The following is a 131,456-nucleotide window of genomic DNA, read 5'->3' as shown; positions in this document are numbered from 1 at the left end:
AGCCATGACTCCAGGTAAAGCATGGACAGCGCCTTGGCGAGCACATCTGCCAGCTCCCTCAGCACCCTTGGGTGTAACCCACCCGCTCCCACAGCCTTGTGTGCATCCAAGCGGTGCAGCAGGTCTCTGACCACCTCCTCTTCCCCTGCGCTGCCCTCAGCCTGCTTCCCCTGCCCATCTCCCGGCTCCTGGGGCTGGGGGTCCAGGGAACAGCCACTTCCACTGCTACACGCTGAGGCCAAGTAGGCCTTGAGCACCTCAGCCTTTCCCTCAGCCTTAGTTACCAGATCTCCCTCTGCATCCAGCAAAGGAGGGAGATTTTCCCTCATCCTCCTTTTGCTGTGAACGAATTTATAGAAACATTTTTGTTATCCTTAACAGCTGTGGCCAAGTTGAGCTCTAGCTGTGCTTTGCCTCTCCTCATGTTCTCCCTGCACAGCTTCACGACATCTTTATAGTCTTCCTGAGAGAAGAGTTGCCTCCTCTGGGTCATGGGCACAGCTGTTAAACTCTCCAGGTCCCAGAAGCGTGCCCTGTGCTGCCCCACAACGCCCCGGTATCTCCCACTGACCTCCAGGTAGGGGTGACCCCTTCCCCACAGCTCTCTGAGCCTGATCCTCCAACGGGTGTTTTACCCATCTCGTTGCCGACCCAGCCCGGCTGTAACGGCCTGACTTGGGTACGAGAATATTGAGGGAGACCGTGTCCAATGTCTTGCTGAGTTGGAGGTACATGACACCCACTGTCTCCCCTCACGTCCCAACGCAGCCACTTCCCCATGAAGGCAATCCGGCTGGGGAGCCATGATGTCCCCTTGGGAGGTCCATGCCGACGGCGTTTGGACACAATCTGCTCTTTTGGGTGCCCGGGAATGTCACCCCAGAGGACTCATTGCAAGGGTCACTCCTCACCACAGTGACCTTGTGCAGCCAGTGGGTGCTGGGGGGCACTTCTGGCCTCCTTCAAAGGTGGCGGCAACATTGGCTTGTCCTCACCCACAAGAGATGTCTCCCAGTACTGGGACCTTTACAGAGGGATATTCCACAAAAATATTGATCTTCTCCTGTAACTTCATTGCACCTCTCTGCTCTTATATGGCGTATCAAATCTCTTTAATCTTTCGTGTATTTTCACCTGTCCCAATAGAATGACCATTTCTGAAGCCAACTTTCAGATGCAAACTCTCTAGAAAAAGGGCCTTTTCATTATTCTTTAATTTTTTCCTCCCCTGACTTCGGTTCATTCAGATTCCTCTCAGCTCGCGAGCTGCTGCTTTGAACTTCAGGTGGTTAAAATCTTGCCTCTCTTTCAGCAGACTAATTGTCTCCTTGGCCAACTCCTCCAGTATGTTTATCTCTACCTTTTTCTATCTGCACACCGAAAATATTTCTCATAAAATTACCCCTTGTAGAAAGGCAACCTCATTGGAGATTATACTTAACTTATAGGAGAGAAATGTATTTTATTTTGTATGAACCTTGAAGATGTTTGACTTTTCCTTGCTTGCAAACAGCAGAAATCCTTCTGCGCCCGTGTGCAGGCGGTTCTCCAAGGACAACAGGGGGGAGATTGTGCAAAGGAGCTGTAACCTCCCGCTGCAGAGATCAGAGGAGAAATCTGATGTAAGGAGAGATGATGCGAGTCCCAGGCGGCTGAGGAGAGAAATGCTGGGACTGGGGGTGAGGACAAAGGTTGTCCGGACTGTGTTGGACCCCAAGGGACTGTCCAGGAGATCTCCCGAGGAGATGCTCTGCATCGATGTCAGTCAGAGAGTGCTGCTATCGCCTCTTCTCTAAAGTGTAAATTAAATAATGTGCTCTTTAAAATACAGATGGATTTGTATTAGGGGCACTTTGAAACCTTCCTCCTTAACTACACCAGGAAATTACTCCAATTAGCTGCACAAGTCCTGAAGACTTGAAGAAATCTAAAGGAAGAGAACGAGCTCGTTAGGGCTTTGTGTATTTTAATGAGCCCCGTGGTGTATTTGGCCCCATGTCCATGATGCTCAGGCCCTGAGAGGAGACTGAGCAAAGGACTCAACAAGTCCAAGTCAGCAGCAAAGCTCCCCGTGCCCTGAAGCCCTGATTGGCCCCACGGAGGGCCAGGACTGACAAAGCCTCTGCAGGGACTCGTTAGAGCAGAGAATTGGAGGCTGTGATTGCAGGCAGGCAAAGGCCCCGTGCAGGGCTGTCCTGCTGTGAAACCCTTGGGTTGGTGATGGAGCACAAAGGCCAAGCCCTGACCCTCAGGCCCTGGGAAGGAGATGCTGCCCCTCGTGTGTGGCTCAGGGCTCTTCCTGGGGGCAGGGGCTGTGAGGGGGAGCAATGCCGAGTGTAGGAAACTGCACAACCCCTCCTGGCCTCTCCAGGAAGGGGCGAGGAGGAAAACACAGTCCAGAGCCTCAACATCAGGTTTATCCCGGTAGCCCCCCATGGCAGGGCAACTGCCATGACCAAGGGGGCCAAGAGCTCTGTCTCGTGTGGCCTTTCAGCCCTGGCAGAGCCCTCAGCCATCTCTGCTGCAGGTTTGCTTCTGCTGGGCCCTTCGGGCGCCTTTTTCCCTCCAGGCTGGTGACATCCATCTCCCTTTCCTCCCTCGCTCTCCTCCCGGCATTCCCACCCCTTCACTGAGGTCTCTCCACACTCACTGCCTGTTCCTTGAAACACAGAGCCACAGGCTGACCCACACTCCCTCTGGGCGACCTCTTACACCACAATACCACCTCCTGATTGAGATTTCTTTTTCCTCAACTCCCATCTAAACCTCCCAGTCTGCACTTTGTTGAGGTTTCCTTCTCTTCCCACTACCAAGAAAAGCTCCGTTATCTCAGAAACTCTCCTCCCAGCAGGTGCAGGCGACTGCTGTAGTGCCCTGAGCCTCCACCTCACCAGGCTCAAGCAGCCCCGGTCCTTCAGCCTCTCCACAAAGGCCCCAAAGCCCACCCTGGCACATCTCCTTTGGAGCTTCTCCCTTTCCTCTCCATTCCTCCAGGACAGGGAGCCTCTCCCCCAGTCACACCCGTCTAGAGGTGGCCTCCCTATTTACCCAAAACACCATCATAAACTGGCCTGGAAAGAGCCAGAGAACAACTGAGGCTGCGCAGAGAGACAGGGTGAAAAGTTCATCAGCAAGGAAGAACAGGTACTTCATCTTTGCGACCCCTCCCCAGGAGGTTGCGACCCCAGCCCGGAGCTTGAAGAGCTCATCGCGCAGGCGCAAGGGGAGGAGACCTGATTACCATGAGAAGCGAGGGGAGGCGGGGGTAGACTCTGTATATGTACAGGCGTTCTATGAAGATGCACTATGCTTTAACATATCAGCCGGACGGGAGCTGCAAACGATGCGCATGCTTGTGGAGGAGCGATCCCCCATGCGCCCGGCGCTGAATAAACATACCCACTTTATAACTCCACAGTTATAGAGTGATTTCTCCGCAAAACAGTATGGGGAGGCTGCTGTTATGTCTCCCCAAAGCCTTGTCCCCTCCTGGCTTCACACCTTTGAAGCAAAGGTGGCCAACGGCATCTTGGGCTGCATTAGGAGGAGTGTGGCCAACCAGGCAAGGGAGTTCTCATCCCCCTTGGCTTGGCACTGGCAGCAGGCTGGTGGAGGTGAATCCTTCCTCTCTGCTCAGCACCGCTACAATTTGTCTTGCTCACATCCCTCAGGGTTTTCTACCCCAGCACCACACTCGCACTGCTGCCAAACCTGCCCTCAGCATCTTCCACCGTTCAGCCTTGTCTTGTGAAAAACCGACCCAGGAGTGCATTCCCCCATGTTGGGTCAGGGATTACCTTCCACCTTCCTTCACCCGAGTCCTTCTAGCAGAGGTCCATGGTCTTCCACGTCCCCAGGGATTACCAGGGCCCAAAGTTGCGGTGCTTCCTCTCGCTGTCTAAAGCAGATCTCATCCTTTTCCTAAATCACACGGGTCAGTGATCCTGACCAGAAGACCATTGTACATCGAGGAGTTAGAGATCCACACAAGAGGAAACCTGAGTAGCCCCAGGGCTGTGCTCTGCTCCGTGTACAGCTTGGCCTTCAGGCTGTCTTGTGCTGAGCAGGTCCCTGGGTTGCAGAATAAACTGGATTCCAAGGGAGAAGTCTACTGGAAGCTCCCACGGGTGCCAGAGCCAACTACAGTTCCCTCCCTTTATCTGAAAATGCAACAAGATATTCCTGTGTGAAGAGCTTCTGCTGGGGGCAGTAGAAATGATGATTTGGGGTTTGTTTCCTTTGTAAGAAAATCCTGAAAGTGATCACAGGAGCAAAGTGGGAGAAAGTCACCTTTCAGGGTTAAGTGTTAAGCAGAGACTTATGGGGAGGGTTTGGTGCTCTGCCGAGGGCGTCTGTTTAGTGTTTAGACATGGGCTGGCTTTGTGGGCTCGGGCTTTGTTGAGGGCTGGGCTAAGGGATTGGGTTAAGGCTGGAATTTTGATGCTAGGGGTATGGACTAGGGATTAGGGTAAGAGTAACGAGGTGTGAGTTTGCCGTTTAGTTTAGAGGTAAAGATTCAGGGTAGGGCCTGGAGCAGTGGATTCTTGTCAGGGTGAAGGGTGTCAGTGAGGGGTACTGGTAGGACTTATGGATAGTGGTTAGGAAAAGGGTAAGGTCCTAACACGGAAGTTTTCACAGTAAGGGTTGCAGTGGCATCAAAATTACCTGATCACGTCTTTCCTCTTCAAAATCTTTCATCTCTGTTGGAGAAAGCCCTCTTTGGAGGTTAGCACAGGGCTAGCTCCCTTCCGTCCCTGCTGGCCACGCCAGTGCTGACACAAGCCAGGATGCCATTGGCCTTCTTGGCCCCCTGGGCACTCTGCTGGCTCATTATCAATCCCCCCCAGTCCCTCTCTGACCGGCAGCTCTCCAGCCACTCCTCCCCAGGCCTGTAGCCCTGCTGGGGGTTGTTGTGGCCCAAGGGCAGCCCCCGGCATTTGCCCTCAGTGAAACTCCCCGAGTTGGGCTCAGCCCATGGCTCCAGCCTGGCCAGGTCTCTCTGCAGAGCCTCCCCACCCTTGAGCGATGAACACTCCCTCTGTGGGGGCACAAAGAACGTCTCCAAGTGGGGGTGAGAAGCTAGTGGGGGTTGTGAGGGGTAGTTTGTGATGATTTTCCTGAAGCAGCTTCCGTGGGGTTCCAGCCAACACGGGCAGAGCCCACCCCTGCTCTGCTGTCCTTCAGGTCTCTCCCAGGGGGCCTGGCTGTGCAAGGACACTGATGCATGCCCCCACCCTGCAGATCACACTGTTTCATCTGCGGGCCACTTCCTTGGGCGTGTTCTTGAGATCAGGTTTGGGAGAAGAGCTCAGCCTTCTGGCACTGCCCTGAGCAGATCCTCTTTCATGAGGGAACCGCTCTTCGGGAGGCCGGCTCTGTCACACAAGTGCCCAGTGCCTGTCCCTGCCTGCGGTCACAGGGCTGTCACACAGCAGGGGTGTGACCAAGCTGCCCGAGCACTCAGGCCTTACACAAACGCAAGGGCTGAGAAGACAAGAGTGGAAATGGAGAGCGAGCAGCTCAGGAGAGACCAAGCGCTGGCTCTCCCTTGCAGGGCTGCTGTGACAGGCACATTTCCTCTCCACCCCTGCACAGAGGCACTGCCCTGGTAGCTCCAGAGAAGGTCTCAAAGGAAGGATCTCAGGCAAGTCATTGCAATGTTCTTTGTTTTGTTTAAACACGCAACGGGCACAGCTCCTTATTTACACAGATTCTGGGTAATATAAAATTTGGATAGACACATAATTAAAAATGGGACAAATAATGACATTTCATTATGGAAAACATTCTGCAAAGTGAAACAAAGCAAATAAACACCAAAAACACAACCAAACCCAACAAAACCAACATAAAATATGAGCATGGGCTGTAAGGAGTTACATTCTCAGTGATTCCCAGAATGTACCAAGACGATTATTGCTTTTGAAAATCATCCAGACCTCAGTTTCCTCAGGGCATCCTTGATCTCCTGGTTCCTCAAGCTGTAGATGAGGGGGTTCACAACAGGAGGCACAACTGAATAGAGAAATGATACCACCAGGTCCAGGAATGGGAATGACACAGACGTAGGGTTCAGGTAGGCAAATATGGCCGTGCTGATAAAGATGGAGACCACGGCCAGGTGAGGGAGGCACGTGGAAAAGGCTTTGTGCCGTCCCTGCTCAGAGGGGATCCTCAGCACGGCCCTGAAGATCTGCACATAGGACACCACAATGAAAATAAAACAAATAAAAGAAAAAAAGATAGCAACAAGAAGAAGACCAGCTTCCCTGAGGTAGTCTAAATATGAGCAGGAGAGCTTGAGGATGTGGGGGATTTCACAGAAGAACTGGTCCAGGGTGTTGCCCTGGCACAGTGGCAGTGAAAATGTGTTGGCCGTGTGCAGGAGAGAATTGAGGAACCCAGTGCCCCAGGCAGCTGCTGCCATGTGGACACAAGCTCTGCTGCCCAGGAGGGTCCCGTAGTGCAGGGGTTTGCAGATGGCAACGTAGCGGTCGTAGGACATGATGGTGAGGAGAGAAAACTCTGCTGTAGCAAAGAAAAAGAAAAAAAATGTCTGTGCAGCACACCCCAAGTAGGAGATGTGCCTGTTGTCCCAGAGGGAGTTGGCCATGGCTTTGGGGAGAGTGGTGGAGAGGGAGCCCAGGTCGAGGAGGGAGAGGTTGAGGAGGAAGAAGTACATGGGGGTGTGCAGGCGGTGGTCACAGGCGATGGCGGTGATGATGAGGCCGTTGCCCAGGAGGGCAGCCAGGGAGATGCCCAGGAAGAGCCAGAAGTGCAGGAGCTGCAGCTCCCGTCTGTCTGCGAATGCCAGGAGGAGGAACTCGGCGATGGAGCTGCCGTTGGACATTTGCTCCCTCACGGCACGAGGGCCTGTTCACAGAGGAAAAAGCATCAATCAGTCGGGACAGATTTCTCATTTCTCTCCATCCAGTTCCTCACGGGGCTGCTGGAGAACACAGAGCTGCCCGGGGAGAGCTGTGCCCTTCTGGAGGACAGGCTGCAGCCCAGCAGGACCCCACTGGGAAAGAGTCCAGTGCCGTAAAGATGGGGTGTCCTGAGGGGGGAACTGGCTCCTTTGTGTCCCCCGGAGCCTGCAGATGGCGAGGGCACTCGGACATTTCACTCCCAGGGAAACATCTGCATGGCAGTGCCCACAGGTCTTGCTCCCAGCTGAACCCCCGCCCATCCCCGAACGTCCGGTGATCCCAACGCGGGGAGCAGAGGCCCACGGGGAAATGTGGGGAAATGCCCCAGTGCTGCTGGGAGGAGGCAGCACAGGGACAGCGGGTGGGGCTCTGCTGGCTGGGAGAGGAGACCAGGGGGCTCCTCTGGAGTGGGTGTCTGCACTGCAGGGGATGGCAGGGGGTGCCTGAATTCCTGCCCCCAAGGTGTTTCCAGCAGCAGCTCCCTCTGACTCCCTGCCCATGTCTCTGGTGCCTGGAGCTGTCCCAGCCAGGAGCTGCTTCTCTGTCCCCACGTCTCCTCCCTGTCAGTGCTCACAGCCCCCATCCCACCCGCTGGGTGCTCAGCTCTGCCCTGCAGACCCCTCCTGGCAGCAGGGCCCTGCCCAGGGGCAGCTCTGCCTCTGCAGGGGCTCAGGAGACAATTAAAGATGTGCTAATGAAACAGCTGCCTTAGCACTTTCTCTAGAAAGGAGGAATAAAATGCCACCTCCCCCTGCCCCCCCAGCAAAACAAGAGTTCACTTACCATGTTACCTGCTGGGAAGATTTCTCCTGCAGTGAGCTCTCAGCACCCTGCCAGTGCCGTCTGCCTCTGCCCTCTCTGTGCCCGGCTCCTCTGCCCTCGGTGCCTGCAGGCAGTGCCCTCAGCCCTGCTGCGCTTTGCAGAGGAGCTGCTCCTGGGCAGAGCTGGCTCTCTGCAGCGCTGACCACTTGCCCTCAGCTCCCTCCAGCCCAGCAGCCCGGCCCAGCAGCACAGCAGAATGCAAGCCCAAGGCATTTTAATGACTCCTTGAGGAGGGTTGGTCTGAGTCCATGGACCTCAGACAGTGATTGGATGATGAAGGTGCCAGTCAGGAAGTCAAAGCCAGAGGCCAACTGCAAAGTTTCTTGGAGTGTTAATGGCTCCCAGTGAGGACCGTTCCTGACAAACCTCCTGCGGGGCTGGTTACAGCAGAAAACTCCCGGCAGAGATGACAGGGAAACAAAGGCCCTGTCAGTGTGGAACAGATTCTGAGCAAACCTGGGTGTGTTACATGGAGCAAAGGGCCACGCCCTGACCCCCAGCCCCTGGGAAGTCAGATGCTGTTCCTCAGGGCTCTTCCTGGGGCAGGGTGATGTGGGGATGGGCAATGCCAAGGGCAGGACTATGGTCCAACCCCTGCCAGGCTCTCGGCTGGGCAAGGGGAGGCCATGAGACCCAGTGCTGGAAGGGGAAGGGGCTTCCTCATGGCCACCAGTGGCAGAGACACCAGCCAGAGCCAAGGGCAGAGAGAGCTCAGCTCTGCTGGGGGATGCTCAGACTTTGCTCACCCCTCTGTCGTCTCCACCACAGGCTGTCCCACCGTGTCCCACACCTGCACCTCTTTCTCTGCCGGCTGGAGACGTCCACCCAGCTACCACACCCTGCTCTCCCCTGAGCATCTCCCTTCCTTTCCTGAGATCTCTGCGTCCTCCCTGCCTGCTCCTTGACACACAAAGCCTGGGGCTGCTCCAGTCTCCCTCGGGGTGACCTGTTCCACCACAGCACTGCCCTTCCAGGGACATTGCTCTGTGCCCAGTCTGAGCCTCCCCTGCTGTACTTTTCGGCAGTAGTGTTTCTCATGCTCTTTCTTACTTCAAAGAAAATCTCCATCATCTCTTTAATCCCCCCTCAGTCACTCTCAGGCTACTCCTATTGTGCCTGGAGCCTCCACACCACTGGGCCAAAGAACTCCAGGTCCCTCAGGCACCTCCCCACACAGTCCATGGGCACTGGTTCCCAAACCCCACCTTGGCAGAGCTTCACTCAACACTCTCCAGGTCCCCCCCACTTCTCCAGGATGGGGACCCACTCCCTGGGACTCACCCATATGTGTGGGGCCACACCAGTGCTGAGTGGAGGGGGATGGTAACCCAGGGTGTCTGGGTGTCCCACGCTCCTCCCAATGCAGCCCCGTAGGCAGCTGCCCTTGTTCATCGTGTCCATCCTCTCCTGGCTCGTAGGGAATCCCTCACAGTGCCCAGGCCCTTCTCCTCAGAGCCGCTGCTCAGCCCGGCAGGTCCCAGCCTGCCCTCACCTATGGGGCATTCGCCCCCCATCCAACACTGAGGTACGTCTGGTTACTTCTCCGTGTAGAACTTCAAGTGGCTTCCGTTTTCTCAATCCCAGAGATTCTCAAGGTCCACAGAAACTGAAGCTCCATTTGGTCAGCTTTTCATGTTTGCGTGCAGCTGGCTTGACTGGGGTGTCTCTCCCAACAGAGAAACATGAGTTTTATGACACTGTCAGTCCCTTCTCCTGCAGAAACCGTGAGTCCTCAGGGTCTGGTACTGATGAGGCTGTGGGGATGGACCCAGGAGGGAAATTGTCCTTCCTGGGCGAGAGCAGCAGGAATGTGTGGAGCTCTGCCTGGGCATGGAGGATGAGTCAGCTGAGAGCTGAAGGCTCCTGGGCAACACTGTGGTGGGTGGATGTCTGGTACAGACCCCCCGGTGAGGAAGAGGCAGTAGATGAAGCCTTCATTCTACTGGAAGAAGCCCTGGTCCTCATGTCAGTCCTGACCTATCCCAATATTTGCTGAAGGGACAACACAGCAAAGTGAAAGTGATCCAGGAGGTTTTTGGAATTACTTGACAACATCATCCCAACAAGGGTGACGGAGGAGCCAGTGAGGGGAGGTGTCCTGCAGGAAATCAGACTTAGAAACAAGGAAGAGCTGGTCGGGGGTGGAACAGTCAAGGGGGACAAAGGAGAGTTGAGGCTCCTGAGAGAAGGGAAGAAGGCAAAGAGCAGGACGTCAGGAGAGCAGGCTCTGGCCTGTTGAAATATCTCGTGGGTTGTGACCCTGCAGAGAAGAGGGGAGAGCTGTTTGATGGTCAAGAGTCCCGTCTTCAGGCGGCACAAAAGTCCATCCCTACAGGCAGGAAGTGAAGCAACATGGCAGGAGGCTGGTGTGGATGAGGAAGAAAGTCCTGACAAAAATGAAGCAGGAAGAGGCAGCAGAGAGAAGGTGGGAGCTGGCTGCCTGCCAGCCTCAGTGGTTCCGTGACTGTGCTGGAGAGAGACCTTTGTGGTGGTGGAGGGCAGGTCCTGGAGGGATGAGGGATCCCCGGGCAGCTCCTGGACAGGTGGAGAGTCTGAGATCAGCTCCTGCAGAGATCACTCCTGGACACGTGTCTGGAGAGGCCAAGGGTTCCCACTCCCACAGCCCCGCACACAAACAGCCCAAACCTCGTTTCTCCTGTCTCCACTGACAGGGCTTGTGCTTGGCCTACAGACCTCCCGAGGTCCCCTCCAGGATGGGTGACGGTGCCTTTCCTTCCACCACAGCTCTTCCCTTGATGATGACCGGGAGAGCACCCACACTCCCCGTGACCATGGAAGGAGCAGACATAAATTTGGAGTGATCAGATGTGGCTTTTTGTGCCCTTGCAGTCACTGACACAGGGCTGCTCAGCAGGGAACCTCTGTTGCAGGCTGCAGCCTGTCTAACACTGGCTTTTCTTGTTCCTCCTTCCTCGCAAAATGGAGCTTCACTCCAGGAGGCCTTTGACGTAATCCAGGACTCAATTAACAGAAACTTCTCAAGATATTCAGGAAGTGACCAGTCCTGTATTGGGGGGAAGAACAACCTCTATGGATCCCTGGGTGTAAGAAATCAGGCAAGGAAGGCAAGAGAGCGGCATGGCTGAGTGGAGACCTGCTGGTCAGAGTGAAGGGCAGGAAGGAAATGCACAGGCAGAGGCAGCAGGGACAGGGACCCTGGGGTGAGCAGAGGGACCCTGCTGGGTTGTGTAGGGATGGGGTCAGGAAGGTCAGACACAGCCGGAGCTGAGCTTGGCAAAGGATGCAAAGAACCCGAAGAGGGGCTTCTGCAGGGACATCAGCCTGAAGAGGAAGATCACAGAAACTGCATCCCCCTTGGGAGCAAAACGGGCAAAGTAGTAACTAGTCTTCACTGCAACCTCTCTTCCCACAGCTCTCGAGTGGATGGACCACAAGGCGGGCACTGGGGGAGCAAAGTCCCTCCCCCTGGAAGAGAAGATGAGGTTCAGGCCCCCCTGGGGAACTGAACGTCCATCAGGCCGTGGGACAGGACGGGCTCCATCCCAGAGTCCTGAGGGAATTGCCTGATGCAGTGGCCAAGCTGCTCTCCGTGATATTTGACAAGTCCTGGCACTCAGGGGAAATCCCCGGTGCCCGGAAAAAGGGAACCATCGCCCCCATTTTGAAGAAGGGCGGAAAGGAGGATCCTGGGAGGCAGCAGCCTGTCAGCCTCCCCTCTGTGCCTGGAAACCTCATGGAACAGACCCAGCAGCAGCGGAGCAGCGGCTCTGCCAATCCGATTCCAGTTTTGCCCTGGGCTGTGCAGAGTTGGCTCTCCTTGCTGTCACGCCCTCTGACCGCTCTGTTGCTCTCTGCCAGCCTTTGTGTTACGCCGCCATCATGGAGCCTCGGCTCTGCATCCACCCGGCTGCTGCTGCTGCTCACGGGCATCACACTGCCGAGTGCCCGTCTGCTCCTCCTCTACCAGCTGACTTGCTGTGGCTCCAACAAGATCCACCATTGCTTTTGGGACAACTGCCCCTTGTTCCAGCTGTCCTGCTCTGACAGCAGCCCCCGTTGCAAAATAGACTCGGGTTCAAGACCAGTTGGCCTACTGGCTTCCTTACAGGCTCCTGAGGAATGAACGTCTTGTCCCAGCTCCTTCCAGGGCTGCCCTGGGAGAGCCACCAGCCCCCTTGGCCAGGGGGAGCCCGTCCAGATGAGGCACTGAGAGCAGCTCTGGGGCCGCATCTGCGCTGAGGGGGTGTTGCCTCGGGGTGTAGGACACGTGATGGGGGCAGGGGAAGAGCATGTTTGCATTGCGACGGGCTTATTATGGGATGTTTAGGGGAGGACCCCGCCAAGGGCAGTCTGTCCTGTCTGCTCATTAAACTGAATTTCTAACTCTTTCCTGTGCGAGGGAATCTCTCTTCTGTGTGAAGGTGTGAGCGTGGGGGTGTGAGTGCAGCAGCTGGAGCAGGCGCAGGGGGTCAGACAGCCCGTATGTCATTAGTGCCAGCCCCTGAGAGACGGGAGTGAGTGATCCTGAGAGTCTGTGTGTGACTGGGGGGGTCTGTACCAGCATCTGGAACGGGGCTGCGGCCTCGGGGGCTTGTATGTGCAGGTGCCTGCCAGTGGGGAGGGTGGTCTGGAGGGGCAGCTACTGAGGAGAGTGAGTGTCCGAGCCCAGCTGCTGGAGGGATCCACCCTGCCCAGGAACAGAGAATAGAATAGAATAGAATGGAATGGAATAGAATAGAATAGAATGGAATAGAATAGAATAGAATAGAATAGAATAGAATAGAATAGAATAGAATAGAATAGAATAGAATAGAATAGCTCCGTGGGAAGGGACCTGCACTGACCACCTGCTCCAAACACCCGACCACTTCAGGTCTGACGGAAAGAGAAATCCTGTTGTTAAGGGCAGTGTCCAAATGCCCCTGAAACACTGACAGGCTTGGGGGGTCGAGCACCTCTCGAGGAAGCCTGTTCCAGTGTGCCGCTGCCCTCTCGGGAAAGAAATGTTTCCTAGTGCCAAGCCTGTACCTGCCCTGGTGCAGCTTGGAACCATTCCCACACGGACTGTCCCTGGGTGCCATGACCAGAGCTCAGCACCTCCATCTCCACAGCCCCTCCTCAGGAAGCTGCAGAGAGCCCTGAGCTCACCCCGCAACATCCTTTTCTCCAAACGAGACCAACACCCAGTCCTCAGCTGCTCCCCATGGGACATTCCTTCCAGCCCTGGCAGCGGTTTTGTTGCCCCCTCTGGATCCCTTCAAGGACCTGAAGACCCTGCGGAAACTGTGGGGCCCACAACTGCACTTTTCTCCTCCCGTCACTCCTGGTTCATTCAGACACCTCTCACCTGTGCTGCTACTTTGAGCTGCAGGGACTCAAACCTTGCCTGTCTTCCTATCGTCTAATTGTCTCTGTAGCCAAAACCTCCATCATGTTTGTATCGACCTTTTTTGTCTGTGGAGCTAAAACATTTCTCCTGAGATTATCCCTTGTCGACAGGCGACCTCATTAGAGATATCGTGTGCTTAGTAGCTGGTTGAGGAGTGTGCTGTATTGATTATGAATCTTGACCATGCGTCACTGTGTTTTGCTCCCAAATAGGAAAACATCTTCTGTGCCCGTGTGCAGGCAGTTCTCTCAGGAGAGCAGGTGGGAGATGGGGAATGGAGCTGTAACCTCCCGCTGCAGCCTGCAGTGGAGAAGTCGGATGTAAGGAAAAGGGCTGTAGATCCCAGGTGGGCAATGACAGCAATGGTGAGGCTGGGAGGTGAGGAGCAAGGTTGTCCATACAGTGCCAGAGCTCAAGGGGCTGCTTCTGCTCCCTGTGCAGAGCTCCTGAGGAGACCCCGGGATCAATATCAACTGCAGAAGGCTTCCATCACCCTTCTCTAATCTGAACAGTAAATAAAAATTGCCTGTATAAGAAAAAATCATTTATATTAGATACTCTTTGAAATATTCCTCCTTAACTACACCAGGAAATGACTCCAATTAGCTGCACAAGTCCTGAAGACTTGAAGAAATCTAAAAGAAGATAATGAGCTCGTTAGGGCTTTGTGTATTTTAATGAGCCCCGTGGTGTATTTGGCCCCATGTCCATGATGCTCAGGCCCTGAGAGGAGACTGAGCAAAGGACTCAACAAGTCCAAGTCAGCAGCAAAGCTCCCCGTGCCCTGAAGCCCTGATTGGCCCCACGGAGGGCCAGGACTGACAAAGCCTCTGCAGGGACTCGTTAGAGCAGAGAATTGGAGGCTGTGATTGCAGGCAGGCAAAGGCCCCGTGCAGGGCTGTCCTGCTGTGAAACCCTTGGGTTGGTGATGGAGCACAAAGGCCAAGCCCTGACCCTCAGGCCCTGGGAAGGAGATGCTGCCCCTCGTGTGTGGCTCAGGGCTCTTCCTGGGGGCAGGGGCTGTGAGGGGGAGCAATGCCGAGTGTAGGAAACTGCACAACCCCTCCCGCCTTCCCCAAGCAATGGCGAAGAAGAAATGAAGTGCAGAGCCTCCCAATCAAGTTTCTCCTGTGAGGCCTCAGTGGCAGAGGCAACTGCCATAGCCCAGGGGAGAAAGACCTTGGTCCTGTTGGGCCTTTTCGCCGTGCCAGAGCCCTTGGCCATCTCGCCTGCCGGCTGTCCTACACTGGCCCCTGCCGGCACCTCTTTCCCTCCAGGCTGCAGACACCCATCTTGCTTTCCCACCCAGCTCCTGCCTCAGCATTTCCACACCTTCACTGATGTCTCTCCACCCTCACCGGCTGTTCCTTGAGAGACAAACCATGGGCTGATCCTGACTCCCTTGGAAGATCTCATGCACCACACTACGACCATCTGAGTGAGATTGCTTCTCCTTCAAATGCATTCTGAACCTTCCAAGATGCACCTTGTTGAGGTTTCCTTCTCTTCCGACTACTGAGAAATGCTCCATCACTCGGAAACCCCCTTCAAGCAGCTGCAGGCTGTTTGTACAGTGCCCTGAGGCTGCACCTCACCAGGCTCAAGCAGCCCAGGTTTCTCAGCCTCTCCACCAAGTCCCCACACCCCGTCCTGGCAGCTCTGCTCTGGAGCCTCTCCAGTTCCTCCCCATTCCTTCAGCACAGGGAGCCCCACCCCAGACACCCCAGTCATGATGTGGCCACCACAGTGCTGATGGGAACTGCCTTGTCTGAGCTGGCCACATGCCCCTAACGCAGCCCCATGGGCAGCTGGCCTTCCTCACGGGGACACGCCCCTCTGCCTTGGATGGCATCCCGAGGGATGCCCAGGCCCTTCTCCTCGGGGTCACTCCTCCGCCGGTCAGGTCCCAGCGTGCCCCCAGCTCTGGGGTTGTTCTGTCCCCAAATGCAGGACTGGCCACTTGCCCTTGTAAAGCTTCAGGAGGTTTCTACTGACTGAAGCCCAGAGAGTTTCAGGGTCCCCCAGCAATGCAGCTGGCTCCAGGGCCAGCTGGGAATGTGCAGGTAGAGGAGAGCATTCCCCCAGGTGCAGTCAGGGATCACTGTCCACCTTCCCTTCAACCCAGGCTGGCTAGCAGAGGTCCATGGACTTCCAAGTCCCCGCGGAGTACCAGGGCCTAAACCTGTGTCCTTCCTCCAGCTGCCCAGAGGAGACTTCATCCTCCTGCTGTCCTTCATCAGGAGATTGGCTGATCCTGAGCAGAAGACCCCTGTGCCCTGAAGAGTCCGTGATGCTCAGCACAGCAAACCTGAGCAGAGCCAGGCCTGGGCTGTGCCGGGCTGTGCTCCATGTACAGCTGGGCCTTCAGGCCCTGTTGGGCTGAGTGTATCCCTTGGGCGTCAGTTCAACTTGATTGTAAGAGAGAAGAGTGCAGGAAGGTCCCACCTGCCCCTGGCCATCCCGCCATCGGCATGTCCTGACCTTTATACAAAAGCAGCAGCACACGCCCGTGGGAACATCCTCTGTTGGGGGCAGCAGGAGCAAGAAAACCCTTGTGAGAGCAGCACTGTAACTGGTAACACGGAAAGAGCTCACAGGGGCACAATGAGACAACAGTTCCAGGGGTGGGATCTGCACAGCTCCCTGCACCGGGATCAAAACCATGTCCTTGTGCAAACCAGCACCCAAGCCTGCTGCTGGCCTGCCAGGGATTGCGGCAGGTGTGACCTCACAGCTGCCTTCACAGCCATGCACCTGCTGCTGGCCCACGAGATCCTGAGGCACAGCTGAGCTCATCCCAGCGCTCCACACCAGCTCCTCCTCGTGGCCCACGAGGGGATCAGATACAGGTCACCTCACGTTCCGCTTCCAAGGCCTTACGGCTGCTCTAGAACCCTGCAGTGCCTGTGCTGCCCCCAAGGGCCAGACAGACCAAGTCAGGGTTAGGATAGGGACTCAGGGGGACGGGGTCAGAGTGTGGGAACAAGGGCTTCCGAGGGTTAGGTGGTAAAACCCAGGCTGTTACTGGGGCACACTGGGATGCCCTGGAGTGTCATGGCCATGGGAGGGGAGGGTCTGAGGGCAGCAGAACTCATGGTGCCTGCCTTTTTCAGTTCCCCCTGTAGAGACACCACAAGACCTGTCCCCAGTACCAGCAAAGGATGGGAGAACCAAAGTGCCCTCCAGTTCCCCAGACTGGAGGCCCTCCAAGTCCCCCCCACTAATTACCACCACGCCATAACCTGCTCTCGCTTTGAGGAATGCCTCGGGAAGAAGAGCAAAGGGGTGCTCTGGACTGGATCTTGGTGGGCTGGGGGTGGGCACAGCTTTCCCCAGTCCCCACAGGCCCATGGCTTCCCCCTGGTCTGAGCAGGAAAATCCCTTCTGCCCTGCCCAGCCCCATTCCTCCAAGTGTCCCCGGGGATACCTGTCCATGCAAGGGCCAGGGGTGGGGATGGAGACACGGAGAGAGTGAGGAATTCATGTCCTCCAAAGGGGAGGGGTGGAGGTGGGGGAGACCCAAAGACAGGGCACTGGGGGGAATTAGTGGACACCAGGGTACGGGGCTGGAGGGGTTGCCGGGACAGGACTGTGTCGAGTGCAAGTGAGGATGAAAGGAATTCAAGTGGAGGGACACGGAGACTGCAAGCAGAGTGGATGATGGGGACAGAAGGAAGAGGAGTGCAGAGGACAAACCCAATGGGATTGGAGAGTGTTTGGGAGTGGGGGATCAAGGCAGGGGATCCGGGGACACTCCTGCAGGGGACAGGATGGACAGTGAAGGAGTGAGGGGAGAGAGGGAAGGAAAGGCCTCGGGAGGGATTCAAGGGAGGGGATTTGGGGACCCCAGAGAGGACATGAAAGAGATGCCAGGGATGAGATGTCTGAAGGGAGCAAACCAATGGGATGGGGAGGGATAAAAGGGGTGGAGGTGGGGGCATCAGGACAAGAATTTTTCCTTGTAGTAAGATACAGCGTGAGAAAGGACTAATGCCACCAAGTGCAGCTGAGGAGGCCCAGGCTGGGCAGAGAGCAATGTCCCTGGAAGGGCAGTGCTGTGGTGGAACAGGTCACCCCGAGGGAGACTGGAGCAGCCCCAGGCTTTGTGTGTCAAGGAGCAGGCAGGGAGGACGCAGAGATCTCAGGAAAGGAAGGGAGATGCTCAGGGGAGAGCAGGGTGTGGTAGCTGGGTGGACGTCTCCAGCCGGCAGAGAAAGAGGTGCAGGTGTGGGACACGGTGGGACAGCCTGTGGTGGAGACGACAGAGGGGTGAGCAAAGTCTGAGCATCCCCCAGCAGAGCTGAGCTCTCTCTGCCCTTGGCTCTGGCTGGTGTCTCTGCCACTGGTGGCCATGAGGAAGCCCCTTCCCCTTCCAGCACTGGGTCTCATGGCCTCCCCTTCCCCAGCCGAGAGCCTGGCAGGGGTTGGACCATAGTCCTGCCCTTGGCATTGCCCATCCCCACATCACCCTGCCCCAGGAAGAGCCCTGAGGAACAGCATCTGACTTCCCAGGGGCTGGGGGTCAGGGCGTGGCCCTTTGCTCCATGTAACACACCCAGGTTTGCTCAGAATCTGTTCCACACTGACAGGGCCTTTGTTTCCCTGTCATCTCTGCCGGGAGTTTTCTGCTGTAACCAGCCCCGCAGGAGGTTTGTCAGGAACGGTCCTCACTGGGAGCCATTAACACTCCAAGAAACTTTGCAGTTGGCCTCTGGCTTTGACTTCCTGACTGGCACCTTCATCATCCAATCACTGTCTGAGGTCCATGGACTCAGACCAACCCTCCTCAAGGAGTCATTAAAATGCCTTGGGCTTGCATTCTGCTGTGATGCTGGGCCGGGCTGCTGGGCTGGAGGGAGCTGAGGGCAAGTGGTCAGCGCTGCAGAGAGCCAGCTCTGCCCAGGAGCAGCTCCTCTGCAAAGCGCAGCAGGGCTGAGGGCACTGCCTGCAGGCACCGAGGGCAGAGGAGCCGGGCACAGAGAGGGCAGAGGCAGACGGCACTGGCAGGGTGCTGAGAGCTCACTGCAGGAGAAATCTTCCCAGCAGGTAACATGGTAAGTGAACTCTTGTTTTGCTGGGTGGGCAGGGGGAGGTGGCATTTTATTCCTCCTTTCTAGAGAAAGTGCTAAGGCAGCTGTTTCATTAGCACATCTTTAATTGTCTCCTGAGCCCCTGCAGAGGCAGAGCTGCCCCTGGGCAGGGCCCTGCTGCCAGGAGGGGTCTGCAGGGCAGAGCTGAGCACCCAGCGGGTGGGATGGGGGCTGTGAGCACTGACAGGGAGGAGACGTGGGGACAGAGAAGCAGCTCCTGGCTGGGACAGCTCCAGGCACCAGAGACATGGGCAGGGAGTCAGAGGGAGCTGCTGCTGGAAACACCTTGGGGGCAGGAATTCAGGCACCCCCTGCCATCCCCTGCAGTGCAGACACCTACTCCAGAGGAGCCCCCTGGTCTCCTCTCCCAGCCAGCAGAGCCCCACCCTCTGTCCCTGTGCTGCCTCCTCCCAGCAGCACTGGGGCATTTCCCCACATTTCCCCGTGGGCCTCTGCTCCCCGCGTTGGGATCACCGGACGTTCGGGGATGGGCGGGGGTTCAGCTGGGAGCAAGACCTGTGGGCACTGCCATGCAGATGTGTCCCTGGGAGTGAAATGTCCGAGTGCCCTCGCCATCTGCAGGCTCCGGGGGATACAAAGGAGCCAGTTCCCCCCTCAGGACACCCCATCTTTAGGGCACTGGACTCTTTCCCAGAGGGGTCCTGCTGGGCTGCAGCCTGTCCTCCAGAAGGGCACAGCTCTCCCCGGGCAGCTCTGTGTTCTCCAGCAGCCCCGTGAGGAACTGGATGGAGAGAAATGAGAAATCTGTCCCGACTGATTGATGCTTTTTCCTCTGTGAACAGGCCCTCGTGCCGTGAGGGAGCAAATGTCCAACGGCAGCTCCACCACCGAGTTCCTCCTCCTGGCATTCGCAGACAGACGGGAGCTGCAGCTCCTGCACTTCTGGCTCTTCCTGGGCATCTCCCTGGCTGCCCTCCTGGGCAACGGCCTCATCATCACCGCCATCGCCTGTGACCACCGCCTGCACACCCCCATGTACTTCTTCCTCCTCAACCTCTCCCTCCTCGACCTGGGCTCCCTCTCCACCACTCTCCCCAAAGCCATGGCCAACTCCCTCTGGCACAACAGGCACATCTCCTACTCGGGGTGTGCTGCACAGACCTTTATGTTTGCCTTCTTTATCACAGCAGAGTTTTCTCTCCTCACCATCATGTCCTACGACCGCTACGTTGCCATCTGCAAACCCCTGCACTACGGGACCCTCCTGGGCAGCAGAGCTTGTGTCCACATGGCAGCAGCTGCCTGGGGCACTGGGTTCCTCAATTCTCTCCTGCACACGGCCAACACATTTTCACTACCTCTCTGCCAGGGCAAAACCCTGGACCAGTTCTTCTGTGAAATCCCCCAGATCCTCAAGCTCTCCTGCTCACACTCCTACCTCAGGGAAGTTGGGCTTATCATGGTCAGTGCCTGTTTAGTTTTTGGGTGTTTTGTGTTCATTGTGGTGTCCTATGTGCAGATCTTCAGGGCCGTGCTGAGGATCCCCTCTGAGCAGGGACGGCACGAAGCCTTTTCCACGTGCCTCCCTCACCTAGCCGTGGTCTCTCTCTTTATCAGCACGGCCATGGTTGCCCACCTGAAGCCGCCCTCCATCTCCTCCCCATCCCTGGACCTGGTGGTGTCATTTCTGTACTCGGTGGTGCCCCCAGCAGTGAACCCCCTCATCTACAGCATGAGGAACCAGGAGATCAAGGATGTCCTGAGGAAACTGATAACCAGATGTTATTCTGAAGCAATAAACTACTCATCTTAAGTGTAGCAATTAGAATATAACTCTGTACAGGCCCAGTCTGTGTGCTGTTTGTGGTTTTGGTGGTATTTTACTTGTAATTATCTTGTCATACCCTTTCTAATTCACTGTGTCCGTTTGTTTTCTGACCATTTGGTTGAGTAAATCATGAGCTATGATATCTGTGTGCTTGAGGAAAACAAAGTGATTTTTATTTTGTCTTCTGAGATTCATCGTCTGACAACTTTTTTGGAGTTGCGGGGACAATTCCTGTGTGCAGCGGTGGAGGGGAAGGGAGTCCCAGCATGGCAGCCCTGCCAGGGAGCACTTGGTCCTCCAGAGATGTTCTCTCTTCCCTTCCACACTCTCTTTCTGATCCCTTCGGTTTGGTGTCAGGCCTGAGTGCCCTGGCAGCTTGGTCACACTCCTGCTGTGTGACAGCCCTGTGACCGCAGGCAGGGACAGGCACCGGGCACTTGTGTGACAGAGCCGGCCTCCCGAAGAGCGGTTCCCTCATGAAAGAGGATCTGCTCAGGGCAGTGCCTGAAGGCTGAGCTCTTCTCCCAAACCTGATCTCAAGAACACGCCCAAGGAAGTGGCCCGCAGAGGAAAACCCCAGCGAAGAGGTGAACAGTGTGATTTGCAGGGTGGGGGCTGGCAGCAGTGTCCTCGCACAGCCAGGCCTCCTGGGAGAGACCTGAAGGAGCAGGCTCTGCTCTGTGTCTGCGCTCACTGGACACACTGGGGCAGCTGCCTGTGCTGCTCTGGCTGGGAGAGAGTTCCTTTTCTTGCTGGGAGCTGCTATGGGGCTGGGGTTTGGTTTGTGCCATGAACAGTGCTGGTAACACAGGGCTGATTTCGTTATTGCTGAGCAGGGCTTACTCCGTTATATAAAGCTGGGGGAAGAAGGATTAACATGGGGACATTCAAAGCTACAACATTTCTCTTCCCAAGTCACAGTTACATGTGATGAAGCCCTGATGTTCTGGAGATGGCTGAAGCCCTGCCCGCAAATGGGAAGTAGGGAATGAATTCCATGTTTTCATTTTGCCAGTGTGTGTGACTTTTACTTTACCTATTAAAGTGTCTTTATCTCAAGCCACTAGTTTTCTCAGTATTACACTTCTGATTCACTCTCCCATGGAACATAGAGGAGTGAGTGAGTGGCTGTGTGGGGCTCAGATGCTGGCTGGGGTTAAACCATGACCCTGACCCAGGGAAATCATCACGCTCCAGCCCCTCCCAAACACCATTTCCATCACTGGCCTCTCACCCTAGATCACAGAGGGTCTTTGTCCCTCCACAGAGGGACACCAAGTGAGTAGGTCAGAAGTTCATGTTTGCATTTTATGGAGGAGATGTAAACATGCACATCATGTGTGTGAGGTGAGAGAGCACAACTGCCATCAGCTATTCCTGGGGGTGCTGTGAAGGTGTGTGGCACAAACAGGGTCATGAGGTCACTTCACGTCGACAGTAACGTCCCCTGGGCAACCCCCTGGCTGCAGCCCTGGGAGGTGTTTCCTTGAACCGAGGTCCCCGAGTCCATTCCTCATGCCGTGGGGCATCTCCCACGAGTGCAGAGCAGGGTGATCAGCACAGGGCTGAGGGGCCTCCCAGCCTCTGGCCGTGGCAGCAGGAGCCCAGAGAGACACGACGACTCCGGCAATGCACTGCCTCTGCGTGTGCAAGGGAAGGACTCGTGTCTCTGAACCCCCTGTGTGTAAGGTGAGGGCATGGGGCCAGCTGAGATGTGGGCACCCGACAGAGCCCGGACACTTGTGTGTGTGACCCAGGAACAACCCCCACTCTCCCAGTGAGACTCATCTCCGCTGCCTTGGACAGGCTCATGGCAAGTGCTCCTGTTGGCTCCGTCACCCTCACCGGTGATTCTGGGCTGAGCCCTCAGAAGGGCCAGAGCAATCAGAGAGGTTCTGGGGTCCATGGAGAAGGCCGAGGGCAAACCCATCTTCAAGAAGGGCAGGAATGAGAACTGGGAGAATTACAGGGGAGAGTAATAGGCTTGTCAGCTTCCCTCCACCCCTGGGAAGGTCGTAGGCTACGTCCTCCTTCAGCCGTGTCCAGGTAGCTGAAGGCCAAGGAAGGGATTGCTGACCCACAACAGACCGGGGAAAGCAGGGCGTGTTGTGCACATGGGATTGTGCAAGGCCTGTGACATGGTCTCCCATCGTGTTCTCATAGCCAGGTTGGTGCTGCCTGGGCTGAAGAAGTGCACGTTAGGGTGGGTGGGATGTTGGCTGGGTGATCAACCTTAAATGCCATCAGGGGTACAAAGTCCTGCGTGCAGCCGGTCACTAGTGGCATCCCTCAGTGACCAGCTCCTGGGCCAACACAGTGAACATCTTTCCTGTCCCCCTGTACGATGGGACAGAGCGCACATCAGCTCCTTTGTGGGTGATGCGAAGCTGGAGAGAGGCCTTGAACAACCTCACCTGGTTCAACTTGCCTTCAGCTTGAGAGTTGGACAAGAGGTTTTTCAGGGCTCTCTTCACCCCTGAGTTACTCTTTGATTCTATGGATCTTTCCCTTGACAAGGTTTCTGATGACAGAATAGCCTGAGGGAGAAGAGAAAATATCCAGAAAAAAAGAGGAGCTATGAAATGTGTCAAAATAACTACAGCGGTTCCTGTGAAGAATGCTTCTCCACTCAGACCAGTAATAAGAAATATATGTGATAGACGTTAATAAAGAAGCAGAGTTTGCTCTGGTCAGGTCCTGGGCCATGAGGAGGGGGTGGATGCGCACGGTATTATGAGTCAGTTGTGTCTCAGACAGTCTCAGTCCAGCAGGAAGCGTGTGGCTGTGAAGGGACCGTGAGGTCAGTTCTGTCTCTGGGGTGAGAGGCCAGCAGCAGGTACCCGGCTGGGAAAGTGCCTCTGCCAAAGCCCCCGCAGGCCTCACCCAGGAGAAGGGCTGGGCCGTGGGCTGTCGTGTCCATTCCACCTGAGCACACGTGGGACAGCAGCAGGCCCAGGGCTTGGGCACGTCCCTCCCAGAAGCTGGAAGGCCACAGCGGCCCCGTGGTTGAGAAGGTCCTGGTGGGTTTCCTGCTCTCTGGTCAGGGGAAAGGCCACAGGAAGCCTTTGGGTTGGGTTCCCTGCTGGGAGGGTGGTTTCGGAGGCCGTAGAGCTTTCCCTGGAGTGGGCAACATCAGTGAAGGTCGGGAAATGGTGGGGTGGGAGCAAGGCGGGGCAGGGAGATGGGTGCTGCAGCCTGCGGGGAGAGAGGGGCAGGGGTGGGACAGGGCAGAACAGCCTGCGGTGGGATGGCAAAGGGCGCTGGCAAGGCTGGGAGGGGCCCACAGAGCCCAGGTCTTTGTCCCCTCGTGTCACGGGTGAGTGGTGTAGATCACTGAGAGTATCACGGGGAAAGGTGTCTGAAAAAGTGATTTTAATGGGAGTTTGTGAGAGTGTGACTTGATGAAATTTGATGGCAGCTTTCACTTGAGTACTGTCACGTCCCGCTCAGACGAGGGGACAAGTGACTCAGATTCACAAAGCCCAAAAGAGAGGACAATGCGTCTTAAATTCCAAACATCATTTAACTCCCCACAATGTGCTAATTGAACACACGATAATGGGCTAAGGATATCGCAAGTTGAGGCGAGCAATACAATCTGCCTGGCATTGCTTAATGGAAAAGGGAAAGAGGGAGACAGAGGGACTGGGGGAATACAGATCACCGGTCTGGGTCCCTGCGCTGATCCCGCCGGCGAGGGTTCCAGGAGGCGGCATCAGTCTCCTTCGCTTCACTGCTCTCTCCAGGGCCCCCCACTTTCTTCCCCCTTCCTTGATTTATACCCACGTTCCTTGGGTCCGTCCCCTAGGTCGAGCCACACACCTACGTACCCCATGTCTGGGGAGGGGTCATGTGTTCCACGGGATGATGTAATTAGCATGGTCATGTCAGCCCTCATTAGCATCTTGAGGGTGTTAACTTTAATATGCATTTCGTGGATAATGAAGCAAAGGTCACTCCCCGGACACATGGCCCTTGCAATGTGCCCAGGTGCCCCAGAGCAGGGCCGTCCTGTCTCCACAGGGCTCCCTCCCCCAGCTGCACCTGGTGTGATTGGGGCAGCCTCATCACCCTCGACCTCCACAACATCCACCCGGGGACTCGCTTTTGTCTTAGGAGTGTTTGAGGCATTTCTTCCATCAGCCCCAACTTTTGCTTTCTCGGGCTGTTTGTTAGTTTCTCGCAGGCCTGGTTTCTCACCCCTCACAGAACCCAATCCCAAACGCCCCTGCACTGCTCAGGATGGGGGAGAGGGGCCTGGAGTGAGGGAGTGAAGCTGACCCTGGGGAGGGAGGAGGAAAGGTGATGTTTTAATGTTTGTTTGTGGGTTTTTATTATTATTATTGGGAGCTGAGTTCATAATTATATATCTGTTTCAATTGACAATAAATTCAGTTGTTTTCTTCCGAGTCATGACTTGCCCACATTGGGAACGGGAAAGAGATCTCCCTGTCCTTGTCCCCACCCAGCAGCTTTCTCACCCCCATTCTTCCTATTTTCTCCCCCATCCCGCTGGGGTGGGAGAGGCCGTGAGCGAGCAGCTGGGTGGCAGTTGGGTGATCAGCCACGGGTAACCCACCACAGCAAGAAGATGCCTCGGCTGGTGGGTGAGGGGAGAGCAGGGAAGGGGTTTCACCTCCGCAGTAACAATTCTTGTCACGCTGCATCCCGTCACAGCCCGATAGGCGTGAGGGAGGGGGGCTGGAAACAGGGTGAATGGCCGGATCCAGAAGGCCGTGGCCAAGAGCACAAAGTGCCCGTGGGAGCAGGGCACCAGTGGTGACCCCCAGGGGCCAGTCCTGAGTCCAGTCCTGTTTAACTGGTGGGTTTGCCGATGGCAATGGGAAGGGATGGGATGCAGATGGGAAGCTCGAGGGAGCTCGTGACTTCAGGCTGTGACTCTGGGAGTGACTATGGACAGAGTCTGGGGCAGGGGGGGCTGTGGGGGTTCTTGGGGTCTCTGCTCGACAAAAAATGTGTTTTCCTTTGGTCTAAGCCCATCTCCACTGAGGAAAGTGGAAATCAGAGGAGGTAAATTAGCTTAATATAAAGTAGCTGAGTGTATTTTATTTTTTATTGAACCATGCCTTCTGCTGATTTTTCTTTCTGGCAATTAAACATCCTTCTGTGTCTGCGTGCAGCTGTGTGCAAGTACCAAGTACAGCAGGTGGGAGTTGGTGGGAAAGGTCTGAAAGATGCAGCTTCAGACTGTCATGGAGAAAGCTCAGCTTTGAACAGAGGTGCTGGAAGTGCCAGGGGGCTGATGAGAGAAATGTGGGGTTGGAGGCAGGGACAAAGATTGCCCCCAGAGTGTCTGACATGGAGGGTCTTGGCTTCCCTCCATGTTCAGCCTCTATCAGCAGATGCTCAGGACCAATATCCAGTGGAGTTTGCTGATGTCACTTCATGGGTGAGCAGATAAATAAGGAGTAGTGCAAAGAGAAGAAATTATTTCTTATTGCCATGTAGGACTGAAAAATCTTCACCTTGCCTGCACGGCTGAAACCTCTCACATTCCCCCGTCAGAAGGGAGGAATGAAGTTCTGCCAGAGACTTGGCTTGTCAGGGGGATTTGCGTGTTCATGAGCCCTCTGGTGCCAAGTTCCTGAACTGCAGGTGCAGCAGAGGGGTTGGAGTGGCCTCTAGAGAAGGGCAAGTCAGCAGCAAAGCTCCAAGGCTGTGAGGGTGTCAGTGATGCCCAGCGAGGGCCATCACTGGAGAGGCCGGGCAGGGAATGAGGAGACAAGGTTCCTGTCCCTGGGGCTGGGGAAGCAGGAAGGCAGAGGCTCTGCTCACAGGCTGCCAATCCAATGTTGAGGGGCCCTGAAAGGCCTTGATGGGTTTCATCCCCAGGAGGGTCCAGCCCTGAGCCCATCCCCTGGGAACGGGGATCCTTTCCCTCCTGGGATGCTCAGGGCTCTTCCTGGGGCAGGGAGAGGCAGGGGGTGATGCCGAGGCAGGACAGCGGTCGGATCCCCCCAGGCTCTGTGGAGGGTGGGCAGGAGGCAGCAAAGTGCTGTGCCTGTAGGAACTGGTGTCCTCTCAGGGTCCTCAGGGGAAGCGACAGCAGCCATAGTCGAGAGGACAAGGATTTCAGTTCTGTTGGGGGGTGCCAGCCTCAGCCAAGGGCCCATCCCCACCACAGGCTGTCCCACACTTTCCTCTGCCTCTGCCTGTTTCTCTGCAGATTTTCACACCACCCCTGCTGCCCCACCTCACTCTGACCCCAGGCTGTCCCAGCACTTACTGATGACTCTCTGTCCTCACTGTCTTCAAACACAAAACTGTCATTGTCTGTGCTCTGACAAGGGCTGTGAGATCCCCAGAACCTGTGCAGCTCCTTCCATAGGCCTGATAATGCTCCTCAGGAGCCTAAAGATGTCCCAGCCCCCAGCCTCCCTTGGACCCTCTATTTATCCCCATGTCCCAGCACTGAACTGCACAGCCTCCTGCTTCTGCTGCCTCCAGGTCAAAACTCAACCTATTTCACTGCAGCAGTAAACACTCCGACCCCCCATGTCCTTCCTGCCTGTTACACACACGCTGTCACATCCCCACCTCTCTCTCCCTGCACTCTCACGTGTCCCACAAACCCTTCTGCTTCCCCTGCAGCCATGGGACCTCTGAGCTGGATTTTTCTGCATCCTCCAGGCTCATGGTTGTTTCCTGAGTTCTGTTCAGGTGTGGGAGTGAAGGAAGAAATGAGAGGTGTCTCAGCCTCCCCATCAGCCCCAGGGCTGAGGCCAGCCATGGCATGAGGAGATGGAGGCCAGTGTCTCCCTGAGTCCCTGCTCCTGTCTCCAAGGCATCCTTATTGTCCACTCCCAGCAAGCCCCTCTGTGCCAGCCCCTCCCAGAAAATGGCTCCTCAGGCTTCTCCAGCTTCCCCTGCCGTAGAGAAACTTCCCCGAGCTGCTGCATCAGAAATAATTTTATGGTGGTGATTTATTTCCCCTGGCAGCACAGTGCTGATCCTCTGCTTTTCTTGGGGAATGTTCCAGCCCATAGAAATCTTTTCAGCAGTGTTTCCATGCTGACCTGACCTGTCACTCCTACACCCTGTCCCCATGCTCTCACAGGGCTGGTGGTGCTGCTCTGGATAGAGAATGGGCTTTGGGGCCTGAAAGCCATGGGGTGACAGTCCCAGGCACATCCCTGGGATCATTCTCCATCTCCGGGGGAACTCAGCACCCACGGGGAAAGGCTCATTCCCTAACACATCGCCCTATGCTCTCCTTCCATGGACAACCCAAGCCCCTTGTGGGGGTAATTTCTTCAGCCTGACCTCAGCTTTGGAAGAAGAGCCCAACCTGCAGACATTGAGGAAATCCCCTTTTATTACAGAGGTGCCACATGGGAGCCCAGCTGTACCATCGTGTCGGACACACGGGAACAGAGCTCTGGGTCAGACAGGCTGGGTCATGCCTCTGGGGAAGTGGAGTGGGTGCAGACATGGACAAACATGGTTATCAGAGATAAAAGGCCCGAATGCAGGAGGTTCCCTGAATGAATGTGAAATCACTTCTGAAGAGACACGGGCAGGTTAATGGTGCTGAGAAACAGCTGATTGAATCAGCTTCTTCAGGGTCTGTTTAAGCTCCTGGTTCCTCATGCTGTAGATGAGGGGGTTCACAACTGGAGGCACCACCGAGTACAGAAATGACACCACCAGGTCCAGGGATGGGGAGGAGACAGAGGGCGGCTTCAGGTGGGCAAAGATATCAGTGATGACAAAGAGGGAGACCACGGCCAGGTGAGGGAGGCACGTGGAAAAGGCTTTGTGCCGTCCCTGCTCAGAGGGGATCCTCAGCACGGCCCTGAAGATCTGCACATAGGACACCACAATGAACACAAAACACCCAAAAGCCAAACAGGCACTGACCATGATAAGCCCAACTTCCCTGAGGTAGGAGTGTGAGCAGGAGAGCTTGAGGATCTGGGGGATTTCACAGAAGAACTGGTCCAGGGTGTTGCCTTTACAGAGTGGCAGTGAAAATGTGTTGGCCGTGTGCAGGAGAGAATTGAGGAACCCAGTGCCCCAGGCAGCTGCTGCCATGTGGACACAAGCTCTGCTGCCCAGGAGGGTCCCGTAGTGCAGGGGTTTGCAGATGGCAACGTAGCGGTCGTAGGACATGATGGTGAGAAGGAAATACTCTGCTGAAGCACAGAAATAAAAGAAGAAGAGCTGTGCAGCACATTCTGTGAAGGATACGTGCCTTTTGTCCCAGAGGGAGTTGGCCATGGCTTTGGGGAGAGTGGTGGAGAGGGAGCCCAGGTCGAGGAGGGAGAGGTTGAGGAGGAAGAAGTACATGGGGGTGTGCAGGCGGTGGTCACAGGCGATGGCGGTGATGATGAGGCCGTTGCCCAGGAGGGCAGCCAGGGAGATGCCCAGGAAGAGCCAGAAGTGCAGGAGCTGCAGCTCCCGTCTGTCTGCGAATGCCAGGAGGAGGAACTCGGTGATGGAGCTGCCGTTGGACATTTGCTCCCTCACGGCACGAGGGCCTGTTCACAGAGGAAAAAGCATCAATCAGTCGGGACAGATTTCTCATTTCTCTCCATCCAGTTCCTCACGGGGCTGCTGGAGAACACAGAGCTGCCCGGGGAGAGCTGTGCCCTTCTGGAGGACAGGCTGCAGCCCAGCAGGACCCCACTGGGAAAGAGTCCAGTGCCCTAAAGATGGGGTGTCCTGAGGGGGGAACTGGCTCCTTTGTGTCCCCCGGAGCCTGCAGATGGCGAGGGCACTCGGACGTTTCACTCCCAGGGAAACATCTGCATGGCAGTGCCCACAGGTCTTGCTCCCAGCTGAACCCCCGCCCATCCCCGAACGTCCGGTGATCCCAACGCGGGGAGCAGAGGCCCACGGGGAAAGGTGGGGAAATGCCCCAGTGCTGCTGGGAGGAGGCAGCACAGGGACAGCGGGTGGGGCTCTGCTGGCTGGGAGAGGAGACCAGGGGGCTCCTCTGGAGTGGGTGTCTGCACTGCAGGGGATGGCAGGGGGTGCCTGAATTCCTGCCCCCAAGGTGTTTCCAGCAGCAGCTCCCTCTGACTCCCTGCCCATGTCTCTGGTGCCTGGAGCTGTCCCAGCCAGGAGCTGCTTCTCTGTCCCCACGTCTCCTCCCTGTCAGTGCTCACAGCCCCCATCCCACCCGCTGGGTGCTCAGCTCTGCCCTGCAGACCCCTCCTGGCAGCAGGGCCCTGCCCAGGGGCAGCTCTGCCTCTGCAGGGGCTCAGGAGACAATTAAAGATGTGCTAATGAAACAGCTGCCTTAGCACTTTCTCTAGAAAGGAGGAATAAAATGCCACCTCCCCCTGCCCACCCAGCAAAACAAGAGTTCACTTACCATGTTACCTGCTGGGAAGATTTCTCCTGCAGTGAGCTCTCAGCACCCTGCCAGTGCCGTCTGCCTCTGCCCTCTCTGTGCCCGGCTCCTCTGCCCTCGGTGCCTGCAGGCAGTGCCCTCAGCCCTGCTGCGCTTTGCAGAGGAGCTGCTCCTGGGCAGAGCTGGCTCTCTGCAGTGCTGACCACTTGCCCTCAGCTCCCTCCAGCCCAGCAGCCCGGCCCAGCATCACAGCATAGGATCACCCCTGGGCAATTTAATGACCCCTCGCGTGGCTTTTGTACCAAGTCCATGAACTCAGACAGGGATTGGACGATGAAGTTGCCTGTCAAGAAGTCCAAGTCAGATGCAAACTCCGAAATTTCTTACATTGTTAATGGGTCCCAGTGAGGACCGTTACTGACAAAGCCTCCCCATTGTCTAATTAGACAAGAAAACTTGAGGCAGAGAATATCGTTAAACAAAGGCCATGTCAGGTTGTAACAAATATCGATCAAACCTGGGTGTGTTACGTAAAGTCGAAGGGCCACACCCTGACCCCCAGCCCCTGGGAAGTCAGATGCTGTTCCTCAGGGCTCTTCCTGGGGCAGGGTGATGTGGGGATGGGCAATGCCAAGGGCAGGACTATGGTCCAACCCCTGCCAGGCTCTCGGCTGGGCAAGGGGAGGCCATGAGACCCAGTGCTGGAAGGGGAAGGGGCTTCCTCATGGCCACCAGTGGCAGAGACACCAGCCAGAGCCAAGGGCAGAGAGAGCTCAGCTCTGCTGGGGGATGCTCAGACTTTGCTCACCCCTCTGTCGTCTCCACCACAGGCTGTCCCACCGTGTCCCACACCTGCACCTCTTTCTCTGCCGGCTGGAGACGTCCACCCAGCTACCACACCCTGCTCTCCCCTGAGCATCTCCCTTCCTTTCCTGAGATCTCTGCGTCCTCCCTGCCTGCTCCTTGACACACAAAGCCTGGGGCTGCTCCAGTCTCCCTCGGGGTGACCTGTTCCACCACAGCACTGCCCTTCCAGGGACATTGCTCTGTGCCCAGCCTGGGCCTCCTCAGCTGCACTTGGTGACATTAGTCCTTTCTCACGCTGTATCTTACTACAAGGAAAAATTATTGTCCTGATGCCCCCACCTCCACCCCTCTTATCCCTCCCTATCCCATTGGTTTGCTCCCTTCAGACATCTCATCCCTGGCATCTCTTTCATGTCCTCTCTGGGGTCCCCAAATCCCCTCCCTTGAATCCCTCCCGAGGCCTTTCCTTCCCTCTCTCCCCTCACTCCTTCACTGTCCATCCTGTCCACTGCAGGAGTGTCCCCGGATCCCCTGCCTTGATCCCCCACTCCCAAACACTCTCCAATCCCATTGGGTTTGTCCTCTGCACTCCTCTTCCTTCTGTCCCCAACAGCCACTCTGCTTGCAGTCTCCGTGTCCCTCCACTTGAATTCCTTTCATCCTCACTTGCACTCGACACAGTCCTGTCCCGGCAACCCCTCCAGCCCCGTACCCTGGTGTCCACTAATTCCCCCCAGTGCCCTGTCTTTGGGTCTCCCCCACCTCCACCCCTCCCCTTTGGAGGACATGAATTCCTCACTCTCTCCGTGTCTCCGTCCCCACCCCTGGCCCTTGCATGGACAGGTATCCCCGGGGACACTTGGAGGAATGGGGCTGGGCAGGGCAGAAGGGATTTTCCTGCTCAGACCAGGGGGAAGCCATGGGCCTGTGGGGACTGGGGAAAGCTGTGCCCACCCCCAGCCCACCAAGATCCAGTCCAGAGCACCCCTTTGCTCTTCTTCCCCAGGCATTCCTCAAAGCGAGAGCAGGTTATGGCGTGGTGGTAATTAGTGGGGTGGACTTGGAGGGCCTCCAGTCTGGGCAACTGGAGGGCACTTTGGCTCTCCCATCCCTTGCTGGTACTGGGGACATCCCAGCAACCATTGAGGTCTTGTGGTGTCTCTACAGGGGGAACTGAAAAAGGCAGGCACCATGAGTTCTGCTGCCCTCAGACCCTCCCCTCCCATGGCCATGACACTCCAGGGCATCCCAGTGTGCCCCAGTAACAGCCTGGGTTTTACCACCTAACCCTCGGAAGCCCTTGTTCCCACACTCTGACCCCGTCCCCCTGAGTCCCTGTCCTAACCCTGACTTGGTCTGTCTGGCCCTTGGGGGCAGCACAGGCCCTGCAGGGTTCTAGAGCAGCCGTAAGGCCTTGGAAGCGGAACGTGAGGTGACCTGTATCTGATCCCCTCGTGGGCCACGAGGAGGAGCTGGTGTGGAGCGCTGGGATGAGCTCAGCTGTGCCTCAGGATCTCGTGGGCCAGCAGCAGGTGCATGGCTGTGAAGGCAGCTGTGAGGTCACACCTGCCGCAATCCCTGGCAGGCCAGCAGCAGGCTTGGGTGCTGGTTTGCACAAGGACATGGTTTTGATGCTGGTGCAGGGAGCTGTGCAGATCCCACCCCTGGAACTGTTCTCTCATTGTGCCCCTGTGAGCTCTTTCCGTGTTACCAGTTACAGTGCTGCTCTCACAAGGGTTTTCTTGCTCCTGCTGCCCCCAACAGAGGATGTTCCCACGGGCGTGTGCTGCTGCTTTTGTATAAAGGTCAGGACATGCCGATGGTGGGATGGCCAGGGACAGGTGGTGTGAGAGACGAGAAACCAGGCCTGTGAGAAACTAAGACAAACAACCTGGGAAAGCAAAAGTTGAGGCTGATTGAAGAAATGCCTCAAACACTGGCAAGACAAAACTCTGAGTCCCAGGGTGCATTCTGTGGAGGCCCAAGCTGATAACGCTGCCCGATGTAGCTGGGGGACAGAGCCCTGTGGAGACAGGACGGCTCTGCCCTGGGGCACCTGGGCACATCGCAAGGGCCATGTGTCCGGTAAATGAATTTGCTTCATTATCCACAAAATGCATATTAAAGTTGACACCCCTCAATATGCTAACGAGGGCTGTCATGATCATGCTAATGACATCATCCCATGAAACACCTTACCCCTCCCTGTACATGGGATACGTAGCTATGTGGGTCGACCTAGGGGACGGACCCAAGGAAAATGGGTATAAATCAATGGGGGGAAGAAAGGACTCGCTCTCTCTCCCTGCCTACCCCCCCCCACCCCCCCCACCCCCCGACCGTCTGGAGAAATCAGTGAAGCGAAGAAGACGAATACCAGTGAAGAAGACGGCCGCCTCCTGGAACCCTCGCCGGCGGGATCAGCGCAGGAACCCAGACCGGTGATCTGTATTCCCCCATTCCCTCTGTCTCCCTCTTTTCCTTTTTCTATTAAGAAATGCAAAGCATATTACATTGCTCGCCACAACTTCTCTGTACTTAGCCAATTATCATGTGTTCAATTAGTGCATTGTAGGTAGTTAATAAATGCTTGAACTTGGAGACTTGTTGTCCGCTCCAATTGGGGATATGCGAATCTGAGAGTCACTTGTCCCCCTCGTCGGAGCGGGACATGACATGACCAGATGAAATTCATCATCTCGAGGAGATGAAGTCCCTGCTCAGGGGAAGACGGAACCCCCCAAACTCATCTCCATCTTCTTTTAGTCAACCTGCGAGTCCGAGCTCCCTCAGACCTTCCCAGAGCGGCTCTTGGCCGTTGGAGTAGACCCAAAAGCTGCGCTGAAGCCATTTAAATGCCCCTCCGTCAGGAAAGGACAGAAATCGGCCGCTCTAAGCCCTTTCCCTTCCGCTGTTTTTTGCCTTAATTTGCCTTCTTTGGGGGCCAATTTGAGCCATGAAGTTTGGAAAACTTCGGTGGGAGACCTAACAGATTTACCCTTGAGTGTGATGTCCAAGGTTTCACTTGGGGGGGACAGCACCCACATCCCCCCACCTCCTCTTCCACCCTGCAGCTGAATTTCCCACCAAAATTCCTGGGACTTTTGGGGAAAGAAAGCTGGGAAAAATTCTCGTTGTTCCTAATTTTGACACCCCTTAGGCCTGGTGGGATCTGAACCCACCTCCTGTAGAAGCAAAACTTCAACTCGAAGTCGTCTCTGGAGGCCGCGCAGGTAGAGGCGGAGCGGGTCGTCCTCGCTCACCACCTCGCTGGGAGGGTCTACGCTCAACTGGGGAGGGGACGCATGCTCTGGGAAGAAAAGTCGGGGGGGAGGGAAACTGGCTTAAAAACGGTAATTTTGGTCAAAACGGTCATCGGGGCATGGCTTGAGTTGGCCAAAAGTTGGCTTCTGCTCAACCAACTTGGCCATGAAAAGCAAACCAAGGTGTTTTGGGGTTTAGGGTGGTTTCACCAAACCGGTGGCTCTTTGCCGTGGCCAAAACCGGTGGGATTTAGCCAAAAAAATGCAGCGCTACCTTTGACAAGGACGTCGATGGGTTGGCTGAGGTAGGACGGGATCAACCAGCCTCCGGTTTCCTCCTCGTAGCCGCAGCTGAAGTTGCCGGTGTGGTTGTGGACACTGGCCGCCACCCGCAGTTGGGCCCCAGTCTTCCATAAGGTCAACTCAACCCCGTCGATGACTTTGACCTCGTCCTTGTAGAAATTAAACCTCCGCTCCCCGTCCCCTGCCGGGGCTGCGCAGAGGAAGACGAGGGCTTGGCCTTCAATGGCGACGCTGCTGGAAGGCGTCAAGGTCAAGGTGGGTTGAAGCGGATGGTCTGAAAGGTGAAAGAGAAACATCAGATGAAGGTTTTTGGGTAGGATTCAAGTATTCCTTCGCCAACTTGGTGAACTTTGGCGGGGAGCTGAGGGGAATTTGGCTTTGCCATGGGGGGATTTAAGGAGAAAAAGTTCCTTTCTGAGGCCAAAAGCGGGGAAATCGGTGGGAGGAAGCCAACGGGGTGAGATCTCACCTACCTTTGACATTGATGATGATGGATTTGCTCTCGCGGGACCGAATGAGTTGGCGGTGGCGGTTGATGGGGGTGTAGGTGCAGGCGTGCGAGCCGCCGTCCTTCGGCGTCGTCAGGTTGAAGGTGTAGACGTAACTCCTCTTTGTTGTCCGGACATCCACGGCCCAACCGCTCGTTCCCGAAATTTGGAAACCTCGGATATTTTCTTCGGACCAAGGAGCGACGCAACGGAGGGAGACGGTGTCGCCGAGGAGGTACTCGGTCTTCTCCGGTGTCACCGTGATGTTGGGAGGAGCAGGAGGGACGTCTGGGGAGGAAGGGTCGAGGTGGGCAAAAGGGAAGAAAGATAGGGGTGGAACAAAGGGGAAAAAAGGGGCATTGTTGGCTATCTCGGAGTCTTCTGGGTGAGGTGGGAGCGGTGGAGTTGGGGTGGGGGGAGTTGGTTTGGAAGAGGAGGGGGAGATGTGGAGGTTAAAAGAGGGTTTTTAACCCAAAATGGGCACCCTTGGAGAGCAAGAGGTGGGGCCAAGAGGCAATGTTGGAACAGATCGAGGAGGAAGCACCAAATTTTCTTAGAAATGGGTGATTTTTTTGGGAGAAGACCTGAGGGGTGAATGAATTTAGGAGAAACCACCAAACTCTTTTTAAAATGGATATTTATGTGTACAGAGGAGATGAGAGGGAATTGGATGGAGGATCAACCACTGAATTCTCTTAAAAATGGGTATTTTGTTACTGCAGGAGTTGTGACATGGCCTGATTGAGGAGTAACCGACCAAATCTCCTCAAAATTGGTATTTTGATTGGTGGTAGAGATGAGACGGGACGAAACCGAGGAGAAACCACCTAATTTCTTTGAAAATTGTTATTTTTGTAGCTGGAGGATTGGAGGGGGCCCAAGTGGAGGAGAAACTGCCAGATTCTCTTAAAATACAGATGTATGTTTAGCATCGAGTTCCTCAGGGTTTTGTGGCAAAAGATGGTGGTTATTGTGGGTCGGGGGATTCCAGGTGGTGACGTGGCCCAAAGGCGAGGTGGAAACTCGTTGTTTTCCCCCCAGATTTGTTACCTGTACGTGCTGCCAGCGGGAGGAGTATCTGGAGAGAGGCTTGTACAGGTTTAACCCCTGCTGGGATGGGAGAGCACGTTGCCGTTGCCCCTCCCCCACCCGCGGCCAGTCGGGCTGGAAGTTAGGCACAGACCCGGGCTATAGTAACAAGGAATTTAATACAACAGAGTGATAGAACAATCTGAACAACAACAGTAACAGTGATAACAACAAGAAACAGCAATAACAGTGAACAAGACAAAAGATACACAGAGAAATACCGCAAAATCGTCAAGGGGCAAGCCCGCCGCGTGTATGGCAACCCCCAAAACCAGAAGCGAAAGTAAAAAGGCTCCGCCCCTGGACCTGACGTCAGCATGGTATGAATAACCCGGCTGGAGATCCCTTCCCCCTCTCTCTCTGATGGGGAAAATCTTGACCCTATCCCAGCTGAACCAGGACATAATCCACCCCTTTATTCTATACCATCTGCGTCATGTCCAGCTGCCAGTTAGCAGTTAACAATAACAAAACAATTTACAAAGGCCCAGCATAATTCACAGCATGTTCTCGCCCAGAATCAAGTCCCCCTGGGGTATGCATCGGACCTCTCCATCGTCCTGCATCACCCACCAGGTGCACCCAGGTCCTTGGGCAAAAGCAATCCCGTGGATGGGTTTGCCTTTACCTTTGCCTGGCGCAGGACTAAACCAGACCGTTTTTCCCAATATATTCCTCATGCGCACCACAGGGACTTTATCCCCATCTACAGCACGGGGAGGTTTCGACTGAGCCGGGCCAGCTCGACTGGCAGACCCTCTTGTGTTGACTAGCCAGGTGGCCTTTGCTAGATGCATGTCCCAGTCTCTGAAGGTCCCACCTCCCAGTGCTTTCAATGGGGTTTTTAACAGTCCATTGCAGCGCTCGATCTTCCCAGAGGCTGGTGCGTGGTAGGGGATATGGCAGACCCACTCGATGCCGTGTTCTTCTGCCCAGGCACTTATGAGGTTGTTACGGAAGTGGGTCCTGTTGTCTGACTCAATTCTCTCTGGGGTGCCCTGTCACCAGAGGACTTGGGTCTCAAGGCCCAGGATGGTGTTTCGGGCGGTGGTGTGGGGCGCTGGGTAAGCTTCCAGCCATCCAGTGGTTACTTCCACCATTGTGAGCACGTGGCGCTTCCTGTGGCGGGTCTGTGGCAGTGTGATGTAGTCCATCTGCCAGGCCTCTCCATATCTATATTTCAGCCATCGCTCTCCATTTCTCTGGGGCTTCACCCGCTTGGCATGTTTGATTGCAGCACATGTCTCACACCCGTGGATGATCTCTGCAATGGTGTCAATGGTGAGGTCCACCCCTCGATCTCGAGCCCACCTGTATGTTGCATCCCTACCTTGGTGGCCCGAGGTCTCGTGGGCCCACCGGGCTATGAACAGTTCACCTTTGCGCTGCCAGTCCAAGTCCACCTGAGCCACTCTGATCTTAGCAGCTTGGTCTGCCTGCTGGTTGTGTCGATGTTCATCAGTGGCCCGACTCTTGGGTACGTGGGCATCCACATGGCGCACCTTCACCACGAGGTTTTCCACACGGGCTGCAATGTCCTGCCATACTTCAGCAGCCCAGACGGTTTTACCCTTACGTTGCCAGTTGTTCTGCTTCCATTGCTGCAGCCATTTCCACAGGGGATTCGCCACTGCCCACGAGTCGGTGTAGAAGTAGAGCCTTGGCCACTTTTCCCGCTCAGCAATATCCAAAGCAAGCTGGACGGCTTTCACCTCTGCGAACTGGCTCTATTCCCCCTGTCCCTCAGCAGCTTCAGTGACCCGTCGTGTGGGACTCCACACAGCAGCCTTCCACCGTCGATGTTTTCCCACAATGTGACAAGACCCATCAGTGAACGGGGCAGATCGCTTCTCCTCATCCGGCAGCTCGTTATATGGTGGGGCCTCCTTAGCACGTGTCACCTCCTGTTCTGGTGACATCCTGGAATCTTTGCTCTCTGGCCAGTTCGTGATCACCTCTAGTACCCCTGGGCAGCTGAGGTTCCCTATTCGAGCCCGTTGTGTTACCAACGCAACCCATCTACTCCACGTGGCATTGGTTGCATGATGCGTGGAGGAGGCCTTTCCTTTGAACATCCACCCCAGCACCGGCAGTCGGGGTGCCAGGAGGAGCTGTGTTTCAGTGCCGACCACTTCTGAGGCAGCCCGAACTCCTTCGTACGCTGCCAGTATCTCCTTCTCAGTGGGTGTGTAATTAGCTTCAGAGCCTTTGTGTCCCCGGCTCCAAAAGCCCAGAGGTTGGCCTCGCGTCTCCCCAGGTGCTCTCTGCCAGAGGCTCCAGGTAGGGCCATTCTCCCCGGCTGCGGTGTAGAGCATGTTCTGAACCTCCTGCCCTCCCCGGACTGGCCCAAGGGCTACTGCTTGGGTAATCTCCCGTTTAATCTGTTCAAAGGATTGTTGTTGCTCAGGGCCCCATTCAAAATCGTTCTTCTTGCGGGTTACGTGGTAGAGAGGGCTCACAATCAGGCTGTAGTTCGGGATGTGCATCCTCCAGAACCCCACAGCGCTCAGGAAAGACTGAGTCTCCTTCTTAGAGGTTGGTGGGGCCATGGCTGTTATCTTGTTTATCACCTCCATTGGGATGTGGCGACGCCCATCTTGCCATTTTATCCCTAGGAATTGAATTTCCCTTGCAGGCCCCTTGACTTTCTTTTGCTTAATGGCAAAGCCGGCCTTCAGGAGGATTTCAATTATCTTCTTCCCTTTCACAAAGACCTCCTCGGCTGTGTCCCCCCATACCATGATGTCATCAATATACTGCAGGTGTTCTGGGGCCCCACCTTTCTCCAGTGCAGTATAGACCAGTCCATTCCAAATGGTGGAGCTGTGGTTCCACCCCTGGGGCAATCGATTCCAGGCGTACTGGATGCCTCTCCAAGTGAACGCAGACTGTGGCCTGCACTCTGGCGCTATGGGAATGGAGAAGAACGCGTTAGCAATGTCAGTCATGGCGTACCACTTGGCTGCCTTCGACTCCAGTTCATACTGGAGCTCCAGCATGTCCGGCACTGCAGCACTCATCGCTGGCGTAACTTCATTCAGGCCACGGTAGTCCACAGTCAGCCTCCATTCGCCATTGGCCTTTCTCACCGGCCATATAGGGCTGTGGAAGGGTGAGTGAGTTTTGCTGATCACCTTCTGGCTTTCTAGTTGGCGGATCAGGTGATGGATGGGGACCAGGGAATCTCGGTTGGTGCGGTACTGCCGCCGGTGCACCGTCCTGGTAGCAATCGGCACTCGCTGCTCCTCACCCTTAAGCCGCCCCACCACTGAGGGATCCTCTGAGAGGCCGGGTAAGGTGGACAACTGTCCAACCTCCTCCAGGGCAGCCACACCAAAAGCCCACCGGTACCCTTTTGGGTCTCTGAAGTGCCCTCTCCTGCGGTAGTCTGTGCCCAGGATGCACGGGGCGTCTGGGCCAGTCACAGTGGGGTGCTTATGCCAGTCCCTCCCAGTCAGGCTCACTGCAGCTTCCAGTAGGGTCAGCTGCTGGGATCCCCCTGTCACTCCGGAGATGCAGATGGACTCAACCCCACTGTAGCTCGATGGCATCAGGGTGCACTGAGCGCCAGTGTCCACCAAAGCCTTATACTCTTGTGGGTCTGACGTGCCAGGCCATCGGATCCACACTGTCCAGTAAATCCCATTATCCCTTTCCTCCACCTGGCTGGAGGCAGGGCCCCTCCAATCCTGCTCAGCATCACTCACTTCTTGCAAGAATGATTTACTGGTCCCCTCAAGAGGGTCAGACATAACGTTCACCATTCTGTTCTGCCTGGGGGATTTCTGACTGGACACTGGAGCTGCGCTCCTCTTGGAGGACTCCCCTTTGGTGATGGTCTTCCCTTTCAGCTGCTCTACTCGTGCAGCCAGGGCAGCAGTGGGCTGTCCATCCCACCTCCTCATGTTTTCTCCATGGTCGCGGAGGAAAAACCACAGGGTGCCTCGTGGTGTGTACCTTCTGCTGCTTTTCTCTTGGGTGAGGAAACATTTACTTCTAATGGCTGAGACATCAGCCCGTGCAGGTGGAACGTAGGACATGTCCTCTTCCACTTTCTGGACCCTCTGAGACAGTTCCTCCACAGCTGAGACCAGGGAATGCTGAGATGAAGGGAGATTTCCCTCATATTGCCGGAGCTTGCCAACCACTCCATCCACTGTCAGAGTCTGGGTGTCTGTGCACCAGGACACTATTGCCAATGCTTTCGAGTGCGCTTCTGGTGCGCTCTTCAGGAACTGTCGCCACATCAGGTGTGTGCAAGGGGCCTGTTCTGGGTCCATGGGTGCCTGCTCATCATTCAGATCACCATAGATCATCTCAAACACAGCCAGCTCCCTGAGGTTCTGGATGCCTTTCTCAGTGCTGGTCCGTTTGCCTAGCTGACATAGGAGATCACCCTTGTAGGGGTGCCTCTCCCTTACACTGAGCAGGCGTCGCCTCCAAAGGCTGAGGGTTTGAGCCTGTTTCCCTATTTCCCTGTCAATGCCAGCATCCTTGGCCAAAGATCCCAGCTGCCTGGCCTCTCTCCCCTCCATCTCCAAAGCACTGGCTCCATTGTCCCAGCATCGGAGCAGCCAGGTGCAAATCTGCTCGCCTCCCAGGCTGCCAAAATCTCTCTGCATATCTCGCAGCTCAGTCGGGGACAGAGATCGGACAGTCACCTCTGGCCCTTCCTCCTGTTCCCCTGATGGGCCTGGCTCATCCTCATCCCTCACTCTGCGAACAGACTTTCTGGTATATTTTGGTTTCTGTATCGGGGCGACTGATCCCGGCACTGCCTGGCTCTCTGGCCCAGTCTGTGTGCTGGTGGAGGCGACTGAGACTGGCTCTGCCTGTGCCCCCGGTTCAGATATTGTTTGTGTGGCCTTTTCTTCCCTTGAGGGCAGCGGGTGGTATTAAAGAGGACACGGTAGGCATGGGCAAGTCCCCAACACATTGCAGCGAGTTGTGTCTCCTGGGTTTTGCCCGTTTGGTAACACACCATTTCTAAGCACTCCATCAGCTTCTCAGGGCTCTGCATTTGCTCAGGAGTGAAGTTCCAAAGCATTGGGGGTGCCACCGACTCAGGCCTTTGCCCATCTTCTCCCACACCCCTTGCCACTCACTGCTGTCTGACCTCGGGCAGGTTTCCGGGCACGGCTATTGTTAGAGAAGTGCCGCATGGCCAAAACCGAAATCAGGCAGGCATTCAGAAGGCATTGTGCCACAATCACTCTGGCCTGCAGGCTCCGAGGATAACTGAAACTCCCCAGAGCCGAGAGGATCTCTTCCCCTGGCTCACCCATAGAGGGGGTGAGACCCCTAACAAAAGCCCAGGCAGCAAACAGGTACCGGCCCGCCCCACACACAGCGATGCAAAGGCAGCAGAAGGGTTCGATAGCCCGTATAACAACATGAAACCCTTGATACATTTCCCACCGATAACAAACGCCACCACTGGGATCATACACTGGATAGAAGGATTAATCCAGCCCCGCCACGCAAGCAAGTGGGCCAGCATTGCAAACATTTTCTTATCAAATAAACACGCATACAAACAGAAAGATGACACCCAACAGATTGCTCTATCACACTCTGGTCAGGGTCTGTCCCTTTTTGACTCTTATTTCAACCCAATTCGTGCCCCACGTTGGGCGCCAAAAAGACTGTGCTGGTTTAAGCCCTGCAGGGCCCGGAGATCACGTTGCCATTGCCCCTCCCCCACCCTCGGGCTGAGTAGGGCTGGAAGTGAGGCACAAACCCCGGGTTGAAATAAGGATTGACTACAAGTGTCAGAAATAACAATCTGAACAACAACAACCGCAATAACAACAACAAACAGCAATAACAGTAAACAAGACAAAAGATATACAGAGAAATACCGCAAAATGGTCAAGGAGCAAGCCCGCCGTGTGTATGGCACCCCCCAAAACCAGAAGCGAAAGTAAAAAGTCTCCGCCCCTGGACCTGACGCCAGCATGGTATGAATAACCCGGCTGGAGATCCCTTCCCCCTCACTCTCTGCTGGGGAAAAACTTGACTCTATCCCAGCTGAACCAGGACAAGAATGCTGTGGGAAACGGTGTCAGAGGCCTTGCTAAAGTCAAGGTAAACAGCACCCACAGCCTGTCCCTCATCCAATCAGCAGGTCGCCCTGTCGTAGAAGGAGATCAGGTCTGTCAGGCAGGACCTGCCTTTCATAAGCCCGCTGACTGGGCCTGATCCCCTGCCTGTCCATTAGATGACTTGTAATGGCACCCGAGGTGACCTGCTCCATCACCTTCCCTGGCACCCAGGTCACACGGACAGGTCTGTAGTTCCCTGGATCCTCCTTCCTGCCTCTCCTGTAGATGGGTGTCCCATGTGCCACCCTCCAGTCCAATGGGCCCTCCCCAGTCAGCCATGACTCCAGGTAAAGCATGGACAGCGCCTTGGCGAGCACATCTGCCAGCTCCCTCAGCACCCTTGGGTGTAACCCACCCGCTCCCACAGCCTTGTGTGCATCCAAGCGGTGCAGCAGGTCTCTGACCACCTCCTCTTCCCCTGCGCTGCCCTCAGCCTGCTTCCCCTGCCCATCTCCCGGCTCCTGGGGCTGGGGGTCCAGGGAACAGCCACTTCCACTGCTACACGCTGAGGCCAAGTAGGCCTTGAGCACCTCAGCCTTTCCCTCAGCCTTAGTTACCAGGTTTCCCTCTGCATCCAGCAAAGGAGGGAGATTTTCCCTCATCCTCCTTTTGCTGTTAACGAATTTATAGAAACATTTTTGTTATCCTAAACAGCTGCTGCCAAGTTGAGCTCTAGCTGTGCTTTGCCTCTCCTCATGTTCTCCCTGCACAGCTTCAGGACATCTTTATCGTGTTCCTGAGAGAAGAGTTGCCTCCTCTGGGTCTTGGGCACAGTTGTTAAACTGTCCAGGTCCCAGAAGTGTCCCCTGTGCTGCCCCACAACGCCCCGGTATCTCCCACTGACCTCCAGGTAGGGGTGACCCCTTCCCCACAGCTCTCTGAGCCTGATCCTCCAACGGGTGTTTTACCCATCTCGTTGCCGACCCAGCCCGGCTGTAACGGCCTGACTTGGGTACGAGAATATTGAGGGAGACCGTGTCCAATGTCTTGCTGAGTTGGAGGTACATGACACCCACTGTCTCCCCTCACGTCCCAACGCAGCCACTTCCCCATGAAGGCAATCAGGCTGAGGAGCCATGATGTCCCCTTGGGAGGTCCATGCCGACGGCGTTTGGACAGAATCTGCTCTTTTGGGTGCCCGGGAATGTCACCCCAGAGGACTCATTGCAAGGGTCACTCCTCACCACAGTGACCTTGTGCAGCCAGTGGGTGCTGGGGGGCACTTCTGGCCTCCTTCAAAGGTGGGGGCAACATTGGCTTGTCCTCACCCACAAGAGATGTCTCCCAGTACTGGGACCTTTTCAGAGGGATATTCCACAGAAATACTGATCTTCTCCTGTAAGTTCATTGCACCTCTGCTGTTACATGGTGTATCAAATCTCTTTAATCTTTCGTGTATTTTCACCTGTCCCAATAGAATGACCATTTCTGAAGCCAACTTTCAGATGCAAACTCTCTAGAAAAAGGGCCTTTTCATTATTCTTTAGTTTTCTCCTCCCCTGACTTCAGTTCATTCAGATTCCTCTAAGCTCGCGAGCCGCTGCTTTCAACTTCAGGTGCTTAAAATCTTGCCTCTCTTTCAGCAGACTAATTGTCTCCTTGGCCAACTCCTCCAGAATGTTTATCTCTACCTTTTTCTATCTGCCAACCTAAAATATTTCTCATAGGATTACCCTTGTAGAAAGTCAACCTCATTGGAGACAGCTTGTCCTTGACTTATGGGAGAGAATGAACCTTGATGATGTTTGACTTTTCCTTGCCTGCGAACAGCAGAAATCCTTCTGCACCCGTGTGCAGGCGGTTCTCCAAGGACAACAGGGGGGAGATTGTGCAAAGGAGCTGTAACCTCCCGCTGCAGAGATCAGAGGAGAAATCTGATGTAAGGAGAGATGATGCGAGTCCCAGGCGGCTGAGGAGAGAAATGCTGGGACTGGGGGTGAGGACAAAGGTTGTCCGGACTGTGTTGGACCCCAAGGGACTGTCCAGGAGATCTCCCGAGGAGATGCTCTGCATCGATGTCAGTCAGAGAGTGCTGCTATCACCTCTTCTCTAAAGTGTAAATTAAATAATGTGCTCTTTAAAATACAGATTGATTTGTATTAGGGGCACTTTGAAATCTTCCTCCTTAACTACACCAGGAAATGACTCCAATTAGCTGCACAAGTCCTGAAGACTTGAAGAAATCTAAAGGAAGAGAACGAGCTCGTTAGGGCTTTGTGTATTTTAATGAGCCCCGTGGTGTATTTGGCCCCATGTCCATGATGCTCAGGCCCTGAGAGGAGACTGAGCAAAGGCCTCAACAAGTCCAAGTCAGCAGCAAAGCTCCCCGTGCCCTGAAGCCCTGATTGGCCCCACGGAGGGCCAGGACTGACAAAGCCTCTGCAGGGACTCGTTAGAGCAGAGAATTGGAGGCTGTGATTGCAGGCAGGCAAAGGCCCCGTGCAGGGCTGTCCTGCTGTGAAACCCTTGGGTTGGTGATGGAGCACAAAGGCCAAGCCCTGACCCTCAGGCCCTGGGAAGGAGATGCTGCCCCTCGTGTGTGGCTCAGGGCTCTTCCTGGGGGCAGGGGCTGTGAGGGGGAGCAATGCCGAGTGTAGGAAACTGCACAACCCCTCCCGCCTTCCCCAAGCAATGGCGAAGAAGAAATGAAGTGCAGAGCCTCCCAGTCAAGTTTCTCCTGTGAGGCCTCAGTGGCAGAGGCAACTGCCATAGCCCAGGGGAGAAAGACCTTGGTCCTGTTGGGCCTTTTCGCCGTGCCAGAGCCCTTGGCCATCTCGCCTGCCGGCTGTCCTACACTGGCCCCTGCCGGCACCTCTTTCCCTCCAGGCTGCAGACACCCATCTTGCTTTCCCACCTAGCTCCTGCCTCAGCATTTCCACACCTTCACTGATGTCTCTCCACCCTCACCGGCTGTTCCTTGAGAGACAAACCATGGCCTGATCCTGACTCCCTTGGGAGATCTCATGCACCGCACTGCTACCATCTGAGTGACATCTCGTATCCTTCAAATGCAGTCTGAGCCTTCCAAGATGCACTTTGTTGAGGTTCCCTTCTCTTCCGACTACCAAGAAATGCTCCATCACTCGGAAACCCCCCTTCAAGCAGCTGCAGGCTGTTTGTACAGTGCCCTGAGGCTGCACCTCACCAGGCTCAAGCAGCCCAGGTTTCTCAGCCTCTCCACCAAGTCCCCACACCCCGTCCTGGCAGCTCTGCTCTGGAGCCTCTCCAGTTCCTCCCCATTCCTTCAGCACAGGGAGCCCCACCCCAGACACCCCAGTCATGATGTGGCCACCACAGTGCTGATGGGAACTGCCTTGTCTGAGCTGGCCACATGCCCCTAACGCAGCCCCATGGGCAGCTGGCCTTCCTCACGGGGACACGCCCCTCTGCCTTGGATGGCATCCCGAGGGATGCCCAGGCCCTTCTCCTCGGGGTCATTCCTCCTCCGCCGGTCAGGTCCCAGCGTGCCCCCAGCTCTGGGGTTGTTCTGTCCCCAAATGCAGGACTGGCCACTTGCCCTCGTAAAGCTTCAGGAGGTTTCTACTGACTGAAGCCCAGAGAGTTTCAGGGTCCCCCAGCAATGCAGCTGGCTCCAGGGCCAGCTGGGAATGTGCAGGTAGAGGAGAGCATTCCCCCAGGTGCAGTCAGGGATCACTGTCCACCTTCCCTTCAACCCAGGCTGGCTAGCAGAGGTCCATGGACTTCCAAGTCCCCGCGGAGTACCAGGGCCTAAACCTGTGTCCTTCCTCCAGCTGTCCAGAGGAGACTTCATCCTCCTGCTGTCCTTCATCAGGAGGTTGGCTGATCCTGAGCAGAAGACCCCTGTGCCCTGAAGAGTCCGTGATGCTCAGCACAGCAAACCTGAGCAGAGCCAGGCCTGGGCTGTGCCGGGCTGTGCTCCATGTACAGCTGGGCCTTCAGGCCCTGTTGGGCTGAGTGTATCCCTTGGGCGTCAGTTCAACTTGATTGTAAGAGAGAAGAGTGCAGGAAGGTCCCACCTGCCCCTGGCCATCCCGCCATCGGCATGTCCTGACCTTTATACAAAAGCAGCAGCACACGCCCGTGGGAACACCCTCTGTTGGGGGCAGCAGGAGCAAGAAAAACCTTGTGAGAGCAGCACTGTAACTGGTAACACGGAAAGAGCTCACAGGGGCACAATGAGAGAACAGTTCCAGGGGTGGGATCTGCACAGCTCCCTGCACCGGGATCAAAACCATGTCCTTGTTCAAACCAGCACCCAAGCCTGCTGCTGGCCTGCCAGGGATTGCGGCAGGTGTGACCTCACAGCTGCCTTCACAGCCATGCACCTGCTGCTGGCCCACGAGATCCTGAGGCACAGCTGAGCTCATCCCAGCGCTCCACACCAGCTCCTCCTCGTGGCCCACGAGGGGATCAGATACAGGTCACCTCACGTTCCGCTTCCAAGGCCTTACGGCTGCTCTAGAACCCTGCAGGGCCTGTGCTGCCCCCAAGGGCCAGACAGACCAAGTCAGGGTTAGGATAGGGACTCAGGGGGACGGGGTCAGAGTGTGGGAACAAGGGCTTCCGAGGCTTAGGTGGTAAAACCCAGGCTGTTACTGGGGCACACTGGGATGCCCTGGAGTGTCATGGCCATGGGAGGGGAGGGTCTGAGGGCAGCAGAACTCATGGTGCCTGCCTTTTTCAGTTCCCCCTGTAGAGACACCACAAGACCTCAATGGTTGCTGGGATGTCCCCAGTACCAGCAAGGGATGGGAGAACCAAGTGTACCCCAGTTCCCCAGACTGCAGGCCCTCCATGTCCACCCCACTAATTACCACCACGCCATAACCTGCTCTCGCTTTGAGGAATGCCTCGGGAAGAAGAGCAAAGGGGTGCTCTGGACTGGATCTTGGTGGGCTGGGGGTGGGCACAGCTTTCCCCAGTCCCCACAGGCCCATGGCTTCCCCTGGTCTGAGCAGGAAAATCCCTTCTGCCCTGCCCAGCCCCATTCCTCCAAGTGTCCCCGGGGATACCTGTCCATGCAAGGGCCAGGGGTGGGGACGGAGACAAGGAGAGAGTGAGGAGTTCATGTCCTCCAAAGGGGAGGGGTGGAGGTGGGGGAGACCCAAAGACAGGGCACTGGGGGGAATTAGTGGACACCAGGGTACGGGGCTGGAGGGGTTGCCGGGACAGGACTGTGTCGAGTGCAAGTGAGGATGAAAGGAATTCAAGTGGAGGGACACGGAGACTGCAAGCAGAGTGGATGATGGGGACAGAAGGAAGAGGAGTGCAGAGGACAAACCCAATGGGATTGGAGAGTGTTTGGGAGTGGGGGATCAAGGCAGGGGATCCGGGGACACTCCTGCAGGGGACAGGATGGACAGTGAAGGAGTGAGGGGAGAGAGGGAAGGAAAGGCCTCGGGAGGGATTCAAGGGAGGGGATTTGGGGACCCCAGAGAGGACATGAAAGAGATGCCAGGGATGAGATGTCTGAAGGGAGCAAACCAATGGGATAGGGAGGGATAAGAGGGGTGGAGGTGGGGGCATCAGGACAAGAATTTTCCTTTGTAGTAAGATACAGCATGAGAAAGGACTAATGCCACCAAGTGCAGCTGAGGAGGCCCAGGCTGGGCAGAGAGCAATGTCCCTGGAAGGGCAGTGCTGTGGTGGAACAGGTCACCCCGAGGGAGACTGGAGCAGCCCCAGGCTTTGTGTGTCAAGGAGCAGGCAGGGAGGACGCAGAGATCTCAGGAAAGGAAGGGAGATGCTCAGGGGAGAGCAGGGTGTGGGAGCTGGGTGGACGTCTCCAGCCGGCAGAGAAAGAGGTGCAGGTGTGGGACACGGTGGGACAGCCTGTGGTGGAGACGACAGAGGGGTGAGCAAAGTCTGAGCATCCCCCAGCAGAGCTGAGCTCTCTCTGCCCTTGGCTCTGGCTGGTGTCTCTGCCACTGGTGGCCATGAGGAAGCCCCTTCCCCTTCCAGCACTGGGTCTCATGGCCTCCCCTTCCCCAGCCGAGAGCCTGGCAGGGGTTGGACCATAGTCCTGCCCTTGGCATTGCCCATCCCCACATCACCCTGCCCCAGGAAGAGCCCTGAGCAATGGGTGAGGGACAGGAACTGACTTCCCCGGTTCTGGGGGTGAGGCCACGGCCCTTCAACTTTACGTAACACACCCAGGTTTGTTCAGTATTTGTTCCACACTGACAGGGCCTTTATTTCCCTGTCATCTCTGCCGGGAGTTTTCTGCTGTCACCAGCCCCGCAGGAGGTTTGTCAGTAACGGTCCTCACTGGGAGCCATTAACACTCCAAGAAACTTTGCAGTTGGCCTCTGGCTTTGACTTCCTGACTGGCACCTTCATCATCCAATCACTGTCTGAGGTCCATGGACTCAGACCAACCCTCCTCAAGGAGTCATTAAAATGCCTTGGGCTTGCATTCTGCTGTGATGCTGGGCCGGGCTGCTGGGCTGGAGGGAGCTGAGGGCAAGTGGTCAGCGCTGCAGAGAGCCAGCTCTGCCCAGGAGCAGCTCCTCTGCAAAGCGCAGCAGGGCTGAGGGCACTGCCTGCAGGCACCGAGGGCAGAGGAGCCGGGCACAGAGAGGGCAGAGGCAGACGGCACTGGCAGGGTGCTGAGAGCTCACTGCAGGAGAAATCTTCCCAGCCCGTGACACCGTCAGTCTGTGGGTGCGGGGCAGGGCAGCTGCAGGTGCGGAGGGATGTGGGGAGGCCGGCACAGCCCCAGGAATCTCCCTGGTGTCTGGAGGAGGAGGCCGTGCTCCCGAGCAGGGCTTCCCTGCTGCGCTGCCAGAGGGACAGGCCATGGCTCTGCCTTCTCCCGGGGACGGCTGCAGGGGGTGCAGGCGCGGGTGCGGCCGGGGGTGCCCAGGGCTGTCCTTCCGAGCAGGGTCCCTGCACCCCCGGGGCTGTGTGCTGGGGCAGGGACTCTGCCGCCGGCCAGGGTCAGCACTCAGCCTGCCCGGGGAGCTGCCCACGGCGCCGGGGGGAGCAGCTGTGGGGGGCAGGAGAGACCCCGGCAGGGCAGGGTCCTGCTGCTGTGGAGAGGGTGCTGCCTTGGGCAGGGCTGCTCACAGCCCCACATCACCCCCAGGACAGTTCCAAGGGTACATCATAATGGGAGTGTGAAAGGAGGGATTAGTCAAAACTTAAGGAGTATCTTTTGTTCAGAGAAATCTACCCTAAATTCTCACTTGTTTTTCCAACACATAGAGGTCCCCATGTCCAGTAGAAACAAATGACTAACGGCAGCTCCATCACCGAGTTCCTCCTCCTGGCATTCGCAGACAGACGGGAGCTGCAGCTCCTGCACTTCTGGCTCTTCCTGGGCATCTCCCTGGCTGCCCTCCTGGGCAACGGCCTCATCATCACCGCCATCGCCTGTGACCACCGCCTGCACACCCCCATGTACTTCTTCCTCCTCAACCTCTCCCTCCTCGACCTGGGCTCCCTCTCCACCACTCTCCCCAAAGCCATGGCCAACTCCCTCTGGCACAACAGGCACATCTCCTACTTGGGGTGTGCTGCACAGACATTTTTTTTCTTTTTCTTTGCTACAGCAGAGTTTTCTCTCCTCACCGTCATGTCCTACGACCGCTACGTTGCCATCTGCAAACCCCTGCACTACGGGACCCTCCTGGGCAGCAGAGCTTGTGTCCACATGGCAGCAGCTGCCTGGGGCACTGGGTTCCTCAATTCTCTCCTGCACACGGCCAACACATTTTCACTGCCACTGTGCCAGGGCAATGCTGTGGACGAGTTCTTCTGTGAAATCCCCCACATCCTCAAGCTCTCCTGCTCACACTCCTACCTCAGGGAAGTTGGGCTTATCATGGTCAGTGCCTGTTTGGCTTTTGGGTGTTTTGTGTTCATTGTGGTGTCCTATGTGCAGATCTTCAGGGCCGTGCTGAGGATCCCCTCTGAGCAGGGACGGCACAAAGCCTTTTCCACGTGCCTCCCTCACCTGGCCGTGGTCTCCGTGTTAATCAGCACGGCTCTATTTGCCTACCTGAAGCCGCCCTCCATCTCCTCCCCATCCCTGGACCTGGTGGTGTCATTTCTGTACTCGGTGGTGCCTCCAGCAGTGAACCCCCTCATCTACAGCATGAGGAACCAGGAGATCAAGGATTCCCTGAGGAATCTGATAACTAGATGTTATGCTGAAGCAATGAACTGCTTATCTTCTTCATATTAATTACAATATAATTCTGTACAGTTCCAATCTCTGAATTTTCTGGGTTATTTTGTTGGATTTTTCTTTTAATGTTTTTTTCTTCCCCTTTAGAATTCAGTCTGCTTTTCTCACCAACTGGCTGCATGAATGAGGATCCATGATCTCTGTGTGTTGCAACAAAATAAAGGGCCTCCAGCTACTTTTCTTGTTCTGAGATACTTTCTTTAAGTTTTTAAGGACATGCACGTAAATTTCCTGTGTGCAGCGGTGGAGGGGAAGAGAGTCCCAGCATGGCAGCCCTGCCAGGGAGCACTTGGTCCTCCAGAGATGTTCTCTCTTCCCTTCCACACTCTCTTTCTGATCCCTTCAGTTTGGTGTGAGGCCTGAGTGCCCTGGCAGCTTGGTCACACCCCTGCTGTGTGACAGCCCTGTGACCGCAGGCAGGGACAGGCACTGGGCACTTGTGTGACAGAGCCGGCCTCCCGAAGAGCGGTTCCCTCATGAAAGAGGATCTGCTCAGGGCAGTGCCTGAAGGCTGAGCTCTTCTCCCAAACCTGATCTCAAGAACACGCCCAAGGAAGTGGCCCGCAGAGGAAAACCCCAGCGAAGAGGTGAACAGTGTGATTTGCAGGGTGGGGGCTGGCAGCAGTGTCCTCGCACAGCCAGGCCTCCTGGGAGAGACCTGAAGGAGCAGGCTCTGCTCTGTGTCTGCGCTCACTGGACACACTGGGGCAGCTGCCTGTGCTGCTCTGGCTGGGAGAGAGTTCCTTTTCTTGCTGGGAGCTGCTATGGGGCTGGGGTTTGGTTTGTGCCATGAACAGTGCTGGTAACGCAGGGCTGATTTCGTTATTGCTGAGCAGGGCTTACACAGGGTCAGGGACATTCCTGCTCCTCACCCCACCCCACCAGCGAGCAGCTGGAGGTGCACAAGGAGCTGGGAGGGGACACGGCTGGGACAGCTGACCCCGACTGACCAACGGGGTATTTTGTACCTTATGACATCATGCTCAGTTATATAAAGCTGGGGGAGAAGGACGAACATGGGGACATTCAGAGTCATGGAGTTCGTCTTCCCACGTCACTGTTATGTGTGATGGAGCCCTGATATTCTGGCAGAAGACCTGACTGGCAAAATGGGAAGTGATTGAATTCCATGTTTTCCTCTGCTTACACGTGTGGCTTTTGCTTTACCTACAAAATAGTCTGTATCTCAAGTTGTGAGTTTTCTTACTTTTACCCTTGTGCTTCACTCCCTCATCGCACCCAGGGCAGTGAGTGAGTGGCTGTGTGGGGCTCAGATGCTGGCTGGGGTTAGACCATGACCCTGACCCATGGAAATCATCACGCTCTAGCCCCTCCCAAACACCATTTCCAGCACTGGCCTCTCACTTCAGCTCGGAGAGGGTCTTTGTCCCTCCACAGAGGGACACCAAATGAGTAGGTCAGAAGTTCATGTTTGCATTTTATGGAGGAGATGTAAACATGCACATCATGTGTGTGAGGTGAGAGAGCACAACTGCCATCAGCTATTCCTGGGGGTGCTGTGAAGGTGTGTGGCACAAACAGGGTCATGAGGTCACTTCACATTGACAGTAACGTCCCCTGGACAACCCCCTGGCTGCAGCCCTGGGAGGTGTTTCCTTGAACCGAGGTCCCCGAGTCCATTCCTCATGCCGTGGGGCATCTCCCACGAGTGCAGAGCAGGGTGATCAGCACAGGGCTGAGGGGCCTCCCAGCCTCTGGCCGTGACAGCAGGAGCCCAGAGAGACACGACGACTCCGGCAATGCACTGCCTCTGCGTGTGCAAGGGAAGGACTCGTGTCTCTGAACCCCCTGTGTGTAAGGTGAGGGCATGGGGCCAGCTGAGATGTGGGCACCTGACAGAGCCCGGACACTTGTGTGTGTGACCCAGGAACAACCCCCACTCTCCCAGTGAGACTCATCTCCGCTGCCTTGGACAGGCTCATGGCAAGTGCTCCTGTTGGCTCCGTCACCCTCGCCGGTGATTCTGGGCTGAGCCCTCAGAAGGGCCAGAGCAATCAGAGAGGTTCTGGGGTCCATGGAGAAGGCCGAGGGCAAACCCATCTTCAAGAAGGGCAGGAATGAGAACTGGGAGAATTATAGGGGAGAGTTATAGGCTTGTCAGCTTCCCTCCATCCCTGGGAAGGTCGTAGGCTACGTCCTCCTTCAGCCGTGTCCAGGTAGCTGAAGGCCAAGGAAGGGATTGCTGACCCACAACAGACCGGGCAAAGCAGGGCGTGTTGTGCACATGGGATTGTGCAAGGCCTGTGACATGGTCTCCCATCGTGTTCTCATAGCCAGGTGGGTGCTGCCTGGGCTGAAGAAGAATTGGCACTGGGCCCCAAACCCCACCTTGGCAGAGCTTTACTCAACACTCTCCAGGTCCCCCCCACTTCTCCAGAATGGGGACCCACTCCCTGGGACTCACCCATGTGTGTGGGGCCACACCAGTGCTGAGTGGAGGGGGATGGTAACCCAGGGTGTCTGGGTGGCCCACGCTCCTCCCAATGCAGCCCCGTAGGCAGCTGCCCTTGTTCATCGTGTCCATCCTCTCCTGGCTCGTAGGGAATCCCTCACGGTGCCCAGGCCCTTCTCCTCAGAGCCGCTGCTCAGCCCGGCAGGTCCCAGCCTGCCCTCAGCTATGGGACTATCCACCCCCTGCTCCCTGCTGATCCAGGATTGGCCACTTTTCCTTGTAAAGCTTCAATTTACTTCCATTTTCCCAATCCCAGAGTTTTCAAGGTCCCCACGGACTGAAGCTCCAATTGGTCGCCTTTTAATAGTTGTGGGCCTTTCGCTCATCTCGATTGGGGTGTCTTTCACAAGGGAAGAGCATGAGGAGTTGCAGGGCACTACAAATGCTCCCTCCTAGAGAAACTGTGGGGTCCTGGGGCTTTGCTACTGATAAGGCCATGGGGCTGGACCCGGAGGGGAAGTTACCCTTTATGGGAGAGAGCAGCAGGAAGGCATGGAGCTCTGCCGGGGGATGGAGGAGGAGTCAGCTGAGAGCTGAAGAACAGGCTTCATGAGAGCGGGCTCTGGCCTGCTGAGGAACCTGTTTGGAAGAATCCCGTGGGATGCTGCACTGAAGAGAAGAGTGGAGAGCTGTTGATGGTCACGGGTCTTGATGCAGAGAAATGATTGCTTGTTTTCAGGTTTATTTACTTACTTACTTATAGAAAAGTGTTTAGCAACTTATTTACTTACTTATAGAAAGTTGTAATATTTTTTTAGTATTGCTAATAATCCTGCTGCCCAGACTGCCTGTGGAATTTTACCAAGGACTGCTGTGTTCATCAACACAAAGCAGTTCACTGAGAGAATCTCCCAAGGATTACAATGTTCAGCAAAATATTAAACTTTTCTCCTTGAGTAACAGGTGGTTCTGTCTAGTTGGAATTTTGCTAATGAGTGAAGATAGCCATATACAAATGGTAGAAATTCTATTGGTTCTCTTACTTAAGATAGAAAGTAAACTGTCTGAAAAACACTCTTGTTATTCAAGGAATTGGCCAAGAGAATCTGTGCATGCTCCAGGGAAAAACAGGGTGAGAAAGACTCCGAGCCTTCCTCCCAAAGCCCCCCGGAGACGCCCCCAGGAGGCAATGGGCAGGTGCAAAGATGACATCAAGTGCTGACAGCAGCCTCTAGAGCTAACCCAGCCTCACTCCTGCACATGATGTTTGTGTGATGGAACCCAATGAATATGGAAATTCACACTCGATCAGGTTTTGGTAAAATGTGCGGGGGGTGTGCAAGCTTTGTGGAGAGATCCCCTTGCACCCTGGCACCGCAGTAAACATCCCTGCTGTGTGACTCTATTCGAGTTGTGGAGTCTTTTTTCTGCGAATCAGTCTCCTCTCGGAGCTCCAGTCCACCCAGAAATGCAGGAAGTCAAGCAGCCTGGGAGGAGACTGGTACAGGTGAGGGAGAAGGTCCTGGTAACAATGAAGCAGGAAGAGGCAGCAGAGAGAAGGTGGGAGCTGGCTGCCTGCCAGCCTCAGTGGTTCCGTGACTGTGCTGGAGAGAGACTTTTGTGGTGGTGGAGGGCAGGTCCTGGAGGGATGAGGGATCCCCGGGCAGCTCCTGGACAGGTGGAGAGTCTGAGATCAGCTCCTGCAGAGATCACTCCTGGACACGTGTCTGGAGAGGCCAAGGGTTCCCACTCCCACAGCCCCGCACACAAACAGCCCAAACCTCGTTTCTCCTGTCTCCACTGACAGGGCTTGTGCTTGGCCTACAGACCTCCCGAGGTCCCCTCCAGGATGGGTGACGGTGCCTTTCCTTCCACCACAGCTCTTCCCTTGATGATGACCGGGAGAGCACCCACACTCCCCGTGACCATGGAGGGAGCAGATGTAACTGTAGAGATATCCTCTGTAGCTTTTGTGTCCCACTGAAGTCATTGAGTCGGGGTTACTTGGCAGGTCCTACGTGGGGCCTTTCGAACCTCCTGAAATGCAACAAGGCCAAGTGCAAGGTCCTGCATCTGGGTCAAGGCAAATCCCAGTATCAGCACAGGCTGGAGGATGAAGGTGCTGGGAGCAGTCCTGCAGAAAAGGACTTGGGGGTGCTGGTGCATGAAAAGTTGACCCCGAGATGACAATGTGCACTCCGAGCCCAGGAAGCCAACCGTGTCCTGGACTGCATCAAATGAAGTGTGGCGGCAGCTCGAGGGAGGGGATGGTGCCGCTCTGCTGTGCTGAGAGCCCCCGGAGTGCTGCGTCCAGCTCGGGTTCTCAGCACGGCAGGGACATGGAACTCTTGGAGTGGCTCCAAAGGAGGGCCACAAAAATATTCAGAGGGATTCTTCAGCCTGGAGAAGAGAAGGCTCCAAGGAGACCTTGCTGCTGCCTTTCAGCGCTGAGAGGGGGCTTCAAAGTGAGATGGGGGGAGACTTTTGTGAAAGGACAGAGTGTAATGGTTCTCGACTAAAAGAGGGCAGATTCAGGGAGATAAAAGGAAGAACACTTTTACAGTGGCACTGGAGAAACCCTGGAACAGGCTGCCCAGAGCGGTGGTAGAGGCCCCGTCCCTGGGAACATTCAAGGTCGCTTTGGACGGGGCTTTGAGCCACGTGATCTACTTGAAGGTGTCCCTGCTCATTGCAGGGGCTTGGATTAGATGGCATTTAAAGGTCTTTTCCAGCCCAAACTCTTCTGTCACTCTACTCTAGGACCCCTTCACAGCCACCTCCACGTTCCTTTTCTGCCTGGTTCCATCACCTCTGATTTCCTTCTCCCCCCGCCCCCAGGGGTGGTCACCTCTTCTGGTGGTTCCCTCCAGAGTCTCTTCAGCGATGGCCTCGGTGGGGCACGGTAATACCCTCAGACACACGGGGGTTTGCTGCTGACTTTTAGTGCTCCAGAGCCTTGTTGGTTCTTCTTTCAGGATCTGCAGTTCAGGAATTTGGCACTAGAGGGCTCAGGAACAGACAAAATGCCCTGACAAGCCAAGGCAGTGGGCAGCACTTCCCTTAACTCCTCTCTTCTTAGGTGCTTCATCTCAGAGGTTTCAGGAGCACAGTCAAGGTGAACAAGTTTCAGTTCTCAGGAACAGTAAGAAATCATTTATTCTTTTTCCATTTCCCTTCTGTTCTGGTTACAGATCATGTGATATCAATAAACTCCCGTTATTTCCCCAGTCTCCAAAACCTTTCAGAGATGATGGGGAGTGGCCTCTCTGTGACATCATCCTGCTCTCTCAGCACCCTGGGATGCAGCCCCTCTGCGCTTGTGGACTGGAAGGGTTGAGGTTCATCAAGTAGCCTCTGATCTAGTTTTCACCGCCCCCTGACTGTTCTGCTCCAGAGTCCTGCCTCGAGGCACAAAGGCCGGGCAGACCTTGCTGGGGAAGGCTGAGGAGAAGAGGACAGAGTGTCTCAGACCTTTCTCCACAGACCCTTACTACATGGAGCAGAGCTCCCACATTCTCTCTGCTACTTTGTTAACTCTTCCTGAAGCAGACAACACCTTTGTTCTCATGCCCTTGACCTCACTTTCCAGTTTCCACTGAGTTTTGCTACAGACCATTGCCAAGCTGGGAAGATGCTCTTGCAGACCAGTTGCAGTGAGCTGGGCTTCCCTTCAGCGCTGCTGACCATGAGATCCCCACGGAAACTGCCCAGAACAGGCCAAAGGCTGCTCCTCTGAATTCTGGCGTCTGGTGTCTTCCAATCTGCTTCCTCCCTCCCCTCCTGAACTGGGGCCCTGCTATTTCAGGGTCATGGCAGCCAGTCTTCACAGCCCTGGCCAGCTCGGCCTTTCAGTGACCCCTCCCCTCTCCGGAGTGGGAAGGAAAAAACACAACAAAGAGCTCAGACATCAAGATCGGGACAGGGAGGGATGATTCACCCCTTATGGCCATGAGCAAAAGACAGACAGGTTAGGGGAACAAAAAACCCATCCATTTAATTCCAACACTAACAACAAAAGTTAAACCCCAGACTGGGACACTGAGAGGTTTTACCACATGTAAAAGCCCCTTCCCCCTCCCCTGCTTTCTTCCCAGGCTCAGCTTTGCTCCTGATTTCTCTCCCTCCTCCCTCGCAGCGGCGCAGGGGGGCAGGGGATGGGGTGTGTGATCAGTTCATCACCTGCTGCACAGGTTTTGGGGGTCTCACAGCCCTTGTCAGAGCACAGACAATGACAGTTTTGTGTTTGAAGACAGTGAGGACAGAGAGTCATCAGTAAGTGCTGGGACAGCCTGGGGTCAGAGTGAGGTGGGGCAGCAGGGGTGGGGTGAAAATCTGCAGAGAAACAGGCAGAGGCAGAGGAAAGTGTGGGACAGCCTGTGGTGGGGATGGGCCCTTGGCTGAGGCTGGCACCCCCCAACAGAACTGAAATCCTCGTCCTCTCGACTATGGCTGCTGTCGCTTCCCCTGAGGACCCTGAGAGGACACCAGTTCCTACAGGCACAGCACTTTGCTGCCTCCTGCCCACCCTCCACAGAGCCTGGGGGGATCCGACCGCTGTCCTGCCTCGGCATCACCCCCTGCCTCTCCCTGCCCCAGGAAGAGCCCTGAGCATCCCAGGAGGGAAAGGATCCCCGTTCCCAGGGGATGGGCTCAGGGCTGGACCCTCCTGGGGATGAAACCCATCAAGGCCTTTCAGGGCCCCTCAACATTGGATTGGCAGCCTGTGAGCAGAGCCTCTGCCTTCCTGCTTCCCCAGCCCCAGGGACAGGAACCTTGTCTCCTCATTCCCTGCCCGGCCTCTCCAGTGATGGCCCTCGCTGGGCATCACTGACACCCTCACAGCCTTGGAGCTTTGCTGCTGACTTGCCCTTCTCTAGAGGCCACTCCAACCCCTCTGCTGCACCTGCAGTTCAGGAACTTGGCACCAGAGGGCTCATGAACACGCAAATCCCCCTGACAAGCCAAGTCTCTGGCAGAACTTCATTCCTCCCTTCTGACGGGGTGAGTGTGAGAGGTTTCAGCCGTGCAGGCAAAGGGAAAAGCTTTCAGTCCTATACGGCAATAAGAAACAATTTCTTCTCTTTCCACTGCTCCTTGTATTTGTGCTCACCCATGAAGTGACATCAGCAAACTCCACTGGATATTGGTCCTGAGCATCTGCTGATAGAGGCTGAACATGGAGGGAAGCCAAGACCCTCCATGTCAGACACTCTGGGGGCAATCTTTGTCCCTGCCTCCAACCCCACATTTCTCTCATCAGCCCCCTGGGACTGCCAGCACCTCTGTTCAAAGCTGAGCTTTCTCCATGACAGTCTGAAGCTGCATCTTTCAGACCTTTCCCACCAACTCCCACCTGCTGTACTTGGTACTTGCACACAGCTGCACACAGACACAGAAGGATGTTTAATTGCCAGAAAGCTAAATCAGCAGAATAAATATATAATACAATATTCAATAAAAGATAAACTACACTCCTCTGCTGCATTTTAAGTCCATTTTACCAGTTCTCAAGGCCACTTTCCATAAAGGAGATGGGCTTATGTTGTGGTTTAAGCCCTTCCAGGTCCAAAGACCATTTTGCCGTTGCCCCTCCCCCACCCTCAGACGGTCAGGTGTACCACTTGGCTGCCTTCGACTCCAGTTCATACTGGAGCTCCAGCATGTCCGGCACTGCAGCACTCATCGCTGGCGTAACTTCATTCAGGCCACGGTAGTCCACAGTCAGCCTCCATTCGCCATTGGCCTTTCTCACCGGCCATATAGGGCTGTGGAAGGGTGAGTGAGTTTTGCTGATCACCTTCTGGCTTTCTAGTTGGCGGATCAGCTGATGGATGGGGACCAGGGAATCTCGGTCGGTGCGGTACTGCCGCCGGTGCACCGTCCTGGTAGCAATCGGCACTCGCTGCTCCTCACCCTTAAGCCGCCCCACCACTGAGGGATCCTCTGAGAGGCCGGGTAAGGTGGACAACTGTTCCACCTCCTCCAGGGCAGCCACACCAAAAGCCCACCGGTACCCTTTTGGGTCTCTGAAGTGCCCTCTCCTGAGGTAGTCTATGCCCAGGATGCACGGGGCGTCTGGGCCAGTCACAGTGGGGTGCTTATGCCAGTCCCTCCCAGTCAGGCTCCCTGCGGCTTCCAGTAGGGTCAGCTGCTGGGATCCCCCTGTCACTCCGGAGATGCAGATGGATTCAACCCCACTGTAGCTCGATGGCATCAGGGTGCACTGAGCGCCAGTGTCCACCAAAGCCTTATACTCTTGTGGGTCTGACGTGCCAGGCCATCGGATCCACACTGTCCAGTAAATCCCATTATCCCTTTCCTCCACCTGGCTGGAGGCAGGGCCCCTCCAATCCTGCTCAGCATCACTCACTTCTTGCAAGAATGATTCACTGGTCCCCTCAAGAGGGTCAGACATAACGTTCACCATTCTGTTCTGCTTGGGGGATTTCTGACTGGACACTGGAGCTGCGCTCCTCTTGGAGGACTCCCCTTTGGTGATGGTCTTCCCTTTCAGCTGCTCTACTCGTGCAGCCAGGGCAGCAGTGGGCTGTCCATCCCACCTCCTCATGTTTTCTCCATGGTCGCGGAGGAAAAACCACAGGGTGCCTCGTGGTGTGTACCTTCTGCTGCTTTTCTCTTGGGTGAGGAAACATTTACTTCTAATGGCTGAGACATCAGCCCGTGCAGGTCGAACGTAGGACATGTCCTCTTCCATTTTCTGGACCCTCTGAGACAGTTCCTCCACAGCTGAGACCAGGGAATGCTGAGATGAAGGGAGATTTCCCTCATATTGCCGGAGCTGGCCAACCACTCCATCCACTGTCACAGTCTGGGTGTCTGTCCACCAGGACACTATTGCCAATGCTTTCGAGTGCGCTTCTGGTGCGCTCTTCAGGAACTGTCGCCACATCAGGTGTGTGCAAGGGGCCTGATCTGGGTCCATGGGTGACTGCTCATCATTCAGATCACCATAGATCACCTCAAACACAGCCAGCTCCCTGAGGTTCTGGATGCCTTTCTCAGTGCTGGTCCGTTTGCCTAGCTGACATAGGAGATCACCCTTGTAGGGGTGCCTCTCCCTTACACTGAGCAGGCGTCGCCTCCAAAGGCTGAGGGTTTGAGCCTGTTTCCCTATTTCCCTGTCAATGCCAGCGTCCTTGGCCAAAGACCCCAGCTGCCTGGCCTCTCTCCCCTCCATCTCAAAAGCACTGGCTCCATTGTCCCAGCATCTGGAGCAGCCAGGTGTAAATCTGCTCGCCTCCCAGGCGGCCAAAATCTCTCCGCATATCTCGCAGCTCAGTCAGGGACAGAGATCGGACAGTCACCTCTGGCCCATCCTCCTGTTCCCCTGATGGGCCTGGCTCATCCTCATCCTTCACTCTGCAAACAGACTTTCTGGTATATTTTGTTTTCTGTATCGTGGCGACTGATCCCGGCACTGCCTGGCCTTCTGGCTCAGTCGCTGTGCTGGTGGAGGCGACTGAGACTGGCTCTGCCTGTGCCCCCGCTTCAGATATTGTTTGTGTGGCCTTTTCCTCCCCTTGAGGGCAGCGGGTGGTATTAAAGAGGACACGGTAGGCATGGGCAAGTCCCCAACACATTGCAGCGAGTTGTGTCTCCTGGGTTTTGCCCGTTTGGTAACACACCCTTTCTAAGCACTCCATCAGCTTCTCAGGGCTCTGCATTTGCTCAGGAGTGAAGTTCCAAAGCATTGGGGGTGCCACCGACTCAGGCCTTTGCCCATCTTATCCCACACCCCTTGCCACTCACTGCTGTCTAACCCGGGCAGGTTTCCGGGCACGGCTATTGTTAGAGAAGTGCCGCATGGCCAAAACCGAAATCAGGCAGGCATTCAGAAGGCATTGTGCCACAATCACTCTGGCCTGCAGGCTCCGGGGATAACTGAAACTCCCCAGAGCCGAGAGGATCTCTTCCCCTGGCTCACCCATAGAGGGGGTGAGACCCCTAACAAAAGCCCAGGCAGCAAACAGGTACCGGCCCGCCCCACACACAGCGATACAAAGGCAGCAGAAGTGTTCGATAGCCCGTATAACAACATGAGACCCTGGATACATTTCCCACCGATAACAAACGCCACCACTGGGATCATACACTGGATAGAAGGATTAATCCAGCCCCACCACGCAAGCAAGTGGGCCAGCATTGCAAACATTTTCTTATCAAATAAACACGAATACAAACAGAAAGATTACACCCAACAGATTGCTCTATCACACTCTGGTCAGGGTCTGCCCCACGTTGGGCGCCAATTGTAAATGTGTAAGGTTTAACCCCTGCCGGGGTCGGAGAGCACGTTGCTGTTGCCCTTCCCCCACCCTCTGCCGGTCGGGCTGGAAAGTTAAGCACAGACTCCGGCTAAAATAAGAAGAAAATTTCATACAACAGTGTGATCAAACAATCTGATTAGTAGCAGTGGCAATGATAACAACAAGAAACAGCAATAACAGTGAACAAGTCAAAAGATATACAGAGAAATACCGCAAAATGGTCAAGGAGCAAGCCCGCCGCCTGTATGGCAAAATCCAAAACCAGAAGCGAAAGTAAAAAGGCTCCGCCCCTGGACCTGACGTCAGCATGGTATGAATAACCCGGCTGGAGATCCCTTCCCCCTCGCTCTCTGCTGGGGAAAAACTTGACTCTATCCCAGCTGAACCAGGACAAGAATGCTGTGGGAAACAGTGTCAAAGGCCTTGCTAAAGTCAAGGTAAACAGCACCCACAGCCTGTCCCTCATCCAATCAGCAGGTCGCCCTGTCGTAGAAGGAGATCAGGTCTGTCAGGCAGGACCTGCCTTTCATAAGCCCGCTGACTGGGCCTGATCCCCTGCCTGTCCATTAGATGACTTGTAATGGCACCCGAGGTGACCTGCTCCATCACCTTCCCTGGCACCCAGGTCACACGGACAGGTCTGTAGTTCCCTGGATCCTCCTTCCTGCCTCTCCTGTAGATGGGTGTCCCATGTGCCACCCTCCAGTCCAATGGGCCCTCCCCAGTCAGCCATGACTCCAGGTAAAGCACGGACAGTGCCTTGGCGAGCACATCTGCCAGCTCCCTCAGCACCCTTGGGTGTAACCCACCCGCTCCCACAGCCTTGTGTGCATCCAAGCGGTGCAGCAGGTCTCTGACCACCTCCTCTTCCCCTGCGCTGCCCTCAGCCTGCTTCCCCTGCCCATCTCCCGGCTCCTGGGGCTGGGGGTCCAGGGAACAGCCACTTCCACTGCTACACGCTGAGGCCAAGTAGGCCTTGAGCACCTCAGCCTTTCCCTCAGCCTTAGTTGCCAGGTTTCCCTCTGCATCCAGCAAAGGAGGGAGATTTTCCCTCATCCTCCTTTTGCTGTGAACGAATTTATAGAAACATTTTTGTTATCCTTAACAGCTGCGGCCAAGTTGAGCTCTAGCTGTGCTTTGCCTCTCCTCATGTTCTCCCTGCACAGCTTCACGACATCTTTATCGTGTTCCTGAGAGAAGAGTTGCCTCCTCTGGGTCATGGGCACAGTTGTTAAACTGTCCAGGTCCCAGAAGTGTCCCCTGTGCTGCCCCACAACGCCCCGGTATCTCCCACTGACCTCCAGGTAGGGGTGACCCCTTCCCCACAGCTCTCTGAGCCTGATCCTCCAACGGGTGTTTTACCCATCTCGTTGCCGACCCAGCCCGGCTGTAACGGCCTGACTTGGGTACGAGAATATTGAGGGAGACCGTGTCCAATGTCTTGCTGAGTTGGAGGTACATGACACCCACTGTCTCCCCTCACGTCCCAACGCAGCCACTTCCCCATGAAGGCAATCCGGCTGGGGAGCCATGATGTCCCCTTGGGAGGTCCATGCCGACGGCGTTTGGACACAATCTGCTCTTTTGGGTGCCCGGGAATGTCACCCCAGAGGACTCATTGCAAGGGTCACTCCTCACCACAGTGACCTTGTGCAGCCAGTGGGTGCTGGGGGGCACTTCTGGCCTCCTTCAAAGGTGGGGGCAACATTGGCTTGTCCTCACCCACAAGAGATGTCTCCCAGAACTGGGACCTTTTCAGAGGGATATTCCACAGAAATACTGATCTTCTCCTGTAACTTCATTGCACCTCTGCTGTTACATGGTGTATCAAATCTCTTTAATCTTTCGTGTATTTTCACCTGTCCCGATAGAATGACCATTTCTGAAGCCAACTTTTCAGATGCAAACTCTCTAGAAAAAGGGCCTTTTCTATTATTCTTTAGTTTTCTCCTCCCCTGACTTTTGTTCATTCAGATTCCTCTCAGCTCGCGAGCTGCTGCTTTCAACTTCAGGTCATTAAAATCTTGCCTCTCTTTCCGCAGACTAATTGTCTCCTTGGCCAACTCCTCCAGTATGTTAATCTCTACCTTTTTCTATCTGCACACCGAAAATATTACTCATAAAATTACCCCTTGTAGAAAGGCAACCTCATTGGAGATTATACTTAACTTATAGGAGAGAAATTTATTTTATTTTGTATGAACCTTGATGATGTTTGACTTTTCCTTGCTTACAAACAGCAGAAATCCTTCTGCTCCCTTGTGCAGGCGGTTCTCCAAGGACAGCAGGGGGGAGATTGTGCAAAGGAGCTGTAACCTCCCGCTGCAGAGATCAGAGGAGAAATCTGATGTAAGGAGAGATGATGCGAGTCCCAGGCGGCTGAGGAGAGAAATGCTGGGACTGGGGGTGAGGACAAAGGTTGTCCGGACTGTGTTGGACCCCAAGGGACTGTCCAGGAGATCTCCCGAGGAGATGCTCTGCATCGATGTCAGTCAGAGAGTGCTGCTATCGCCTCTTCTCTAAAGTGTAAATTAAATAATGTGCTCTTTAAAATACAGATTGATTTGTATTAGGGGCACTTTGAAACCTTCCTCCTTAACTACACCAGGAAATGACTCCAATTAGCTGCACAAGTCCTGAAGACTTGAAGAAATCTAAAGGAAGAGAACGAGCTCGTTAGGGCTTTGTGTATTTTAATGAGCCCCGTGGTGTATTTGGCCCCATGTCCATGATGCTCAGGCCCTGAGAGGAGACTGAGCAAAGGCCTCAACAAGTCCAAGTCAGCAGCAAAGCTCCCCGTGCCCTGAAGCCCTGATTGGCCCCACGGAGGGCCAGGACTGACAAAGCCTCTGCAGGGACTCGTTAGAGCAGAGAATTGGAGGCTGTGATTGCAGGCAGGCAAAGGCCCCGTGCAGGGCTGTCCTGCTGTGAAACCCTTGGGTTGGTGATGGAGCACAAAGGCCAAGCCCTGACCCTCAGGCCCTGGGAAGGAGATGCTGCCCCTCGTGTGTGGCTCAGGGCTCTTCCTGGGGGCAGGGGCTGTGAGGGGGAGCAATGCCAAGTGTAGGAAACTGCACAACCCCTCCTGGCCTCTCCAGGAAGGGGTGAGGAGGAAAACACAGTCCAGAGCCTCAACATCAGGTTTATCCCGGTAGCCCCCCATGGCAGGGCAACTGCCATGACCAAGGGGGCCAAGAGCTCTGTCTCGTGTGGCCTTTCAGCCCTGGCAGAGCCCTCAGCCATCTCTGCTGCAGGTTTGCTTCTGCTGGGCCCTTCAGGCGCCTTTTTCCCTCCAGGCTGGTGACATCCATCTCCCTTTCCTCCCTCGCTCTCCTCCCGGCATTCCCACCCCTTCACTGATGTCTCTCCACACTCACTGCCTGTTCCTTGAAACACAGAGCCACAGGCTGATCCACACTCCCTCTGGGCGACCTCTTACACCACAATACCACCTCCTGATTGAGATTTCTTTTCCCTCAACTCCCATCTGAACCTTCCAAGCTGCACTTTGTTGAGGTTTCCTTCTCTTCCCACTACCAAGAAAAGCTCCGTTATCTCAGAAACTCTCCTCCCAGCAGGTGCAGGCGACTGCTGTAGTGCCCTGAGCCTCCACCTCACCAGGCTCAAGCAGCCCCGGTCCTTCAGCCTCTCCACAAAGGCCCCAAAGCCCACCCTGGCACATCTCCTTTGGAGCTTCTCCCTTTCCTCTCCATTCCTCCAGGACAGGGAGCCTCTCCCCCAGTCACACCAGTCTAGAGGTGGCCTCCCCAGCGCTGAGTCAAGGGCATGATAACGCCCTGGTTTGGTTTGCAGCCTAAGAGAAGGGTCTGGGGGTTCTCACTGACAAGCAGCTGAACAGGAGCCAGCAGTGTGCCCGGGGGGCCAAGAAAGCCAACGGCATCCTGGCTTGTGTCAGCACTAGTGTGACCAGCAGGAGAAGGGAGGTGACAGTCCCCCTGTGCTCTGCACTGGGGAGGCCACACCTGGAGGGTTGTGTCCAGGTTTGGGCACCTCAAACCAAGAGAGAGATCTGGAGGGGCTGGAGCGAGGGCAGAGGAGGGCAACGAGGCTGGGGAAGGGCTGGAGAATCAATCCTGTGAGGAGCCAGGGAAGGAGCTGGGAGTGTTCAGTGTGAGGAGGAGGAGGCTGAGGGGAGCCCTCATCCCTCTCTGCAGCTCCTGACAGGACAGTGCAGAGAGGCTGGGGCTGGGCTCTGCTCCCAGGGGATCAGGGACAGGACAAGAGGGAACGGCTGGAAACTGCCACAGGGGAGGGTCAGGCTGGGCGAACTTTTCCCAGAAAGAGTGGTCAGAGGGTGGAATAGTGTGCCCGGGGAGGGGGGGAAGTCCCCATCCCTGCCTGTGTTTAAGGGTGGTTTAGATGAGACGTTGAGAGATACGGTGTAGGGGAGAACTTGTAGAGTCGGGCTGATGGTCGGACTCGATGATCCCAAGGGGCTTTTCCAACCTCAGTGATTCTGTGATTCTGTGAATAACAGAGGTTCCTCCGCATTCAGAACCCATGTCTTGTCCCCAGACTGCTGGGGCCAGCTGCTGGCCAATCAGGACCCTGTGGCTGTCATGGAGTCACAATCAGCATCACAATTTGTGGCGCCTTTGCCCGTCTCTCCCCATCCACTCCCTTGACCCCTCATGGCTGCTGGACCCCACGTTCAACAGCCACACCCAGCCCTTCGCTGGCCTTTCCCTCTCCCTGCCCCACGCCTGGGCAGAGCCGGGGGGGACGTGTCGCCTTCAGGCTTTGCAGTGCTCATGCAGAATTACTGCCACAAAGTCGGTGCTGGGATCAGACTCGGCGCTGTGGAGCAGAGCCCAGCAAGACAGAGCAGCGTCCAGCAGGAGATGTGCAGTGGTGGCCGCCACCTTGCTCTGGCCAGGGGGCTTCTGTCCGTGCACTGAAAGGATCTGCTGCTACCAAGATGCACTTGGTGTTTCCAGCTGTCACTGCAGAGCTGCCCCAAACCGATCTGCAGTTGTGGCCGTGGCCTCCCCTCTGTGGGGGCTGGGCTGGGGCTTTGACTCCAGTGTCACCTGCACTGGTCACGGCACAAGGCAGACAGCTCCTACCCAGAGATCTACATCCTGCTGGGGGTTCGGCCAGCGCTCCCTGCCCTTCACTCTGCTCACAGTGTTTGCCTCAGCGCAGGGACCAGCTTGATGAGATTCCCAGGAATATTCTGAGGCACAGTCCAATGCTTGTTGCCGTCTGCATCCACAGCATCAGAAATATTCCTTTCCCTTACATTGCAGATTGACTGATGGGCCTGGTCACATGACTGCCTGGAATTTCCCTTCCTGGAAGGTGACATTTTCCCAGAGTGGGTCAAGGTGATGGGCTCTGTCACGGCCACTTGGAGACACTTCTCCTGGAGTTCTTCAGCCTGAGTTTACCCCAGATGACCCAGGAGTGCTCACGGATGCTCCTGTGCCTGCTAATAGCTGGGCCAAGGTTCTCAGGTTCCCAATGGCCTCTTCAGCTGTGGGTCATCCCCAGGAATCTGCTGGAACTGGTAACATGACCCGTGGTGCCCCCACAGGAACCGGGGCCTTCCCAGTAGAACCTATGGGTCTTGCCCAAGACTTACCCTGAGTTCCCAGGCTGCAGGCAGTGCATTGCATTTGTTGTCACTTGTGTTAGTGACTCAGCACTGCTGTGGCCCACACAGATGGGTGTGTTACAGGTTGTGTCTCCCCCACGTTGGGCGCCCAAATAGACTGTGATGGTTTGGCTTTGGCTAAACGCCAGGTATCCACAAAGTCATTCTATCACTTCCCCCCCTTTTCCCCTTGTTTTCTCAAAAGGGGAAAGAGGGGAAAGGAAATAATATAAACCAATAATTGTGGAAAAATAGAAAAAAAGCAGTTTTAATCTAAGCAAAACAAAGTAAAGTTCTGCGCGTGGAAGCAAAAGCAAAAAGATTTATTCTCTACTTCCCATGGACAGGCGCTGTGGGGCCTTCTCAGGATCAGGGCTCCAATACGCGTAGTGGTTGCCTCGGAGGACCAAGGGTGACCCCACCCCCTTCCTCCTTTCTCCCAGCTTTACACTGAGCAGACGTCACATGGTCTGGAATGTCCCTTTGGTCGTTTGGGTCAGCTGTCCTGGCTGTGTCCCCTCCCAAGATCTTGCCCACCCCGTCCCACTGCAGGGGGAAATGTCGGAAGGAGCCTTGGTGCTGTGTAAGCCCTGCTCAGCAGCAGCCACAACACCAGGGTGCTGCCAACACCCTGCAGCTCCCAGCATAAACCACAGCACCGTGAGGGCTGCTGTAGGGGAAACCAATTCCAGCTCAGCCAGACCCAGTGCAGTCTCCCCATTTTGGAGAAGTAAGGGCGACCTGAATAGTGTTGAGTGAAGGTCTGACAAGGTGGGGCTCAGGACTTAGTGCACATAACCTGTGTGAGGTGGGGGAGAGACGTGGAGTTTTTGGCCCAGTGGTGTGGAGGCTCCAGGCACCATAAGAGTAGCCTGAGAGTGACACAGGGGGGATTACAGAGACGATGGAGATTGTCTTTGTTGAAAGATACACCATGAGAAAGAACTAATGCATCAGGAGGACCTGGGGAGGAACAGACTGGGCACAGAGCAATGTCCCTGGAAGGGCAGTGCTGTGGTGGAACAGGTCACCCCGAGGGAGACTGGAGCAGCCCCAGGCTTTGTGTGTCAAGGAGCAGGCAGGGAGGACGCAGAGATCTCAGGAAAGGAAGGGAGATGCTCAGGGGAGAGCAGGGTGTGGTAGCTGGGTGGACGTCTCCAGCCGGCAGAGAAAGAGGTGCAGGTGTGGGACACGGTGGGACAGCCTGTGGTGGAGACGACAGAGGGGTGAGCAAAGTCTGAGCATCCCCCAGCAGAGCTGAGCTCTCTCTGCCCTTGGCTCTGGCTGGTGTCTCTGCCACTGGTGGCCATGAGGAAGCCCCTTCCCCTTCCAGCACTGGGTCTCATGGCCTCCCCTTCCCCAGCCGAGAGCCTGGCAGGGGTTGGACCATAGTCCTGCCCTTGGCATTGCCCATCCCCACATCACCCTGCCCCAGGAAGAGCCCTGAGCAATGGCTGAGGAACAGCATCTGACTTCCCAGGGGCTGGGGGTCAGGGCGTGGCCCTTTGCTCCATGTAACACACCCAGGTTTGCTCAGAATCTGTTCCACACTGACAGGGCCTTTGTTTCCCTGTCATCTCTGCCGGGAGTTTTCTGCTGTAACCAGCCCCGCAGGAGGTTTGTCAGGAACGGTCCTCACTGGGAGCCATTAACACTCCAAGAAACTTTGCAGTTGGCCTCTGGCTTTGACTTCCTGACTGGCACCTTCATCGTCCAATCACTGTCTGAGGTCCATGGACTCAGACCAACCCTCCTCAAGGAGTCATTAAAATGCCTTGGGCTTGCATTCTGCTGTGATGCTGGGCCGGGCTGCTGGGCTGGAGGGAGCTGAGGGCAAGTGGTCAGCGCTGCAGAGAGCCAGCTCTGCCCAGGAGCAGCTCCTCTGCAAAGCGCAGCAGGGCTGAGGGCACTGCCTGCAGGCACCGAGGGCAGAGGAGCCGGGCACAGAGAGGGCAGAGGCAGACGGCACTGGCAGGGTGCTGAGAGCTCACTGCAGGAGAAATCTTCCCAGCCCGTGACACCGTCAGTCTGTGGGTGCGGGGCAGGGCAGCTGCAGGTGGCGGAGGGATGTGGTGAGGCCGGCACAGCCCCAGGAATCTCCCTGGTGTCTGGAGGAGGAGGCCGTGCTCCCGAGCAGGGCTTCCCTGCTTCGCTGCCAGAGGGACAGGCCATGGCTCTGCCTTCTCCCGGGGACGGCTGCAGGGGGTGCAGGCGCGGGTGCGGCCGGGGGTGCCCAGGGCTGTCCTTCCGAGCAGGGTCCCTGCACCCCCGGGGCTGTGTGCTGGGGCAGGGACTCTGCCGCCGGCCAGGGTCAGCACTCAGCCTGCCCGGGGAGCTGCCCACGGCGCCGGGGGGAGCAGCTGTGGGGGGCAGGAGAGACCCCGGCAGGGCAGGGTCCTGCTGCTGTGGAGAGGGTGCTGCCTGGGGCAGGGCTGCTCACAGCCCCACATCACCCCCAGGACAGTTCCAAGGGTACATCATAATGGGAGTGTGAAAGGAGGGATTAGTCAAAACTTAAGGAGTATCTTTTGTTCAGAGAAATCTACCCTAAATTCTCACTTGTTTTTCCAACACATAGAGGTCCCCATGTCCAGTAGAAACAAATGACTAACGGCAGCTCCATCACCGAGTTCCTCCTCCTGGCATTCGCAGACAGACGGGAGCTGCAGCTCCTGCACTTCTGGCTCTTCCTGGGCATCTCCCTGGCTGCCCTCCTGGGCAACGGCCTCATCATCACCGCCATCGCCTGTGACCACCGCCTGCACACCCCCATGTACTTCTTCCTCCTCAACCTCTCCCTCCTCGACCTGGGCTCCATCTCCACCACTTTCCCCAAAGCCATGGCCAACTCCCTCTGGCACAACAGGCACATCTCCTACTTGGGGTGTGCTGCACAGACCTCTTTTTTCTTTTTCTTTGCTACAGCAGAGTTTTCTCTCCTCACAGTCATGTCCTACGACCGCTACGTTGCCATCTGCAAACCCCTGCACTACGGGACCCTCCTGGGCAGCAGAGCTTGTGTCCACATGGCAGCAGCTGCCTGGGGCACTGGGTTCCTCAATTCTCTCCTGCACACGGCCAACACATTTTCACTGCCTCTCTGCCAGGGCAACACCCTGGACCAGTTCTTCTGTGAAATCCCCCAGATCCTCAAGCTCTCCTGCTCACACTCCTACCTCAGGGAAGTTGGGCTTATCATGGTCAGTGCCTGTTTGGCTTTTGGGTGTTTTGTGTTCATTGTGGTGTCCTATGTGCAGATCTTCAGGGCCGTGCTGAGGGTCCCCTCTGAGCAGGGACGGCACAAAGCCTTTTCCACGTGCCTCCCTCACCTGGCCGTGGTCTCCGTGTTAATCAGCACGGCTCTATTTGCCTACCTGAAGCCGCCCTCCATCTCCTCCCCATCCCTGGACCTGGTGGTGTCATTTCTGTACTCGGTGGTGCCTCCAGCAGTGAACCCCCTCATCTACAGCATGAGGAACCAGGAGATCAAGGATTCCCTGAGGAATCTGATAACTAGATGTTATGCTGAAGCAATGAACTGCTTATCTTCTTCATATTAATTACAATATAATTCTGTACAGTTCCAATCTCTGAATTTTCTGGGTTATTTTGTTGGATTTTTCTTTTAATGTTTTTTTCTTCCCCTTTAGAATTCAGTCTGCTTTTCTCACCAACTGGCTGCATGAATGAGGATCCATGATCTCTGTGTGTTGCAACAAAATAAAGGGCCTCCAGCTACTTTTCTTTTACTGAGATACTTTCTTTAAGTTTTTAAGGACATGCACGTAAAATTCCTGTGTGCAGCGGTGGAGGGGAAGAGAGTCCCAGCATGGCAGCACTGCCAGGGAGCACTTGGTCCTCTAGAGATGTTCTCTCTTCCCTTCCACACTCTCTTTCTGATCCCTTCGGTTTGGTGTGAGGCCTGAGTGCCCTGGCAGCTTGGTCACACTCCTGCTGTGTGACAGCCCTGTGACCGCAGGCAGGGACAGGCACTGGGCACTTGTGTGACAGAGCCGGCCTCCCGAAGAGCGGTTCCCTCATGAAAGAGGATCTGCTCAGGGCAGTGCCTGAAGGCTGAGCTCTTCTCCCAAACCTGATCTCAAGAACACGCCCAAGGAAGTGGCCCGCAGAGGAAAACCCCAGCGAAGAGGTGAACAGTGTGATTTGCAGGGTGGGGGCTGGCAGCAGTGTCCTCGCACAGCCAGGCCTCCTGGGAGAGACCTGAAGGAGCAGGCTCTGCTCTGTGTCTGCGCTCACTGGACACACTGGGGCAGCTGCCTGTGCTGCTCTGGCTGGGAGAGAGTTCCTTTTCTTGCTGGGAGCTGCTATGGGGCTGGGGTTTGGTTTGTGCCATGAACAGTGCTGGTAACGCAGGGCTGATTTCGTTATTGCTGAGCAGGGCTTACACAGGGTCAGGGACATTCCTGCTCCTCACCCCACCCCACCAGCGAGCAGCTGGGGGTGCACAAGGAGCTGGGAGGGGACACGGCTGGGACAGCTGACCCCGACTGACCAACGGGTTATTTTGTACCTTATGACATCATGCTCCGTTATATAAAGCTGGGGGAGAAGGACGAACATGGGGACATTCAGAGTCATGGAGTTCGTCTTCCCACGTCACTGTTATGTGTGATGGAGCCCTGATATTCTGGCAGAAGACCTGACTGGCAATGGGAAGTGATTGAATTCCATGTTTTCCTCTGCTTACACGTGTGGCTTTTGCTTTACCTATAAAATAGTCTGTATCTCAACTTGTGAGTTTTCTTACTTTTACCCTTGTGCTTCACTCCCTCATCGCACCCAGGGCAGTGAGTGAGTGGCTGTGTGGGGCTCAGATGCTGGCTGGGGTTAAACCATGACCCTGACCCAGGGAAATCATCACGCTCTAGCCCCTCCCAAACACCATTTCCAGCACTGGCCTCTCACCCTAGATCATAGAGGGTCTTTGTCCCTCCACAGAGGGACACCAAATGAGTAGGTCAGAAGTTCATGTTTGCATTTTATGGAGGAGATGTAAACATGCACATCATGTGTGTGAGGTGAGAGAGCACAAATGCCATCAGCTATTCCTGGGGGTGCTGTGAAGGTGTGTGGCACAAACAGGGTCATGAGGTCACTTCACGTCGACAGTAACGTCCCCTGGGCAACCCCCTGGCTGCAGCCCTGGGAGGTGTTTCCTTGAACCGAGGTCCCCGAGTCCATTCCTCATGCCGTGGGGCATCTCCCACGAGTGCAGAGCAGGGTGATCAGCACAGGGCTGAGGGGCCTCCCAGCCTCTGGCCGTGGCAGCAGGAGCCCAGAGAGACACGACGACTCCGGCAATGCACTGCCTCTGCGTGTGCAAGGGAAGGACTCGTGTCTCTGAACCCCCTGTGTGTAAGGTGAGGGCATGGGGCCAGCTGAGATGTGGGCACCTGACAGAGCCCGGACACTTGTGTGTGTGACCCAGGAACAACCCCCACTCTCCCAGTGAGACTCATCTCCGCTGCCTTGGACAGGCTCATGGCAAGTGCTCCTGTTGGCTCCGTCACCCTCGCCGGTGATTCTGGGCTGAGCCCTCAGAAGGGCCAGAGCAATCAGAGAGGTTCTGGGGTCCATGGAGAAGGCCGAGGGCAAACCCATCTCCAAGAAGGGCAGGAATGAGAACTGGGAGAAGTATAGGGGGAGAGTTATAGGCTTGTCAGCTTCCCTCCATCCCTGGGAAGGTCGTAGGCTACGTCCTCCTTCAGCCGTGTCCAGGTAGCTGAAGGCCAGGGAAGGGATTGCTGACCCACAACAGACCGGGCAAAGCAGGGCGTGTTGTGCACATGGGATTGTGCAAGGCCTGTGACATGGTCTCCATCGTGTTCTCATAGCCAGGTTGGTGCTGCCTGGGCTGAAGAAGAATTGGCACTGGGCCCCAAACCCCACCATGGCAGAGCTTCACTCAACACTCTCCAGGTCCCCCCCACTTCTCCAGAATGGGGAACCACACCCTGGGACTCACCCATGTGTGTGGGGCCACACCAGTGCTGAGTGGAGGGGGATGGTAACCCAGGGTGTCTGGGTGGCCCACGCTCCTCCCAATGCAGCCCCGTAGGCAGCTGCCCTTGTTCATCGTGTCCATCCTCTCCTGGCTCGTAGGGAATCCCTCACAGTGCCCAGGCCCTTCTCCTCAGAGCCGCTGCTCAGCCCGGCAGGTCCCAGCCTGCCCTCAGCTATGGGACTATCCACCCCCTGCTCCCTGCTGATCCAGGATTGGCCACTTTTCCTTGTAAAGCTTCAATTTACTTCCATTTTCCCAATCCCAGAGTTTCTCAAGGTCCCCACGGACTGAAGCTCCAATTGGTCACCTTTTAATAGTTGTGGGCATTTGGCTCATCTCGATTGGGGTGTCTTTCACAAGGGAAGAGCATGAGGAGTTGCAGGGCAATACAAATGCTCCCTCCTAGAGAAACTGTGGGGTCCTGGGGCTTTGCTACTGATAAGGCCATGGGGCTGGACCCGGAGGGGAAGTTACCCTTTATGGGAGAGAGCAGCAGGAAGGCATGGAGCTCTGCCGGGGGATGGAGGAGGAGTCAGCTGAGAGCTGAAGAACAGGCTTCATGAGAGCGGGCTCTGGCCTGCTGAGGAACCTGTTTGGAAGAATCCCGTGGGATGCTGCACTGAAGAGAAGAGTGGAGAGCTGTTGATGGTCACGGGTCTTGATGCAGAGAAATGATTGCTTGTTTTCAGGTTTATTTACTTACTTACTTATAGAAAAGTGTTTAGCAACTTATCTACTTACTTATAGCAAGTTGTAGTATTTTTTTTAGTATTGATAATAATCCTGCTTGCCCAGACTGTCCTGTGGAATTTTACCCAGGATGCTGTGTTCATCAACACAAAGCAGTTCTCTTAGAAAATCTCCCAAGGATTACAATGTTCAGCAAAATATTATACTTTTCTCCTTGAGTAACAGGTGGCTCTATCTAGTTGGAATTATGCTAATGAGTGAAGATATCCATATACAAATGGTAGAAATTCTATTGGTTCTCTTAGTTAAGATAGAAAGTAAACTGTCTGAAAAACACTCTTGTTATTCAAGGAATTGGCCAAGAGAATCTGCGCATGCTCTGGGCAAAAACAGGGTGAGAAAGACTTCGAGCCTTCCTCCCAAAGCCCCCCGGAGACGCCCCCAGGAGACAATGGGCAGGTGCCAAGATGACATCAAGTACTGACAGCAGCCTCTAGAGCTAACCCAGCCTCACTCCTGCACATGATGTTTGTGTGATGGAACCCAATGAATATGGAAATCCACACTCGATCAGGTTTCGGTAAAATGTGCGGGGGGTGTGCAAGCTTTGTGGAGAGATCCCCTTGCACCCCGGCACCGCAGTAAACATCCCTGCTGTGTAACTCTATTCGAGTTGTGGAGTCTTTTTTCCACGACTCAGTCTCCTCTTGGAGCTCCAGTCCACCCAGAAATGCAGGAAGTCAAGCAGCCTGGGAGGAGACTGGTACAGGTGAGGGAGAAGGTCCTGGTAACAATGAAGCAGGAAGAGGCAGCAGAGAGAAGGTGGGAGCTGGCTGCCTGCCAGCCTCAGTGGTTCCGTGACTGTGCTGGAGAGAGACCTTTGTGGTGGTGGAGGGCAGGTCCTGGAGGGATGAGGGATCCCCGGGCAGCTCCTGGACAGGTGGAGAGTCTGAGATCAGCTCCTGCAGAGATCACTCCTGGACACGTGTCTGGAGAGGCCAAGGGTTCCCACTCCCACAGCCCCGCACACAAACAGCCCAAACCTCGTTTCTCCTGTCTCCACTGACAGGGCTTGTGCTTGGCCTACAGACCTCCCGAGGTCCCCTCCAGGATGGGTGACGGTGCATTTCCTTCCACCACAGCTCTTCCCTTGATGATGACGGGGAGAGCACCCACACTCCCCGTGACCATGGAGGGAGCAGATGTAACTGTAGAGATATCCTCTGTAGCTTTTGTGTCCCACTGAAGTCATAGAGTCGGGGTTACTTGGCAGGTCCTACGTGGGGCCTTTCGAACCTCCTGAAATGCAACAAGGCCAAGTGCAAGGTCCTGCATCTGGGTCAAGGCAAATCCCAGTATCAGCACAGGCTGGAGGATGAAGGTGCTGGGAGCAGTCCTGCAGAAAAGGACTTGGGGGTGCTGGTGCAGGAAAAGTTGACCCTGAGATGACAATGTGCACTCCGAGCCCAGGAAGCCAACCGTGTCCTGGACTGCATCAAATGAAGTGTGGCGGCAGCTCGAGGGAGGGGATGGTGCCGCTCTGCTGTGCTGAGAGCCCCCGGAGTGCTGCGTCCAGCTCGGGTTCTCAGCACGGCAGGGACATGGAACACTTGGAGTGGCTCCAAAGGAGGGCCACAAAAATATTCAGAGGGATTCTTCAGCCTGGAGAAGAGAAGGCTCCAAGGAGACCTTGCTGCTGCCTTTCAGCGCTGAGAGGGGGCTTCAAAGTGAGATGGGGGGAGACTTTTGTGAAAGGACAGAGTGTAATGGTTCTCGACTAAAAGAGGGCAGATTCAGGGAGATAAAAGGAAGAACACTTTTACAGTGGCACTGGAGAAACCCTGGAACAGGCTGCCCAGAGCGGTGGTAGAGGCCCCGTCCCTGGGAACATTCAAGGTCGCTTTGGACGGGGCTTTGAGCCACGTGATCTACTTGAAGGTGTCCCTGCTCATTGCAGGGGCTTGGATTAGATGGCATTTAAAGGTCTTTTCCAGCCCAAACTCTTCTGTCACTCTACTCTAGGACCCCTTCACAGCCACCTCCACGTTCCTTTTCTGCCTGGTTCCATCACCTCTGATTTCCTTCTCCCCCCGCCCCCAGGGGTGGTCACCTCTTCTGGTGGTTCCCTCCAGAGTCTCTTCAGCGATGGCCTCGGTGGGGCACGGTAATACCCTCAGACACACGGGGGCTGCTGCTGACTTTTAGTGCTCCAGAGCCTTGTTGGTTCTTCTTTCAGGATCTGCAGTTCAGGAATTTGGCACTAGAGGGCTCAGGAACAGACAAAATGCCCTGACAAGCCAAGGCAGTGGGCAGCACTTCCCTTAACTCCTCTCTTCTTAGGTGCTTCATCTCAGAGGTTTCAGGAGCACAGTCAACGTGAACAAGTTTCAGTTCTCAGGAACAGTAAGAAATCATTTATTCTTTTTCCATTTCCCTTCTGTTCTGGTTACAGATCATGTGATATCAATAAACTCCCGTTATTTCCCCAGTCTCCAAAACCTTTCAGAGATGATGGGGAGTGGCCTCTCTGTGACATCATCCTGCTCTCTCAGCACCCTGGGATGCAGCCCCTCTGCGCTTGTGGACTGGAAGGGTTGAGGTTCATCAAGTAGCCTCTGATCTAGTTTTCACCGCCCCCTGACTGTTCTGCTCCAGAGTCCTGCCTCGAGGCACAAAGGCCGGGCAGACCTTGCTGGGGAAGGCTGAGGAGAAGAGGACAGAGTGTCTCAGACCTTTCTCCACAGACCCTTACTACATGGAGCAGAGCTCCCACATGCTCTCTGCTACTTTGTTAACTCTTCCTGAAGCAGACAACACCTTTGTTCTCATGCCCTTGACCTCACTTTCCAGTTTCCACTGAGTTTTGCTACAGACCATTGCCAAGCTGGGAAGATGCTCTTGCAGACCAGTTGCAGTGAGCTGGGCTTCCCTTCAGCGCTGCTGACCATGAGATCCCCACGGAAACTGCCCAGAACAGGCCAAAGGCTGCTCCTCTGCATTCTGGCATCTGGTGTCTTCCAATCTGCTTCCTCCCTCCCCTCCTGAACTGGGGCCCTGCTATTTCAGGGTCATGGCAGCCAGTCTTCACAGCCCTGGCCAGCTCGGCCTTTCAGTGACCCCTCCCCTCTCCGGAGTGGGAAGGAAAAAACACAACAAAGAGCTCAGACATCAAGATCGGGACAGGGAGGGATGATTCACCCCTTATGGCCATGAGCAAAAGACCGACAGGTTAGGGGAACAAAAATCCCATCCATTTAATTCCAACACTAACAACAAAAGTTAAACCCCAGACTGGGACACTGAGAGGTTTTACCACATGTAAAAGCCCCTTCCCCCTCCCCTGCTTTCTTCCCAGGCTCAGCTTTGCTCCTGATTTCTCTCCCTCCTCCCTCGCAGCGGCGCAGGGGGGCAGGGGATGGGGTGTGTGATCAGTTCGTCACCTGCTGCACAGGTTCTGGGGATCTCACAGCCCTTGTCAGAGCACAGACAATGACAGTTTTGTGTTTGAAGACAGTGAGGACAGAGAGTCATCAGTAAGTGCTGGGACAGCCTGGGGTCAGAGTGAGGTGGGGCAGCAGGGGTGGGGTGAAAATCTGCAGAGAAACAGGCCGAGGCAGAGGAAAGTGTGGGACAGCCTGTGGTGGGGATGGGCCCTTGGCTGAGGCTGGCACCCCCCAACAGAACTGAAATCCTTGTCCTCTCGACTATGGCTGCTGTCGCTTCCCCTGAGGACCCTGAGAGGACACCAGTTCCTACAGGCACAGCACTTTGCTGCCTCCTGCCCACCCTCCACAGAGCCTGGGGGGATCCGACCGCTGTCCTGCCTCGGCATCACCCCCTGCCTCTCCCTGCCCCAGGAAGAGCCCTGAGCATCCCAGGAGGGAAAGGATCCCCGTTCCCAGGGGATGGGCTCAGGGCTGGACCCTCCTGGGGATGAAACCCATCAAGGCCTTTCAGGGCCCCTCAACATTGGATTGGCAGCCTGTGAGCAGAGCCTCTGCCTTCCTGCTTCCCCAGCCCCAGGGACAGGAACCTTGTCTCCTCATTCCCTGCCCGGCCTCTCCAGTGATGGCCCTCGCTGGGCATCACTGACACCCTCACAGCCTTGGAGCTTTGCTGCTGACTTGCCCTTCTCTAGAGGCCACTCCAACCCCTCTGCTGCACCTGCAGTTCAGGAACTTGGCACCAGAGGGCTCATGAACACGCAAATCCCCCTGACAAGCCAAGTCTCTGGCAGAACTTCATTCCTCCCTTCTGACGGGGGGAATGTGAGAGGTTTCAGCCGTGCAGGCAAAGGGAAAAGCTTTCAGTCCTACATGGCAATGAGAAACAATTTCTTCTCTTTCCACTGCTCCTTGTATTTCTGCTCACCCATGCAGTGACATCAGCAAACTCCACTGGATATTGGTCCTGAGCATCTGCTGATAGAGGCTGAACATGGAGGGAAGCCAAGACCCTCCATGTCAGACACTCTGGGGGCAATCTTTGTCCCTGCCTCCAACCCCACATTTCTCTCATCAGCCCCCTGGCACTTCCAGCACCTCTGTTCAAAGCTGAGCTTTCTCCATGACAGTCTGAAGCTGCATCTTTCAGACCTTTCCCACCAACTCCCACCTGCTGTACTTGGTACTTGCACACAGCTGCACGCAGACACAGAAGGATGTTTAATTGCCAGAAAGCTAAATCAGCAGAAGGCATGGTTCAATCAAAAATAAAATACACTCCTCTGCTGCATATTAAGTCCTTTTTATCACTTCTGAAGGCCACTTTCCACAGTGGAGATGGGCTTAGAAGAGAGGAAAACACATTTTTTGTCGAGCAGAGACCCCAAGAACCCCCACAGCCCCCCCTGCCCCAGACTCTGTCCATAGTCACTCCCAGAGTCACAGCCTGAAGTCACGAGCTCCCTCGAGCTTCCCATCTGCATCCCATCCCTTCCCATTGCCATCGGCAAACCCACCAGTTAAACAGGACTGGACTCAGGACTGGCCCCTGGGGGTCACCACTGGTGCCCTGCTCCCACGGGCACTTTGTGCTCTTGGCCACGGCCTTCTGGATCCGGCCATTCACCCTGTTTCCAGCCCCCCTCCCTCACGCCTATCGGGCTGTGACGGGATGCAGCACACCCCCATGTACTTCTTCCTCCTCAACCTCTCCCTCCTCGACCTGGGCTCCATCTCCACCACTCTCCCCAAAGCCATGGCCAACTCCCTCTGGCACAACAGGCACATCTCCTACTTGGGGTGTGCTGCACAGACATTTTTTTTCTTTTTCTTTGCTACAGCAGAGTTTTCTCTCCTCACAGTCATGTCCTACGACCGCTACGTTGCCATCTGCAAACCCCTGCACTACGGGACCCTCCTGGGCAGCAGAGCTTGTGTCCACATGGCAGCAGCTGCCTGGGGCACTGGGTTCCTCAATTCTCTCCTGCACACGGCCAACACATTTTCACTACCTCTCTGCCAGGGCAACACCCTGGACCAGTTCTTCTGTGAAATCCCCCAGATCCTCAAGCTCTCCTGCTCACACTCCTACCTCAGGGAAGTTGGGCTTATCATGGTCAGTGCCTGTTTGGCTTTTGGGTGTTTTGTGTTCATTGTGGTGTCCTATGTGCAGATCTTCAGGGCCGTGCTGAGGATCCCCTCTGAGCAGGGACGGCACAAAGCCTTTTCCACGTGCCTCCCTCACCTGGCCGTGGTCTCCGTGTTAATCAGCACAGCTCTATTTGCCTACCTGAAGCCGCCCTCCATCTCCTCCCCATCCCTGGACCTGGTGGTGTCATTTCTGTACTCGGTGGTGCCTCCAGCAGTGAACCCCCTCATCTACAGCATGAGGAACCAGGAGATCAAGGATTCCCTGAGGAATCTGATAACTAGATGTTATGCTGAAGCAATGAACTGCTTATCTTCTTCATATTAATTAAAATATAATTCTGTACAGTTCCAATCTGTCTGAATTTTCTGGGTTATTTTGTTGGATTTTTCTTTTAATGTTTTTTTCTTTCCCTTTTGAATTCAGTCTGCTTTTCTCACCAACTGGCTGCATGAATGAGGATCCATGATCTCTGTGTGTTGCAACAAAATAAAGGGCCTGCAGTGACTTTTTTATTTTATGAGATCCTTCCTGTGAGAAGAATTTGGAGCTGCAGGGACAATTCCTGTGTGCAGAGGTGGAGGGAAAGAGAGTCCCAGCATGGCAGCACTGCCAGGGAGCACTTGGTCCTCCAGAGATGTTCTCTCTTCCCTTCCACACTCTCTTTCTGATCCCTTCGGTTTGGTGTGAGGCCTGAGTGCCCTGGCAGCTTGGTCACACCCCTGCTGTGTGACAGCCCTGTGACCACAGGCAGGGACAGGCACTGGGCACTTGTGTGACAGAGCCGGCCTCCCGAAGAGCGGTTCCCTCATGAAAGAGGATCTGCTCAGGGCAGTGCCTGAAGGCTGAGCTCTTCTCCCAAACCTGATCTCAAGAACACGCCCAAGGAAGTGGCCCGCAGAGGAAAACCCCAGCGAAGAGGTGAACAGTGTGATTTGCAGGGTGGGGGCTGGCAGCAGTGTCCTCGCACAGCCAGGCCTCCTGGGAGAGACCTGAAGGAGCAGGCTCTGCTCTGTGTCTGCGCTCACTGGACACACTGGGGCAGCTGCCTGTGCTGCTCTGGCTGGGAGAGAGTTCCTTTTCTTGCTGGGAGCTGCTATGGGGCTGGGGTTTGGTTTGTGCCATGAACAGTGCTGGTAACGCAGGGCTGATTTCGTTATTGCTGAGCAGGGCTTACACAGGGTCAGGGACATTCCTGCTCCTCACCCCACCCCACCAGCGAGCAGCTGGGGGTGCACAAGGAGCTGGGAGGGGACACGGCTGGGACAGCTGACCCCGACTGACCAACGGGGTATTTTGTACCTTATGACATCATGCTCAGTTATATAAAGCTGGGGGAGAAGGACAAACATGGGGACATTCAGAGTTATGGAGTTCGTTTTCCCACGTCACTGTTATGTGAGATGGAGCCCTGATGTCCTGGAGATGGCTGAAGCTCTGCCTGGAAATGGGAAGAAGTGAAGGAATTCCATGTTTCCCTTTGCTTACCTGTGTGTTTTTTTCTGTACCTATTAAACTGCCTTTAGCTCAACCTGCAAGTTTTCTCCCTTTTACACTTCTGATTCACTCCCCCATTGCACCCAGCGGAGTGAGTGTGTGACTGTGTTGGGCCCAGATGCTGGATGGGTTCAAACCATGACATTGACCCAGGGCAAACATGATGCTGTAGCCCCTCAGAACCACCAGTTGCAGCACTGGCCTCTCACTTCAGCTCGGAGAGGGTCTTTGTCCCTCCACAGAGGGACACCAAATGAGTAGGTCAGAAGTTCATGTTTGCATTTTATGGAGGAGATGTAAACATGCACATCATGTGTGTGAGGTGAGAGAGCACAAATGCCATCAGCTATTCCTGGGGGTGCTGTGAAGGTGTGTGGCACAAACAGGGTCATGAGGTCACTTCACATCCACAGTAACGTCCCCTGGGCAACCCCCTGGCTGCAGCCCTGGGAGGTGTTTCCTTGAACCGAGGTCCCCGAGTCCATTCCTCATGCCGTGGGGCATCTCCCACGAGTGCAGAGCAGGGTGATCAGCACAGGGCTGAGGGGCCTCCCAGCCTCTGGCCGTGGCAGCAGGAGCCCAGAGAGACACGACGACTCCGGCAATGCACTGCCTCTGCGTGTGCAAGGGAAGGACTCGTGTCTCTGAACCCCCTGTGTGTAAGGTGAGGGCATGGGGCCAGCTGAGATGTGGGCACCTGACAGAGCCCGGACACTTGTGTGTGTGACCCAGGAACAACCCCCACTCTCCCAGTGAGACTCATCTCCGCTGCCTTGGACAGGCTCATGGCAAGTGCTCCTGTTGGCTCCGTCACCCTCGCCGGTGATTCTGGGCTGAGCCCTCAGAAGGGCCACAGCAATCAGAGAGGTTCTGGGGTCAATGGAGAAGGCCAAGCGCAAACCCATCTCCAAGAAGGGCAGGAATGAGAACTGGGAGAATTATAGGGGAGAGTTATAGGCTTGTCAGCTTCCCTCCATCCCTGGGAAGGTCATAGGCTACGTCCTCCTTCAGCCGTGTCCAGGTAGCTGAAGGCCAAGGAAGGGATTGCTGACCCACAACAGACCGGGGAAAGCAGGGCGTGTTGTGCACATGGGATTGTGCAAGGCCTGTGACATGGTCTCCCATCGTGTTCTCATAGCCAGGTTGGTGCTGCCTGGGCTGAAGAAGTAGACGTTAGGGTGGGTGGGATGTTGGCTGGGTGATCAACCTTAAATGCCATCAGGGGTACAAAGTCCTGCGTGCAGCCGGTCACTAGCGGCATCCCTCAGTGACCAGCTCCTGGGCCAACACAGTGAACATCTTTCCTGTCCCCCTCTACGATGGGACAGAGCGCACATCAGCTCCTTTGTGGGTGATGCGAAGCTGGAGAGAGGCCTTGAACAACCTCACCTGGTTCAACTTGCCTTCAACTTGAAAGTTGGAGAAGAGGTATTTCAGGGCTCTTTTGACCCCTGAGTTACTCTTTGATTCTATGGATCTTTCCCTTGACAAAGTTTCTGATGACAGAATAGCCTGAGGGAGAAGAAAAAATATCCAGAAAAAAAGAGGAGCTATGAAATGTGTCAACACAACTTCAGCAGTTCCTGTGAAGAATGCTTCTCCACTCAGACCAGTAATAAGAAATATATGTGATAGGTGTTAATAAAGAAGCAGAGTTTGCTCTGGTCAGGTCCTGGGCCATGAGGAGCGGGTGGATGCGCACGGTATTATGAGTCAGTTGTGTCTCAGACAGTCTCAGTCCAGCAGGAAGCGTGTGGCTGTGAAGGGACCGTGAGGTCAGTTCTGTCTCTGGGGTGAGAGGCCAGCAGCAGGTACCCGGCTGGGAAAGTGCCTCTGCCAAAGCCCCCGCAGGCCTCACCCAGGAGAAGGGCTGGGCCGTGGGCTGTCGTGTCCATTCCACCTGAGCACACGTGGGACAGCAGCAGGCACAGGGCTTGGGCACGTCCCTCCCAGAAGCTGGAAGGCCACAGCGGCCACGTGGTTGAGAAGGTCCTGGTGGGGTTCCTGCTCTCTGGTCAGGGGAAAGGCCACAGGAAGCCTTTGGGTTGGGTTCCCTGCTGGGAGGGCGGTTTCGGAGGCTGTAGAGCTTTCCCTGGAGTGGGCAACATCAGTGAAGGTCGGGAAATGGTGGGGTGGGAGCAAGGCGGGGCAGGGAGATGGGTGCTGCAGCCTGCGGGGAGAGAGGGGCAGGGGTGGGACAGGGCAGAACAGCCCGCGGTGGGATGGCAAAGGGCGCTGGCAAGGCTGGGAGGGGCCCACAGAGCCCAGGTCTTTGTCCCCTCGTGTCACGGGTGAGTGGTGTAGATCACTGAGAGTATCACGGGGAAAGGTGTCTGAAAAAGTGATTTTAATGGGAGTTTGTGAGAGTGTGACTTGATGAAATTTGATGGCAGCTTTCACTCGAGTACTGTCACGTCCCGCTCAGACGAGGGGACAAGTGACACAGAGTCACAAATCCGCAATGGAGCAGACAACATGTCTTAAATTCCAAACATTAATTAACTCCCCACAATGTGCTAATTGAACACACGATAATTGGCTAAGGATATCGCAAGTTGTGGCGAGCAATACAATCTGCCTGGCATTGCTTAATGGAAAAGGGAAAGAGGGAGACAGAGGGACTGGGGGAATACAGATCACCGGTCTGGGTCCCTGCGCTGATCCCGCCAGCGAGGGTTCCAGGAGGCGGCATCAGTCTCCTTCGCTTCACTGCTCTCTCCAGGGCCCCCCACTTTCTTCCCCCTTCCTTGATTTATACCCACGTTCCTTGGGTCCGTCCCCTAGGTCGACCCACACACCTACGTACCCCATGTACAGGGAGGGGTCATGTGTTCCACGGGATGATGTAATTAGCATGGTCATGTCAGCCCTCATTAGCATATTGAGGGTGTTAACTTTAATATGCATTTCGTGGATAATGAAGCAAAGGTCACTCCCCGGACACATGGCCCTTGCAATGTGCCCAGGTGCCCCAGAGCAGGGCCGTCCTGTCTCCACAGGGCTCCCTCCCCCAGCTGCACCTGGTGTGATTGGGGCAGCCTCATCACCCTCGACCTCCACAACATCCACCCGGGGACTCGCTTTTGTCTTAGGAGTGTTTGAGGCATTTCTTCCATCAGCCCCAACTTTTGCTTTCTCGGGCTGTTTGTTAGTTTCTCGCAGGCCTGGTTTCTCACCCCTCACAGAACCCAATCCCAAACGCCCCTGCACTGCTCAGGATGGGGGAGAGGGGCCTGGAGTGAGGGAGTGAAGCTGAGCCTGGGGAGGGAGGAGGAAAGCTGTTGGTTTAATGTTTGTTTGTGGGGTTTTTTATTATTATTATTAGGAGCTGAATTCATAATTAAATATCTGTTTCAATTGACAATAAATTCAGTTGTTTTCCTCTAAGTCCTGCCTTGCCCACATTGGGAACGGGGAAGAGATCTCCCTGTCCTTGTCCCCACCCAGCAGCTTTCTCACCCCCATTCTTCCTATTTTCTCCCCCATCCCGCTGGGGTGGGAGAGGCCGTGAGCGAGCAGCTGGGTGGCAGTTGGGTGATCAGCCACGGGTAACCCACCACAGCAAGAAGATGCCTCAGCTGGTGGGTGAGGGGAGAGCAGGGAAGGGGTTTCACCTCCGCAGTAACAATTCTTGTCACGCTGCATCCCGTCACAGCCCGATAGGCGTGAGGGAGGGGGGCTGGAAACAGGGTGAATGGCCGGATCCAGAAGGCCGTGGCCAAGAGCACAAAGTGCCCGTGGGAGCAGGGCACCAGTGGTGACCCCCAGGGGCCAGTCCTGAGTCCAGTCCTGTTTAACAGGTGGGTTTGCCGATGGCAATGGGAAGGGATGGGATGCAGATGGGAAGCTCGAGGGAGCTCGTGACTTCAGGCTGTGACTCTGGGAGTGACTATGGACAGAGTCTGGGGCAGGGGGGGCTGTGGGGGTTCTTGGGGTCTCTGCTTGACAAAAAAATATGTTTTCTTTTGGTCTAAGCCCATCTCCACTGTGGAAAGTGGCCTTCAGAAGTGGTAAAATTGACTTAATATGCAGCAGAGGAGTGTATTTTATTTTTGATTGAACCATGCCTTCTGCTGATTTAGCTTTCTGGCAATTAAACATCCTTCTGTGTCTGCGTGCAGCTGTGTGCAAGTACCAAGTACAGCAGGTGGGAGTTGGTGGGAAAGGTCTGAAAGATGCAGCTTCAGACTGTCATAGAGAAAGCTCAGCTTTGAACAGAGGTGCTGGAAGTCCCAGGGGGCTGATGAGAGAAATGTGGGGTTGGAGGCAGGGACAAAGATTGCCCCCAGAGTGTCTGACATGGAGGGTCTTGGCTTCCCTCCATGTTCAGCCTCTATCAGCAGATGCTCAGGACCAATATCCAGTGGAGTTTGCTGATGTCACTGCATGGGTGAGCAGAAATACAAGGAGCAGTGGAAAGAGAAGAAATTGTTTCTTATTGCCATGTAGGACTGAAAGCTTTTCCCTTTGCCTGCACGGCTGAAACCTCTCACACTCACCCCGTCAGAAGGGAGGAATGAAGTTCTGCCAGAGACTTGGCTTGTCAGGGGGATTTGCGTGTTCATGAGCCCTCTGGTGCCAAGTTCCTGAACTGCAGGTGCAGCAGAGGGATTGGAGTGGCCTCTAGAGAAGGGCAAGTCAGCAGCAAAGCTCCAAGGCTGTGAGGGTGTCAGTGATGCCCAGCGAGGGCCATCACTGGAGAGGCCGGGCAGGGAATGAGGAGACAAGGTTCCTGTCCCTGGGGCTGGGGAAGCAGGAAGGCAGAGGCTCTGCTCACAGGCTGCCAATCCAATGTTGAGGGGCCCTGAAAGGCCTTGATGGGTTTCATCCCCAGGAGGGTCCAGCCCTGAGCCCATCCCCTGGGAACGGGGATCCTTTCCCTCCTGGGATGCTCAGGGCTCTTCCTGGGGCAGGGAGAGGCAGGGGGTGATGCCGAGGCAGGACAGCGGTCGGATCCCCCCAGGCTCTGTGGAGGGTGGGCAGGAGGCAGCAAAGTGCTGTGCCTGTAGGAACTGGTGTCCTCTCAGGGTCCTCAGGGGAAGCGACAGCAGCCATAGTCGAGAGGACAAGGATTTCAGTTCTGTTGGGGGGTGCCAGCCTCAGCCAAGGGCCCATCCCCACCACAGGCTGTCCCACACTTTCCTCTGCCTCGGCCTGTTTCTCTGCAGATTTTCACCCCACCCCTGCTGCCCCACCTCACTCTGACCCCAGGCTGTCCCAGCACTTACTGATGACTCTCTGTCCTCACTGTCTTCAAACACAAAACTGTCATTGTCTGTGCTCTGACAAGGGCTGTGAGATCCCCAGAACCTGTGCAGCAGGTGATGAACTGATCACACACCCCATCCCCTGCCCCCCTGCTCCGCTGCGGGGGAGGAGGGAGAGAAATCAGGAGCAAAGCTGAGCCTGCGAAGAAAGCAGGGGAGGGGGAAGGGGCTTTTACATGTGGTAAAACCTCTCAGTGTCCCAGTCTGGGGTTTAACTTTTGTTGTTAGTGTTGGAATTAAATGGATGGGTTTTTTGTTCCCCTAACCTGTCGGTCTTTTGCTCATGGCCATAAGGGGTGAATCATCCCTCCCTGTCCCGATCTTGATGTCTGAGCTCTTTGTTGTGTTTTTTCCTTCCCACTCCGGAGAGGGGAGGGGTCACTGAAAGGCCGAGCTGGCCAGGGCTGTGAAGACTGGCTGCCATGACCCTGAAATAGCAGGGCCCCAGTTCAGGAGGGGAGGGAGGAAGCAGATTGGAAGACACCAGACGCCAGAATTCAGAGGAGCAGCCTTTGGCCTGTTCTGGGCAGTTTCCGTGGGGATCTCATGGTCAGCAGCGCTGAAGGGAAGCCCAGCTCACTGCAACTGGTCTGCAAGAGCATCTTCCCAGCTTGGCAATGGTCTGCTGCAAAACTCAGTGGAAACTGGAAAGTGAGGTCAAGGGCATGAGAACAAAGGTGTTGTCTGCTTCAGGAAGAGTTAACAAATTAGCAGAGAGAATGTGGGAGCTCTGCTCCATGTAGTAAGGGTCTGTGGAGAAAGGTCTGAGACACTCTGTCCTCTTCTCCTCAGCCTTCCCCAGCAAGGTCTGCCCGGCCTTTGTGCCTCGAGGCAGGACTCTGGAGCAGAACAGTCAGGGGGCGGTGAAAACTAGATCAGAGGCTACTTGATGAACCTCAACCCTTCCAGTCCACAAGCGCAGAGGGGCTGCATCCCAGGGTGCTGAGAGAGCAGGATGATGTCACAGAGAGGCCACTCCCCATCATCTCTGAAAGGTTTTGGAGACTGGGGAAATAACGGGAGTTTATTGGTATCACATGATCTGTAACCAGAACAGAAGGGAAATGGAAAAAGAATAAATGATTTCTCACTGTTCCTGGGAACCGAAACTTGTTCACCTTGACTGTGCTCCTGAAACCTCTGAGATGAAGCACCTAAGAAGAGAGGAGTTAAGGGAAGTGCTGCCCACTGCCTTGGCTTGTCAGGGCATTTTGTCTGTTCCTGAGCCCTCTAGTGCCAAATTCCTGAACTGCAGATCCTGAAAGAAGAACCAACAAGGCTCTGGAGCACTAAAAGTCAGCAGCAACCCCCGTGTGTCTGAGGGTATTACCGTGCCCCACCGAGGCCATCGCTGAAGAGACTCTGGAGGGAACCACCAGAAGAGGTGACCACCCCTGGGGGCGGGGGGAGAAGGAAATCAGAGGTGATGGAACCAGGCAGAAAAGGAACGTGGAGGTGGCTGTGAAGGGGTCCTAGAGTAGAGTGACAGAAGAGTTTGGGCTGGAAAAGACCTTTAAATGCCATCTAATCCAAGCCCCTGCAATGAGCAGGGACACCTTCAAGTAGATCACGTGGCTCAAAGCCCCGTCCAAAGCGACCTTGAATGTTCCCAGGGACGGGGCCTCTACCACCGCTCTGGGCAGCCTGTTCCAGGGTTTCTCCAGTGCCACTGTAAAAGTGTTCTTCCTTTTATCTCCCTGAATCTGCCCTCTTTTAGTCGAGAACCATTACACTGTGTCCTTTCACAAAAGTCTCCCCCCATCTCACTTTGAAGCCCCCTCTCAGCGCTGAAAGGCAGCAGCAAGGTCTCCTTGGAGCCTTCTCTTCTCCAGGCTGAAGAATCCCTCTGAATATTTTTGTGGCCCTCCTTTGGAGCCACTCCAAGAGTTCCATGTCCCTGCCGTGCTGAGAACCCGAGCTGGACGCAGCACTCCGGGGGCTCTCAGCACAGCAGAGCGGCACCATCCCCTCCCTCGAGCTGCCGCCACACTTCATTTGATGCAGTCCAGGACACGGTTGGCTTCCTGGGCTCGGAGTGCACATTGTCATCTCAGGGTCAACTTTTCCTGCACCAGCACCCCCAAGTCCTTTTCTGCAGGACTGCTCCCAGCACCTTCATCCTCCAGCCTCTGCTGATACTGGGATTTGCCTTGACCCAGATGCAGGACCTTGCACTTGGCCTTGTTGCATTTCAGGAGGTTCGAAAGGCCCCACGTAGGACCTGCCAAGTAACCCCGACTCTATGACTTCAGTGGGACACAAAAGCTACAGAGGATATCTCTACAGTTACATCTGCTCCCTCCATGGTCACGGGGAGTGTGGGTGCTCTCCCCGTCATCATCAAGGGAAGAGCTGTGGTGGAAGGAAATGCACCGTCACCCATCCTGGAGGGGACCTCGGGAGGTCTGTAGGCCAAGCACAAGCCCTGTCAGTGGAGACAGGAGAAACGAGGTTTGGGCTGTTTGTGTGCGGGGCTGTGGGAGTGGGAACCCTTGGCCTCTCCAGACACGTGTCCAGGAGTGATCTCTGCAGGAGCTGATCTCAGACTCTCCACCTGTCCAGGAGCTGCCCGGGGATCCCTCATCCCTCCAGGACCTGCCCTCCACCACCACAAAGGTCTCTCTCCAGCACAGTCACGGAACCACTGAGGCTGGCAGGCAGCCAGCTCCCACCTTCTCTCTGCTGCCTCTTCCTGCTTCATTGTTACCAGGACCTTCTCCCTCACCTGTACCAGTCTCCTCCCAGGCTGCTTGACTTCCTGCATTTCTGGGTGGACTGGAGCTCAGAGAGGAGACTGAGTCGTGGAAAAAAGACTCCACAACTCGAATAGAGTTACACAGCAGGGATGTTTACTGCGGTGCCGGGGTGCAAGGGGATCTCTCCACAAAGCTTGCACACCCCCCGCACATTTTACCAAAACCTATCGAGTGTGGATTTCCATATTCATTGGGTTCCATCACACAAACATCATGTGCAGGAGTGAGGCTGGGTTAGCTCTAGAGGCTGCTGTCAGTACTTGATGTCATCTTGGCACCTGCCCATTGTCTCCTGGGGGCGTCTCCGGGGGGCTTTGGGAGGAAGGCTCGAAGTCTTTCTCACCCTGTTTTTGCCCAGAGCATGCGCAGATTCTCTTGGCCAATTCCTTGAATAACAAGAGTGTTTTTCAGACAGTTTACTTTCTATCTTAACTAAGAGAACCAATAGAATTTCTACCATTTGTATATGGATATCTTCACTCATTAGCATAATTCCAACTAGATAGAGCCACCTGTTACTCAAGGAGAAAAGTATAATATTTTGCTGAACATTGTAATCCTTGGGAGATTTTCTAAGAGAACTGCTTTGTGTTGATGAACACAGCATCCTGGGTAAAATTCCACAGGACAGTCTGGGCAAGCAGGATTATTATCAATACTAAAAAAAATACTACAACTTGCTATAAGTAAGTAGATAAGTTGCTAAACACTTTTCTATAAGTAAGTAAGTAAATAAACCTGAAAACAAGCAATCATTTCTCTGCATCAAGACCCGTGACCATCAACAGCTCTCCACTCTTCTCTTCAGTGCAGCATCCCACGGGATTCTTCCAAACAGGTTCCTCAGCAGGCCAGAGCCCGCTCTCATGAAGCCTGTTCTTCAGCTCTCAGCTGACTCCTCCTCCATCCCCCGGCAGAGCTCCATGCCTTCCTGCTGCTCTCTCCCATAAAGGGTAACTTCCCCTCCGGGTCCAGCCCCATGGCCTTATCAGTAGCAAAGCCCCAGGACCCCACAGTTTCTCTAGGAGGGAGCATTTGTAGTGCCCTGCAACTCCTCATGCTCTTCCCTTGTGAAAGACACCCCAATCGAGATGAGCCAAATGCCCACAACTATTAAAAGGTGACCAATTGGAGCTTCAGTCCGTGGGGACCTTGAGAAACTCTGGGATTGGGAAAATGGAAGTAAATTGAAGCTTTACAAGGAAAAGTGGCCAATCCTGGATCAGCAGGGAGCAGGGGGTGGATAGTCCCATAGCTGAGGGCAGGCTGGGACCTGCCGGGCTGAGCAGCGGCTCTGAGGAGAAGGGCCTGGGCACTGTGAGGGATTCCCTACGAGCCAGGAGAGGATGGACACGATGAACAAGGGCAGCTGCCTACGGGGCTGCATTGGGAGGAGCGTGGGCCACCCAGACACCCTGGGTTACCATCCCCCTCCACTCAGCACTGGTGTGGCCCCACACACATGGGTGAGTCCCAGGGTGTGGTTCCCCATTCTGGAGAAGTGGGGGGGACCTGGGGAGTGTTGAGTGAAGCTCTGCCAAGGTGGGGTTTGGGGCCCAGTGCCAATTCTTCTTCAGCCCAGGCAGCACCAACCTGGCTATGAGAACACGATGGAGACCATGTCACAGGCCTTGCACAATCCCATGTGCACAACACGCCCTGCTTTGCCCGGTCTGTTGTGGGTCAGCAATCCCTTCCCTGGCCTTCAGCTACCTGGACACGGCTGAAGGAGGACGTAGCCTACGACCTTCCCAGGGATGGAGGGAAGCTGACAAGCCTATAACTCTCCCCCTATACTTCTCCCAGTTCTCATTCCTGCCCTTCTTGGAGATGGGTTTGCCCTCGGCCTTCTCCATGGACCCCAGAACCTCTCTGATTGCTCTGGCCCTTCTGAGGGCTCAGCCCAGAATCACCGGCGAGGGTGACGGAGCCAACAGGAGCACTTGCCATGAGCCTGTCCAAGGCAGCGGAGATGAGTCTCACTGGGAGAGTGGGGGTTGTTCCTGGGTCACACACACAAGTGTCCGGGCTCTGTCAGGTGCCCACATCTCAGCTGGCCCCATGCCCTCACCTTACACACAGGGGGTTCAGAGACACGAGTCCTTCCCTTGCACACGCAGAGGCAGTGCATTGCCGGAGTCATCGTGTCTCTCTGGGCTCCTGCTGCCACGGCCAGAGGCTGGGAGGCCCCTCAGCCCTGTGCTGATCACCCTGCTCTGCACTCGTGGGAGATGCCCCACGGCATGAGGAATGGACTCGGGGACCTCGGTTCAAGGAAACACCTCCCAGGGCTGCAGCCAGGGGGTTGCCCAGGGGACGTTACTGTCGACGTGAAGTGACCTCATGACCCTGTTTGTGCCACACACCTTCACAGCACCCCCAGGAATAGCTGATGGCAGTTGTGCTCTCTCACCTCACACACATGATGTGCATGTTTACATCTCCTCCATAAAATGCAAACATGAACTTCTGACCTACTCATTTGGTGTCCCTCTGTGGAGGGACAAAGACCCTCTATGATCTAGGGTGAGAGGCCAGTGCTGGAAATGGTGTTTGGGAGGGGCTAGAGCGTGATGATTTCCCTGGGTCAGGGTCATGGTTTAACCCCAGCCAGCATCTGAGCCCCACACAGCCACTCACTCACTGCCCTGGGTGCGATGAGGGAGTGAAGCACAAGGGTAAAAGTAAGAAAACTCACAAGTTGAGATACAGACTATTTTATAGGTAAAGCAAAAGCCACACGTGTAAGCAGAGGAAAACATGGAATTCAATCACTTCCCATTGCCAGTCAGGTCTTCTGCCAGAATATCAGGGCTCCATCACACATAACAGTGACGTGGGAAGACGAACTCCATAACTCTGAATGTCCCCATGTTCGTCCTTCTCCCCCAGCTTTATATAACGGAGCATGATGTCCTAAGGTACAAAATACCCCGTTGGTCAGTCGGGGTCAGCTGTCCCAGCCGTGTCCCCTCCCAGCTCCTTGTGCACCCCCAGCTGCTCGCTGGTGGGGTGGGGTGAGGAGCAGGAATGTCCCTGACCCTGTGTAAGCCCTGCTCAGCAATAACGAAATCAGCCCTGCGTTACCAGCACTGTTCATGGCACAAACCAAACCCCAGCCCCATAGCAGCTCCCAGCAAGAAAAGGAACTCTCTCCCAGCCAGAGCAGCACAGGCAGCTGCCCCAGTGTGTCCAGTGAGCGCAGACACAGAGCAGAGCCTGCTCCTTCAGGTCTCTCCCAGGAGGCCTGGCTGTGCGAGGACACTGCTGCCAGCCCCCACCCTGCAAATCACACTGTTCACCTCTTCGCTGGGGTTTTCCTCTGCGGGCCACTTCCTTGGGCGTGTTCTTGAGATCAGGTTTGGGAGAAGAGCTCAGCCTTCAGGCACTGCCCTGAGCAGATCCTCTTTCATGAGGGAACCGCTCTTCGGGAGGCCGGCTCTGTCACACAAGTGCCCGGTGCCTGTCCCTGCCTGCGGTCACAGGGCTGTCACACAGCAGGAGTGTGACCAAGCTGCCAGGGCACTCAGGCCTCACACCAAACCGAAGGGATCAGAGAGTGTGGAAGGGAAGAGAGAACATCTCTGGAGGACCAAGTGCTCCCTGGCAGTGCTGCCATGCTGGGACTCTCTTCCCCTCCACCGCTGCACACAGGAATTTTACGTGCATGTCCTTAAAAACTTAAAGAAAGTATCTCAGTAAAAGAAAAGTAGCTGGAGGCCCTTTATTTTGTTTCAACACACAGAGATCATGGATCCTCATTCATGCAGCCAGTTGGTGAGAAAAGCAGACTGAATTCTAAAGGGGAAGAAAAAAACATTAAAAGAAAAATCCAACAAAATAACCCAGAAAATTCAGAGATTGGAACTGTACAGAATTATATTGAAATTAATATGAAGATGATAAGCAGTTCATTGCTTCAGCATAACATCTAGTTATCAGATTCCTCAGGGAATCCTTGATCTCCTGGTTCCTCATGCTGTAGATGAGGGGGTTCACTACTGGAGGCACCACCGAGTACAGAAATGACACCACCAGGTCCAGGGATGGGGAGGAGATGGAGGGCGGCTTCAGGTAGGCAAATAGAGCCGTGCTGATTAACACGGAGACCACGGCCAGGTGAGGGAGGCACGTGGAAAAGGCTTTGTGCCGTCCCTGCTCAGAGGGGATCCTCAGCACGGCCCTGAAGATCTGCACATAGGACACCACAATGAACACAAAACACCCAAAAGCCAAACAGGCACTGACCATGATAAGCCCAACTTCCCTGAGGTAGGAGTGTGAGCAGGAGAGCTTGAGGATCTGGGGGATTTCACAGAAGAACTGGTCCAGGGTGTTGCCCTGGCAGAGTGGTAGTGAAAATGTGTTGGCCGTGTGCAGGAGAGAATTGAGGAACCCAGTGCCCCAGGCAGCTGCTGCCATGTGGACACAAGCTCTGCTGCCCAGGAGGGTCCCGTAGTGCAGGGGTTTGCAGATGGCAACGTAGCGGTCGTAGGACATGACTGTGAGGAGAGAAAACTCTGCTGTAGCAAAGAAAAAGAAAAAAGAGGTCTGTGCAGCACACCCCAAGTAGGAGATGTGCCTGTTGTGCCAGAGGGAGTTGGCCATGGCTTTGGGGAAAGTGGTGGAGATGGAGCCCAGGTCGAGGAGGGAGAGGTTGAGGAGGAAGAAGTACATGGGTTGTGCAGGCGGTGGTCACAGGCGATGGCGGTGATGATGAGGCCGTTGCCCAGGAGGGCAGCCAGGGAGATGCCCAGGAAGAGCCAGAAGTGCAGGAGCTGCAGCTCCCGTCTGTCTGCGAATGCCAGGAGGAGGAACTCGGTGATGGAGCTGCCGTTAGTCATTTGTTTCTACTGGACATGGGGACCTCTATGTGTTGGAAAAACAAGTGAGAATTTAGGGTAGATTTCTCTGAACAAAAGATACTCCGTAAGTTTTGACTAATCCCTCCTTTCACACTCCCATTATGATGTACCCTTGGAACTGTCCTGGGGGTGATGTGGGGCTGTGAGCAGCCCTGCCCCAGGCAGCACCCTCTCCACAGCAGCAGGACCCTGCCCTGCCGGGGTCTCTCCTGCCCCCCACAGCTGCTCCCCCCGGCGCCGTGGGCAGCTCCCCGGGCAGGCTGAGTGCTGACCCTGGCCGGCGGCAGAGTCCCTGCCCCAGCACACAGCCCCGGGGGTGCAGGGACCCTGCTCGGAAGGACAGCCCTGGGCACCCCCGGCCGCACCCGCGCCTGCACCCCCTGCAGCCGTCCCCGGGAGAAGGCAGAGCCATGGCCTGTCCCTCTGGCAGCGAAGCAGGGAAGCCCTGCTCGGGAGCACGGCCTCCTCCTCCAGACACCAGGGAGATTCCTGGGGCTGTGCCGGCCTCACCACATCCCTCCGCCACCTGCAGCTGCCCTGCCCCGCACCCACAGACTGACGGTGTCACGGGCTGGGAAGATTTCTCCTGCAGTGAGCTCTCAGCACCCTGCCAGTGCCGTCTGCCTCTGCCCTCTCTGTGCCCGGCTCCTCTGCCCTCGGTGCCTGCAGGCAGTGCCCTCAGCCCTGCTGCGCTTTGCAGAGGAGCTGCTCCTGGGCAGAGCTGGCTCTCTGCAGCGCTGACCACTTGCCCTCAGCTCCCTCCAGCCCAGCAGCCCGGCCCAGCATCACAGCAGAATGCAAGCCCAAGGCATTTTAATGACTCCTTGAGGAGGGTTGGTCTGAGTCCATGGACCTCAGACAGTGATTGGACGATGAAGGTGCCAGTCAGGAAGTCAAAGCCAGAGGCCAACTGCAAAGTTTCTTGGAGTGTTAATGGCTCCCAGTGAGGACCATTCCTGACAAACCTCCTGCGGGGCTGGTTACAGCAGAAAACTCCCGGCAGAGATGACAGGGAAACAAAGGCCCTGTCAGTGTGGAACAGATTCTGAGAAAAACTGAGTGTGTTACGTAAAGTCAAAGGGCCATGGCCTCACCCCCAGAACCGGGGAAGTCAGTTCCTGTCCCTCAGGCTTTGCTCAGGGCTCTTCCTGGGGCAGGGTGATGTGGGGATGGGCAATGCCAAGGGCAGGACTATGGTCCAACCCCTGCCAGGCTCTCGGCTGGGGAAGGGGAGGCCATGAGACCCAGTGCTGGAAGGGGAAGGGGCTTCCTCATGGCCACCAGTGGCAGAGACACCAGCCAGAGCCAAGGGCAGAGAGAGCTCAGCTCTGCTGGGGGATGCTCAGACTTTGCTCACCCCTCTGTCGTCTCCACCACAGGCTGTCCCACCGTGTCCCACACCTGCACCTCTTTCTCTGCCGGCTGGAGACGTCCACCCAGCTACCACACCCTGCTCTCCCCTGAGCATCTCCCTTCCTTTCCTGAGATCTCTGCGTCCTCCCTGCCTGCTCCTTGACACACAAAGCCTGGGGCTGCTCCAGTCTCCCTCGGGGTGACCTGTTCCACCACAGCACTGCCCTTCCAGGGACATGGCTCTGTGCCCAGTCTGTTCCTCCCCAGCTCCACTTGATGCATTAGTTCTTTCTCATGGTGTATCTTTCAACAAAGACAATCTCCATTATCTCTGAAGTCACCCCTCAGCCACTCTCAGGCTACTCCTATGGTGCCTGGAGCCTCCACACCGCTGGGCCAAAAATTCACGTCCCTCAGCCACCTCACACAGGTTATGTGTACAATGTCCTGAGCCCCACCTTGTCAGACCTTCACTCAACACTATTCAGGTCGCCCTTACTTCTCCAAAATGGGGAGACTGCACTGGGTCTGGCTGAGCTGGAATTGGTTTCCCCTACAGCAGCCCTCACGGTGCTGTGGTTTATGCTGGGAGCTGCAGGGTGTTGACAGCACCCTGGTGTTGTGGCTGCTGCTGAGCAGGGCTTACACAGCACCAAGGCTCCTTCCGACATTTCCCCAGTGGGACGGGGTGGGCAAGATCTTGGGAGGGGACACAGCCAGGACAGCTGACCCGAACCGACCAAAGGAATATTCCAGACCATGTGACGTCTGCTCAGTGTAAAGCTGGGAGAAAGGAGGAAGGGGGTGGGGTCACCCTTGGTCCTCCGAGGCAACCACTACGCTTATGGGAGCCCCGCTTCCTGAGAAGGCCCCACAGCGCCTGTCCATGGGAAGTAGAGAATAAATCTGTTTGCTTTTCCTTCCACGCGCAGAACTTTGCTTTGTTTTGCTTAGATTAAAACTGCTTTTTTTTCTTTTTTACCACAATTATTGTTTTATATTATTTCCTTTCCCCTCTTTGCTCTGTTGAGAAAACAAGGGGAAAAGGGGGGGAAGTGATAGAGTGACTTTGTGGATACCTGGCGTTTAGCCAAAGTCAAACCATCACAGTCTATTTGGGCGCCCAACGTGGGGGAGACACAACCTGTAACACACCCATCTGTGTGGGCCACAGCAGTGCTGAGTCACTAACACAAGTGACAACAAATGCAATGCACTGCCTGCAGCCTGGGAACTCAGGGTAAGTCTTGGGCAAGACCCATAGGTTCTACTGGGAAGGCCCCGGTTCCTGTGGGGGCACCACGGGTCATGTTACCAGTTCCAGCAGATTCCTGGGGATGACCCACAGCTGAAGAGGCCATTGGGAACCTGAGAACCTTGGCCCAGCTATTAGCAGGCACAGGAGCATCCGTGAGCACTCCTGGGTCATCTGGGGTAAACTCAGGCTGAAGAACTCCAGGAGAAGTGTCTCCAAGTGGCCGTGACAGAGCCCATCACCTTGACCCACTCTGGGAAAATGTCACCTTCCAGGAAGGGAAATTCCAGGCAGTCATGTGACCAGGCCCATCAGTCAATCTGCAATGTAAGGCAAAGGAATATTTCTGATGCTGTGGATGCAGACGGCAACAAGCATTGGATTGTGCCTCAGAATATTCCTGGGAATCTCATCAAGCTGGTCCCTGCGCTGAGGCAAACACTGTGAGCAGAGTGAAGGGCAGGGAGCGCTGGCCTAACCCCCAGCAGGATGTAGATCTCTGGGTAGGAGCTGTCTGCCTTGTGCCGTGACCAGTGCAGGTGACACTGGAGTCAAAGCCCCAGCCCAGCCCCCACAGAGGGGAGGCCACGCCACAACTGCAGATCGGTTTGGGGCAGCTCTGCAGTGACAGCTGGAAACACCAAGTGCATCTTGGTAGCAGCAGATCCTTTCAGTGCACGGACAGAAGCCCCCTGGCCAGAGCAAGGTGGCGGCCACCACTGCACATCTCCTGCTGGACTCTGCTCTGTCTTGCTGGGGTCTGCTCCACAGCGCCGAGTCTGATCCCAGCACCGACTTTGTGGCAGTAATTCTGCATGAGCACTGCAAAGCCTGAAGGCGACACGTCCCCCCCGGCTCTGCCCAGGCGTGGGGCAGGGAGAGGGAAAGGCCAGCGAAGGGCTGGGTGTGGCTGTTGAACGTGGGGTCCAGCAGCCATGAGGGGTCAAGGGCGTGGATGGGGAGAGACGGGCAAAGGCGCCACAAATTGTGATGCTGATTGTGACTCCATGACAGCCACAGGGTCCTGACTGGCCAGCAGCTGGCCCCAGCAGTCTGGGGACAAGGAGTTCATCACAAACCGCCCATCGCAGCAGAGACGGGACAGGGACAGAGAGGAAGGGCAGAGGCAGGCCAAGGGGAGCTGGCTGCAATGGGGATGGTTAGGAGGTCGCTTCTGCTGCAGCAGCCTGCCTGGCCCTCAGGAGCCCTGCTGGCCAACAGCATGGTGAGGTCATCCAGCGCATCAGGGAACCCACCCAACAGAAATTACATCCTCTGGGAGGGGAGGGGCTGAGGCAGGTGGAAGAGGCTCACCTGCGTTCTGAATCTGGAGGAACCTCTGTTATTCACAGAATCACAGAATCACTGAGGTTGGAAAAGCCCCTTGGGATCATCGAGTCCAACCATCAGCCCGACTCTACAAGTTCTCCCCTACACCGTATCTCTCAACGTCTCATCTAAACCACCCTTAAACACAGCCAGGGATGGGGACTCCCCCCCTCCCCGGGCAGACTATTCCACCCTCTGACCACTCTTTCTGCCAAAAATTTTCTCCTCCTGCCCAGCCTGACCCTCCCCTGGGGCAGTTTCCAGCCGTTCCCTCTTGTCCTGTCCCTGCTCCCCTGGGAGCAGAGCCCAGCCCCAGCCTCTCTGCAATGTCCTGTCAGGAGCTGCAGAGAGGGATGAGGGCTCCCCTCAGCCTCCTCCTCCTGACACTGAACACTCCCAGCTCCTTCCCTGGCTCCTCACAGGATTGATTCTCCAGCCCTTCCCCAGCCTCGTTGCCCTCCTCTGCCCTCGCTCCAGCCCCTCCAGATCTCTCTTGGTTTGAGGTGCCCAAACCTGGACACAACCCTCCAGGTGTGGCCTCCCCAGTGCAGAGCACAGGGGGACTGTCACCTCCCTGCACCTGCTGGTCACACCAGTGCTGACACAAGCCAGGATGCCGCTGGCTTTCTTGGCCCCCCGGGCACACTGCTGGCTCCTGTTCAGCTGCTTGTCAGTGAGAACCCCCAGAGCCTTCTCTTAGGCTGCAAACCAAACCAGGGCGTTATCATGCCCTTGACTCAGCGCTGGGGAGGCCACCTCTAGACTGGTGTGACTGGGGGAGAGGCTCCCTGTCCTGGAGGAATGGAGAGGAAAGGCAGAAGCTCCAAAGGAGATGTGCCAGGGTGGGCTTTGGGGCCTTTGTGGAGAGGCTGAAGGACCGGGGCTGCTTGAGCCTGGTGAGGTGGAGGCTCAGGGCACTACAGCAGTCGCCTGCACCTGCTGGGAGGAGAGTTTCTGAGATAACGGAGCTTTTCTTGGTAGTGGGAAGAGAAGGAAACCTCAACAAAGTGCAGACTGGGAGGTTCAGATGGGAGTTGAGGAAAAGAAATCTCAATCAGATGGTCGTATAGTGTGTCACGTCCCGCTCTGACGAGGGGGACAAGTGACTCAGATTCGCAAATCCCCAATTGGAGTGGACAACAAGTCTCCAAGTTCAAGCATTTATTAACTACCTACAATGCACTAATTGAACACATGATAATTGGCTAAGTACAGAGCAAGTTGTGGCAAGCAATATAATATGCTTTGCATTTCTTAATAGAAAAAGGAAAAGAGGGAGATAGAGGGAATAGGGGAATACAGATCACCGGTCTGGGTTCCTGCGCTGATCCCGCCGGCGAAGGTTCCAGGAGGCGGCCGTCTTCTTCACTGGCATTCATCTTCTTCGCTTCACTGCTTTCTCCAAACGGTCGGGGGGGCAGGGAGAGGGGCAGAGAGAGAGAGCGAGCCCTTTCTTCCCCCCATTGATTTATACCCATTTTACTTGGGTCCGTCCCCTAGGTCGACCCACAGAGCTACGTATCCCATGTACAGGGAGGGGTAAGGTGTTTCATGGGATGATGTCATTAGCATGATCATGACAGCCCTCGTTAGCATATTGAGGGGTGTCAACTTTAATATGCATTTTGTGGATAATGAAGCAAAGTTCATTCACCGGACACATGGTCCTTGAAATATGCCCAGGTGCCCCAGGGCAGAGCCGTCCTGTCTCCACAGGGCTCTCTCCCCCAGCTACATCGGGCAGCGTTATCAGCTTGGGCCTCCACAGAATGCACCCTGGGACTCAGAGTTTTGTCTTGCCAGTGTTTGAGGCATTTCTTCAATCAGCCTCAACTTTTGCTTTCCCAGGTTGTTTGTCTTAGTTTCTCACAGGTCTGGTTTCTTGTCTCTCACATAGTGGTGTAAGAGGTCGCCCAGAGGGAGTGTGGATCAGCCTGTGGCTCTGTGTTTCAAGGAACAGGCAGTGAGTGTGGAGAGACATCAGTGAAGGGGTGGGAATGCCGGGAGGAGAGCGAGGGAGGAAAGGGAGATGGATGTCACCAGCCTGGAGGGAAAAAGGCGCCTGAAGGGCCCAGCAGAAGCAAACCTGCAGCAGAGATGGCTGAGGGCTCTGCCAGGGCTGAAAGGCCACACGAGACAGAGCTCTTGGCCCCCTTGGTCATGGCAGTTGCCCTGCCATGGGGGGCTACCGGGATAAACCTGATGTTGAGGCTCTGGACTGTGTTTTCCTCCTCGCCCCTTCCTGGAGAGGCCAGGAGGGGTTGTGCAGTTTCCTACACTCGGCATTGCTCCCCCTCACAGCCCCTGCCCCCAGGAAGAGCCCTGAGCCACACACGAGGGGCAGCATCTCCTTCCCAGGGCCTGAGGGTCAGGGCTTGGCCTTTGTGCTCCATCACCAACCCAAGGGTTTCACAGCAGGACAGCCCTGCACGGGGCCTTTGCCTGCCTGCAATCACAGCCTCCAATTCTCTGCTCTAACGAGTCCCTGCAGAGGCTTTGTCAGTCCTGGCCCTCCGTGGGGCCAATCAGGGCTTCAGGGCACGGGGAGCTTTGCTGCTGACTTGGACTTGTTGAGTCCTTTGCTCAGTCTCCTCTCAGGGCCTGAGCATCATGGACATGGGGCCAAATACACCACGGGGCTCATTAAAATACACAAAGCCCTAACGAGCTCGTTCTCTTCCTTTAGATTTCTTCTAGTCTTCAGGACTTGTGCAGCTAATTGGAGTCATTTCCTGGTGTAGTTAAGGAGGAAGATTTCAAAGTGCCCCTAATACAAATCAATCTGTATTTTAAAGAGCACATTATTTAATTTACACTTTAGAGAAGAGGCGATAGCAGCACTCTCTGACTGACATCGATGCAGAGCATCTCCTCGGGAGATCTCCTGGACAGTCCCTTGGGGTCCAACACAGTCCGGACAACCTTTGTCCTCACCCCCAGTCCCAGCATTTCTCTCCTTAGCCGCCTGGGACTCGCATCATCTCTCCTTACATCAGATTTCTCCTCTGATCTCTGCAGCGGGAGGTTACAGCTCCTTTGCACAATCTCCCCCCTGTTGTCCTTGGAGAACCGCCTGCACACGGGTGCAGAAGGATTTCTGCTGTTTGCAGGCAAGGAAAAGTCAAACATCATCAAGGTTCATCCAAAATAAAATACATTTCTCTCCTATAAGTTAAGTATAATCTCCAATGAGGTTGCCTTTCTACAAGGGGTAATTTTATGAGAAATATTTTCGGTGTGCAGATAGAAAAAGGTAGAGATAAACATACTGGAGGAGTTGGCCAAGGAGACAATTAGTCTGCTGAAAGAGAGGCAAGATTTTAACCACCTGAAGTTGAAAGCAGCAGCTCGCGAGCTGAGAGGAATCTGAATGAACAAAAGTCAGGGGAGGAGAAAACTAAAGAATAACGAAAAAGCCCTTTTTCTAGAGAGTTTGCATCTGAAAAGTTGGCTTCAGAAATGGTCATTCTATTGGGACAGGTGAAAATACACGAAAGATTAAAGAGATTTGATACACCATGTAACAGCAGAGAGGTGCAATGAAGTTACAGGAGAAGATCAATATTTCTGTGGAATATCCCTCTGAAAAGGTCCCAGTACTGGGAGACATCTCTTGTGGGTGAGGACAAGCCAATGTTGCCGCCACCTTTGAAGGAGGCCAGAAGTGCCCCCCAGCACCCACTGGCTGCACAAGGTCACTGTGGTGAGGAGTGACCCTTGCAATGAGTCCTCTGGGGTGACATTCCCGGGCACCCAAAAGAGCAGATTGTGTCCAAACGCCGTCGGCATGGACCTCCCAAGGGGACATCATGGCTCCCCAGCCTGATTGCCTTCATGGGGAAGTGGCTGCGTTGGGACGTGAGGGGAGACAGTGGGTGTCATGTACCTCCAACTCAGCAAGACATTGGACACGGTCTCCCTCAATATTCTCGTACCCAAGTCAGGCCGTTACAGCCGGGCTGGGTCGGCAACGAGATGGGTAAAACACCCGTTGGAGGATCAGGCTCAGAGAGCTGTGGGGAAGGGGTCACCCCTACCTGGAGGTCAGTGGGAGATACCGGGGCGTTGTGGGGCAGCACAGGGCACGCTTCTGGGACCTGGACAGTTTAACAACTGTGCCCATGACCCAGAGGAGGCAACTCTTCTCTCAGGAAGACTATAAAGATGTCGTGAAGCTGTGCAGGAAGAACATGAGGAGAGGCAAAGCACAGCTAGAGCTCAACTTGGCCGCAGCCGTTTAGGATAACAAAAATGTTTCTATAAATTCGTTCACAGCAAAAGGAGGATGAGGGAAAATCTCCCTCCTTTGCTGGATGCAGAGGGAAACCTGGTAACTAAGGCTGAGGGAAAGGCTGAGGTGCTCAAGGCCTACTTGGCCTCAGCGTGTAGCAGTGGAAGTGGCTGTTCCCTGGACCCCCAGCCCCAGGAGCCGGGAGATGGGCAGGGGAAGCAGGCTGAGGGCAGCGCAGGGGAAGAGGAGGTGGTCAGAGACCTGCTGCACCGCTTGGATGCACACAAGGCTGTGGGAGCGGGTGGGTTACACCCAAGGGTGCTGAGGGAGCTGGCAGATGTGCTTGCCAAGGCGCTGTCCGTGCTCTACCTGAGTCATGGCTGACTGGGGAGGGCCCATTGGACTGGAGGGTGGCACATGGGACACCCATCTACAGGAGAGGCAGGAAGGAGGATCCAGGGAACTACAGACCTGTCCGTGTGACCTGGGTGCCAGGGAAGGTGATGGAGCAGGTCACCTCGGGTGCCATTACAAGTCATCTAATGGACAGGCAGGGGATCAGGCCCAGTCAGCGGGGTTATGAAAGGCAGGTCCTGCCTGACAGACCTGATCTCCTTCTACGACAGGGCGACCTGCTGATTGGATGAGGGACAGGCTGTGGGTGCTGTTTACCTTGACTTTAGCAAGGCCTTTGACACTGTTTCCCACAGCATTCTTGTCCTGGTTCAGCTGGGATAGGGTCAAGTTTTTCCCCAGCAGAGAGCGAGGGGGAAGGGATCTCCAGCCGGGTTATTCATACCATGCTGACGTCAGGTCCAGGGGCGGAGCCTTTTTAATTTCACTTCTGGTTTTGGGTTTAGCCATACACGCGGCGGGCTTGCTCCTTGACCATTTTGCGGAATTTCTCTGTATATCTTTTGTCTTGTTTACTGTTATTGCTGTTTGTTGTTGTTATTGCGGTTGTTGTTGTTCAGATTGTTATTTCTGACACTTGTAGTCAATCCTTATTTCAACCCCGGGGTTTGTGCCTCACTTCCAGCCCTACTCAGCCCGAGGGTTGGGGAGGGGCAATGGCAACGTGGTCTCCGGGCCCGGCAGGGCTTAAACCAGCACAGTCTTTTTGGCGCCCAACGTGGGGCACGAATTGGGTTGAAATAAGAGTCAAAAAGGGACAGACCCTGACCAGAGTGTGTTAGAGCAATCTGTTGGGTGTCATCTTTCTGTTTGTATTCGTGTTTATTTGATAAGAAAATGTTTGCAATTCTGGCCCACTTGCTTGCGTGGTGGGGCTGGATTAATCCTTCTATCCAGTGTATGATCCCAGTGGTGGCGTTTGTTATCGGTGGGAAATGTATCCAGGGTCTCATGTTGTTATACGGGCTATCGAACCCTTCTGCTGCCTTTGCATCGCTGTGTGTGGGGCGGGCCGGTACCTGTTTGCTGCCTGGGCTTTTGTTAGGGGTCTCACCCCCTCTATGGGTGAGCCAGGGGAAGAGATCCTCTCGGCTCTGGGGAGTTTCAGTTATCCTCGGAGCCTGCAGGCCAGAGTGATTGGGGCACAATGCCTTCTGAATGCCTGCCTGATTTCGGTTTTGGCCATGCGGCACTTCTCTAACAATAGCCGTGCCCGGAAACCTGCCCGAGGTCAGACAGCAGTGAGTGGCAAGGGGTGTGGGAGAAGATGGGCAAAGGCCTGAGTCGGTGGCACCCCCAATGCTTTGGAACTTCACTCCTGAGCAAATGCAGAGCCCTGAGAAGCTGATGGAGTGCTTAGAAATGGTGTGTTACCAAACGGGCAAAACCCAGGAGACACAACTCGCTGCAATGTGTTGGGGACTTGCCCATGCCTACCGTGTCCTCTTTAATACCACCCGCTGCCCTCAAGGGAAGAAAAGGCCACACAAACAATATCTGAACCGGGGGCACAGGCAGAGCCAGTCTCAGTCGCCTCCACCAGCACAGCGACTGAGCCAGAGAGCCAGCCAGTGCCGGGATCAGTCGCCCCGATACAGAAAACAAAATAGACCAGAAAGTCTGTTGGCAGAGTAAGGGATGAGGATGAGCCAGGCCCATCAGGGGAACAGGAGGAAGGGCCAGAGGTGACTGTCCGATCTCTGTCACCGACTGAGCTGCGAGATATGCAGAGAGATTTTGGCAGCCTGGGAGGCGAGCAGATTTGCACCTGGCTGCTCCGATGCTGGGACAATGGAGCCAGTGCTTTTGAGATGGAGGGGAGAGAGGCCAGGCAGCTGGGATCTTTGGCCAAGGATGCTGGCATTGACAGGGAAATAGGGAAACAGGCTCAAACCCTCAGCCTTTGGAGGCGACGCCTGCTCAGTGTAAGGGAGAGGCACCCCTACAAGGATGATCTCCTATGTCAGCTAGGCAAACGGACCAGCACTGAGAAAGGCATCCAGAACCTCAGGGAGCTGGCTGTGTTTGAGGTGATCTATGGTGATCTGAATGATGAGCAGGCACCCATGGACCCAGATCAGGCCCCTTGCACACACCTGATGTGGCGACAGTTCCTGAAGAGCGCACCAGAAGCGCACTCGAAAGCACTGGCAATAGTGTCCTGGTGGACAGACACCCAGACTGTGACAGTGGATGGAGTGGTTGGCCAGCTCCGGCAATATGAGGGAAATCTCCCTTCATCTCAGCATTCCCTGGTCTCAGCTGTGGAGGAACTGTCTCAGAGGGTCCAGAAAGTGGAAGAGGACATGTCCTACGTTCCACCTGCACGGGCTGATGTCTCAGCCATTAGAAGTAAATGTTTCCTCACCCAAGAGAAAAGCAGCAGAAGGTACACACCACGAGGCACCCTGTGGTTTTTCCTCCGTGACCATGAAGAAAACATGAGGAGGTGGGATGGACAGCCCACTGCTGCCCTGGCTGCACGAGTAGAGCAGCTGAAAGGGAAGACCATCACCAAAGGGGAGTCCTCCAAGAGGAGCGCAGCTCCAGTGTCCAGTCAGAAATCCCCCAGGCAGAACAGAATGGTGAACGTTATGTCTGACCCTCTTGAGGGGACCAGTAAATCATTCTTACAAGAAGTGAGTGATGCTGAGCAGGATTGGAGGGGCCCTGCCTCCAGCCAGGTGGAGGAAAGGGATAATGGGATTTACTGGACAGTGTGGGTCCGATGGCCTGGCACGTCAGACCCACAAGAGTATAAGGCTTTGGTGGACACTGGCGCTCAGTGCACCCTGATGCCATCGAGCTACAGTGGGGTTGAATCCATCTGCATCTCCGGAGTGACAGGGGGATCCCAGCAGCTGACCCTACTGGAAGCCGCAGGGAGCCTGACTGGGAGGGACTGGCATAAGCACCCCACTGTGACTGGCCCAGACGCCCCGTGCATCCTGGGCATAGACTACCTCAGGAGAGGGCACTTCAGAGACCCAAAAGGGTACAGGTGGGCTTTTGGTGTGGCTGCCCTGGAGGAGGTGGAACAGTTGTCCACCTTACCCGGCCTCTCAGAGGATCCCTCAGTGGTGGGGCGGCTTAAGGGTGAGGAGCAGCGAGTGCCGATTGCTACCAGGACGGTGCACCGGCGGCAGTACCGCACCGACCGAGATTCCCTGGTCCCCATCCGTCAGCTGATCCGCCAACTAGAAAGCCAGAAGGTGATCAGCAAAACTCACTCACCCTTCCACAGCCCTATATGGCCGGTGAGAAAGGCCAATGGCGAATGGAGGCTGACTGTGGACTACCGTGGCCTGAATGAAGTTACGCCAGCGATGAGTGCTGCAGTGCCGGACATGCTGGAGCTCCAGTATGAACTGGAGTCGAAGGCAGCCAAGTGGTACACCTGACCGTCTGAGGGTGGGGGAGGGGCAACGGCAACGTGGTCTCCGGACCTGGAAGGGCTTAAACCACAACATAAGCCCATCTCCTTTGTGGAAAGTGGCCTTGAGAACTGGTAAAATGGACTTAAAATGCAGCAGAGGAGTGTAGTTTATCTTTTATTGAATATTGTATTATATATTTATTCTGCTGATTTAGCTTTCTGGCAATTAAACATCCTTCTGTGTCTGCGTGCAGCTGTGTGCAAGTACCAAGTACAGCAGGTGGGAGTTGGTGGGAAAGGTCTGAAAGATGCAGCTTCAGACTGTCATGGAGAAAGCTCAGCTTTGAACAGAGGTGCTGGAATTCCCAGGGGGCTGATGAGAGAAATGTGGGGTTGGAGGCAGGGACAAAGATTGCCCCCAGAGTGTCTGACATGGAGGGTCTTGGCTTCCCTCCATGTTCAGCCTCTATCAGCAGATGCTCAGGACCAATATCCAGTGGAGTTTGCTGATGTCACTTCATGGGTGAGCAGAAATACAAGGAGCAGTGGAAAGAGAAGAAATTGTTCCTTACTGACATTTAGGACTGAAAGCTTTTCCCTTTGCCTGCACGGCTGAAACCTCTCACATTCCCCCCGTCAGAAGGGAGGAATGAAGTTCTGCCAGAGACTTGGCTTGTCAGGGGGATTTGCGTGTTCATGAGCCCTCTGGTGCCAAGTTCCTGAACTGCAGGTGCAGCAGAGGGGTTGGAGTGGCCTCTAGAGAAGGGCAAGTCAGCAGCAAAGCTCCAAGGCTGTGAGGGTGTCAGTGATGCCCAGCGAGGGCCATCACTGGAGAGGCCGGGCAGGGAATGAGGAGACAAGGTTCCTGTCCCTGGGGCTGGGGAAGCAGGAAGGCAGAGGCTCTGCTCACAGGCTGCCAATCCAATGTTGAGGGGCCCTGAAAGGCCTTGATGGGTTTCATCCCCAGGAGGGTCCAGCCCTGAGCCCATCCCCTGGGAACGGGGATCCTTTCCCTCCTGGGATGCTCAGGGCTCTTCCTGGGGCAGGGAGAGGCAGGGGGTGATGCCGAGGCAGGACAGCGGTCGGATCCCCCCAGGCTCTGTGGAGGGTGGCGAGGAGGCAGCAAAGTGCTGTGCCTGTAGGAACTGGTGTCCTCTCAGGGTCCTCAGGGGAAGCGACAGCAGCCATAGTCGAGAGGACAAGGATTTCAGTTCTGTTGGGGGGTGCCAGCCTCAGCCAAGGGCCCATCCCCACCACAGGCTGTCCCACACTTTCCTCTGCCTCTGCCTGTTTCTCTGCAGATTTTCACCCCACCCCTGTTCCCCCACCTCACTCTGACCCCAGGCTGTCCCAGCACTTACTGATGACTCTCTGTCCTCACTGTCTTCAAACAGAAACTGTCATTGTCTGTGCTCTGACAAGGGCTGTGAGATCCCCAGAACCTGTGCAGCAGGTGATGAACTGATCACACACGCCATCCCCTGCCCCCCTGCGCCGCTGAGAGGGAGGAGGGAGAGAAATCAGGAGCAAAGCTGAGCCTGGGAAGAAAGCTGGGGAGGGGGAAGGGGCTTTTACATGTGGTAAAACCTCTCAGTGTCCCAGTCTGGGGTTTAACTTTTGTTGTTAGTGTGGGAATTAAATGGATGGGTTTTTTGTTCCCCTAACCTGTCTGTCTTTTGCTCATGGCCATAAGGGGTGAATCATCCCTCCCTGTCCCGATCTTGATGTCTGAGCTCTTTGTTGTGTTTTTTCCTTCCCACTCCGGAGAGGGGAGGGGTCACTGAAAGGCCGAGCTGGCCAGGGCTGTGAAGACTGGCTGCCATGACCCTGAAACAGCAGGGCCCCAGTTCAGGAGGGGAGGGAGGAAGCAGATTGGAAGACACCAGACGCCAGAATTCAGAGGAGCAGCCTTTGGCCTGTTCTGGGCAGTTTCCGTGGGGATCTCATGGTCAGCAGCGCTGAAGGGAAGCCCAGCTCACTGCAACTGGTCTGCAAGAGCATCTTCCCAGCTTGGCAATGGTCTGTAGCAAAACTCAGTGGAAACTGGAAAGTGAGGTCAAGGGCATGAGAACAAAGGTGTTGTCTGCTTCAGGAAGAGTTAACAAAGTAGCAGAGAGAATGTGGGAGCTCTGCTCCATGTAGTAAGGGTCTGTGGAGAAAGGTCTGAGACACTCTGTCCTCTTCTCCTCAGCCTTCCCCAGCAAGGTCTGCCCGGCCTTTGTGCCTCGAGGCAGGACTCTGGAGCAGAACAGTCAGGGGGCGGTGAAAACTAGATCAGAGGCTACTTGATGAACCTCAACCCTTCCAGTCCACAAGCGCAGAGGGGCTGCATCCCAGGGTGCTGAGAGAGCAGGATGATGTCACAGAGAGGCCACTCCCCATCATCTCTGAAAGGTTTTGGAGACTGGGGAAATAACGGGAGTTTATTGATATCACATGATCTGTAACCAGAACAGAAGGGAAATGGAAAAAGAATAAATGATTTCTTACTGTTCCTGAGAACTGAAACTTGTTCACCTTGACTGTGCTCCTGAAACCTCTGAGATGAAGCCCCTAAGAAGAGAGGAGTTAAGGGAAGTGCTGCCCACTGCCTTGGCTTGTCAGGGCATTTTGTCTGTTCCTGAGCCCTCTAGTGCCAAATTCCTGAACTGCAGATCCTGAAAGAAGAACCAACAAGGCTCTGGAGCACTAAAAGTCAGCAGCAAACCCCCGTGTGTCTGAGGGTATTACCGTGCCCCACCGAGGCCATCGCTGAAGAGACTCTGGAGGGAACCACCAGAAGAGGGGACCACCCCTGGGGGCGGGGGGAGAAGGAAATCAGAGGTGATGGAACCAGGCAGAAAAGGAACGTGGAGGTGGCTGTGAAGGGATCCTAGAGTAGAGTGACAGAAGAGTTTGGGCTGGAAAAGACCTTTAAATGCCATCTAATCCAAGCCCCTGCAATGAGCAGGGACACCTTCAACTAGATCACGTGGCTCAAAGCCCCATCCAAAGCGACCTTGAATGTTCCCAGGGACGGGGCCTCTACCACCGCTCTGGGCAGCCTGTTCCAGGGTTTCTCCAGTGCCACTGTAAAAGTGTTCTTCCTTTTATCTCCCTGAATCTGCCCTCTTTTAGTCGAGAACCATTACACTGTGTCCTTTCACAAAAGTCTCCCCCCATCTCACTTTGAAGCCCCCTCTCAGCGCTGAAAGGCAGCAGCAAGGTCTCCTTGGAGCCTTCTCTTCTCCAGGCTGAAGAATCCCTCTGAATATTTTTGTGGCCCTCCTTTGGAGCCACTCCAAGAGTTCCATGTCCCTGCCGTGCTGAGAACCCGAGCTGGACGCAGCACTCCGGGGGCTCTCAGCACAGCAGAGCGGCACCATCCCCTCCCTCGAGCTGCCGCCACACTTCATTTGATGCAGTCCAGGACACGGTTGGCTTCCTGGGCTCGGAGTGCACATTGTCATCTCAGGGTCAACTTTTCCTGCACCAGCACCCCCAAGTCCTTTTCTGCAGGACTGCTCCCAGCACCTTCATCCTCCAGCCTGTGCTGATGCTGGGATTTGCCTTGACCCAGATGCAGGACCTTGCACTTGGCCTTGTTGCATTTCAGGAGGTTCGAAAGGCCCCACGTAGGACCTGCCAAGTAACCCCGACTCAATGACTTCAGTGGGACACAAAAGCTACAGAGGATATCTCTACAGTTACATCTGCTCCCTCCATGGTCACGGGGAGTGTGGGTGCTCTCCCGGTCATCATCAAGGGAAGAGCTGTGGTGGTAGGAAATGCACCGTCACCCATCCTGGAGGGGACCTCGGGAGGTCTGTAGGCCAAGCACAAGCCCTGTCAGTGGAGACAGGAGAAACGAGGTTTGGGCTGTTTGTGTGCGGGGCTGTGGGAGTGGGAACCCTTGGCCTCTCCAGACACGTGTCCAGGAGTGATCTCTGCAGGAGCTGATCTCAGACTCTCCACCTGTCCAGGAGCTGCCCGGGGATCCCTCATCCCTCCAGGACCTGCCCTCCACCACCACAAAGGTCTCTCTCCAGCACAGTCACGGAACCACTGAGGCTGGCAGGCAGCCAGCTCCCACCTTCTCTCTGCTGCCTCTTCCTGCTTCATTGTTACCAGGACCTTCTCCCTCACCTGTACCAGTCTCCTCCCAGGCTGCTTGACTTCCTGCATTTCTGGGTGGACTGGAGCTCCGAGAGGAGACTGATTCGCAGAAAAAAGACTCCACAACTCGAATAGAGTCACACAGCAGGGATGTTTACTGCGGTGCCGGGGTGCAAGGGGATCTCTCCACAAAGCTTGCACACCCCCCGCACATTTTACCAAAACCTGATCGAGTGTGGATTTCCATATTCATTGGGTTCCATCACACAAACATCATGTGCAGGAGTGAGGCTGGGTTAGCTCTAGAGGCTGCTGTCAGCACTTGATGTCATCTTGGCACCTGCCCATTGCCTCCTGGAGGCGTCTCCGGGGGGCTTTGGGAGGAAGGCTCGGAGTCTTTCTCACCCTGTTTTTGCCCGGAGCATGCACAGATTCTCTTGGCCAATTTCTTGAATAACAAGAGTGTTTTTCAGACGGTTTACTTTCTATCTTAACTAAGAGAACCAATAGAATTTCTACCATTTGTATATGGCTATCTTCACTCATTAGCATAATTCCAACTAGATAGAGCCACCTGTTACTCAAGGAGAAAAGTATAATGTTTTGCTGAACATTGTAATCCTTGGGAGATTTTCACAGTGAACTGCTTTGTGTTGATGAACACAGCATCCTTGGTAAAATTCCACAGGACAGTCTGGGCAGCAGGATTATTAGCAATGTTTTCTAAAAATATTACAACTTGCTATAAGTAAGTAAATAAGTTGCTGAACACTTTTCTATAAGTAATTAAGTAAATAAACCTGAAAACAAGTAATCATTTCTCTGCATCAAGACCCGTGACCATCAACAGCTCTCCACTCTTCTCTTCAGTGCAGCATCCCACGGGATCCTTCCAAACAGGTTCCTCAGCAGGCCAGAGCCCGCTCTCATGAAGCCTGTTCTTCAGCTCTCAGCTGACTCCTCCTCCATCCCCCGGCAGAGCTCCATGCCTTCCTGCTGCTCTCTCCCATAAAGGGTAACTTCCCCTCCGGGTCCAGCCCCATGGCCTTATCAGTAGCAAAGCCCCAGGACCCCACAGTTTCTCTAGGAGGGAGCATTTGTAGTGCCCTGCAACTCCTCATGCTCTTCCCTTGTGAAAGACACCCCAATCGAGATGAGCCAAATGCCCACAACTATTAAAAGGTGACCAATTGGAGCTTCAGTCCGTGGGGACCTTGAGAAACTCTGGGATTGGGAAAATGGAAGTAAATTGAAGCTTTACAAGGAAAAGTGGCCCATCCTGGATCAGCAGGGAGCAGGGGGTGGATAGTCCCATAGCTGAGGGCAGGCTGGGACCTGCCGGGCTGAGCAGCGGCTCTGAGGAGAAGGGCCTGGGCACTGTGAGGGATTCCCTACGAGCCAGGAGAGGATGGACACGATGAACAAGGGCAGCTGCCTACGGGGCTGCATTGGGAGGAGCGTGGGCCACCCAGACACCCTGGGTTACCATCCGCAGCATGAGGAACACTACTGCCAAAAAGTACAGCAGGGGAGGCTCAGACTGGGCAGAGAGCAATGTCCCTGGAAGGGCAGTGCTGTGGTGGAACAGGTCACCCCGAGGGAGACTGGAGCAGCCCCAGGCTTTGTGTGTCAAGGAGCAGGCAGGGAGGAGGCAGAGATCTCAGGAAAGGAAGGGAGATGCTCAGGGGAGAGCAGGGTGTGGTAGCTGGGTGGACGTCTCCAGCCGGCAGAGAAAGAGGTGCAGGTGTGGGACACGGTGGGACAGCCTGTGGTGGAGACGACAGAGGGGTGAGCAAAGTCTGAGCATCCCCCAGCAGAGCTGAGCTCTCTCTGCCCTTGGCTCTGGCTGGTGTCTCTGCCACTGGTGGCCATGAGGAAGCCCCTTCCCCTTCCAGCACTGGGTCTCATGGCCTCCCCTTCCCCAGCCGAGAGCCTGGCAGGGGTTGGACCATAGTCCTGCCCTTGGCATTGCCCATCCCCACATCACCCTGCCCCAGGAAGAGCCCTGAGGAACAGCATCTGACTTCCCAGGGGCTGGGGGTCAGGGCGTGGCCCTTTGCTCCATGTAACACACCCAGGTTTGCTCAGAATCTGTTCCACACTGACAGGGCCTTTGTTTCCCTGTCATCTCTGCCGGGAGTTTTCTGCTGTAACCAGCCCCGCAGGAGGTTTGTCAGGAACGGTCCTCACTGGGAGCCATTAACACTCCAAGAAACTTTGCAGTTGGCCTCTGGCTTTGACTTCCTGACTGGCACCTTCATCATCCAATCACTGTCTGAGGTCCATGGACTCAGACCAACCCTCCTCAAGGAGTCATTAAAATGCCTTGGGCTTGCATTCTGCTGTGATGCTGGGCCGGGCTGCTGGGCTGGAGGGAGCTGAGGGCAAGTGGTCAGCGCTGCAGAGAGCCAGCTCTGCCCAGGAGCAGCTCCTCTGCAAAGCGCAGCAGGGCTGAGGGCACTGCCTGCAGGCACCGAGGGCAGAGGAGCCGGGCACAGAGAGGGCAGAGGCAGACGGCACTGGCAGGGTGCTGAGAGCTCACTGCAGGAGAAATCTTCCCAGCAGGTAACATGGTAAGTGAACTCTTGTTTTGCTGGGTGGGCAGGGGGAGGTGGCATTTTATTCCTCCTTTCTAGAGAAAGTGCTAAGGCAGCTGTTTCATTAGCACATCTTTAATTGTCTCCTGAGCCCCTGCAGAGGCAGAGCTGCCCCTGGGCAGGGCCCTGCTGCCAGGAGGGGTCTGCAGGGCAGAGCTGAGCACCCAGCGGGTGGGATGGGGGCTGTGAGCACTGACAGGGAGGAGACGTGGGGACAGAGAAGCAGCTCCTGGCTGGGACAGCTCCAGGCACCAGAGACATGGGCAGGGAGTCAGAGGGAGCTGCTGCTGGAAACACCTTGGGGGCAGGAATTCAGGCACCCCCTGCCATCCCCTGCAGTGCAGACACCCACTCCAGAGGAGCCCCCTGGTCTCCTCTCCCAGCCAGCAGAGCCCCACCCGCTGTCCCTGTGCTGCCTCCTCCCAGCAGCACTGGGGCATTTCCCCACATTTCCCCGTGGGCCTCTGCTCCCCGCGTTGGGATCACCGGACGTTCGGGGATGGGCGGGGGTTCAGCTGGGAGCAAGACCTGTGGGCACTGCCATGCAGATGTTTCCCTGGGAGTGAAATGTCCGAGTGCCCTCGCCATCTGCAGGCTCCGGGGGATACAAAGGAGCCAGTTCCCCCCTCAGGACACCCCATCTTTAGGGCACTGGACTCTTTCCCAGTGGGGTCCTGCTGGGCTGCAGCCTGTCCTCCAGAAGGGCACAGCTCTCCCCGGGCAGCTCTGTGTTCTCCAGCAGCCCCGTGAGGAACTGGATGGAGAGAAATGAGAAATCTGTCCCGACTGATTGATGCTTTTTCCTCTGTGAACAGGCCCTCGTGCCGTGAGGGAGCAAATGTCCAACGGAAGCTCCACCACCGAGTTCCTCCTCCTGGCATTCGCAGACAGACGGGAGCTGCAGCTCCTGCACTTCTGGCTCTTCCTGGGCATCTCCCTGGCTGCCCTCCTGGGCAACGGCCTCATCATCACCGCCATCGCCTGTGACCACCGCCTGCACACCCCCATGTACTTCTTCCTCCTCAACCTCTCCCTCCTCGACCTGGGCTCCATCTCCACCACTCTCCCCAAAGCCATGGCCAACTCCCTCTGGCACAACAGGCACATCTCCTACTCGGGGTGTGCTGCACAGCTCTTTATGTTTGCCTTCTTTATCTCAGCAGAGTTTTCTCTCCTCACCATCATGTCCTACGACCGCTACGTTGCCATCTGCAAACCCCTGCACTACGGGACCCTCCTGGGCAGCAGAGCTTGTGTCCACATGGCAGCAGCTGCCTGGGGCACTGGGTTCCTCAATTCTCTCCTGCACACGGCCAACACATTTTCACTACCTCTCTGCCATGGCAACACCCTGGACCAGTTCTTCTGTGAAATCCCCCAGATCCTCAAGCTCTCCTGCTCACACTCCTACCTCAGGGAAGTTGGGCTTATCATGGTCAGTGCCTGTTTGGCTTTTGGGTGTTTTGTGTTCATTGTGGTGTCCTATGTGCAGATCTTCAGGGCCGTGCTGAGGATCCCCTCTGAGCAGGGACGGCACAAAGCCTTTTCCACGTGCCTCCCTCACCTGGCCGTGGTCTCCCTCTTTGTCAGTACTGGCCTGTTTGCCGACCTGAAGCCGCCCTCCCTCTCCTCCCCATCCCTGGACCTGGTGGTGTCATTTCTGTACTCGGTCGTGCCTCCAGTAGTGAACCCCCTCATCTACAGCATGAGGAACCAGGAGATAAAGGATGCCCTGAGGAAACTGATAACCAGATGATATTTTGAAGGAAGAAACTGCTCATCTGCTGCTGCACAGGATTAACTTTGTACAGGCCCAGGATATCATGTACATTTTCTGTAGTTGATGGTTGTATTATAATTAGAAAGAGGTTTCCACTCCCCTTCTAATTCACTGTCTGCTTTTCTTTTCTGATCGAGTGGCTGGATAAATGAGGAGCCATGATCTGTGTGTGTTTTAAAAAAACAAAGGGCATGCATTGACTTTTTTTTCTTCTGAGATTTTTCCTGTAAGATTTTAAGGACCTGCACGAAAAATTCTTGTGTGCAGAGGTGGAGGGGAAGAGAGTCCCAGCATGGCAGCCCTGCCAGGGAGCACTTGGTCCTCCAGAGATGTTCTCTCTTCCCTTCCACACTCTCTTTCTGATCCCTTCGGTTTGGTGTGAGGCCTGAGTGCTCGGGCAGCTTGGTCACACTCCTGCTGTGTGACAGCCCTGTGACCGCAGGCAGGGACAGGCACCGGGCACTTGTGTGACAGAGCCGGCCTCCCGAAGAGCGGTTCCCTCATGAAAGAGGATCTGCTCAGGGCAGTGCCTGAAGGCTGAGCTCTTCTCCCAAACCTGATCTCAAGAACACGCCCAAGGAAGTGGCCCGCAGAGGAAAACCCCAGCGAAGAGGTGAACAGTGTGATTTGCAGGGTGGGGGCTGGCAGCAGTGTCCTCGCACAGCCAGGCCTCCTGGGAGAGACCTGAAGGAGCAGGCTCTGCTCTGTGTCTGCGCTCACTGGACACACTGGGGCAGCTGCCTGTGCTGCTCTGGCTGGGAGAGAGTTCCTTTTCTTGCTGGGAGCTGCTATGGGGCTGGGGTTTGGTTTGTGCCATGAACAGTGCTGGTAACGCAGGGCTGATTTCGTTATTGCTGAGCAGGGCTTACACAGGGTCAGGGACATTCCTGCTCCTCACCCCACCCCACCAGCGAGCAGCTGGGGGTGCACAAGGAGCTGGGAGGGGACACGGCTGGGACAGCTGACCCCGACTGACCAACGGGGTATTTTGTACCTTAGGACATCATGCTCAGTTATATAAAGCTGGGGGAGAAGGACGAACATGGGGACATTCAAAGCTATGACGTTTGTCTTCCCAATTTACCATTAATTGTGATGGAGCCCTGATATCCTGGAGATGGCGGAAGACCTGCCTGGCAATGGGAAGTGATTGAATTCCATGTTTTCCTCTGCTTACACGTGTGGCTTTTGCTTTACCTACAAATTAGTCTGTATCTCAAGTTGTGAGTTTTCTTACTTTTACCCTTGTGATTCACTCCCTCATCGCACCCAGGGCAGTGAGTGAGTGGCTGTGTGGGGCTCAGATGCTGGCTGGGGTTAAACCATGACCCTGACCCAGGGAAATCATCACGCTCCAGCCCCTCCCAAACACCATTTCCATCACTGGCCTCTCACCCTTGATCATAGAGGGTCTTTGTCCCTCCACAGAGGGACACCAAATGAGTAGGTCAGAAGTTCATGTTTGCATTTTATGGAGGAGATGTAAACATGCACATCATGTGTGTGAGGTGAGAGAGCACAACTGCCATCAGCTATTCCTGGGGGTGCTGTGAAGGTGTGTGGGACAAACAGGGTCATGAGGTCACTTCACATCCACAGTAACGTCCCCTGGGCAACCCCCTGGCTGCAGCCCTGGGAGGTGTTTCCTTGAACCGAGGTCCCCGAGTCCATTCCTCATGCCGTGGGGCATCTCCCACGAGTGCAGAGCAGGGTGATCAGCACAGGGCTGAGGGGCCTCCCAGCCTCTGGCCGTGGCAGCAGGAGCCCAGAGAGACACGACGACTCCGGCAATGCACTGCCTCTGCGTGTGCAAGGGAAGGACTCGTGTCTCTGAACCCCCTGTGTGTAAGGTGAGGGCATGGGGCCAGCTGAGATGTGGGCACCTGACAGAGCCCGGACACTTGTGTGTGTGACCCAGGAACAACCCCCACTCTCCCAGTGAGACTCATCTCCGCTGCCTTGGACAGGCTCATGGCAAGTGCTCCTGTTGGCTCCGTCACCCTCGCCGGTGATTCTGGGCTGAGCCCTCAGAAGGGCCAGAGCAATCAGAGAGGTTCTGGGGTCCATGGAGAAGGCCGAGGGCAAACCCATCTCCAAGAAGGGCAGGAATGAGAACTGGGAGAATTATAGGGGAGAGTTATAGGCTTGTCAGCTTCCCTCCATCCCTGGGAAGGTCGTAGGCTACGTCCTCCTTCAGCCGTGTCCAGGTAGCTGAAGGCCAAGGAAGGGATTGCTGACCCACAACAGACCGGGCAAAGCAGGGCGTGTTGTGCACATGGGATTGTGCAAGGCCTGTGACATGGTCTCCCATCGTGTTCTCATAGCCAGGTTGGTGCTGCCTGGGCTGAAGAAGAATTGGCACTGGGCCCCAAACCCCACCTTGGCAGAGCTTCACTCAACACTCTCCAGGTCCCCCCCACTTCTCCAGAATGGGGACCCACTCCCTGGGACTCACCCATGTGTGTGGGGCCACACCAGTGCTGAGTGGAGGGGGATGGTAACCCAGGGTGTCTGGGTGGCCCACGCTCCTCCCAATGCAGCCCCGCAGGCAGCTGCCCTTGTTCATCGTGTCCATCCTCTCCTGGCTCGTAGGGAATCCCTCACAGTGCCCAGGCCCTTCTCCTCAGAGCCGCTGCTCAGCCCGGCAGGTCCCAGCCTGCCCTCAGCTATGGGGCATTCACCCCCCATCCAACACTGAGGTACGTCTGGTTACTTCTCCGTGTAGAACTTCAAGTGGCTTCCGTTTTCCCAGACCCAGAGATTCTCAAGGTCCACGCACACTGAAGCTCCATTTGGTCAGCTTTCCATGTTTGCGTGCAGCTGGCTTGACTGGGGTGTCTCTCCCAACAGAGAAACATGAGTTTTATGACACTGTCAATCCCTTCTCCTGCAGAAACCGTGAGTCCTCAGGGTCTGGTACTGATGAGGCTGTGGCGATGGACCCAGGAGGGAAATTGTCCTTCCTGGACGAGAGCAGCAGGAATGTGTGGAGCACTGCCTGGGCATGGAGGATGAGTCAGCTGAGAGCTGAAGGCTCCTGGGCAACACTGTGGTGGGTGGATGTCTGGTACAGACCCCCCGGTGAGGAAGAGGCAGTAGATGAAGCCTTCATTCTACTGGAAGAAGCCCTGGTCCTCATGTCAGTCCTGACCTATCCCAAAATTTGCTGAAGGGACAACACAGCAAAGTGAAAGTGATCCAGGAGGTTTTTGGAATTACTTGACAACATCATCCCAACAAGGGTGATGGAGGAGCCAGTGAGGGGAGGTGTCCTGCAGGAAATCAGACTTAGAAACAAGGGAGAGCTGGTCGGGGATGGAACAGTCAAGGGGGACAAAGGAGAGTTGAGGCTCCTGAGAGAAGGGAAGAAGGCAAAGAGCAGGACGTCAGGAGAGCAGGCTCTGGCCTGTTGAAATATCTCGTGGGCTGTGACCCTGCAGAGAAGAGGGGAGAGCTGTTTGATGGTCAAGAGTCCCGTCTTCAGGCGGCACAAAAGTCCATCCCTACAGGCAGGAAGTGAAGCAACATGGCAGGAGGCTGGTGTGGATGAGGAAGAAAGTCCTGACAAAAATGAAGCAGGAAGAGAAGAGGTAGCAGAGAGAAGGTGGGAGCTGGCTGCCTGCCAGCCTCAGTGGTTCCGTGACTGTGCTGGAGAGAGACCTTTGTGGTGGTGGAGGGCAGGTCCTGGAGGGATGAGGGATCCCCGGGCAGCTCCTGGACAGGTGGAGAGTCTGAGATCAGCTCCTGCAGAGATCACTCCTGGACACGTGTCTGGAGAGGCCAAGGGTTCCCACTCCCACAGCCCCGCACACAAACAGCCCAAACCTCGTTTCTCCTGTCGCCACTGACAGGGCTTGTGCTTGGCCTACAGACCTCCCGAGGTCCCCTCCAGGATGGGTGACGGTGCATTTCCTTCCACCACAGCTCTTCCCTTGATGATGACGGGGAGAGCACCCACACTCCCCGTGACCATGGAGGGAGCAGATGTAACTGTAGAGATATCCTCTGTAGCTTTTGTGTCCCACTGAAGTCATTGAGTCAGGGTTACTTGGCAGGTCCTACGTGGGGCCTTTCGAACCTCCTGAAATGCAACAAGGCCAAGTGCAAGGTCCTGCATCTGGGTCAAGGCAAATCCCAGCATCAGCACAGGCTGGAGGATGAAGGTGCTGGGAGCAGTCCTGCAGAAAAGGACTTGGGGGTGCTGGTGCAGGAAAAGTTGACCCTGAGATGACAATGTGCACTCCGAGCCCAGGAAGCCAACCGTGTCCTGGACTGCATCAAATGAAGTGTGGCGGCAGCTCGAGGGAGGGGATGGTGCCGCTCTGCTGTGCTGAGAGCCCCCGGAGTGCTGCGTCCAGCTCGGGTTCTCAGCACGGCAGGGACATGGAACTCTTGGAGTGGCTCCAAAGGAGGGCCACAAAAATATTCAGAGGGATTCTTCAGCCTGGAGAAGAGAAGGCTCCAAGGAGACCTTGCTGCTGCCTTTCAGCGCTGAGAGGGGGCTTCAAAGTGAGATGGGGGGAGACTTTTGTGAAAGGACACAGTGTAATGGTTCTCGACTAAAAGAGGGCAGATTCAGGGAGATAAAAGGAAGAACACTTTTACAGTGGCACTGGAGAAACCCTGGAACAGGCTGCCCAGAGCGGTGGTAGAGGCCCCGTCCCTGGGAACATTCAAGGTCGCTTTGGGTGGGGCTTTGAGCCACGTGATCTAGTTGAAGGTGTCCCTGCTCATTGCAGGGGCTTGGATTAGATGGCATTTAAAGGTCTTTTCCAGCCCAAACTCTTCTGTCACTCTACTCTAGGATCCCTTCACAGCCACCTCCACGTTCCTTTTCTGCCTGGTTCCATCACCTCTGATTTCCTTCTCCCCCCGCCCCCAGGGGTGGTCACCTCTTCTGGTGGTTCCCTCCAGAGTCTCTTCAGCGATGGCCTCGGTGGGGCACGGTAATACCCTCAGACACACGGGGGTTGCTGCTGACTTTTAGTGCTCCAGAGCCTTGTTGGTTCTTCTTTCAGGATCTGCAGTTCAGGAATTTGGCACTAGAGGGCTCAGGAACAGACAAAATGCCCTGACAAGCCAAGGCAGTGGGCAGCACTTCCCTTAACTCCTCTCTTCTTAGGGGCTTCATCTCAGAGGTTTCAGGAGCACAGTCAAGGTGAACAAGTTTCGGTTCCCAGGAACAGTGAGAAATCATTTATTCTTTTTCCATTTCCCTTCTGTTCTGGTTACAGATCATGTGATACCAATAAACTCCCGTTATTTCCCCAGTCTCCAAAACCTTTCAGAGATGATGGGGAGTGGCCTCTCTGTGACATCATCCTGCTCTCTCAGCACCCTGGGATGCAGCCCCTCTGCGCTTGTGGACTGGAAGGGTTGAGGTTCATCAAGTAGCCTCTGATCTAGTTTTCACCGCCCCCTGACTGTTCTGCTCCAGAGTCCTGCCTCGAGGCACAAAGGCCGGGCAGACCTTGCTGGGGAAGGCTGAGGAGAAGAGGACAGAGTGTCTCAGACCTTTCTCCACAGACCCTTACTACATGGAGCAGAGCTCCCACATTCTCTCTGCTAATTTGTTAACTCTTCCTGAAGCAGACAACACCTTTGTTCTCATGCCCTTGACCTCACTTTCCAGTTTCCACTGAGTTTTGCAGCAGACCATTGCCAAGCTGGGAAGATGCTCTTGCAGACCAGTTGCAGTGAGCTGGGCTTCCCTTCAGCGCTGCTGACCATGAGATCCCCACGGAAACTGCCCAGAACAGGCCAAAGGCTGCTCCTCTGAATTCTGGCGTCTGGTGTCTTCCAATCTGCTTCCTCCCTCCCCTCCTGAACTGGGGCCCTGCTATTTCAGGGTCATGGCAGCCAGTCTTCACAGCCCTGGCCAGCTCGGCCTTTCAGTGACCCCTCCCCTCTCCGGAGTGGGAAGGAAAAAACACAACAAAGAGCTCAGACATCAAGATCGGGACAGGGAGGGATGATTCACCCCTTATGGCCATGAGCAAAAGACCGACAGGTTAGGGGAACAAAAAACCCATCCATTTAATTCCAACACTAACAACAAAAGTTAAACCCCAGACTGGGACACTGAGAGGTTTTACCACATGTAAAAGCCCCTTCCCCCTCCCCTGCTTTCTTCGCAGGCTCAGCTTTGCTCCTGATTTCTCTCCCTCCTCCCCCGCAGCGGAGCAGGGGGGCAGGGGATGGGGTGTGTGATCAGTTCATCACCTGCTGCACAGGTTCTGGGGATCTCACAGCCCTTGTCAGAGCACAGACAATGACAGTTTTGTGTTTGAAGACAGTGAGGACAGAGAGTCATCAGTAAGTGCTGGGACAGCCTGGGGTCAGAGTGAGGTGGGGCAGCAGGGGTGGGGTGAAAATCTGCAGAGAAACAGGCAGAGGCAGAGGAAAGTGTGGGACAGCCTGTGGTGGGGATGGGCCCTTGGCTGAGGCTGGCACCCCCCAACAGAACTGAAATCCTTGTCCTCTCGACTATGGCTGCTGTCGCTTCCCCTGAGGACCCTGAGAGGACACCAGTTCCTACAGGCACAGCACTTTGCTGCCTCCTGCCCACCCTCCACAGAGCCTGGGGGGATCCGACCGCTGTCCTGCCTCGGCATCACCCCCTGCCTCTCCCTGCCCCAGGAAGAGCCCTGAGCATCCCAGGAGGGAAAGGATCCCCGTTCCCAGGGGATGGGCTCAGGGCTGGACCCTCCTGGGGATGAAACCCATCAAGGCCTTTCAGGGCCCCTCAACATTGGATTGGCAGCCTGTGAGCAGAGCCTCTGCCTTCCTGCTTCCCCAGCCCCAGGGACAGGAACCTTGTCTCCTCATTCCCTGCCCGGCCTCTCCAGTGATGGCCCTCGCTGGGCATCACTGACACCCTCACAGCCTTGGAGCTTTGCTGCTGACTTGCCCTTCTCTAGAGGCCACTCCAATCCCTCTGCTGCACCTGCAGTTCAGGAACTTGGCACCAGAGGGCTCATGAACACGCAAATCCCCCTGACAAGCCAAGTCTCTGGCAGAACTTCATTCCTCCCTTCTGACGGGGGAATGTGAGAGGCTTCAGCCGTGCAGGCAAAGGGAAAAGCTTTCAGTCCTACATGGCAATAAGAAACAATTTCTTCTCTTTCCACTGCTCCTTGTATTTCTGCTCACCCATGCAGTGACATCAGCAAACTCCACTGGATATTGGTCCTGAGCATCTGCTGATAGAGGCTGAACATGGAGGGAAGCCAAGACCCTCCATGTCAGACACTCTGGGGGCAATCTTTGTCCCTGCCTCCAACCCCACATTTCTCTCATCAGCCCCCTGGCACTTCCAGCACCTCTGTTCAAAGCTGAGCTTTCTCCATGACAGTCTGAAGCTGCATCTTTCAGACCTTTCCCACCAACTCCCACCTGCTGTACTTGGTACTTGCACACAGCTGCACGCAGACACAGAAGGATGTTTAATTGCCAGAAAGCTAAATCAGCAGAAGGCATGGTTCAATCAAAAATAAAATACACTCCTCTGCTGCATATTAAGTCAATTTTACCACTTCTGAAGGCCACTTTCCACAGTGGAGATGGGATTAGACCAAAAGAAAACATATTTTTTTGTCAAGCAGAGACCCCAAGAACCCCCACAGCCCCCCCTGCCCCAGACTCTGTCCATAGTCACTCCCAGAGTCACAGCCTGAAGTCACGAGCTCCCTCGAGCTTCCCATCTGCATCCCATCCTTTCCCATTGCCATCGGCAAACCCACCAGTTAAACAGGACTGGACTCAGGACTGGCCCCTGGGGGTCACCACTGGTGCCCTGCTCCCACGGGCACTTTGTGCTCTTGGCCACGGCCTTCTGGATCCGGCCATTCACCCTGTTTCCAGCCCCCCTCCCTCACGCCTATCGGGCTGTGACGGGATGCAGCGTGACAAGAATTGTTACTGCGGAGGTGAAACCCCTTCCCTGCTCTCCCCTCACCCACCAGCCGAGGCATCTTCTTGCTGTGGTGGGTTACCCGTGGCTGATCACCCAACTGCCACCCAGCTGCTCGCTCACGGCCTCTCCCACCCCAGCGGGATGGGGGAGAAAATAGGAAGAATGGGGGTGAGAAAGCTGCTGGGTGGGGACAAGGACAGGGAAATCTCTTCCCCGTACCCAATGTGGGCAAGGCAGGGCTTGGAGGAAAACAACTGAATTTATTGTCAATTGAAACAGATATTTAATTATGAATTCAGCTCCTAATATTAATAATAAAAAACCCACAAACAAACATTAAAACAACACCTTTCCTCCTCCCTCCCCAGGGTCAGCTTCACTCCCTCACTCCAGGCCCCTCTCCCCCATCCTGAGCAGTGCAGGGGCGTTTGGGATTGGGTTCTGTGAGGGGTGAGAAACCAGACCTGCGAGAAACTAACAAACAGCCCGAGAAAGCAGAAGTTGGGGCTGATGGAAGAAATGCCTCAAACACTCCTAAGACAAAAGCGAGTCCCTGGGTGGATGTTGTGGAGGTCGAGGGTGATGAGGCTGCCCCAATCACACCAGGTGCAGCTGGGGGAGGGAGCCCTGTGGATACAGGACGGCCCTGCTCTGGGGCATCTGGGCACATGGCAAGGGCCATGTGTCCGGGGAGTGACCTTTGCTTCATTATCCACGAAATGCATATTAAAGTTAACACCCTCAAGATGCTAATGAGGGCTGACATGACCATGCTAATTACATCATCCCGTGGAACACATGACCCCTCCATGTACATGGGGTACGTAGGTGTGTGGGTCGACCTAGGGGACGGACCCAAGGAACGTGGGTATAAATCAAGGAAGGGGGAAGAAAGTGGGGGCCCCTGGAGAGAGCAGTGAAGCGAAGGAGACTGATGCCGCCTCCTGGAACCCTCGCCGGCGGGATCCGCGCAGGGACCCAGACCGGTGATCTGTATTCCCCCAGTCCCTCTGTCTCCCTCTTTCCCTTTTCCATTAAGCAATGCCAGGCAGATTGTATTGCTCGCCTCAACTTGCGATATCCTTAGCCAATTATCGTGTGTTCAATTAGCACATTGTGGGGAGTTAATTAATGTTTGGAATTTAAGACATGTTGTCTGCTCCATTGCGGATTTGTGAATCTGAGTCACTTGTCCCCTCGTCTGAGCGGGACGTGACAGTACTCGAGTGAAAGCTGCCATCAAATTTCATCAAGTCACACTCTCACAAACTCCCATTAAAATCACTTTTTCAGACACCTTTCCCTGTGATACTCTCAGTGATCTACACCACTCACCCGTGACACGAGGGGACAAAGACCTGGGCTCTGTGGGCCCCTCCCAGCCTTGCCAGCGCCCTTTGCCATCCCACCGCGGGCTGTTCTGCCCTGTCCCACCCCTGCCCCTCTCTCCCCGCAGGCTGCAGCACCCATCTCCCTGCCCCGCCTTGCTCCCACCCCACCATTTCCCGACCTTCACTGATGTTGCCCACTCCAGGGAAAGCTCTACGGCCTCCGAAACCGCCCTCCCAGCAGGGAACCCAACCCAAAGGCTTCCTGTGGCCTTTCCCCTGACCAGAGAGCAGGAACCCCACCAGGACCTTCTCAACCACGTGGCCGCTGTGGCCTTCCAGCTTCTGGGAGGGACGTGCCCAAGCCCTGGGCCTGCTGCTGTCCCACGTGTGCTCAGGTGGAATGGACACGACAGCCCACGGCCCAGCCCTTCTCCTGGGTGAGGCCTGCGGGGGCTTTGGCAGAGGCACTTTCCCAGCCGGGTACCTGCTGCTGGCCTCTCACCCCAGAGACAGAACTGACCTCACGGTCCCTTCACAGCCACACGCTTCCTGCTGGACTGAGACTGTCTGAGACACAACTGACTCATAATACCGTGCGCATCCACCCCCTCCTCATGGCCCAGGACCTGACCAGAGCAAACTCTGCTTCTTTATTAACGTCTATCACATATTTCTTATTACTGGTCTGAGTGGAGAAGCATTCTTCACAGGAACTGCTGAAGTTGTGTTGACACATTTCATAGCTCCTCTTTCTTTCTGGATATTTTCTCTTCTCCCTCAGGCTATTCTGTCATCAGAAACCTTGTCAAGGGAAAGATCCATAGAATCAAAGAGTAACTCAGGTGTGAAGAGAGCCCTGAAAAACCTCTTGTCCAACTCTCAAGCTGAAGGCAAGTTGAACCAGGTGAGGTTGTTCAAGGCCTCTCTCCAGCTTCGCATCACCCACAAAGGAGCTGATGTGCGCTCTGTCCCATCGTACAGGGGGACAGGAAAGCTGTTCACTGTGTTGGCCCAGGAGCTGGTCACTGAGGGATGCCGCTAGTGACCGGCTGCACGCAGGACTTTGTACCCCTGATGGCATTTAAGGTTGATCACCCAGCCAACATCCCACCCACCCTAACGTCCACTTCTTCAGCCCAGGCAGCACCCACCTGGCTATGAGAACACGATGGGAGACCATGTCACAGGCCTTGCACAATCCCATGTGCACAACACGCCCTGCTTTCCCCGGTCTGTTGTGGGTCAGCAATCCCTTCCTTGGCCTTCAGCTACCTGGACACGGCTGAAGGAGGACGTAGCCTACGACCTTCCCAGGGGTGGAGGGAAGCTGACAAGCCTATAACTCTCCCCCTATAATTCTCCCAGTTCTCATTCCTGCCCTTCTTGAAGATGGGTTTGCCCTCGGCCTTCTCCATGGACCCCAGAACCTCTCTGATTGCTCTGGCCCTTCTGAGGGCTCAGCCCAGAATCACCGGCGAGGGTGACGGAGCCAACAGGAGCACTTGCCATGAGCCTGTCCAAGGCAGCGGAGATGAGTCTCACTGGGAGAGTGGGGGTTGTTCCTGGGTCACACACACAAGTGTCCGGGCTCTGTCAGGTGCCCACATCTCAGCTGGCCCCATGCCCTCACCTTACACACAGGGGGTTCAGAGACACGAGTCCTTCCCTTGCACACGCAGAGGCAGTGCATTGCCGGAGTCGTCGTGTCTCTCTGGGCTCCTGCTGCCACGGCCAGAGGCTGGGAGGCCCCTCAGCCCTGTGCTGATCACCCTGCTCTGCACTCGTGGGAGATGCCCCACGGCATGAGGAATGGACTCGGGGACCTCGGTTCAAGGAAACACCTCCCAGGGCTGCAGCCAGGGGGTTGCCCAGGGGACGTTACTGTCGACGTGAAGTGACCTCATGACCCTGTTTGTCCCACACACCTTCACAGCACCCCCAGGAATAGCTGATGGCAGTTGTGCTCTCTCACCTCACACACATGATGTGCATGTTTACATCTCCTCCATAAAATGCAAACATGAACTTCTGACCTACTCATTTGGTGTCCCTCTGTGGAGGGACAAAGACCCTCTATGATCTAGGATGAGAGGCCAGTGCTGGAAATGGTGTTTGGGAGGGGCTAGAGCGTGATGATTTCCCTGGGTCAGGGTCATGGTTTAACCCCAGCCAGCATCTGAGCCCCACACAGCCACTCACTCACTGCCCTGGGTGCGATGAGGGAGTGAAGCACAAGGGTAAAAGTAAGAAAACTCACAAGTTGAGATACAGACTATTTTATAGGTAAAGCAAAAGCCACACGTGTAAGCAGAGGAAAACATGGAATTCAATCACTTCCCATTGCCAGTCAGGTCTTCTGCCAGAATATCAGGGCTCCATCACACATAACAGTGACGTGGGAAGACGAACTCCATGACTCTGAATGTCCCCATGTTCGTCCTTCTCCCCCAGCTTTATATAACGGAGCATGATGTCATAAGGTACAAAATATCCCGTTGGTCAGTCGGGGTCAGCTGTCCCAGCCGTGTCCCCTCCCAGCTCCTTGTGCACCCCCAGCTGCTCGCTGGTGGGGTGGGGTGAGGAGCAGGAATGTCCCTGACCCTGTGTAAGCCCTGCTCAGCAATAACGAAATCAGCCCTGCGTTACCAGCACTGTTCATGGCACAAACCAAACCCCAGCCCCATAGCAGCTCCCAGCAAGAAAAGGAACTCTCTCCCAGCCAGAGCAGCACAGGCAGCTGCCCCAGTGTGTCCAGTGAGCGCAGACACAGAGCAGAGTCTGCTCCTTCAGGTCTCTCCCAGGAGGCCTGGCTGTGCGAGGACACTGCTGCCAGCCCCCACCCTGCAAATCACACTGTTCACCTCTTCGCTGGGGTTTTCCTCTGCGGGCCACTTCCTTGGGCGTGTTCTTGAGATCAGGTTTGGGAGAAGAGCTCAGCCTTCAGGCACTGCCCTGAGCAGATCCTCTTTCATGAGGGAACCGCTCTTCGGGAGGCCGGCTCTGTCACACAAGTGCCCAGTGCCTGTCCCTGCCTGCGGTCACAGGGCTGTCACACAGCAGGAGTTGTCCGGGCTTCCCTTCTTAGCCAAAGGAGACAAAGGAGTTGTCTCCCCTGAGGTGTCTGGAGATCCTTTCCTGGTGGCCAGGGAATGCTCCAGAAGGGCTCCCATAGGTCCTGGGTCACCCTTCCAAGCACCCTGTGGGTACTTCAGCTCCCCCAGGGCATGACAGAGAGCAAAAGCTGATGGATGTGAGCAAAGGAACTACTGAGAATCACGGAATCATCGAGGTTGGGAAAGACATTGAAGATGGTCTAGACAACCATTAACCTCACGCTGACAGTTCCCCGCTGCACCATATACCTAAGAGTTATGTCAACGTGACTCTGCAACCCCTCCAGGGATGGGGACTCCCCCCTGCCCTGGGCAGCCCATTCCAACGCCCAACAGCCCCTTCTGCACAGAAATCCTTTCTCAGAGCCAGCCTGACCCTGCCCTGGGCAGCCTGAGGCCATTCCTTCGGGGCCTGGCGCTGGCTCCTAGGCTCCAGAGACTCATCCCCCCTCTCTGCCCCCTCCTGTCAGGTAGCTGTAGAGGGCCAGGAGGTCTCCCCTCAGCCTCCTCTTCTCCAGACTGAAGCCCCCCAGTTCCCCCAGCCGCTCCCCAGCAGACCTGTGCTCCAGACCCTGCCCCAGCTCCGTTGCCCTTCTCTGGCCACGCTCGAGTCTTTCAATGGCCTTTTTGGGGTGAGGGGCTAAGAACTGAACCCAAGAATCAAGGGGCGGCCTCACCACTTAGTGAAACTCCCCGAGTTGGGCTCAGCCCATGGCTCCAGCCTGGCCAGGTCTCTCTGCAGCCTCCCCACCCTCGAGAGATCAACACCCCCACCCAACTGGGTGTCATCTGCAAACTGACTGAGGGGGCCCTCGATCCCCTCGTCCAGAGCATCAATAAAGTTGTTAAACTGGATCGAGTGGATCTGGACTGGCAGCATAAAGGTGAATTTCTGGCTCGCTGGGCCCTTGACTCCTCAGGCCAGCAGGGCTGAGATGGAACATCGAGACGGGCTCGTGACTGAGGGGTGGACACCATGAATGTGCTACGATCAAGCAACCAATCGGTTAAAGCCCCTTTAGTACAGAGGATGAGGGTTAAAATATAAATATGGGGAGGCCTGGCAGGTGGATTATATCCCACTCCCACAAACTCGGCACGACAAAGCCCCCGTAGTGCTCCCTGGGATTATGTTGGGGAAGACCGTCAGGGTTACTCCTCCATGGGGTAAAGTTAAACCCGTGCGTGGGCTTACTTTTGCCCAAGGCCCTGGGTGCACTTGGTGGGGGAGCCAGAAGGATGGAGAGGGCCGATGTGTGCCTCGATGGGAGCTGGTTTTAGGTGAGAACAGCCAAAGAACCGCAGTGTCACATACCCCTGGTATTGCCCACAGTGCCTTGCAGCATCCCCGGGCCACAGCCAAAGCCTCCTGCTCGCACCGCGTGAGCCGACTCCGCCTCATTCCTCAGATTCCGGACAGATGGAACCCGAAGTTACGGACTAAATGACCTCAGCAAACATTGTGGAAGGACGGAGCAGAGACCGAGGGAACGATACCTGATTGGAATTTGGAACGTGCAGGCTTCCGGAAACCCACATCACCCCCAAAAATCCCGTGTCTCCTGTCTGTAGTCGCTGCTAATTTATTAAACCACGACAACGTCCACCTTGACACTCCAGGCCACCACCATCCACTGTCAATCCCGACTCTCCATCAGTCTTTGGCCCCGTGGGGCTCTTAAAGGGGCAGCGCATCCATGCTGGTGACCCCATGTCTAAACGACAGGTAGCCACAAAGCTCCTTTATCACTTGCCCCTCCCCCCCCCACCTTTCCCCCTTGTTTTTCTCAACAGGGCAAAAACAAGAAAGAAAATAATATAAACCAACCTTTGGGGGTAAAACAAAAGGAGTTTGAAACAAAATAAAGCAAAAGTCCACACGTGGAAGCAAAAAAAACCAAAACAACAAACCCCACAGAAAAGAGATTAATTCTCTACTTGCCATGGAGAGGCGCTGTCGTGCCTTCTCAGGGAGCAGGGCTACCACACTCGGAGGGGTTGCTTTGGAGGACCAAGGGTGACCCCACCCCCTTCCTCCTTTCTCCCAGCTTTATACTAAGCAGATGTCACGTGGTCTGGAATATCCCTTGGGTCAGTTGGGGTCAGCAACAAAGGCCAACGATGGCCAACGATGGCCAACGAAGGCCAACCAAGGCCAAGGATGGCCAAAAAACCCAACGATGGCCAATAAATGCCAACGATTGCCAAAAATGACCAACGATGGCCAACAAAGGCCAGCAATGGCCAACGATGGTCAACAAAGGCCAACAATTGCCAACAAAAGCCAAAGATGGCCAACAATGGCCAAGAAATGCAAGCAATGGCCAACAATGGCCAACAAAGGTCAACAAAAACCAACAATGCCAACAAAGGCCAACAAAGGCCAGCAATGTCCAAGTATGGCCAGCAAAGGCCAACAATTGCCAACAATGCACAAAAAAGACCAATGATGGCCAACAATGGCCAACAAAGGCCAACAAAGGCCAACAATAACCAATGATGGCCACCAAATGTCAACAAAAGCCAACAAAGACCAGTAATGGCCAACAAAGGCCAACAATGGCTAACAATGGTCAATAAACAACAACAAAGTCTGCGCTGGATCACGTGGCCCATTACTGGATCATGTTTTCTTACCGTCCCCCAGCACGGCCAAGGCCTTGTCCCCAGAGCTGCTCCCCAGCCAGGCAGCGCCCTTCTCCCGCCACAGCAGGGTGTCCGTCTGTCCCAGGTGCAAGACGTCACCTTTGTCCTTCTTCTGTCTCATGAGGTTCCTCACAGGACGGTCCCGTTGCCTGGCAGGGTTCATCTGAACGGCGCCCCCAGGGCTCAGGAATTGTCGTCTCTAGTGTCAGTGACAAGCACGGCCACAGCTGCCACCTCTGGGTCATGGGTGCACCCAGAAGGGTCCCCTGTGCTGCCACAACGCCCCAGTATGTCCCAGTGACCTCCAGGTATTCCCTCCACCACAGCTCTCTCAGCCTCCAACGGGTGTTTTACCCATCTCGTTGCCACCCCAGCCCGGCTGTAACGGCCTAATTTAGGTACGAGAATATTGAGGGAGACCGTGTCCAATGGTCTGGTTGACATGGAGTCAGGTGACCCCCACCGTTCTCCTCCCACCTACCAAGGCAGCCACTTCCCCATGAAGGCAATCAGGTTGGGGAGCCATGATGTCCCCTTGGGGGGTCTGTTTGGGCACTGTCTGTTCTTCTGGGTGCCCGGGAATGTCACCCGAGAGGGCTCATTGGAAGGGCCACTCCTCACCAGGTGCACCCAGTGGGTGCTGGGGGGCAATTCTGGCCTCTTTCAAATGTGGGTGCGACATTGGCTTGTCCTCACCCACCAGAGACCTCCCCCAACAACGTGATTTTTAAAAGGGAATATTAAAAAAAAAAAAAGAAAAAATTGCTTTTTCCTTGAAACTTCATTGCCACTTCTGGGCAACGCTGTGTCACATCAAGTTTTCATTTCTTTTCACCTGTCGCAATAGAACGAACCATTCCTGAAGACACATTTTTCCAATGCAAACTAACTAAAGGAAAAAAAAAGGCTTTCCCCACAATTCTTTTGTATTCTTTCTCATCCTTTCGGTACGTTCGGATTCCTCTCAGCTCGCGAGCTGCTGCTTTGAACTTCAGGTGGTTAAAATCTTGCCTCTCTCTCAGCAGACTAATTGTCTCCTTGGCCAACTCCTCCAGTATGTTTATCTCTACCTTTTTCTATCTGCACACCGAAAATATTTCTCATAAAATTACCCCTTGTAGAAAGGCAACCTCATTGGAGATTATACTTAACTTATAGGAGAGAAATGTATTTTATTTTGTATGAACCTTGATGATGTTTGACTTTTCCTTGCCTGCAAACAGCAGAAATCCTTCTGCGCCCGTGTGCAGGCGGTTCTCCAAGGACAGCAGGGGGGAGATTGTGCAAAGGAGCTGTAACCTCCCGCTGCAGAGATCAGAGGAGAAATCTGATGTAAGGAGAGATGATGCGAGTCCCAGGCGGCTGAGGAGAGAAATGCTGGGACTGGGGGTGAGGACAAAGGTTGTCCGGACTGTGTTGGACCCCAAGGGACTGTCCAGGAGATCTCCCGAGGAGATGCTCTGCATCGATGTCAGTCAGAGAGTGCTGCTATCGCCTCTTCTCTAAAGTGTAAATTAAATAATGTGCTCTTTAAAATACAGATGGATTTGTATTAGGGGCACTTTGAAATCTTCCTCCTTAACTACACCAGGAAATGACTCCAATTAGCTGCACAAGTCCTGAAGACTTGAAGAAATCTAAAGGAAGAGAACGAGCTCGTTAGGGCTTTGTGTATTTTAATGAGCCCCGTGGTGTATTTGGCCCCATGTCCATGATGCTCAGACCCTGAGAGGAGACTGAGCAAAGGACTCAACAAGTCCAAGTCAGCAGCAAAGCTCCCCGTGCCCTGAAGCCCTGATTGGCCCCACGGAGGGCCAGGACTGACAAAGCCTCTGCAGGGACTCGTTAGAGCAGAGAATTGGAGGCTGTGATTGCAGGCAGGCAAAGGCCCCGTGCAGGGCTGTCCTGCTGTGAAACCCTTGGGTTGGTGATGGAGCACAAAGGCCAAGCCCTGACCCTCAGGCCCTGGGAAGGAGATGCTGCCCCTCGTGTGTGGCTCAGGGCTCTTCCTGGGGGCAGGGGCTGTGAGGGGGAGCAATGCCAAGTGTAGGAAACTGCACAACCCCTCCTGGCCTCTCCAGGAAGGGGCGAGGAGGAAAACACAGTCCAGAGCCTCAACATCAGGTTTATCCCGGTAGCCCCCCATGGCAGGGCAGCTGCCATGACCAAGGGGGCCAAGAGCTCTGTCTCGTGTGGCCTTTCAGCCCTGGCAGAGCCCTCAGCCATCTCTGCTGCAGGTTTGCTTCTGCTGGGCCCTTCAGGCGCCTTTTTCCCTCCAGGCTGGTGACATCCATCTCCCTTTCCTCCCTCGCTCTCCTCCTGGCATTCCCACCCCTTCACTGATGTCTCTCCACACTCACTGCCTGTTCCTTGAAACACAGAGCCACAGGCTGATCCACACTCCCTCTGGGCGACCTCTTACACCACAATTCTACCTCCTGATTGAGATTTCTTTTTCCTCAACTCCTGTCTGAACCTCCCAGTCTGCACTTTGTTGAGGTTTCCTTCTCTTCCCACTACCAAGAAAAGCTCCGTTATCTCAGAAACTCTCCTCCCAGCAGGTGCAGGCGACTGCTGTAGTGCCCTGAGCCTCCACCTCACCAGGCTCAAGCAGCCCCGGTCCTTCAGCCTCTCCACAAAGGCCCCAAACCCACCCTGGCACATCTCCTTTGGAGCTTCTCCCTTTCCTCTCCATTCCTCCAGGACAGGGAGCCTCTCCCCCAGTCACACCAGTCTAGAGGTGGCCTCCCCAGCGCTGAGTCAAGGGCATGATAACGCCCTGGTTTGGTTTGCAGCCTAAGAGAAGGCTCTGGGGGTTCTCACTGACAAGCAGCTGAACAGGAGCCAGCAGTGTGCCCGGGGGGCCAAGAAAGCCAACGGCATCCTGGCTTGTGTCAGCACTAGTGTGACCAGCAGGAGCAGGGAGGTGACAGTCCCCCTGTGCTCTGCACTGGTGAGGCCACACCTGGAGGGTTGTGTCCAGGTTTGGGCACCTCAATCCCAGAGAGATCTGGAGGGGCTGGAGCGAGGGCAGAGGAGGGCAACGAGGCTGGGGAAGGGCCTGGAGAATCAATCCTGTGAGGAGCTGGGGAAGGAGCTGGGAGTGTTGAGTGTGAGGAGGAGGAGGCTGAGGGGAGCCCTCATCCCTCTCTGCAGCTCCTGACAGGACATTGCAGAGAGGCTGGGGCTGGGCTCTGCTCCCAGGGGATCATGGACAGGACAAGAGGGAACGGCTGGAAACTGCCACAGGGGAGGGTCAGGCTGGGCGTGAGGAGAAAATATTTTGCAGAAAGAGTGGTCAGAGAGTGGAATAGTCTGCCCGCGGAGGGGGGGAGTCCCCATCCCTGGGGGGGTTTAAGGGAGGTTTAGATGAAATATAGGGGGGTGTGGGTTAGGGGAGAAATTTGTAGAGTTGGGCTGACAGTTGGACTCAGTGATCCCAAGGGTCTTTTCCAACCTCAGTG

General features: G+C 55.4%; 5 protein-coding genes and 2 pseudogenes across 5 annotated transcripts; 5 read left to right on the top strand and 2 right to left on the bottom strand.

Annotated features, from left to right (window-relative positions):
- Positions 1-5,929: 5,929 nt before the first annotated feature.
- Positions 5,930-12,914, bottom strand: LOC141974249 (olfactory receptor 14J1-like). Its single transcript, XM_074933582.1, has 2 exons — positions 12,866-12,914; positions 5,930-6,891 (listed from the first exon to the last, which is right to left on the bottom strand). Exon 2 carries the CDS (start codon positions 6,848-6,850, stop codon positions 5,930-5,932), a length of 921 nt encoding a protein of 306 aa, XP_074789683.1. The 5' UTR covers positions 6,851-6,891; positions 12,866-12,914.
- A 6,124-nt stretch (positions 12,915-19,038) lies between these two features.
- LOC141974234 (olfactory receptor 14A16-like) lies at positions 19,039-19,986 on the top strand. The gene has a single exon (XM_074933568.1). The coding sequence runs from the start codon at positions 19,039-19,041 to the stop codon at positions 19,984-19,986; it is 948 nt and encodes a 315-aa protein (XP_074789669.1).
- Positions 19,987-48,755: 28,769 nt separating this feature from the next.
- LOC141974233 (olfactory receptor 14J1-like) lies at positions 48,756-50,798 on the top strand. Its single transcript, XM_074933567.1, has 2 exons — positions 48,756-49,503; positions 50,791-50,798. Exons 1-2 carry the CDS (start codon positions 48,756-48,758, stop codon positions 50,796-50,798), a joined length of 756 nt encoding a protein of 251 aa, XP_074789668.1.
- Positions 50,799-68,813: 18,015 nt separating this feature from the next.
- LOC141974232 (olfactory receptor 14J1-like) lies at positions 68,814-70,681 on the top strand. Its single transcript, XM_074933566.1, has 2 exons — positions 68,814-69,395; positions 70,670-70,681. The coding sequence occupies exons 1-2, from the start codon at positions 68,814-68,816 to the stop codon at positions 70,679-70,681; spliced, it is 594 nt and encodes a 197-aa protein (XP_074789667.1).
- A 7,206-nt stretch (positions 70,682-77,887) lies between these two features.
- LOC141974231 (olfactory receptor 14J1-like) lies at positions 77,888-79,764 on the top strand. The gene is made up of 2 exons (XM_074933565.1): positions 77,888-78,458; positions 79,757-79,764. Exons 1-2 carry the CDS (start codon positions 77,888-77,890, stop codon positions 79,762-79,764), a joined length of 579 nt encoding a protein of 192 aa, XP_074789666.1.
- Positions 79,765-91,580: 11,816 nt separating this feature from the next.
- LOC141974230 (olfactory receptor 14J1-like) lies at positions 91,581-92,536 on the bottom strand (annotated as a pseudogene).
- A 19,509-nt stretch (positions 92,537-112,045) lies between these two features.
- Positions 112,046-113,008, top strand: LOC141974229 (olfactory receptor 14A16-like; annotated as a pseudogene).
- Positions 113,009-131,456: the final 18,448 nt, after the last annotated feature.

Source organism: Athene noctua, unplaced genomic scaffold, assembly GCF_965140245.1.
Source record: "Athene noctua unplaced genomic scaffold, bAthNoc1.hap1.1 HAP1_HAP1_scaffold_36, whole genome shotgun sequence".
Classification (NCBI taxonomy): domain Eukaryota; kingdom Metazoa; phylum Chordata; class Aves; order Strigiformes; family Strigidae; genus Athene; species Athene noctua.
Note: the sequence above shows the minus strand (reverse complement) of the source record. Positions and strands in the feature narration are given on the sequence as shown.

Excerpts from the sequence above, each read along its gene's own strand:
- LOC141974234 (XM_074933568.1), top strand. The coding sequence starts at position 19,039 with ATGTCCAACGGCAGCTCCACCACCGAGTTCCTCCTCCTGGCATTCGCA.
- LOC141974232 (XM_074933566.1), top strand. The coding sequence starts at position 68,814 with ATGTCCTACGACCGCTACGTTGCCATCTGCAAACCCCTGCACTACGGG.
- LOC141974233 (XM_074933567.1), top strand. The coding sequence starts at position 48,756 with ATGTACTTCTTCCTCCTCAACCTCTCCCTCCTCGACCTGGGCTCCCTC.
- LOC141974231 (XM_074933565.1), top strand. The coding sequence starts at position 77,888 with ATGTCCTACGACCGCTACGTTGCCATCTGCAAACCCCTGCACTACGGG.
- LOC141974249 (XM_074933582.1), bottom strand. The coding sequence starts at position 6,850 with ATGTCCAACGGCAGCTCCATCGCCGAGTTCCTCCTCCTGGCATTCGCA.